At 40.8% G+C, this 133,564-nt stretch overlaps 1 protein-coding gene across 5 annotated transcripts; it reads left to right on the top strand.

The window, feature by feature from the left end:
* Positions 1–15,427: 15,427 nt before the first annotated feature.
* Positions 15,428–91,011, top strand: ADGRA3 (adhesion G protein-coupled receptor A3). 5 transcript variants are annotated; one of them, XR_006413522.1, is made up of 19 exons: positions 15,428–15,884; positions 30,503–30,574; positions 46,377–46,448; positions 47,184–47,255; positions 52,890–52,961; positions 54,375–54,535; positions 55,273–55,486; positions 56,125–56,289; positions 63,489–63,690; positions 65,266–65,415; positions 69,428–69,589; positions 69,837–70,040; positions 71,905–72,118; positions 72,279–72,487; positions 73,736–73,851; positions 74,407–74,530; positions 75,983–76,128; positions 76,225–76,337; positions 87,688–87,769. XR_006413522.1 is itself a non-coding variant. In XM_044417931.1 (19 exons), exons 1-19 carry the CDS (start codon positions 15,637–15,639, stop codon positions 89,188–89,190), a joined length of 3,945 nt encoding a protein of 1,314 aa, XP_044273866.1. In that variant the 5' UTR covers positions 15,428–15,636; the 3' UTR covers positions 89,191–91,011. The 5 variants fall into 5 exon arrangements, 4 of the variants coding, with proteins under 4 accessions (XP_044273866.1, XP_044273868.1, XP_044273869.1 ...); XM_044417931.1 differs by lacking the exon at positions 76,225–76,337 and adding an exon at positions 87,945–91,011 and having other exon boundaries at positions 87,688–87,783; XM_044417933.1 differs by lacking the exons at positions 52,890–52,961; positions 76,225–76,337 and adding an exon at positions 87,945–91,011 and having other exon boundaries at positions 87,688–87,783.
* Positions 91,012–133,564: the final 42,553 nt, after the last annotated feature.

The following is a 133,564-nucleotide window of genomic DNA, read 5'->3' as shown; positions in this document are numbered from 1 at the left end:
AGATCTTCACAACTTTTCTGTAGAGATATTCATATAGGATTTATGGCAGTCCACATGTTCATAAGTATGGGTTGTTCATAGCACATAGAACACCAGTGTACATTGTTGGAAAAAAATTGTTCTCCTGTCCTCAACCCCAACTACAACTATTATGAGAACAGCAACTAAACTAAGAAGAAACAGAATTCTGAGGTGGAAGAATAGCCAATTATATCAACATCTCTGCTAATTAATGTCAGTGAGATGTGATGGTTACAGTGTTGGCTGAGGCTCAGGAGAGCTTCTAGTTCCATTCGGCCACAAAACCCACTGGATGACTGTGGGTCAGGTACTGACAGCCTAACCTACTTCATACGGTTGTTTAGAAAATAAAACAGCAATGGATTATGAAAGCCAGTATGGATTCCTTGAAGGGAAAAAGGGGGATATAACTATAATAAATACAAACATTAAAAAATCGAAAACTATAGGTGCTGCATCCATGCAGGCACTGACTGTACCACACCATCAGAAGGAAATATAGTGGAGACTGATCTTGTTGATTCTCACCTAATATCTAAAATATAATACCCTCACCTCCATAATATGTTTTCCCATCCTGGTTTGATTTTTGCTTGCCATCCATCACTTGCCAGTTCAGATGTAATTTGCCCAAACCAGGAATGGAGCATGTAAGTGAAGGAAGAAGCAGCTGGTTCCCAATTCACCAAAATGTTCAAAACTGATTCCAAATATTTTCCTTGCCCCTTTGCTCACTAGCTCAAAGATGGGAAACTTCCAGCCACTGTCTTCCACCCAACTGCTTCTCCAAAATGTGCCATCCTACAATTCTCAAAAACTGAATTTGGCACTAAGGCTAAAAGAGGCTCTGTAGCTCTGCAACAACTGGAAGAGGGCAGCTTTCCAAGTTTGATTAGGAAGTTCCAAAAGTTAATCTCTCTCCACCTATCAAGGAACATGATGTTTCTTTGATTAAAATCCTCAACAATCCATCAATTTCCCATTTGCAATAACTGAAATAACCTAAATCTATAACACTGTGTAAGATAAAATCCCTAACTAGTGACATGATATTGCACTTTCCACTTTTTCTCTAAGAAGATACATTATTTCTTAAACCATCATAGGAATTGTCTGGGTTCACACAACACAAAAAACAAGTCCTGCATGGTTGCTACACTTCACAGTTTTTTACAATTATCTACCTGACAATCAAGTGGTTTCTATGTTGTTATGGTTTTCATCCTCCTTGCACAGTCCCTCCACTGTCAGCATGTTTTTCCTAAGTGCAATCCTAAGGTGCATTGTTCCTACCTATGATACCTGTTTCTTCTCATTGGTATGCACACAGAGACTGGATGGTTGGAGCAGCGCATCCAGTTGCCACTCTTTACAGGGGACCTGCAAACCAGGACTGTGGAAACCATGGTCCTAGTTTCAGACAACATGACAAACTATGGTAGTACAAAGAAAAACACAGAACAAACTGTTGTTTATTGTGGTTTGGAAAACCAAACTTACCATAGTGAAATACTATAGCTGGGTTTGGACAACATGACAGACCAACAATGGTGAAAAACCACCCTAGCTTGTCAAGTTGCCTGAACCCAGCCATAAAGTACTTACATAAGTTTGCCTTGTGTTTAGGACTGCATCTCTGGTAAGCTCACTAGTCCTGTACATGATTGTATTAGTTACATATCCAAAGTTACCGAGAGTTGAGCTTAAAAGAATAAAAGGCAAGAGTAGATGATGCCAATAGCACTGTTATACTATTATTACAAGATATAACAAACAGCAGAAATGCTCTTTTAAAAAAAGATATTGCTCTGTTTTTATATATGCAACTTGCCTTTAAGCCTTTCTGAAAACTTTGCCAGCCAGTACAGTCTCTCCTTAAATCTGAAACAGGAGCTCCAAAGTCCCATTAAGTTCAATAGGACCTAGTTCCCCTTCACATCTGCCTGTTTTACAAATGCATTTCATTATTTATCACCTCTTTTCTTTGCACAGCTTACAAATTGGCTACTGCTGCTTTGCTAATTGTTCAAGTAATTTAGTGAGTCCTGACATTAAATTTAGTGGCTTGCCATTTTTGCCTGTCTTACTAACTTCTCCACCTTTTTATGCACTGAAATTATGTCTGCATCCAAATTTCCTGCAGGTGCCATGGGTTCTGGGTGGTCTCTGAAACACCCCAGCCACCCACTCCTGCCAGGCTTGGATATAACAACAGGCTGTACTGGGGTTTGGGAAACCTGTAAATCCAACTGGCTTTTCATGCTTTCAGGCAGAGTTTTTCCCTACTGTAGCTGGAGATAGTGTAAACTGAAACTGGGTCTTCTGCCTGTGCTTTACCACTAACCTATGGCTGTGACCAGAACCATGGAAAATCAACCACTCAGTCGCCTTGTTAAAGCAGTGTGTGATATGTTTATTACCAAAGGTAATATTAAGTAAGGTTTTTTGATAAAAGACAAGAATATTATTGTTGGGGAAATGTGTTTTTCCCCCTCAGTTATTCAAAATGTATCATAAGTACATCTTAAATGACACATGAAACAAATGTAGAGTCTTTAACACAAATTTTAATGAAAAAGAGTGTTATAGAAAGATCAGATCAGTAGGGAAAACAGGTAACCTTTCAAATTAGTATTCCCCATAGCACAATTAATTTCAATTTAATAGGATGGTTAATGTCTGTTATTTGAATACTGATTATTAAACATCCTCTTACAGTTAACAACTGTAATAGAGCTGTTACTGGGAGATGGAGATGAACCTATGCTATGGTTTTTAATTTTCTGCAAATATTTTTAACATGAATTTGGTATTTATTTAATTTGCAGTGTTATTTAATTAACATGCAATAACTTTTTATGAAGTCTAAATTAAATACTATATTTGCAAAAGCTTAATAGAAAAGGTCTCCAGGAAGTATAAGAAAGAACAAGCATCTACTCTGTGGCTTCATATTCCTCAGAAGATTATCTGTGGAAGCAATGCAGGAAGGGGAATCCATGAATCTGGGGACATGTCTCAAACACAGTGGTGGAATTTTGCATTTTGTAATCAGAAGTTATGAAACAACTGCAATTAAGATAAAAATATAACCTATATGAATTTTAAAGATGATACAACTATTTAAAAAACTATTCTCTTCCACTAGAGGAATACAAGCAATGAGGAGTTTAGTCCAGGACTGGGCAACTTCAGAAGGTCTGGGGTTCCATTTTAACTCTGCTGGACCTCTGTCTCAGGCTGTACTTTGAAGAGTGATGGGAGGGAGAATTGCCCATTCCCGACTGATTTTTGGCAACAATTTGCCACAGAAATGTACAATGTCAAAATCTTACTCGCTTTCAGTCTTGGCAAACCAGCCATGTTTTTGCTGCCAGTAATTGTGATGGTAGTCGGCTGTCACAGCCATACCAGACCACCCCTTCTCTAATCTACCCAAAAACTGAATCAGCTGTTTTCTGCTAGATAAACACAGCTTCAGACTTCAGTAGACCAAAAACAAAGGCAGAGTCCTGGGCTCAAATATACAAGAACATATCTATGTTACCGAACAAATATGCCATTAACAGATTTACTACAGGAAGCACTGATGTAACCATGGCAAACTTGACTGCCACATTAGCCAGGTTCCAACAAAAGAAACTCGGTGCAGTAATCCAAATCTGAGGTGTGTGTTTATGGGCTTTCTGTCCCCTTGTCCATCTCCTCAAGCTCACCCCCCTCACTTTGACACTTATACCTCACATTGTTTAAACTACAGTTTCCTGTGATGCCCAAATCAAGAAACTGAAGCTTAAGCACTGCTTACAAAGCAAGGTCACATGCTGGTTTGATGTCCTGGCTTGTGAGCAGCAGTTAAATCACAATTTCCCAGTTTGTATATAAGGGGAAACTTTGGATAACAAACCACAGTATCTCCCTGAAGCCAGGCACATTGGACAGGAAAGGGAAAAAAGAAAATGCATATGCACAGGACTTCATAAACCAAAGGAACCAAACCATGGTTTACCAAAGGAAGTAACTGCACTGGAACTAGACCATTTTCTCTTAATAAACACTATCTTCCTTTAATCTCAAAGTCCATTGAACTTTTCAGCCATTTCATCTCACTAGCAACTTTCAGCATAGCAGAAGGTATGGCTTAAATTTAAATAAAGAATTGATTATTGTTATTAACAGACGTTTCCTTGAATGCTTTTTTATTATTACTTGTCTTACATTTCTGGGCAGATTCTTATGCTTTGTCTCTTGGCCCAAGAGGAACTGTTGCCATTTGTGATGCAATATTATTACTACATCGCAGTTATATGCTGCCTTTTTGCCTCTTGGGAGGAACCCAAGGTGGCTTACATACCTCCATTTGATCCTCACAACCACAACCCTGTGAGTTAGCTTATTGTGGACCAATTTGAGACTGACCCAAAATCACCCAGTGAACTTCATGGCTGAGTGGGAACTAGAACTTGGATCCCCTAGGTCTCCAGTCCAACACTCTAACCACCATGTAAGCACTGGCTCTCAGTAGTCCCTTGTATCACCAACAGGGAACTCAGTTCCTTCCTAAAGCTTCCTACTCTGTTTCAACAAGGTAAGAAGCTTCCAGATAGCTATAAGCCAAAGAGAAGTAGTAACAAAGAATTAGGAGAGCATTTGTATTGTCTATATTGGCTGCAGCAGATTTGAACTGTGGTCCAAAACATATGGAACGATCCAGGCTGTGGAAAGTTGGTTTAGAGGATTGGGAACAACCCATGCCTCATACACATTTTCTGTCCTCATCAGATGCCTTTTTGGACTTTACACTTAGTAGTTTTAAGAGCAATAGTAAGGGAAACCATTGCTTTGTGAAAGAGAAAAGCAAATTCAGCATGGAAGCACAAAATTCACAGGAAGCTTACTACTTAATCCCTCCTAATAAGCAAGAGCTAAGTTACCAATCAAATGCCCTCATTTTCAAGTAAAGGAAATTGTGCCTTTGGCAGGCATACCTGATAGGTGGGCCCATTTAATTGTTTGTAAAGCAATTATTTAGCATGTGCAGGTAATGAGCTGAACAGAGATAGAAATGCTTCTGAGGAAAAACAACAGGTGGTCTGAAACACTTGGCAGGAATCTTCCCACCCAGAAAAAGAGTTATGTCTAACTTGAAAGCTCATACACCATATTGTGAACCTTTGCTGGCCTTAATAAAGGCTGCCGTTTTACTTTCCCTGCAAGTTTTGTTCTAAAATATGCACATGCCTATTTTTGACCAAATTATGCTGTGATTCATACAGCATTTCATATTGAGGATACAGCGTGTATGAGCCATTAGACTCCTTAAGCATGCTCTCTTTCAAAAACCTTTTCCAGTTCACAATGCAAATATACCTCTATCTAGCAAAACCTAATCAACAACCAGAGTGAATACAATTTTCTTTTTCTTTGGCGATAAGCAAAAACTCTGATGTATTAGTAGCTGGCTGGCTTTATTTTCTTTGGTTATAAAATCGATTGTAAGAAAATAGCATTTATTGTGGCTTCTGTTTGTGTTAAGACTAATAAAGAAAATGCACTTTGTTTCCATTTTATTTAACAGTTATGTTTATTACTTTACTCACACCAGGAGATAAGTACACAGACGTCATGTTACTTCACCCCACTGATAAATAGGCCAATTTGCATTTTCCAGGGGAAAAGAGGCTCAAAATGGCAGTTGCAGTGTATAAAACATATACATTTTACTATAATTGCCACACATTTTATCTGAGTAAATGTATATTTAGAGATTCTATAAAAAGCATCTCTTTTCATGGTGAATGTATTGTTATGTAGTTTGTACAGATAGGGAGGCATTTAAGCAATTCCAATAAAATTTAAAATTATGGTTCTTTTAAGTACAATCTTTCTAAACAACTTTGCTTTTCAAAGAAAACAGAGATAAGGTACAATTCTCCTCATTTCCCTGTCATTTTTCAGGACAGTTACAGACTAATTATGATCTAGTATAAGGACTGTATTTTCTCCATTTTTCCACATATTGCTTTTCATAGCCCTCTATACTTTTCAATTTTAAGGGTCAAATATATGCACAGAATGGGTCTTACAGATATTCCCAACACTTGACTGGTCCTGACCATCCCCAGTAAGAGCACCTTGGGATGTCTGGCCTGTACATTAAAGGTACTGGTGGCAAGCATGAAGCTGCAAAGTAGAGGTGTGCAAGCCTGAGGTTTGTGAAATTCTTCGAAACCTGTCTCAAAGCTCATTTTGCCTTGGACACTATAAAACTGCAAACGTTATGTTCTTCCTTAGGCAAGAAAATCCATGTGCATTTGCATGCATATTTTTGCAAATGTACACATCAATTGCGTGCATACTTGAAACACACACATTTGCGCACATTCTTCAAAAGGACAAAATTTTCTCTGGGTATTTTTTAAATGCATACATGACACTGTACATAATTTTTGTACATTGATTATAATGCAAACTCAGAAATATATGGATTTCAAATGTTGATTGCAGCCAAGTCCATGTTCATACTAGAAGATGCAGACTAGTTAAAATCCAGATTTTAAAAGTGAATAGATTTTTTTTTCCACCCAGCACTACTGATTAGAAAAAGTCATCCTACTTCCAGGCACCAGTGTTGTTAGTAAAGCAAGTTATAAAGGCTTGCAAGTCTAAAGTGAATCTTTACTTGGAAAACTTTTAGACTTGCCTGTCTTCCCTCCTTCAGGCTGGATTTAACCCCAGCTTGAAAATTCCCTCATCTGCTTCCCATCCCTCCTACTGCACTCAGTAACCTCCTACCGTGCCCCCTGGAGAAGTCCACCTAATGGGAAGACCTCCTACAACAACAGAGGCCCAGGATCTGCCATGATCCAAAGTGATAACTACCATGGAGGCCGGAAAATCCACTTTGGAGTTAGACCAGGGGAGACTTCCAAGCCCATGGGAACAATGTAGACTGAAGGAGCAGGCCAAACTCCTTGTACCCAGAAGAAATGCTTGGTTGGAGAAAAGACCTCCTTAGAAGTATGGGTGCCCTTTAATAGAAGACTCTTTCCAGATGTTCTGAACAAGCTGCAGTTGGATCTTGGATAGGGTTCTGACAACCTCTGCTTCACCCATGATTAATCTATAGTATCTGGGTTTGGATAACACAAACTAACCTCCAATCAGCCCAATCTGAGGTTGTATATGCAAATAGCAGCAGCATGTACTGCAGAAAATTGTGAAACTCAGATCACTGTGCACCCCCTGAGACTGCAGCAATATTTCAGGAGAAAAGATGTGTCTCAAATAATAATAATGTTGAGAGACTATCTTTGTTAGGCTGATGGCTTTCTTTAGATTATGTTTCATCAATAGAATTAACCACAGATATTCTGTGGGGAAAACTCTAGCTTTTGGAATGTGATACTCAGTGTAGAAGGTGATACTCTTCAGGTAATGGATGAAGAAAAGAAGCAGTTTGAAATTTCAAGGCAGAAAGAGCTGCAAGATGGGTGGAGCTGAAGTTTTTTAGGGTGCAGTTACTCCTTGGGGAACTGTTACAGAACTGACAACTCTGCTATCAGGTTCTTTGAGTATATTTTACTATACTATATTTTCCTTATGTATTTGTAAATTAAAATAGTATTATGAAGACACCATAAGCCTCTAGAACACTCTTCTGCAAAGGAAAGATCCTGCACATTTCCTATGACATAACTCCCATTGAATTCAATAGGATTTCTTTTGAGTAGACATATACAGGTTTGCTTTACAAACCATGGAGTACTTTCTTGGAACTTTTCATGCTCACTTAATAATTACTCAGTGTGTAGACCAGAATGGACAATATTAAAATAACATTTTTTCTGTTAAGAAAAACCAGTTTGTAACTTACTTTTGAGCCTATTGACCATCTCCAGTAAAACTGTAAATGACATGAAGCCATACATGAAGGATCTGAGTACCTATTTTCCAAGTAATATTTCTCTTAACTGTAACTTCTTGTATGATGTAGAAAAAGCAAAGGCACAAAGCTGTAATGTTTGCCTGCAATTTAAATATAATCCTGTGCAAGAATGTAGCCATACTATAGTTTCTGAATTAGAAACATCTTTTATACCTCTTGCACATGTATGTGCAAGCTGACAACTGCCAATTATAGTGAAAATAGTAAGAAATTTCCTGCTCTTCTCTTGACTTACTGCCTTATTTTTGGAACATTCTTCCTTCCCTCTTGCTAATCAAAATTTCTCCCACCTTCAGCATGAAGAAGCCAACTTAAGATGATTTTGATTCAAATAAACACATCTATGCATCAGAGACCTGGTTGCAGAAACTTTATGCTGAACCTCACTGTGATGCTACACAAGCTGTGCTTTGCAGTTGGGCAAGGCATCCAAATACTGTACAGCCAGGCCAAGAAATGTGTCCAATGTCACCCTCCTCCCCTCTCCACCAAAACAACCAAGGAGGAAGCAGACACATTCTTTGTATTGGAGACATCCTCCCCTTCACACAGTAAGAACACCATAGGAACACTTGTCTAGAGTTCCAATTGTCTTGATTTTCAGAAAGAATGCTCCAAAGCAGTAATATCTGCCAGTGTCTGAGAATCTAGAAGTAGGTTTACATCCAGCTTATGTCTTGATAGTTAAATATACATTTAAGCCCCACTATTCTTTCCTGCTCCTCTGGCAGCCCCATGATCCAGTCCCCAGTGAATAGTACCTTTCTGTATTAAGTTGTTTTAATCCATCCCCGTGAAGGAAGGAATGTTACAACATCTAACACCACAGTCATGTGCTCTGGTATTCCACATCTAAGAATAACAAGTTCTAGTTTTGAAAGCATTATATATGAAAATTGGGGGAAATTATCATTAGCCAATCTAGCCTGCAACCAACATTACAGTAAATTGACAAGGGCTTTTTTAGACCTTTTTTTAAAAAAAGAGGCAGAAGGCAAGATGTATGTCAACAATCTTGGTTAAGAGAAGTTCAACAGTACAATCCCATGCATGTCTTCGAGAAGGAAGTCTCAGGAAGTTCAATGGAACTTACTTCGTGTTAAGGGGCTACAGGATTGCCGCCAAAAGGAAAAGAACTGACAACTCTACTCAACTATAGGGTGACAGGAAGCTGCTGTAACAGAAAGAAAATTAGCATGCTAGAGTTGCTAGACTATAGAACACAGTTCCATTACTCAACTTTCCAGTTTAACAGCCGCTAGCACAGATTCCCTAGTCAACTAACTTCAGACATCAGCGTGCCGCCGCCGCTGCCGCCGCTGTTATTAAGGCAACTCACAATAAATTGCTAGCACATTTCTTTGCTTACCCTACAGCAACGTGCAAAACATACAAACTCCTTCAAACCCCTCCTTTCACTCTACTCCCAAGCCAGAAGAATGGGCGGAAACACTACAAACACCAGCCAAAGGGAGGGAGGAAGCAATTGTAGTCCTTTCATTCTCCCTATAGAGGAAATTGGAAGGAGCAAAGAAAACTACAATTCCCACAGTGCACCACTCATCCTTTGCTTAACTCCTCTCCCAACCCTACTGCATTCGAGACAATTTTGCTCCATAAGCAAGCTCTATCTAGAGAGTTTCAGCTATTGGGCAGTATAGAAAATCATTCAATCATTCATTTAATTAATTAAAAGACCAATCAAACTGTCAAAGAATAGTCAATATTTTTTCACGTTCTTCAAGCACTTTCCAGGCTGGCTGTGAAAAGTTGCTCTGTATTGAAGCCATACATTATTTTTCTGCAGCCAGAGCTGCCAAGTGCATAAAATCAAGCTGTATGAAATACAGAAAAAGAGCCTAATACTATACAGAATTTTGATCTTGGCTTTCTGGAGTAATGAAATTTAGGGCACAATCCAATGCATATTTAGTTAGAGCATTTAGGGCTACTTGTGTAAGTTTTGGCATTGGCAGCTATAAAATCGTAGGTGGTGTGCCTTAATAATATAGCATTTTACTGTTGTTTTTGGATTTTAAATTGTACTCTACACTGCCTTGGGACAAATAGTTATGAAGGGTGTTACAGAAATGTCACAATAAATAAATATTTCAGTAGTCAGCCTCCTTGCTCAGGCTCAGTTACCAAACATCAAAGTTACTTCTTTTGGTTTAGAATATGCACTAAATGCAGAAATTCCATTGAGTTGACTGTTGTCATTTTAATATACTTTAGCCAACTGCTTTACTTGGCATAGGGATGGATCTTTCTATCAATTGTGTATTGCACCTTTCCTCCAAGGAGTTTAGGGTGCCAAGCTTGGGGTTATCTGATTTTATCTTCACAAGAGTACTTTAAGATGGGTTGCGTTTCCTGAGCTCACCCACAGATCTTCCTTCACAGTTAATGAGGCATTTAATTTTGAGCATTCCCTCAAATGCACCATTCCAGCCATTAAACCATCATTCCCCTATAGATATGTTGGACTACAAGCCTCATTATTCCCACCCAGCATAATTATAACCTACTATTTCCCTTGAAAGCAAGGAACCAAACAGTCTGAATTAAAACATGTTGATGCCTGGACAAGGTCTACATGAGCAAGGAGACCTAAACTGAGGAAAGAATTTTAGCAAAGTTAAGAATAAATACAAGTGCAGAAGAGGTTGAAATTCCTCAAGATGATAAGGAAACTCCTGTTTATCTTTCTATCCTGAAGATGTATGAAGTTTTGAAGTGCTGCCAAGTCTCATTTTGTTCAAATGCAAACACACTTAAATAGAGAATGGGGCAGAGGAAAACACAAAAAGCAAAGTCTAGTCTTCTATCCACACACACTTGATCAACCATATGTCAACGTAAAGCTAAAAAGAAATTCGTAGATGACCAGTTAAGCCAACTTGCAATGCAGTGTTGTTTCCTAAAAAGGACTACCAAGAAGCTTCATTGTAAGCCTAATGGGGCTTCCTCCTGAATGAGAGAGTATAACATTTCAGTCCCAGTGCTCACAGATTTCTTAAGAGAGTAATTCTGTGGTCCTTCAGAGAGCATCCCAGAGACCACAGAGTAATTCATGAAACTGCTCCGAAGTCAGAGACATGTCTGTGAAGGGGTTTAAAAACAAAACCAAACTGGCAAAGGATGTCATACAGACAAAGAAATAGAGACGAATCTTGTTTCTTCCTCTACCTTCTGTCAAGGACAGTTAAAACAGATATGTCAAATACATTATTAATACAAAAGTATAAAGAATTGCTATTAACATTGTAAAGAAAAATCTCTTTTCTACACCTCTTGATTTCTCATGCACTGTTGGTCCTGTTTCAAACAAATGCACAGATAATACCTTCAGCAGGGAGCACCAGACAATTTCCTATTACATGTTTTCAGGTATTAGTTCTCACACTGATACTTTACCATTTTTGGTGTACACCTAAACAGTTAACATGTGAAAAGGCCAATTTAGCCCAATTCCATGCATGTATATGCTGAAGTACCAGGTGTTCAAGAAGAAATTGATAATACACCAAAGCAAGACATATAGATAATCTTAGATGTCTGGAATGCAAAACTAGGAAACAAAACATAAACAAATGTAAGAAAATGTGACTGAGGGATAAGAAATGAAGCAAGAAAACAACTCAGAGAATTTTGTGAAACCAACAGTCTGTTTATTGCAAATACGTACTTCAAGCAACTGACTAAATAACTGTCTATATGGACATCACCTGATGGCCAATATAGAAATCAAATACACTGTCTAACTGGAAGCAACAGGTGAACGTACTGTATTCTTTCTGCCAAAACAAGGCAAGAAGCAGATTGTGGCAGTTACTATGAACTCCTAATTCCAAAAATCAGAGTCCTATTAAAAAGCATAGTGTCAAAATACAACTTAAAGGAATTTGAAGTCCACATAAAGAACAGATTTGCATTATTTGACTTGAGTAATTGAATGCGGGTGGGAGGGTGGGGAGACAAATGTGGTGTGTGAAATGTAGGCTTACTCATGACACAGCCCAGTGCATGGAATGCCAAGTTTAAACTTACATTTCTGCTGGAAATTGATATGATTTTAACCTTTATTTAAAGTACAATTTCTTTATTTTTTTTTGCCAGTTACTTGAGCGTGCTGGTTGCTTGAGTTCCAGTTAATGGAGAGTCTACTGTAATACAGTGACCAATGTAAAGAATTAGAAGAGAACAACAAAAAAGGAAAAACAAGAGACCTCTTCCAGAACATCCAAGAAATCAAAGGAAAATTCAAATCTAAATTAGGAATGATAAAAGATAACAGGGGTACAGTAATTGATCATGGAAAAATAACAGTAAGATGGAAAAAATGCATGGCAGAACTTTACATAAGAGGTGAAATGATGGCAGACTCCTTCAGAGATGAGCCCAATAAGAAAGATCCTGCAATATTAGAAACTGAAAGCTGCTCTGAATGCAGTTGGAAGGAATAAAGCACCCAGACTAGATACCAATAAGATTGTTCCAAGCAGCAGAGACTGAATCAGTCCAAATCTGAACAAGAATATGTCAACAAACATGGGAAACAAAACAATGGTCTACAGACTGGAAATGTTCAATATACATTCCAGTCCTCAAGCTTCCATAGGACCATTGCACTAATTTCCCATACACGCTAAGTGATGCTCAAGGTGTTGCAACAATATTCTACATGGAGTGAGAAATGCCTGAAGTTAAAACTGGATTCAATATCGCAAATATATGTTGTCTACTGGAGCACACGGAAGAATTCCAGATCAGTCTACATTTTTATAGACTACAGCAAATGGTCCTAAAAGAAATGTGTGTCCCTGCACTTGATTGTCCTGATGCATCTGTCCTGGTGTATCTTGTCCTGTATCACAGACAAGAAGCTACTGTTAGGACAGAATACAGAGAAACAGAAAACTGCTCCATAAGCAAAGGTAACAGACAAGGATGCATTTTACAGTGGTACCTTGGCTCACAAACTTAATCTGTTCCAGGACTCTGGTTGCGACCCAAATTGGTTGTGAGCCAAGTTAAATTTTCCCATAAGGTTCAATGTAAATAAGGTGAATCTGTTCTGTAACCATTTTTTTAAATCATAAAAATGTGAAGCAAAGTGACAAAGAACAACAAAGATCGTGGCCATCTCCCCATGCCCCCAGCATGACCGAGATCGCACCTGTCATCCCTGCATGATGGAGATCATGCCGTCATCCCTGCATGCGCCCGTCATCCTGGGCACTGGGAGTGGGGGAGAGACGGCCGCAATTGCGGGCACACTGGGGGAGAGAGAGACAGGCACGAACAGCGCGCTGGGGGACAGAGAGACAGGCACGAATGGGGCACGCTGAAGGAGGGAGAGATGGGCGCGATCTCAGCCATCTCCTCCCCCTCGCCCCCCACACAATTTTGGCCATCTCCCCACTCAGGTGGGGTGTGGGGAGATGGCCGTGATCGTGCTAGTTGGGGAGGGGTAAATGGCCGAGATTGCGCCTGTCTTTCCTGCAGGAGCACGCCTGTGATCACGCATGTCTTCCCTGCACGATCGCAACTGTGATCGTGGCCATCTCCCCACTCGGGAGGGGAGGGGGAGATGGCTGTGATCTTGGTCACCAACCCAGAGTTCGTGGCCCACGTCAAAATTTTCATGAAATTTTTGTTCGCAACCCGATTTGGTCATGAGGTGTTTGTGAGCTGAGGTACCACTGTATTTCCCTTTATGTATACAGACTGTATCATATAGGGGAAATGGATGAGAATCAGACTAAAGAGTAAAAATTGTCAGGAGAAATATCATTAATTAGGACATGCACATTATCCCATGCTACTGGCACAAAGTAGCAGTGAGTTGAAATGACTTGATGAACTTGAAAGAAGAAAGTACAAAAGCAGGAATGCAACTGAATATTAAGAAAACAAAAATCATGACTACAGAAGAATTATAAACTGTATTGCCAACACTGAAGAAACTGAACTTGTGAAATTGAAAAACATACCTTGGCTCAGCCATCAATTCAAATGGAGATGGCCAAGAAATTCAAAGAAGATGGAGACTTGGAAGGGCAGCAATGAAGGAACCAGAAAAAAATAGTAAACTGTAAGGATGCTTCACTGGAGACCAAGACCATGCTCATCCACACTATTGTATTCCCAATCACAATTTATGGGTATAAAAGCTGGACAGTTAAGAAAATGGACAGGAAGAAAATTGATCCATTCAAAATATGGTGCTGGGGCAAAGCTTTGCAAATACTCTGGATGAACAGAAAGATGATCCTAGAAAGCCAGAGCTTTCTCTTAAGAGCAAAAATTACAAACATGGGAGCAAGTTCTACTGAACACAGTGGACCTGATTTCCTTATTAAGCATTAATAATTCTACACAATCTGGAACTGTTGAGTCAGAAGTAAACACCATATTGACTAGGATGCTAGGTGACAGGCCTACAGTGCTTCAGAGTTGGTGGAATTGGAACTCTGAAGCATTTTTCTAATTCTTATAGAATTAGACTCTTTGCTTTATGAATTATTTTACTTAATCAAGAGGTTTTTCTTCAGAGCTCCTTCAGGCTACACCTACTCTCTCCAGCTGGAAACAGTGGGTGTTTTCCCTCACTAGTTACTGGTTCCTCCTGCAACACAATTTTAATATTGTTATGCTGGTTATCTATCCTATAAACCCCCAAACTCTTGACCATGGAACATGTTGGATGGGTCTGATGGCAGCTGTGGTCAAAAACACCTGGAGAGTCTCATGTTTCCTATGCCTGGAATAGTGCTCTGGAATTCTGAAAGGAAAGCACTTTTGTTATACTCCCACATGTATGTACAGAGAGTAGTTTCAATTTTCCCAGAGACAGGCCTCATGTAACCAAACACGGCACCAACCAAATATATGATAGAGGTAACAGCAAGCATTTTGGGGGAACATCAAAGCCAAGACATTGTTATGGAAGATTTACAGAAATACTTACAAATACTTGATCCTAAGACAATTTTTTGCACTGGTAGAAGGCATTGTTAATACATTTGGACTACCGAGTAGTCCCAGATTCAGTAAGCCAGCATGTTGATATTCGTGCGCGCGTGTTATAGAGATCAATTCTCATTAAGCTATAATTCAACAGGATGTATCACTACGTTTATTTTCAAAATACGTAAAATTACTGATTTTAAAAACTTTAAAAAGCCATACACAAAACTTGGGAGGCTGACGTTTGATTTGGAAAGGAGGGTGAGAAAAAGGTTGCCTCCACCGTTCGCTGAAAGAATCCAGATGTGGCTTCCAGATTCCAAACCCCCCAAAACTGCCCAGGACGGGCCGGCCCGGCCCGCCCGCAAGACTCTCCGCCCGCGCGAAAGCCGGGGCGGGCGCGAGAGCTTCAACCCGCTGCATTGCGCGTGCTCAGGAGCGGCGACGCTGCGCACGCTCCTTGCCAGACGCGGCAGGAGTTGGGCGGAAAGGGCTCGCGCCCACGTCTTGGAGTGCCTCGCCCCCCTCGCCCCCCAGCAGCCCTTTCATGGCGGCCACCCCCTTCGTGCTGGTGCTGGCCCCGTCCGCCACCCGCCTGCCTCTGGTGCTCGCTGTCTTCGCCGCTGCTTTAGGCCCCCCTCGCTGAGGAGAGGGAGAAGACGAGGAGCTCTCGCAAGCGCCTTAAAAAGTCAGCTATGGCGACTCCATGCCGGACTCCTCCGCCTGGGCTGCTGCTGCTGCTCCTGGCACTGATGGACGGCGGCGGCTCCTCCAGCTTGCCCGCTGGCTGCAAGCAGGACGGAGGGGGCAGTCGCCCCAGGGGCAGCAAATCCTCGCCGCCGGGCGAAGCAGCAGGAGGAGGAGGAGGAAAAGTGGTCTGCAGCAGCCTGGAGCTGGCTCAAGTCCTGCCTCCCGACGCGCTGCCCAACAGGACGGTCACCCTGTGAGTAACGCCACACACCCGTCTGCTTTGCCTTACTTTGCTCCCCTTTTCCTCCGAGGCCACCCACGCCGAGAGGCACTCCGTGGAAAAGAGTATTTGGGCGGGGGGGGGGGGAGGGAAGGGGCAGTCAAAGGCTGCTAAGATTCTCATCACTTTCTCAGATCGGTTTTTGTGGTAGAATACTTGCTTATGTATGTCACTGGAATAGAGCGTTACTTTTTAAAAGCTAAAGAATCATACCAACGTGTGTCTCCTCTGTTTGCCGCACCACCCCGCTCTATTTCTCGTCACTCTTTTTGGGAAACAATAGGTTCCACGCAAGCACAGCGGCTCCACAGGTCCATGAGCATCCCAAGAGCCCTGCCTTTGCTGGATCAGATGCAAGGTCTGTCAGCCTGCAGCCTGGGACCACTTCCACTTTTTCCTCACACATGATCAGCTTCTCTCTCTAGTGTCCTCTTTTTACTCTTTCCCTCACCTTCTTTCTCAGCCAAGCAAAGGAAACTTGCCTCACTGGCGTGATTCTCCTTAGGTTAGGACACAATTCACATGGGAGTCAGGAATGCACAAGTTCAAGACAAATAATGTGTTCTCCAAAGTAGTTAGTCAGATATCTGGGAAGTTTAGAGGACGAGTATGAAAGTTATTAATCCCTTGTTTGTTACCCACATCCAGTATTGGTGGTATGTGGCTTATAAATATGAAGTTTTCATTTAGGCTTCATGGCATAATAAACTTAAATACTTAATAGGGTTGTTGTGAGAATAAAAGTGTGGAAGAACAATATACAATACAGAAATGCAATAAAATAATAAACTGAGCCTAGAGGAATGGTGAGGTATAAATGTAATTAATAAATCTGGCAGGATTTGACTGTAACCTTTAGAACTAGATGTTTTGGGATGTCTTACATTCACAGGCTTATAGCCCAGGCCTAGATATGTTTCCAACAGCCTGCTATGAAGAGTTCTTTGAGAGTAAGTTTCGCAAATGTTCAGAACCTGGGTTGTGAGTTCCATTGATCGTTGCTGTTTTCTGAACAAAATTAATGTAGGGAGGCTCGATTTGCAATGCCTTTTAAAAGCATTCTTGGACTTAGAAAATGTTCTTCAGGTTGAAAGTCAAGACTTGAGTAATTGTGAAAGTAAGTTACAAAAAATTAAAACATGGAAACATGAACACCAATTAAAAGAAACTTAAGCATGCAATCCTCTGGAGATGGTTTGTAACCCTCCAAACTTAGAGAATTAAGTCATCCTCTGTGTAGGGCAAGAGAAGTGTAGACAGAAAGGTATATGTAAAGAGATACAGAGGCAATTTCAACTGTCTAGCAGCAGTGCTTTGGAGTAGGAGGGTAGGAGGCTAAGGCACCCTCAGAATGCATTGTATCTTGGCAGTGCCAGTTTCTCTCTGCATCCCAGCCCCTTATCCAAGCCAGTTCTTTCCACACTGGCTGGGGTGGAGAAGCACACTTTGTGCATGGAGTCCCAGCTCTGACAAATCCTATGGCCTTTGAGATGCAGTCTAGGGGCCATAGGATCGCTCTGACAAAGAAGCAGTAGTTGATAAGATCATTTGACAATACAAACTTTTGCATGTTTCATTATCAAAAGAGTACTTTCAAAAAGGCCCTCTTCCAGGTAGCCACCTGTCTCGCTTCAGTTGGTAAGGTCACTTGGAACATTTATATAGTCTTCTCTTGTATAAATATTTTTCACGTAGCCTGAGATACAACCCCATGAGATACATTCACAGTCATGTGTTGCTTTTACTGGTTTTTTATTAAAACATATTTCTTGTATTTTAATTGTTTTGAGTATTGTAAACTGCCCTATCCCCACACATCCTTGAATTTTAAAAATTGGAAACGTGCTTATGTGATCTTCTTTCTTTCCTCTTAGTCCAAGGAGACCATTCACAAAGAGACTGATACTATTGTCCTGAAGTCCTGTTGTCTTTGACCTAGTTTGCAAATAATGTGACCTCCCCATCTGAAATCCCTTTCAGCACTGTAGTAAAGCAGTTGGTTCCACTCTTGCTACAGTAACCTGGCAGAATAGCCCATTCTCCTGGGTTCACATGTAACCACAACCCATGGTTTAAAAACCTAGAGTTTACAGCCCCCAAATATGAGCGGGTTATCTTTCTGGATTGTTTGTGTTTAATAAACCCAAGTTTGTTGACATGTTTGGATTTTCACATCATGACAACTCAGAATTCCCTAACCCCCAAACCATGCATTATGGTATTTGCAATCCAAGTCATTAGGACTTTGATGCTCTCTGAATTTTGACCAAAACTCCAGGACCCATAGGTGCTTAACTTCTGGTACTTTGAAGTTCTGGAAAGCAATATAGCTCTTTGCAGTATATTAGGGAAGAATAATTTGATATAATTCCTCCTTACACTTAATTTTGGCTTGTTTATGTTTCTATAAACTACTTTAGTGTATAGATTCCATGATTTTATTTTAAAATTTGAAAATGAATAAGAATCATATAAGTAAGTAGACTGATCCTTTCCCTCTGTTCCTTCAGTGCACTCTATCTTGATAACTTTCCACAATTTGTAATTAGGTAATTTATTAATATTGTAGTGCTGAAATGTGAAAAATGGAAGAAACTGAAAAAACCCTAAATTGATAAGTACAGAAAGGTTTGTTTGGTTATCATTTTTGAGTACACTGACTTTAATTATCATACAATTGTTTAGATTAAATGTTATGGATATCCTTTTGAACAATTGGACAAAAATATCCATTTCTTTTAAATAAGATAAATGTGAATTTGTATGTTTAAAGTCTTTCAATGTTATAAAAATGTCTGTTACAGCAGTGTAAGGGTTCCTGGGATAGCCAGGTTATTTCTTAGATTTTTTGTAGTGTCAATTTTGATTTAGCTTTCATGTGTGAAGTTCCATGTGTGAAGAACCATGCAAGTTCTGCATGAAGTTACCCTGATTTATGCAGAAAGACATCTGTATATTACAGCAGAAAAGATGAACTCAGTTTGAAACTTCACCAAGTTTTAACACTTACCAGCAGCAACTTATTTGCAATAGGCAGCTTCTTACAAATAAGGATGGGCATCATATACTAGGCATGGTACTGGTTATGTTGTACTAAGTTCAGCTTTTCTTAATTGCCAGAGGAGGCTGGTGCTGGTACATTTGTCTTGCAGTGAATCCTATGAGTTGCTGTGTCTTTAAATTTGGGATCATGCCTGTTTTTCAGACTTCCTCAACCTGGTGCCCTTCAGCTCCTATCAGCTCCAACTTACATGGCCAGTGGCCAGGAATGCTGGTAGTGTAAAGCTTCTGGAGGTCACCAAATTGGGGAAGGCTGCTGCAGTTGTTCCTGTTATTAGTAAAATCATGCCTTGAGCAAGCGGTGCTTCTGAGATATATATAGTCTGTGTAACTTGTTGAATAGGGAAAGAGTGCCCCTTGTTTATGAGATAATCTAGAAGATGGATTTCAGTGCTAACTCTGGCCAGCGTTACTGGCTTCTTCAGTAATACTTTACAGGAACATTACTTTCAAAATAGATACATGGGTGTTTAAGACTGTTAAATCTTGTAAGGTATTGGAAAAGAACTTACATAAAGAATGCAAATGGTTTTTTGTTTCTTTTTAGCATGTTACAGTGAGAGTTGCCTAATGGAAAAGGTTGGCAGTCGTTATGGGAAAGATGGAGGGAAGTACTTCATAAAACACATAATTAACTTATGTGGAATTCAGGAATTCAGTACCACAGGATGTGGTGAAAACCACTAGCTTAGATACACCTAAAAAAAGAATGGTTTGGACAAATTCAGAGGAAATAGATGTATCAGTCACTAGTAGGCATCATGGCTATATTTAGAGACAGCATTCACCTGAGTACTAAACACTGGGACAAATAATTCATTGATTCCAAACATCATATGCCTGAGGGTTTCTGTCAGTTGTCTGATTAGCTGCTGTTTGAAATAGAAGGGACTTTTGGACTTGGTTCAGCAAGGTAATTTTTATCTTCTTGCAACAAAGCCACCCCTATTATCCTGGAAGGGGCAGGAGAGAATTGTAAATAGGCAATCTTTTCAGCCCTGTATTTTTTCTTGGGCGGGGAGGGGGGGGGGGAGATGGGTACACATTTTAAAGAATAGTGCTATGTTGACTATCCTGGCTGTTGCCTGCCCCAAAACTAATAGGGATATTGGAGGAGGGCAGAATTTAGGCCTGGATTCCACACATAGTTTAGAATTCTCTGCATAACAGTCAGATTTACAATCAAATTTAAAATAGTTAAATAGAAGCCTATATTCCTGTTTCCCACTTTAGCTGCTCCAGTGGCTACAGCATTTTCTAAAGTAACATTCCAGGAAAGTGGAGCAGTGCATATTCTAGTACTGAGAATGCAGGGTGTACCTGGTGGATCTGGAGAGATAATGCCCAGAGACTTCTTGGTTGATTGATTAAATTTATTTAAAGGTTGCCCATTAGCATCACACTCTCTGAGCGACCATTACAATAAAATTACCAATACATGACAGAAATAAAATAATACAATTAAAATACACAAGATAATATAAGATTAAATAATCAACAATAAAATGCAAGTTAGTAAATTAAAGGGTGCAAATTGAGGTAAAATTAATCTAAGTGGTGCCATAAATGCACCAGAAAAGAAAGGTCTTTGTCAAGTGCTTAAAAGTCAGCAGAATCAGTGCCTAATGAATCTCTGATGGTAACACATTCCATATTTAAATTAGTTTATTAACTTATATTCCACTTTTTTCTTACAAGCTTAAAGCAGCTTACATCATGCTCCTCCTGCTGCTCTCAATTCTATCCCCACAACAACCCTGTGGGATAGGTTGGGCTGCGAGTTTGTGAATTGCCCAAAGTTGGTTCCATGGCTAGCAGAGACTAGAACCCAGGCAACTTGAGACCCAGTCCTACACACTCTTAACCACTATATCACACTGGCTGTTGGGATTACACCACAGAAAAAAACCCTCTTCCTTGTGACTTTTCCCTTAGCCTCCTTAGGAGGAAAAACTTGTAGAAAGACCTCTGTTGGTGACTTTAAATGATGAGCAGGAATATATGGAGCAAGGCGCTCCCTAATATAATGGGGTTTTATATGTCATAGTCAAGACCTTGAATTCTGCCCCAGCTGGAACAGGTAGCCAGTGCAGCTGATGGAGAGGTGTAATATGTTCATAAGGGCTAGTCCTTGCCAGTAACCACACTGCCCTCTTCTAGATCATTTGAAGAGTCTGGGCTTAAATGATAGAAGTCAGCCACAAGCAAGCTTCTTTTAAGTGCTGAAACATGGGTGAAGTGTGGCATGTTTGGTTACCATGAATCACCATGGCATACCAACAGTTTCCATGTTTCAGTTCAGCATTGCTTGTTATGTTTGAAGCCAGTTACAATGTTTTTCATAGTTTTCCCATGTCTGCCAGTGAGTTCAGCAGCAAGAGCAGCCCTAGCTGCTCCAGCTGCCATTTTACTCTACCCTGTTCACCTCGCAGTGCATGAGTTGCCAGTGGACATGCACTCCCTGGCATCCCTCCTAGTGCACAGTCCCTGATATGCAGCTGCCCTACTAGTACCATGCCTACCTTGCCAGATTTATTTATTTATTTATTTATTTAAAACGTTTTTATGCCGCCCCCATCACAACAAAGCCTCGGCTCACAACAAAAAATTGCCCATCCTCATGTGCTGCGTCGCTGGATTGCCCACCCTGTGTGCCACCTAATTGGATTGCTGAGATGTCCATCTTGCTCGACTTGTGCGCCCAGGTCAAAGTGTCATCTGACCAGGACCTGCCTGTCCTGGTGAAAGGTAGTTTCTTGGCAACCTTATGAATATGTGAACGGAGGGGAAAGGCAACTTTGTGGTATTCTTTAGCATTATGTGAGAACATAGCTGCTGTTAATGTCCTTTCTGGACAGGTTTAAAAAATGAAAGTCTCTTTTTATGTTAATGGAGAGAATTTGGGGAAGCAAATGTTGAGTGGGGAGTTTAATCCTCTTGGTACATGGCAATACTATTCTGAACTGGGACTTCACACACTTACTCTAAGCCTCAGGCACACATTGCAATAATGGACCTGATATGGAGCAAGGCGCTCCCTAATATAATGTGGTTTTATATGTCATAGTCTACCTGATGGGGTAGCACAACCTCTAGCCTTTATGACCAGAACTTATTTAGCAAAAAGTTATACTATATATACTTAGTTTTCAGCATGCAATACTGTTTCTAGCCCTGTCTTTTAACCATTTCTGTTCAACAGGCATAATAGGTAAAGGAAGTCATTTTTTTCATTTAAATGTTAAAGATAGGTTGAAGTCCACTATTAAAAGTGAAAGTATGTTTCATTTTCAGTGCTAAATTATATATGGAAGTATTTTATTTTAATACTTTATTAATGATTGTTGATAAATTTTCAGTAATTCTCATGAAGAAATCAGAGAAGCTAGGTAGACATCCTTTTGAGCCCACAGGCACATTTGGAAATTTGTGGAACTTTTCTGGGCACCAAATAGCTACAAAAATGGCTACTATGAGCAAGCATGGCTAAATAGAAAGAACAAGTAAACTATCCAGAGGCATTCATGGGAAAATTAAGATGGCTGTAGTTAGAAGGTCCCGCTTCAGTTTGAAGCAATCTCAGATGCCAGTGACAGAATAAATACTCTAAAAATAAAAACTAGGAGGAGTACATTATTTCAGTAAATTCCAAAGAATGTTTCTGGGGGCATGTTGGTTCCTTCCCTTGAACGAGGAAATTCAGTGATATCTTTCACTTTAATGCTGACAGGTAGTAAAATTACAATATTTGCATATTTTAACTATCAAAATACTTTATTGTATCAGTATAATCACACAACATAGCTTTATTCATACATCTGTAAATAATACAAATAGAAGATTATATCTATTATTAATTGGTCCATTTGTATGCCAGATTAGTATCTGCTACTCAAGAAATCAAGCTGATTGAGGATCCACCTTCATCATTCAGTTCTGGGGAATACATTAATAATGGCTACTGTTGTCATGAAATTTTCTTTCTTTTTCCTCTAACCATATGGAAGCTACTGGTTAGTTTCTCCACCAGTGCCACTGCATGTATTGTATCCAGATACAGTAGACTCTCAGTTAACTGGCACCCATGGGAATTGGTAGATGCCGGATAACTGTAGTTCTGGTTGCTTGAGAATTACTATTAAAAATAAGCCTAACTAATACTATAACCCATACCATACCATAAACCCTGTATTGACTTGATACTAATATTGAAATACAGTAATTAAATGCAAATTAAAACAAATAAAGACAAACTTAGGAACACCCAGTATTGCCCTCAGAAATTTTGATTGAACATGTTGCAGTACTTGGGTATTTGGAAAAGGCCCCAGTTGAGATCCATAGAGTAGTTGAGCTAGTACTTATGCTTGTTATAATTGCTGGGGGTGGTGAGGGGATATAGTGGCCACCTTTAGATCTCATGAATTGTATTATAGCTGAAGAGCTTCTCTGGCCATTTAACTCCATATACTCGTCATGAGCCTTCCTGGAGCCATTTGCTTGTAGGACTACACCTAAATATTTGAATTGGGAAACCTGCTTGATCTTGTGCTGATTTATCTTCCATGACTGAGATTTTGGTCTTTTTGGAAAGGTCATGATTTTTGATTTTTGATAGTTAATTGTCAGATCTTTCTTGCAGTATTCAGTCAGCTTCCGCAATGCTCATGAATGATAGCACTTTTATTACAGACCAATTAGCATTAATTTACAGTACCAGGAGTCCTGAGGGTAGACCTTTTTGTTGATATTTTATATTTTAAGATGTTTTAATGTAACATAAACTGTCCTGAGAGCTGTTTGAGTATAGGAATGGTATACAGATGCTTTAAATAAACTGAATGCAACCCATAATGAGTAGGCTAACATTTTAAAATGATATTTAGTAACCTGTTCTGCCAATAAATGAGATTATTCAAAATGCTTTCAATCATACTGGTGTAAACCTTTAGCATAAAGCTGCTCCTTTATTTCATTCATGACATGCAGAGATAAAAAGAGAATCATATATTCATATATTTTTGTAGGTTTCATTAAAAGAAGAAAGTGTTCCATTTGATACCTTTTCTTTGTGTGACGCATGATTTTCTGAATGATGGAAAAGTTCAGTGAGGAACTAGGCAAAATCTTCAACAGTTAAAAAACAACAAAAACATTTTTAAAAGATTACATGCAGAAATATTTTGATGGGGAAAAAGTACCATGGAACAGTTTATACAGTTAAACTTGTGCAGATAGTTTAAATAGTTACTGAACAAATCTGTGAGGGTTTCTTTTTCTCAGGTGTGTGATTCACATTTTCCCCTGGACTTTCCCCAGAAAAAAACTTATTATTTCGATGTGACTACTGTCAGTGGGATAGAACTTTGATGTACAGGTGGCAGCATATCCTCTTAGGATACTTTCCTATTTTGTTATATTTATTGTGATTAATAATGCCTGCTATCCAAAGGGCTAGTTTGATTCATGCAATGGATTATCAATAGCCATGTTGTATTTTATTTGCTCTTCGATTCCCATGTCACATTCCACACTGTTTTCAGACTCACTTCAGTTTCAAAAGCAGCTTGTCATAAAGTATTAAAGGGAAGAGCTTTCTCTTAAAGAGAAAAAGGGTCTGAAACTTCTTTGGATTCACTTATTATTTTGGTATTTTATTTTCTTTATTATGATAATATTTTTGATTTTACTGTATCATCACAATGTGGGCCACTTAGTTTAAAATGTATGAATTAATTAATGAAATTAGTTTCATGATCTTCAGATTGTAGCAAGTGTTAACAGTTTTTATTCCAAAAAAAGTACCCAGTATACAATATAATTTTATACCACCTGGACTGGCTCAGCTACAATTTATTAGCAATAAAATAATCACATATGCTGCCATTTCTTCCTAAAAGGCACCCAAAACAGCTAGCAGCATTATAAGCATGCACGTGTGCACAAACAGAAAATAAACAAAAATATATTATTGAGTAGGAAATCATAGAGCCAGGTTATTGTTAGGGATAAATACTAAAAACTGGTGTGAGATTTAGGAGCTGTTATGTTTATCTGAGGTTTTAGTCCTAGTTTGTGGGCAAACCATCTGTGTAAACTGTAGTTTGATGAGTTTGGATGTAACAGCAAACTATTATTTGCTGAAAATCTGCTGATAAATTAAGGAATAACACTTGCAAGATGAAGATGAAGCAGTATTAAGTCTTTATTGTTGAATAACAGCCTCCAAGGGAAAATGCCAACTCATATGCACTTGCATGTTCTAGTTAAATAATCAGTCTGTAAATTGGTATCCATGTTACTTTTGTTTGATTACTTATTAAATATATGTTTTTCTTCAGCTTAAACTAGACAAATGAAGCTATACTGCATGTCCTTTTCTTAGTGACACTGGCACTGCCAGAGTTAAAGTGATTTGCACCAGGTGCCCTCTGGAGTCATGGGCTTTTGTGCTCCTCCCTCCAATCTCACTCCCCCATGAACTCTTCTCCTTCTCTTCCCCATCTCCTGGGCAATATTTCTCTGCTTGTTCATCCCCATGATTTTAATTAATTTTAATTTAAACAAACATTTATATCCCATCCTTTCCAATGAATGGCTCAGGACGGCTTACAATTATTTAAAATTACAATAATACAATACAAATAGCAGATATTAAATCAATATAAAACAGTACATCATAAAACTAAGGGAAATAGAGAAGGAGGAAAAGAATAGAAAATGTGACTGTGGGAAAAAGATCATTAAAACATCTAAAAACCTTAATTATTAAAATGATGGTTGAATAAAAAGGTCTTTACCTGGCGCTGGAAAGAGTATACAGTTGGCAACAGGTGGACCTCTCTGGGGAGCGCATTCCATAGTCTGGGTGCCACTGCAGAGAAGGCCCTCCTCTGGGTAGACACCCTCCATACCTCCTTCAAAGAGGGTTCCCGGAGCAAGGCCTCCCCTGTCAATCTTAAGGTGTGTGAGGGCATATAGGGAAGGAGGCGTTCCTTCAGGTATTCTGGTCCCAAGCTGTTTAGGGCTTTAAACCTTTAAGACCATGACCCTATGTCCCCTTCTCACATTTTACCTCATCCCACCCAAATATTATTTCTTCACCAGCCCAGTGCTTATTTTGTTGTTTGCTTTCCCCACTTTGCTACCCTTGTGCTGGTGTTGGCTCCCCTACCCCTTACCAGGTAACAACATCCTCTCTCTCTCTCTTTTTATCTCTTTCAGCTTTTCAGTGCCACACTTCCCTTCTAAGGAAAATATTATCTGCTGCACATAGGTCCTCTCTAATTCTTACCATATGTTATGTTCACTTATGTCATAAGCTGAACAGGTACAATTGTCTAGTAAGTAGTTATCCATTTTTCCCCTCCAACTTTCTGTTTTGAAACACCTGCTGGCCTTTCCTGAGTTTAGTTTGGAAAATTTCATATTTCCCATGGGAGTCTCAGAGGTCAGTGATAAATTCTTGCATGTCAACATGATTGCTTCTGTTAGAATCAAACCAATGCAAACCTTGTATAGGAATAATAGAGATTGTTGAAGGATTTTTATAAGATGCAAATACTTGTGGGACAGCAATACTTGAAATGAGAAATTAGTCTTCTCATTCATCTTCACCCTGTGCACAGCACTATACCTGGATGCGGAAGGTTGTAGGGAAAACAGCTGCTATATTTCTGGGAAGAAATACAAAAGCTTTTGTAAAAGTCACTGTGGAATATCTCTTTAATTCTTCTTCTGGGGCCCACAGCTCCCTGAAAGCTGTGCAAAAGCTGCCAAAGATGAAAAAGACTACTTCCCATTCCTCAGATGGGATGTATCTCTTCTCAGGCCAGATGCCTCTCTAAAGAATACTGGATGACAACCAGGCTAAATTAAGCAACCAGGTTAAATTTGTATTCTCTAGATAAGCATTAAGGAAATTTTACTTCAGCATGATGGCTGACCTCTCTGGGGAAGAAAACTGGCTTCAGATTCTTTGGCGCGCATGGGACATGATAACATTGGATAAATAGGTACTGGAAACAGCCCATTGGAATGGTACTTGGATCTAGAGCCATTTTCAATATCTCTGAACCTGGACCACCATCAGTGAATCCTAGAGGTCATCAGACACCTGGTCAGGATCATGCCATACAACTATGATCACATTCTAGCATGCTCCGTGGGTATTTAATCCATTAACTTTATAGTGCCTAAAATGGAAGAGACTTTGCAGGGTATTCTGGGTATAAAATTCTTGCACTTCTTCATCAAGCAAAACAAATTATATAATGAAACTCTATATTACATTCTGTATTAAATATAATATTTTCATTTCCATATTGAATTTAATTCTATATTCATCTCTGTATTGAAATCCTACAGTTGTTGGTAAATGATTTTCATACTTCAACCAACCTCATGCCTTCAACAAATGTGCCTTCATATTTCAGGTCACCCAGTTCAGATGTTTCTGTAATTTCACTTACGAAAAAGGCAGTATCAATACCAAACCCTCCATTTTGGCCTTCCCTCAAAGGAAAGAGACATTGTGGTGTACTGGTGGTGACTGGTGGTGATTGTTGAACCAGGACTCCACAGATAAAGGTTCTATTCTCCACTCAACCATGAAAGCTTGCTGGGTAACTTTGGGTTAGCCTAACCTACCTTGCAGTGTGATTGTTGTGAGGATAGACTGGAGAGGAAAACTTAGTAACTGTCTTGGGTTCCTTGCAAAAGAAAGAGTATAAATGTGATATAACGTGGAGGTGGTGGTGTTGATGAGGAGGGGGATATAATAATAAAGGGTCAGAATAAGATATACAGAAAGGCAATATCTGCTCCTCTATGACCAACTATTCAGGGGTAAGAATCATGTAGCCAAGATAGTAATTTGTGTGGAGGAGTATGACTTCATGATAAATACTCCCTTCAGTCAGCAAAGAAGATTGAATATTAGGGTTGGCCATAAATATCTCGCTTATTGAGACATGGAAAAGTTTGATGGACCTCTTTCTCATACGCTTAGTGCAATTACAAAGTGCCATTTTTGCCTCAATTAACCCGGTGTCTTAGACCAAATTGTACTTTTATTCCATCCAGTGATTTCTCTTGCCCATCAAAACAATATTGCTTGCTAATCACCAATGTCATTCAAGGTTGTTCAAGAGGTGAGCAGCTCCCTCCAGTGGTAATTAAATTCCATCTCACTTAAATCAGGTACATGGCATGGTGCTCTTTTGATAACATTCTTGTGTAATCTCCAGTACCAGTCTGGCAGGATGGTGAGCTATTACCAGGATTTGTTTAATGCAGATTACACCAGCTGTGGGGCAGGAGGCTGATAATGATTTCTCAAGTGGTCTCAACTCCAAGGCAAAGAGTTTTTCTCATGATGCTATGGGTCAGCAAATCCTGTATCCTTTTCCATTCTTCCATTTATTTTAACACAGCTGAAGTTACTGTGGTACTATGCTGATGCATGGTTCTCAAAACTTCAAGGATCTCAGAATTTCCACCTCCCCCATTCATGTGGAACTCCTGGCTCAGCGTTCAATTGGCATCAGCTATCTGCCTGGAGGTGGAACTGCAGCAAGCCTTAGATTAACCCTAACTGAAGAGTTGGTCTGAACCATAATGGATTTATAGTTTTATATTTATGAGATGAGTTGGAAGCTCTTCAAGATATGATTTACAAGGCATCACACTTTCCTCATTGTCATCACATGTCCCTGAGTTGCCTTTGTTTCTGCAATCAGCTTTGGCCCCAAATATACATTAAGAGAAAGACTGCACTCATAAATAGTATTCTAAGGAAGTGGACTGGACCTTATTTCCAGCTACATCCAAAGGAATTGTTTCTTGTACGGTGTCCTTTTTTTCACCCTAATAAAACGGGTAATTGCACTGTGATAGATTTCAAGGAACCTATTTTCAAGCCCAGCCACTCAACTCAGTTAAAGCAACTCATGTGGAAGCTTGGGTTCCAAATTGCTCCCACATTTGTAATGTGGTAGGTGAATTAGGCGTTGTGACAATCAAAAAGGACTTCTGCATCTTCTATGCATATGAATTATTCTGGGCTCCAATCCATCCTTCATTCTTACAGCCAGCTTACTTGCTCCACAGATTACGAGGACACTCCTTCCAGCATCTTGTCTGAATCCTCCTCACCTGAAAGAGAAGAGGTGGCACAAATTTGATTTACTGATTTATTTGAGACATTCTGAAGAATCGAGGTGCTTTGACTATATTGGTATCATAAAATGGGCACCCAGGAAAGTTGTTCAGATACACCATCAGCTGGGTATCACTCCATTCAAGGGGCAGTCAGTTTTGTGCCTCCTTCAAGGATATTCCATAGAATTGCCAGTTTCTTCCCACTTTTCATGGTTATGTGGAACTATAGTATTGTTAAAAATCTACTGAGTTCTCGGTAGGAAATATCCACAACAAATGCTGTGTACATTTTTGTTTCTATCATACAACTGTGGTCCTACTATAAGTAGACTGCCTGTCCTAAGCAAGTCTTAAGAAGGTGTGATGTGTAGGAGTAGGTGGAACAGAGGTTATGAGAAAATGAAAAACAGAGGCTTTGTTTCGTTCTGTTTTACTATTGTGCGATCACTGTTGGGAGACTCTTCCCTATCTGCTTCATTACCTTCTTCACTGAAAACAGAAAGTTGAACTTGCCATGAAATATTTTTCTGATAGCAGATGGTAGGGTAGGTAGGCCTCCCTTCTGATATCTGCATATTCTGTTTCCTTTCTGTGAGGTGAGTTGCAATAGGTAGTTCAGCCCGTTTTTTTCCCTTGGGTCCTGTTTCCGTTTAAAATTTGTTTTACTTTGCTTTACTATGAATGTTGCATTCTGTAAACAGTTCTTATGTGGGAGAGTCCTCCTCTCTAGGAGGGTCTTTTTTGAGGTTGGAGCTGCCTTTTGCAGAAGAGGAATTAACCCTTTCCTGCTTGCTTCTTTGCCTGCTGACCAGTAGAACACTTTATATTAAGTCTAACTTTTTATTCTCTGTAAAGCATAATAATGCATTTAACTCCTCCATGCAGAACTGGATTAATCAGGGATAACAATTAGAATTTTAGACTTGTAATTTAAATATGAATTATTATTTTCTTGTTTTAGAAGTTTGGACTTGAATTATTTGCTTGATTCATTCCAACTGTTAATTGCATAAGTCTCCATTTTATGGCTTAGAAAATCTAAAATTCCCATCCCTTGAAAATTTACTCCCACACATGTAGCATATTTATATTAATTTCCTTAGATTCTGCATTTTCAGATAACCTCATATCATATACTTTGCTTGGCAAATCCTGGTGTATGCATATAAAGAGGTGCCACTGTTGCAGCCTAGTAATTTGGGACAATTACTTAATACCCTTCTGCAATTCCACATCTGTCTCATATAGCACCAATTTGAGCAAGATGAAGAAAAACCAATACTTTGAACCTGGGCTGTTGTAGGGACATGTTTTTAAATACCTGTTTCTCAGAAATATTCTTGCAATGTTCCTTCATTATCTTTTTACAGGATTCTGAGCAACAATAAGATATCAGGATTGAAGAAAGGTTCCTTTGCTGGATTAAGCCTTCTTGAACGACTGTAAGTTTTAAAAGTATTGTGGTAGAAAAATATCTCCTTTTGTTAAATATATTTCATTGTTTTAATATAATTAAGATGTTCTACCCACTGTACATGTATGAATGTTTCCTGATGAACATATGATAAATAGGCTTTAGAGAGTAGCACATGTAAGAAGGAAGAGATTTAAATGCTTTCAAATATGTGTAGCACAATATTAGTTTCTTACCCTATGAATATTTATTCATTAATGAGCCAGTTTGTTTATCTCACTCTTCTGAGGGAGATAAAAAGAGATAACAATGCAGTGAAGATGTCTACATATGTGGAGATTATGCTTTTGCTTTGTTTTGTCTTTTGCAATCAGAGAAGACAGAAGCAGCAGGAGCAAGAATTGGATGACCATGTCATCTAGATGTTTCTTAAGTGAGTGAACAAAGAGTGGCTATTCTAGCATAAGAGCAAAGCATCCTTAGTCAGTGTGATTTTTGTACACACAGGTTGTGTTTGCAGAATCACAAAGGCAAAAATAACTTACATACTGCAGTATTAAATAAAAGTTTTAATTGAACAGAATTGTACGATTTAGCTGCCATAGCTTATACCATTGTATCTTAGTGACAGGAAACATTAATAGCTCCTTCCCTGCTGCTAATCTAGGCACAGCAGCAGCTGACTTTCTTGCAGGGAATCTACCAACCTAGTTTGTTGGGGTGGCTTCCAAGGCTAGGAAGGATTCCATGTTTTCTTCTCAGATGAGTCAACTTACTACTCATCTGCTGCTTTCTCATGCAACACTTTAGCTATTTCTATATTATCCCTGATCCTGCAAATGAAATTCTTACATTCCTACATCTATCTTTATTATCCTATCATAGTATTAACAGAATCATTAGCAACAAGCATTTAAAATGATTAGTCTGTTCAATATCAAAAGCCTTCTACCATTACAAGAAAAAACTCTGGAACACTTACAATTTTTAACTGTTCTGCTTTATCACTATACCAGTTTGAGCTACTTCCTTTATTTTATTCCCTTTTCTTTATTTCCATTTCTGCAGCTATAAGTAACCCTTCTCTTTTCAATAACTGTAGATGGAGGTCACCTTTGTAAGCAGATGAACTTTGAATATTGAGCCATGAAAGGTCAGGATTAGCCTACAGCATTTATGCCAAATACCAAGATTCAAGTAACTTTTGACCTTAAAAAATTACATTTTAATTAATGCTGAAGGAAGCAAATAACTAGGCAACTGTAGTAGGTAGTATATTCAGGAGGGCAGATTTATGTGTTGTTAATACAGTTACTTCTTTCCTTCAAATTTCAAATTCCTTCAGAGTTGTAGCTTGAAAGTCATATTCATATTGTTGCATGCTTTGCTAATTAAGTGTATCAGCAAAAGTATGACACTGGTTATCTAGAAAGCATCCCAGGAATTGAAATATTACAGTTGAAGATGTTTCTGACACTGTACTATTTCATGAAAATGAAATTACATTTACAAAAGTACTTCAGAGTTCTGTCTAACTTCAGTTATTTAGTTAATTAATTTTTATCCCTCTTTTCCACCAAAACATAGTACATGAGGTAGCTAATAATACAATCTATATCAGCAACATGTTAATTAACGCATAACATAAAACAATATAAAACACAATGATAAACAAAATGAACAAACCCAGTCAATTAAAGCCCTGTCAACAATAGACCAGTTTATATGCCAAAACCTGGCTGAATAAAAACATCTTTGGTTGCTTGTAGAGGAAGAGAAACCTAACCTTCCTTAGCAAGAAATTGTGTTTTGGGAGCGGCCACTTTCACCTGTGCCAAACATTAGCTCTCTTGATAGCTCTGGAAAAAAGAGATCTTCATCTGAATCTTCTTCGTGGTCTCTGTGCGTCACATATACGGGTGCTGCACCTGCTCAGTGCCACATTCAGAAAGATTCCTCTAGCTAACCCTAGAATGTTTGGTGGGAACCCCCCCCCCACATCCCCATTATATAAATAGGCAGGTTCCCACCATTTTCTCAGTTCGCTTTCGACCACTGATTCCAGTGCGTTGGGATCACTGGCTTACAATTTCTTCAGCCTTTTTTCACAAAACACATTTATTTCTCACCAATTTGTATTGATCCTTTTTTATTCAATAGAAATTCTTTCCTTTTTTCCTGCTTCTCTCTTGTTCACTTGTCCCAGTTTTTGAGCCTTCTCTTCGCACTCTCTATTCCTCACAAAAATATTTTTAAAAATCTTTTTGTCATTCCTCCCTCTTACTCTTAACATCTTTTCTGTTTCTTCTTCCTGATGTCACTCAAACTGGCTTTTCGTAAGTGTGCTGAATGCAGTGGTAAGATGCCCTCAACCGATGGCCATACTCTATGCTTGTTCTGCTTGTGCAAAGAACATTGTGTGAACAAGTGCACACACTGCCAAGTTTTCACCAAGCAGGTCCATTAAAACAGGACTGGTCATCTCAGAATGGAGATATGGGAGAGGGTGCTCATGGCCATGAAAGATGTTACCAGTAATGAGGGTGAAGGCTTCTCGACCTTGAGAGAGGTGACCAGAAAAGCACCTATCAATTGGTACTTCGGGCAAGCCAAAGCCGACTTCAGTGGCCTCGAATCCATCCACTGTCTCCAATGTGTCCCAAAAAGCACAAGAAGAGAAGCACCTCGAATCCAAGGGCTATAAAGAGGCTAAGAAGACTAAGCCTAAACATGTGAAAAAAGCGGAACACTGCTCTCTGGCCTACTGATTCGAGCCACTTCGTCCCTTTGCTTCATGAATCCAGTCTGATAAGACCTCACCAGGGTTCAATCCAAGCCATTGGGGCTGACATTGTTTTTGGAAGGGGAGATTCATGATTTACCAGCTCAGACTCCAGTGACTAGAACCTCCCCTGTGAGATCTGTGTACACAGCTCACCATGATTTGACCGTGGAACTGGTACCTTGGACACTGTGTCCATTTTGTCCTGCTTCCACCAACTTGTCACCAATATCTGTCCACCATTCCATCTGTGGTGTCGAACCAGCGGCACTCTCGTATAGGGGGAACCCATAGTGGGGTTCATACCCCTCCCCATCACATTACTTCCCTGGCTACCTGTGGTGGAAACATGCCACAGACCTTCATGAATATGTGTGGCTGCCAGCTGCACCTCCACCTTGGTCTGTAGAACACTGGTCCCCACCACAACCACTCCAGCATGCCAAACGAGCTGGGCACTTCACAGACCCCCCCCCCCCAGTGTTCCAGCCAACAGTATCACAGAGGTGTCCAAAGATCACCTTCTCCATCAACCAGATCCAGTTGTTCAGATTTGATGGATTACAACTCAAACTCACATGCAGAATCTGTGGAACCCGTCTCTACAACCCCAGACAAAGGTCCACATCCACTACGGAGCCTGGTGAAGACATTATATATTACATCATCCAGATGGAGTACAGGAGAGAGACATTCCCTATCTCTTGTACCATCTGTGCCCAAATTCCATCATTGTTGAGTCCACCCAAGGATGACTGCACAGGGAACACTCTGCACCAACTGACAGAGAGCGTCACTGATTGGATGTGATGGATATTCTCCGCAATGGGCCTAGGCCTCCGCATCTCAAACTACAAGGCTATGATGGGGAGGTACCAGGTCTCCTTGTGGCAGAAGATGAAGGCTCTGGTGACTTTCCTACCAGATCAACAATGGGAGCTACTGAGAGTTTTCCTAGGTGGAACCATCCAGCTGTCCAAGCAACAGATCACAACAGCGCACCCTCATGTCGACTGCAGTTCCAGAGCCTTGGTCAGTGCGGTTTCAATTCAGTGGCATGCGTGGCTTCAGGCGGTTAACCTCCCTCAAGGGATATACTTTCCCAAACTGAAAGTATGCTGTTCAACATAGAAGGCCTCTTCCACGCCTACACAGATGAATAACTGGACACTCTCCAGAAGGCCAGAGCGACAGCTCGGCGCAGAACTGTCTAATCGCAACTTCCTACACCTATCATACACTCCAAACGTACTGTCCCAGGTACGCGGAAAATACTACATTCGGACATTCAAAGGCTTCGTGTGACGGCGTGGCTGATCTCTTAATAGCCACAACTACCTCCTTAAACCTCCTTCAATCATAAGCTCCCATACCTACCCAAAATTCCACATCTAATGTTCTGATTAAGACTGTATCCTGGGCACACATCTCCACTGTGATTTCTCTCAATAATACTCCCAATTACTTGATGGCCAACAACCAAAGACTTGGATCCTCAAATACGAGACAATTTACAAGCAGCATTATGTCCTACCACCAGATGTTCTTATTCAAATAAATGGGCAAAATTTAGGGGTTACATGAAGGACCACTCCTTCAACGCAGCTACAGCTACCATTCAAAAGATACTACATGCACTTCCTACATCAAAGGGGATTTAAACCAACCTGTATCAAATATACCTGTCTGCAGTTTTCATCTTCTGAGGTCCCACTGAGGGCTACTCTATTTTCTCCCACCCCCATTCACAACGTTTCATGAAAGTTCTCAAGAGCCTGAATCCTCTGGTCTGATCTATCATCCCCAGTTGGAATCTATCCGTGGTGTTGCATGTACTGATAAAGCCACCATTTGCGCCACTCGCAACTGTGGACCTGAACCTTGTCTCCTGGAAATTCTCCTTCCTGGTGGCAATTACCTCGTCTCGCAGAGCGAGCAAACTGTGCATGATGGATTGATTCTCCATACTTGACATTTCATGAAGAAAAGTGGTCCTCCGTGCCAACCCATCCTTCCTCCCTAAAATATTATCGTTGTTCCATGTCAGTCAAGAAATAGTTCTTCCAGCATTTTACCCATCACCATCTACAGACATTGAAAGGGATCTTAATACACTCGACATTCGTTGTCCACTAGCCTTCTATCAGTCCCAACCCGAGTCAGTTCTCAAAACTGTTGACTGTTCTTCAAATGTGCGGACCACTCCAAAGACAAACTGGTTGGTCCCCAGCATCTCTCACACTGGATTGTAGAGACAATTAAGTTAGCATACCAGCTAGCAGACTTGGACTTGCTAGATCGCCCTAGAGCTCATTCCACCAGGGCAATATCAACATCGTCTGTCCTCCACATGGGACTACCCTTAGATGTGTTGTGCAACACAACTATGTGGTCAATACCATCCACGTTTGTCCACTACTATCAGCTCTATGTGACAGCCAGACAGGACTCTCCTTTGGTCAGGTGGTGTTGTCATCTATTCTCTTGTAACAACACCTCCCACCTCCTTTAATGGCATGCTTGCTAGTCACTCGTATGTGTGATGCACAAAGACCACAAAGAAAGACAGGTTGCATACCTGTAACTGCCATTCTTCAAGTGGTCATGTGTGCGTTCATGCAATTCATCCACTGGCCCTGTCTCTTCTCTTTTTATCTACTATCTGCATAGCAATAGGATAGGGACTTAGATAGGGGTAAATGCTGGTCTCCAGTTGGACTGAAAAAATGGCCGCAGCCCGCCTATTAATATAACAGGGAAGGGGGGTGGAGCTCCTGCCAAAAATTCTAGGCTTAGCTGGAGGAATCTTCCTAAATGTGGCACTGCTCAGGCTCAGCACCCATATGTGTGAATGCATAGATGACCACTTGAAGAACAACAGTTGCAGGTATGCAACCTGCCTATCCAGGCAAGCCTGTATGGGAGAGGAAGTTTTCTCAGGTAACCTGGCCCCAAGTCATGCAGAACTTTATGGCAGTGTTTGAACCAGTTTTATTCCAACATTCTGGATCAGCTGAAGTTTCCAAACACTTTAGAAAAGCAACTCCATGTACAGACACACAATAATGATGCAACCAATGTATGCATCACCATGATCAGATCTCTAGGAATTTTCTGACCATTATCATAAACTCAGCATCTAAGTTCCCAGCTAAATCCAGAAATTCAACCAAACTGTGAGCTTGAGTACTCATGGGAGTATAACCCTGTCCAGCACGGACTTAATCCCTATTCCTTGATCTGCTTTTCAATTAACTAGAAGAACATGTCTTGTCTGGGTTAAGGTTTAATTTGTTCATCATCCAGTATTTCAATAGAGGAAAGATAAACTTGCATATCATCACCATACTGCACCTTACCATTCAGGACAACTTTTTTCAGTGGTTTCAACTATATGTTAAACAGCATGTGGTACACACTGAAATCTCGAGGGACATGAGAAGCTAACAGAATTAAACAGAAATTCTCCAATGTCTTCATCTTGAATTGCCCCTCCAGGAAGGACGGACTATAGAATAGTGTCTCCTAATTCTGTCTTACAGAGATGCTTTCAGAAGAATCATATGGTAACTGGTACTAAATGCCTTCAGGAGGTCTGCAGAACCAACCCTAAAATAGGAACCTAAAGTATGTTATGCATAGCTGCTGTTGCTCATAAAATTACCATGTTTGGTATATTAAGTTTAGAAGTATACTTCATGCAGATAATAATTAAAAATTTACTGAGTTTATTTTTAAAGTTTTAAAAATATATGAACAAAATAAGTTATACACAATATAATTTTATATTATACATAATATAATTTAAGGGACGCAGGTGGTGCAGTGGGTTAAATTGCTGAGCTGCTGGGCGGTTGATCGGAAGGTCAGCAGTTCAAATCCACTTGATGGGGTGAGCGGCCACTGCTTTGTCCCCACTCTTGCCTACCTAGCAATTTGAAAACATGCAAATGCAATTAGATAAATAGGTACCACTTTGGTAGGAAAGTTAACAGCGTTCTGTGCACCTTGACGTTTAGTCATGCAAGCCACATGACCACAGAAGCATGCTTCAGATAATGCTGGTTCTTTGACTCACTAATGGAAATGAGCACTGGCCTCAGAGTCAGACACAACTAGCATGCATGTGCACGGAAACCCTTACCTTTAATAGAATTTAAGGGACATAAACAGCCTAAAATAGCTCCCTCTTTCACAATCCAGTGCCCTCCAGATGTTTTGGACTATAATATCATGTTTCTAACTGTTGGTCATGCTGCTTGAGCTTGATGAGAACTGCAGTCCAAAATATCTGGAGAATACCAGGTTGGGGAAGGCAGTCTTAATGCAACAAAGTGATTTGAGATCTAGAAACAATGCAAAAAATGAGAATATTTTGCAATCTTCCCTCTCCCATTTTTTTCCTGAATATCCCTGGGTTCCCCCCCACAGCATCAGAATTTCAAGAAATTTAATAATTCTGACTTCATGTATAAACAGTTTTATTTAAATAAGGTGATTGTTTTGCCATGGTGCAGATGTGGATATGAGATTAAGAGACTGTGGTTTCTCTAATGCTACCAAGTGATTTCATGCCAAGACTGAAGTTGGAATGAGCTTGGTCTCTTAAGACACTTTGTTATGCTATAAATTTGGAACAAGACTGTGAAATCACTCTGAGAATGTACTGGGATGGGGGATATAGTATTATGATCTTTAGTTTAGAAGAAATAAGAATAAAAATAGCATGGTGACAAAAGCTGACACTTAAAATCTGTTCCCTGTTCCTGGGATTCTTTTGTGAGGATTAACTGAAATAGGCAATTTTGGCAACTGTACCGATGTGCTCACTTCTTTTCTCAATCCCCTTAACATGAATGAAGTGCGATCGGTGAAAAATTAGCCTTACATTTCTAATACCATTTTGCAATATACATTTTGCGCATAAACATACATACATGCACACACTTGGAATAGTGCTTTTACTGAAGCCTGGAGTAAGGGAAAGTATACAGGTGGAAGTACAGATAAGACATGGGTGAGAGAAGGATTTCAACTTCACTGAGTTGCTTGACGTTTCAACATGCATTGCTAAAAACAAAATGTTAAAAATAAATATAAGGATGGACACCTGCCCTGTAGTGAATTAACTATAAATATTTTAAAGGTTATTAATGATAATCTGCTTTCCATTCTGTCACTGTTCTTGAGTGGGTCAATAGTGAAACATCTTATCCCATAAATGCCTGCCTAGACTCTGGAATCATCTTCAGAGGGTCTGTTCTGGGTGCTTTTGCTGAATTATGTTAGGCAGATGTGGATACAAGAAGAGAGCCTTCTTGGCAGTGGTGCCCTGTTTATGGAATACACTCTGCAGGAGATAGCTACACTGTTCTCTCTTCAGTGTCAGGTGAAAACATTTCTTTTTTCCCCAAATATTTTAGAATCTGGGTTTTATGCATTTCAGTTGACTGCGTGAATGATTGCAGCAATACATTCTATATTGCATGTGGGTGCCTATTATTGAAGGAAGGAATATTAAGTAGCATACAGCTTTTATTTTTTTTTATTTTGTTATGCTTATAATCTTCCCAGAGAACATCTGTTATTGTCAGACTAAAAATAAAATAAATATACTCTGCATTATTGATTTCCTAGCCCTTGTAACAGGTTGAAATAGGTACTAAATGTTGTTTCTCAGTTTTTGTGGGATGATGTGTAGAGAATGAGCTATGAATCAGTGAGATGGCCTTTGGCAAATGATTCTCTCTCAGCCTCAGGTCCTTTAGCTACAATATGAGGATAATAATACTGACTTACCTTATGTGGCAATGTTAAGAACTACCACATTAATAAAAGAGAACATTTTGAACAGAAGACACTAAAGCACTGTATGAATCCTAAGTATTATCATAGTATTAGTCCTTCATTATTAGTACTTTCTCTAATGGTATGTGTGGGGGAGTAAGTGTGGAATGAGTTCCTTTGCCTGTATTTTCAAAAAGTAAAAATATTATTGATGATATTATCTGTTTTTTAAGAGAAATAGGGACTTTTTTCAAGCAAGTTCATAATTATTCAAATATATGCACATTCATTAAAATAGTTGACAAAATCATCCCATTGCATATTTTTTTACTATTCATTACATCCATAATATGCCCAATAACTAATGATCTCAGGGTAAATTACAAACCATTACAAACTAAAATATCATGAAACAGTTAAAATATAAAATGTAGTACACATATTTAAAAGAATAAAATAATGCAAAATTTTAGATAGTATATTTTATTATCAAAACTTTGTATATGTTTTGAGGCAAAAGATAAAAAGCGAACTTTAGCATGAATATATTTACTTGAAATATAGAGCTCATGCAGCCTAGTGTGGGTAAGAATTAGCCTAAGATTCAGTGAAGCCCTTTTTTCTCACTGGCCAGTCAGGCTCTCAGTTTGCAGAACTGTAGTTCTTTGGCCCTTAAACAGAGTGGGGGCCATGACCACTTCCCACAATGCCTGGCAAAGTTTAGTTTGGGGAAAAGGGAATAAGGGAGTATATGATGTAGCTATGTAAAATTTTACATGATATGGAAAAAGTTGGAAGACTGTTTTTCTTCTGTCAGTACTAGAACTCTGAGAACATTCTGTGAAATTGATTGGTGAGAGATCTAAGACAAAAAAAAGGAAGCTCTTCATGCAGCACTTTGTTAAATGATCAAATTTGCTTCCACAAAATGTAAGGATGGCCACCAATTTAGTTGACTTTAAAAGTGGATAGGACTCATGGATAAGCTATTAGTAGTTACTGGTTCTGCTGACTTTATGCTGCCTCTAGTATCAGACTCAGCATGCTTGTGTACACCAGTTGCTGGGAGATATAAGCAGAAGGGTGCTGTTACACTCATGTCTTGCTTCTTGGCCACTGTGCGATCAGGATGCTAGTCTAGCTGGACCTTGATCTATCATGACTCTTCTTGCATTTTTATGTTTATGCAGTTAATAAGAGTTGAAAAGTGTTTGAAGAAAAGATTAATCTATTTCTCAATGTGTTCCCGTAGAATGTGACACTTTCTAAATCACAAAGTAGTGCAGGACAGATTTTCCAATTTGTTTATGGCACAAGCATAATGGCCACAATCTGACATAAAGTTATGCCTAATGTTAAGTTGAATCATGGCCAAATAAATATGCAATTTTACAAACTTTGGCAGTTATAACCATTCCTTTAGTAGCCAACAGTTGTACATCCAAGGAGGATTCATTAATTGGTTGTCTGAATGCATGTTGATTCACTTAGTCGCTTGTTCAGGTAGGAAGTGAATGCTTTCTATTTTAAGAATAGCAGATAGTGGAAGAGCCTATAAACTGCATTGCATAGTATAGCCATCTCTTTATAACATGTGTTGACAGAATTTTCTTGACGCTTTTGATGTTGCTAATTTTATTAAAAAGTATATAATTGGTTTTGCTGCTAGGCCACTTGTATTTTGATTCAAATACATGTTTTATAAAATCACTTTGATTCTTTGCAACCTTGGTTAGTATCTAGTTTTACTGGAGGGACACTTTGTAAGGACTCCTCCATCAACTCAAATGTTGAATCATTGGCATATCCCAAAGGACTGGATTGATGGCATATTTCTACAGAACCTTTTTGCCTCTCAGTTGGCAATATTGGATTATACAATATCCCTAAGGGGTTGTATCCCTGTTACTCAACCCAGTTTAGTTTAATTCTTTGTGACACCTCAATTAATCACAGCTTTTTTACTTGGTTATGTCATTGTGCAGCTATTTAAACTTCATTTTGTCATATTTTAAACATTTTTATGAAAGTTTATGTTAAGTGTTTCACCATCGCTGGGCAGCTTTGATCAGGATTTTGTATTGAAAAAGAAATTGAACACAGTAATAGTAGCCTAGTACCAGCAGAAGCAAAGGCAAAGTTTCAATTGTGAGGTCTTCATGTGTTATAGGGAAGTTCCCACCCCATTCCTAAAGGCTTAGCCCAATATTATTTTAAAATAGAATTCTTAGACAGTTATAACTTGATAATGGTTATGCAGTTTGGCAGCTTTTATGTGACGTTAATCAAGATAGTTACAGCCATGTTGAGATTTGGGGAGAAAGGGAATACCATATGTTGTATAGTAATGAGCTGGATGAACAAGGTAATGAGAACCAAGTGTTCATCTCTTGAGGCAGTTTGTTCTAAGGTAATTTATTTATAGCCAGACATATTGTATCCGTGAGCGGTATCATATTTGACAGTATTGGTAATGTAAATTATATTGTCCTAGTATAAATGACCTCAAGTGCAATGCCAATAGCATTTTGTGGGTGCAATGGGTTTTCTGGGTAGAGGTGACTTATGGAGGTCACTTATGCTAGTGCAGTGTAATTTACATTACTGGTAGTGTCAAATAGGATACCACCCTTTATTCTTCTAAGCTGAATATGTTATTGATCTCAAGGTAAGAACAAAAAAGAATTATACCAGGTTTCACACAGGAAAGATCAGTTGCATTGGAGATAATCTTTTCAGTACTATTTTTTAACTTTGTGTCTTTGAGAAAGTTTTTTTAAGGTGATATAGATGCTATGATCACAGTTCTTAACTTGGGTAAAGAGTCCATGTACAGAGGGATCTCTGTGTGAACTTTTTTTCTCTCTCTGCTTTAATATATTTGCACAGGTGCATGAATAATTGATATACCATCAACTTTAGGTTATAATTCGAGGTTGGCTGAGTATGCCTCTGTGCTATCACCCGGTTTTCTGGTACAGAACAGCAAATCAGTGAGACTTCTTATCATAGCATATCTCAAGGCAAATGTTTAATGGTGCAGTTTCTTATAAATTATATAGCTAAAACAAAAGCCATAGGCACATTGTTTAGCTCGAGAAACAGTTCAAGCTTAACCATGTCAAACATGCCAGAGCTCAAGTCAACAATAGTTTCCAAGTGGGGATCTCTAAAGTTTAGAATACAAAGCAGGGAAAAGGGTCATGATAGTTCCAGCCAAGGCAACATTCCAGGTAATTAAATATGTGGGCCAAGAGGAAATAACAAAAATAGAATCTGAATGAACAGACACAATCAGTCAACAATAGAATTTCTATGATGTGTGCGGCCAAAAACCAAAGGACCAGTCCAAACAAGGGATCATTATGTGCTCTTAAGTCAACATGTCAACATTATCAGGATAGACTCACCAGGCCTTGCTTCAGTTATAACCATTCCAAATGGACAAAAATCTCAAGTTTTACAGTAATTTACAATAAGCCAAGTGAGCCAGCATCTTGGGCATTTAAAACAATTGGAAGTCCAGATGAATGCAGTGAGCAATAGAGATTTCCAGTCAGGGCTTCTACAAGTTATGCTCCCAGGAACACGAAGTTCAATATAGTTCCAGGCAAGTTCTTAAGATACAAGAATTAAAAAATGCAAATTTGATGAAGAAATAAGGAGAAAAGGTACAGCTTAGACAATTAAAAGTCCACATAGGAAGGGTTTGGAACAGAAAATATAGATAGTCCCAAAGTGTTACAGAAAATGTTTTTGTGCTGCTTTCTTTAGATTCATCTATTCCACACACACAAATATGCCAACAGGTTTGAAAACGCTTCATCCTTACCTCTCTCTCCCCTGCCTTCTTGATTTCCACACAGAGACTATAAGCTTTGTTAGCTGTAGACATGTCCCTTGGTGTTGAAATTTACAAGGCTGAATCCCAGCAGAATTATGCCCTTACTTTTGTGGCATTCCTCATCCTGAGCAGGCCCAGACCAGCCCTCTTTGACCTGTCACATAAGAAAAACTAGGCTTTCAAGTCCTATGTTTCTCATGTCTAAACTTGATAAAGTTCACTCCTTTATCAAATTCTGACTCTAAAGTGCAGGACTTAGAGCATCACTTGGGATAATCCCAACATTTTGTAGCATCAGAGAATAGGCAATCACATACTGGCACCACATTTGATAAAACAAAGTGGTTTTTCTTTGTGGTCTCTGTGCATCACACATATGGGCTCTATATCTGCATGGTGCCTGTTGCCAGGAAGATTTTCCTAGCTGAGCTCATTTTTGACAGGAGCCCACCTCCTTTCTGTTCTGTATAAATAGGAAGGGCTCCTGCCATTTTCCCCAGTTCTTTTCTGACTGCCATTTTGGGTGGCTCAGGTTTCTAGTTGTCCATTTTTCTTAGTGTCCTTACTTAGCTTCTAGAACCTTCTAAACTCTAAAATACCTTTTTCTCTTGCTACTTTTCTTTCATTCTCATGCCACTTTTCTTGCATTTTCACTTTTATATCATTCGTAATCTAACTTTACCAAACAAAAAACAAAACGAACATCTTCTGTCCTTCTTTTTCACTTACCTCATCTTTCTTCTTTCCTCTCCCTGATGGCCTTCAGGGTAGCTTTTCAGAAATGTGTCCGTTGCAGTACAGAAATACCTTCAGTGGATGGACATTCTCTAAGCCTTTCCTGTCTCAGTGAAGATCACTGAGTGGAGTCTTACCTGCAGGCCTGCTCCTCCTCTTGGCTCGATGGGACAAGCAGAATGCACTGTGGTATTCACTTTTTCAGGGAGTGCAGGGGATACAGGACATGCCACCCTGTACTCTGACCAACCCACCATGTGTATCTCTTCCAAGATCGACCAGCTCCTCACAGTGGGACCAACAGCAAACAATGCCCCCAACTTATCCAGTTGCCAGAATGCCATTAGGGACCTTCTCCCTAGTATCATTCCACAATGGGATGGCCCAAGACCTTGCCACCTACCTGTAACCAAGAAGCTTGTTGGACTCTGCCACCACCAACAAACCTGTATTATCCTGGCTACACCTGGGAATGAAGGCTGTCAGAAATGTATTATTACCAATGGGAACCAAGTGTATATTGCTGAGAGTAACTGTGGGCATTAGTTCCACCAATTCTCAATTCCACCAGTTCCTGCTGACACATGACCAGCTTGTCACCAGACAACGGTTCCATCTCTCCAGTCTTCTTTGTCTATTCATCCACCATCTGCCACTCAACAGCCTGCACTGCTGCAAGAGTCATCTTTGCTGTCCAGCCACTCTTCATCCTCTAACCCTGCTGACTACACCTGACCTGACACCTCTTTACAATGACCCGATATCGACATCAGCAAAGGGCATCATTTCAGCAGAAGGTCCTGGGAAGATTCTCTGAACAGGTCCTCCAAATTACGACATCTCTCAGTCTACAAATCCAACAGCTCACCAAGTCTTCAATAGGCCTGATCTACAGTGTCATCCAGATGGAAGACTCTGTGCCAGTGGCCATTCCATCCCTTCCCACACTCCTTAACACCATGAGGGAACTGTGGAAGGCCTGACATAGCCCCAGTCAACATCCTGCCATTTGAGCATCCTATAGTGGGTTCAGGAGGGGGACATTCCATTCCTCTTATACCATCCGTGACCAAACTCAGTCATCATAGAGTCGGCACAGGGATGATCACAGCACAAGCATTCCACCCCAGCATACAGGGAAGGATGCCACCTGGGTGTGATGGAGAGAAAGGTCTATGAAGCAATGAGACTGGGCCTCCATATCTCTAACTATGAAGCAACCATGGGGAGCCACCAGGTTTGTCCTCTGGGAAAAGCTGTGTACCCTAGCCAAGTATCCTCCTGAACAACACCAGGAATCCACTAGGGTATTCCAAATGGAGGCACTTCAGCTATCCAGGTAGCAGATAAACATTTGTCACCATGTTGACTGTGACTCCAGGTCACTCATCAGCATGGTGGCAATTTGGATGCATGCTGGCTCCAAGAGGTAAGCCTCTCTCAGGAGGCACAGTTCTGCAGCAAAGAAATGCCCTTTGATGGCGAAGGGCTCTTCAGTTCCAGGACTGAGAAGAACCTTGACACCATGCAGAAGTCTAGAGCGACCGCAGGACAAATGTAAATTCAGACCTATGCAACCATCTAGATTGTCTAAGTGGGCTTGGGGTCCATTGTCTTTTCAAAAGCAGAGCCAGTTCCACCATCCCACTGTCAAAAACATCAGTTGACCCACCCTTCAGGATGCCCCCCCTCAGATCCAGCAGCCCAACAAAATACAGCTCTATATCAAGAGATGCTACTGCTGACTTTTTGTATGGGCCAGTCCATCTCCTTTGGTGCCCATCTGGATCGAAGGCTGCCTTAAGAACTATCTGCCCCAATAGGAAGGCAAAACATAGGATCGGTGGGTTCTTTCCATTGTTGTGAATGGATATTGCATTGAATTCAACAAGCTGCCAGCATTCAGGACCATACACACCAGACCAATTCCAGTCCTCATTCCCTGGTACTGAGGCCAAAAAGTTTGCCTCACTAGAATTGGGGAAAAATGGCAGGAGCCTGTCTCAATTATACAGAAGGGAGAGGGGGCAGGGCTCCTGCCAAAAATGAGCTTAACCAGGAAAATCTTCCTGGCAACAGGTCCCATGCAGGCACAGAGACCATATGTGTGAAAGCACAGATGAGCACTCAAAAAACATCAGTCACAGATGGGCATACTTACTTTATCCTGTCTGCTTTCCTTTTTTCTAACTTTGAGGTTTGAGTCTAGCATAAATTCTAAACAAAAATATGGTGATTCTCTGGACATGTGTGTGCATGCACACACATTCTGTTCTCACTTAGTCAAAGGCTAACCTGGACTGGACATGTCCTAAGGCAATGACAGCAGGGCTTTGTTTTGCTTTACAGAGATTTTTCTGTACATGGGCTCTGTATGCATGTGAGAAATAATTGTATCACTTGCTTGAGTCCTTTGCATCTAACTTGGTTCAGGTCCTTCAGCTGCAAATCAGAGCAGTAAAGGAAATGTTATTACTCTGAAACTCCCTTGACTGTTTAAGGATGATATCAAGGAACAGCTTAGACTGGCGACCTGTTGAAAGATTTAATGCTAATCCTGTTTTCTGAAGAAAATATTTAAGAAATGTGGAGGGTTTTTTCTTCCTAAATAGTGAAATGGTTATCTAGCCTGAAAATTCAGTTTAAAATTACTTTATACTAAAACTTTGTCTTTTCAAACAGGGACCTTAAGAACAATCTCATTAGTGTTATAGATCCCGGAGCTTTTGTAGGACTTTCATCTCTAAAAAGGCTGTAAGTATTTACACTTGTTAATTTGAAATTAAGTGAAAGGTAGGAGATAGCAGTTTAAGGTAGCCTGAGCTAAAACTCCTCTGATCTTTGAAAAAAGACCTTAAGCCTTAGGCATGAAGCTTCTTACTTTGTGATATCACCTTTTTAGTTTTAAATATGTGTATAGTTATACAGTATATAGCTCGTTACCAACTTTTTAAAAAGACACAGTTAAAAGGCAATTCAGAGATGGAGTGTTCTGCTTATGAAGTTAAAAAGAGTAGGGCTATTTAACCAAAAGAAATACAACTGTTGTGGTTCTCTCTCTTTCTTCCCTACTAGTTCAGGTTATTCCAGTAAGTTGTGTTCTTAATACATGAAGCCTGCAACCATATCTACAAGTACTGAAGAGTAAGTTTAATTGAACTCAGTGAGACTCAGTTCAGAATAGATATGCACAGGGTTGTCTTGTAAGTCGTGTATCTTGAATGTCCACTTTTTAAATCATCTCTTTTTCGTATTAGAATTATTCCAAGGACACTGCCAAATTTGTACCTTAGTTCTGGATTTGACTGCTGGTTTTGTATATGACCTAAACTACCTTATCCATATTTTGGTGTGCTATCCAGTGAAAAACCTTTTAGTAGCTCTGATGCTATCCCTGTTATTTTATATTATTACATAAAATTTTGGAAAGGTACATATAGTATGTTGAAATGAAACAATTTTCCAAGACTTTTACCTTCTTCTTAACAGAGACTTAACAAACAACCAAATAGGATGCCTGAATGCAGATATATTTAAAGGACTTACAAATCTTGTTAGACTGTAAGTATTATTCTGTAAAATATCATTTTGGTGCACATATCATTCAAGTTTTGTATATATAATGCATGCATATATTATATTACTTGGTTACATTATATAATATTAATCATTATACTGATAATACAGTAATATAACAGTAATACAGTAATATACAGTAAATCTTGCAATAAACCTCATCAATATTGGCAGACATTCTCTTGGTCAGATAGAGGCTGCATTGGGTTTTCCTGTGGACAAGTGATTTGGAATTGTTTTTAAATCTCAAATTATTAGCTACTCAAAATATGCACCTTTACTCTAGTTGTTAAATGGTATCTCATATGTTCATGCTATTGACATAATTGCACAGGGTATTTTTTATTTTGTTAGAATTGGAGTTATTAATGAGAGAACTTTCAAAAGAAATATTGCAACCCAAGCTGAGAGGAATGGATTTATGAGGGCAGAGATTTTTTTACTGGTGGCCAAAGACGGGGATGGTGGAGGACAGGAAGGCCTGGAGGAATGTTGTCCATGGGGCCATGATGAGTTGGACGCGACTTTGCAACTAACAACAACATTCCCTAAACACTGAAAGCACCTTCTACCTTTCCAATGAGCATTTCCTCAATGGAAGAAGAAAACCAGCCTGGGATTGGATGCAGGAGTATATGTTTGCGGGGATAAATGCACCCCAGCATTTGCTTAAAGGGATGCAACCTTTAACAAAAAATAATGGGTGGTAATGCTTCAATGTTGTTTGTTATAATAGGGAATAAGAGTAAACTACAATATTAATTAAGAATATATTGACTTCCCAAAACTTTTTGGACTAACCTAGAAAAAATCAGACTTGCAGAAAAAGCTTGAAAAAACCCTTTATTTAAGCCACAGATGCTGTTTTTTACAACCCAGCTTTCATGACTTGATGTGTGTGTGGAACTGTCAATAATAGGGAAGGACAGAACTGGCAGAAGAAAGCTGGTGCTGCACATTACGAGATAAGATTGAAATTAGGAGAGGTTGTGGGCTCCACTCATAATGCCCTGGCGATTTCTACACTACAAGCATTAATTTGTTTAGTTCACATCCTGCCCTCTTTTGAATGATTTTCTTTCATCACTAGTAATATTTTTTTATTTTGAGTATTAACTACTCTTACCACATACCAGGTTTTACTATATGCTATGTTACCAGCATTGCAGCTGGTGATTTACTTAGACTTTTTTTTGCGGGGGGATCTCTGAATGTCCTGCATTTTTCCCTGCCCTACCCTCTGTCCAGATGCCCCATTTTAATTGTTTGTAGAAAACTATGATGTGCAACCTTGTACTTTGTATTTAGCCATCAAGCACTAAACACCTTTTTGGTACAGCAGAAATGCAGTATGAAATCTGAAATCTGATTTTAGTTGTTTCTTGGTTTTGGAGGTATGACATAAGTGAATGCGTTAGTATTTGGCACTTTGCTGAAGATACTGGATTTTTCATTTTTTCACATTCCATTTTCCATAATTTGCCTACAGCACTGCAAATTTTCTGAGCTCTGAGAAATACATATTATATATTTTAATAGGAATGTCTGTTCTCCTTGCTACCAAGACAGCAGCATGTCTTGCAGATACCTTTACACAGAAGAGGGAGGTATCAGCTGGCTTGGGTATCCCATCATTTGTATAGAATCATAGAAGAGTTGGAAGGAGTCAGTAAGGCCATTGGGTCCCATCCTCCCCAAAAAAGTTAAAGCATCTCTAACAGATGGCTGTCCAGCTACATCTTGCATGCCTCCACTGTGGAAGAGCCCACAAACTCTCTAGGTAATTGGTTCTACTGTGATGTTGCTGTGATACTTAGGAAGTTTTTCCTAATGTTCAGCCAGAGTCTGACTTCAGGTAACTTGAGCCCATGTTCTGTATTCTGGGATCATTAACCTTGGCAACTTTAAAGTACTTAGAGAGTGCTATCATGTCTCCCCTGGATCTTCTCAGGCTAAACATGCCCAGTGCTCTTCATTTCTTTGTTGCCAGTCCATGAATCATCCTTGTTGTCCTCCTCTGAACCTTTTCTAGCTGGTCTGCATCTTTCTTAAACTGGTGTTCATAACTGAAACTTGAGATGAGTCCTAACCAGGGCTGAGTAGAGGGGAACTAGTACTTATTTGATTTGGAAGTGATACTTCCTTTAAAGTAGCCCAAAAGAGCATTCGCCCTTTTTGCAGCCACATCATATTGTTGACTCACATTCAGCATGTGATCTACAACTATACCAATACCCTTCTAATTTTTTTTATTGCTGAGCCAAATATTCCTCCATCTTATACCTATGTATTTAGTTTCTTTTTCCTAGGTGCAGGACTTGGCATTTATCCTATCATATTTCATTCTGTTCTTTTTAGCCCAATGCTCCAGCCTACCAAGATTGCTTTGATTTTTGTTTCTGTCTTCCAGGGTATTAGTTATCCTGCTCAGTTCTGTGTCACCTGCAGATTTGATAAGCATTCTCTGTACTTCCTCATTCAAATTGTTAATACAAAGGCTGAGTGTCATTAGGCCCAGGACTTATCCCTACAGTACCTCACTCATTTCCTCTCCCTGAATTGAGAAGGTGCCATCAATAAGCACTTTTATAGTCTGTTTCTGTAGCCAGCTGTGGATGCACCTGATAGTTGTTCCATCTAGCCCTCTTTTAGCTGATCTGCTAATCATGATATCATGGGGCATGTTGTCAAAAGATTTGCTGTCAAGCTAAGGTATATTATGTCCACAGAATTCCCACAGTACAACAGAGAGGTTCCTTGATCAAAAAAAGCAGAACAGGATTTGCTCTTCTCACATCTATATTGGCTTCTAGTAATTACTGCATTGTTTTCAAGGTGTTTGCAGCTTGCCTGCTTTATGATCTGCTCTGATACACTTCCCTTGTTCTCCATGATTTCTTAAAGATGATAGACAGTGGTTCTGAGAATTCTTCCTCCAGCTCCTTTATTATTCTAGGATGCAGTTCATCAGACTCTGGAGATTTGAACTCAAAGTAATGAGGTGTTCTTTGACCATTTGCCTATCAATCTCAAGTTTCAGTCCTGCCCAACTTGTACTTCCCCTTGCCAGGGAGATCATACACCTTCTTTTGAGTGAAAATGGAGCCAAGGCAGGAATTGAGCACTTTGGTCTTTTCTTTGTTATCTGATATTTTGCCTTATTGAGTAGTTGAACCATCATTTCTTGTGTGTGTGTTTTGCCATTCATATATTTGAAGGTTTTGTTGTGGATGTTGCTTTTAGCATCCCCTGCTAGCCTCAGCTCATTCTCACTTTAGCCTTTCTGACGCCATTTCTGAAATTAGGTATGTGAAGATTGGGCCGGCATCCAGCTATCTTGTGCTCATTGGACTTCTTTCCCACACTCAATCCTTGCCAGGAAGTGAGCCAAGCCAAGATGAAGTCCACGAATGCTCAGGAATGCAATTTGCACAAAGTACACAAAACCTGCAAGTCATATATGCAGAAGCAGAACTCTGCTTACACAGTGGGCGGGCAGGTATTGTGTTTACATACTGGCTTTGTGGACTCACTTCTTGCCAGAAACCCGTGTAAATGCTTGACATGAGAAACACTTTGGGCAGAGAGAAAATAGGCCAAGTCTGGGTCACCAAACTGAGGAAATCCATCAGATTCTCACCTCCAAATAGGGTTCCCCACAAAGTTCTGCAGTTCTGTACCACCTACCTGAACTCATTCTTTGTAGCCTGGCCTTTCTTTCACTTCCTATATGTATCTTTTCTGTTTTCAGGTCACCTCTAAGTATTTTGTGGAGCCACATTAGCTTTTTCCATTGTCTTCTGTGGTTTTTCTTGTTGGAATTGTATGTAATTGCACCTTTACAATTTCCTATAAAAAATACCATCTATCAGCCCCCTTTTCTCTTTACAGTAACTTGCCATGGGTCCTTCTGAATGTATCAAAATTGGCCTTCCTGAAATTCAAGGTACTTACTCATTTGCCTATGCTTGAAGTTTTACTTTCTTTAGAACAAAAATTCAAGTATTACATGATCATTTTGCTCCAGAGTTCCTGCAGCAGCTGCTTTCTTCCTGCTGGTTAGAGCCAAGTCAAGGATAGCTGTTCCTTTGGTTGTTTCCTCTACTTTCTGCAGAAGGAAGTTATTAGTGACACAAATCAGGAATTTCTTGAAGGAGCCATATTTGGCAGAATTAGTCTCCCAATAGATAATGGGAAAATTAAACTCCCTCATTACTACTACACCATACTGTCTTGAAACATTGGCAATTTGCTTTTCAAAAGTTTCATCCTTGTCTTCTTGTCTGGTTAGTTGGTAGTAGACTTGACCACCATGTTCCTTTTATTCTTTATTCCATCTATTTTAATTCACATTCTCCTGTATTTATGTGCAGTGATATTTATCTTTAACATACAGCATGACTCTACCTTTCTTCCTGTTCTTCCTGTACTAGCTATATCTTTTCAGTTACTGAATCCCTCCAAGTTCCAGTTATACTCGTGCGAGGCGCACAAGCAAGGCGGTGCCTCGCAGTGCGGCAGCTTGCTCACAAGGAGATAGTTTTGGACTCACTCGGAGAAAACAATCTCCGTGTGTGCCTGTTTCTTCCTCACTGCGCGCAGGCACCACCCCAGCCTGGCCCGCACCCCCGCCCCACCCGCACTGCCTTGGCAGCCCGTGCCCATCACTGGCATCTTTCAGCTGGCCCCCTGTTGAAAAGGTTTGAGGACTACTGGCTGTGCTCCAGTCCCATCCTCAAGTACCTAAAAGTGTTTTTTTAATTTTACTGCTTCCACTGGTGTAGAGTATCTGCTAGTTCTTTTGCTCCTACCCATCACCCTTTTCCAGTGAGTTTCCTGTACTTTCCTCTGTTTCATTTTCCCTTTCTGCAGGATTCTCCTCTTTTGACTTAGCTTGCTATAGCTCTTCCAGCTACTGTAGTTTACTCTATTGTTGCAGTTCCACTGCTTTGTCAAATAACTCTTTGTCCTCTCTCTTCTTTCCTTGAAGAGTATGTACACTCGCTGCTTCAGTACTTCCACTTTCTTCTAACAGGGCAACCAGCTTGTACTTGTTGCACATATAGGCTGTGTTGGTTTCAGGCCAAAATAAAAAATAAAAATGCACAGACCATGGTAGTCCACTGGAGTCTTTTCCATTCATAGACTTTGTTTCCTTTTTGATTCTGCTTTATTGAATGTATTGGAATCACTCTGACTACCCTGAAGAGATACAGCAGAGTCCCACTAGTATATAATGGTGGGGGGGAGAATTAGGGACTTCCCCTGCTGAACACCTTTGCTACACTCCTGTTAACTTTCTTTGTTTGCTCTGATTGCTCCTTTGCTGGAACTTGCTTGCTAGGGGTCAGGAAACAAAAACAAAACATAAAAGATCTTTTGTGATTGGATCCCAGAATGGCACCCTTAGGACCAAATAATTATATGTTGACTAACTGTTGAAGATAAAACCAGAAACCTTGCTGTGTGGGGACAGGTAATCAAGATGGAATGCAGTTTCTGGAATCTGGAAGTAGAACATTCCACACTGCAGCATCCTTCCATCTGTCCGTCCACCCTTCCTTTCTTTTGGGAAGCACATTTGCACAAACCTAATGTCAATGTTTTCAAATGTTTTAGCAACCTTTCAGGAAATTTGTTTTCAACACTTGCGCAAGGAACATTTGATCATCTTACTTCACTGAAGTCTCTGTAAGTACAAATCTTGGAGGCTTTTTTTTGTGTAATCTTTAATGCTTCAGTAGATTTTGGTGTTAAAATTCAGTGTCAAACGTAACCAAGTTAAAAGTTATTATTTGAGCACAATGTTGTAATAAGCATAATAACTTTTCTACTGATTAAAGTTGTCTACTAAAATCTAAAATTCTTTATAAACACCACTGATAGTGTTCTAAGCATGTGTAAATGTCATGAGTATATGTAGCTGTTCATTTGGTTGTCTGCTACAAATATAAATTAGCTCCAGATAACCAGGTATGGAAGTAGAGAAAGAAGGGAGAGAGGGTTACCCAAACTCTCTGTAGTGCTGTGGCAGCAGGCAAGCACCCAGTAGACTGTCAGTATACCTTAATATCCTCCTCAGCTAGAGCAAGGAGACTCAAACCTTTCAGAATCCAGTTAGGGCACAGGAATAAGTGCAAACTAGTTCTCTCCATTATAACCCCAAAGAACAGAATTTTACAGTTAGTGATTAGCAATTACCAGAAGGCTCACAATTTAGTACTGACGATCACCTGGAAGAAAACACACCTAGATCTAATGGTATAGAATCAGCTTATTTACACAGAAAATAGAGAAGTATAAAAAGGTGTACAAATGGCACAGAAAAACTTCGGAACACTGCTCCAGTTCAAAACAACATAGCATCACCTAGACTTCTTTTATAAATTACTTTCACATGGGTCCCCTGTAGAGCAGAGGCCAATCTACTTGCCTCCAGACTTTTGATTCTCTAAACCATAAAGAATGAAGACAAGAGTAAAGATAGGAATTAATACGAAAATATAGACTAAAGGGAAGCACATGCATTCACATACATGTATACCCCCACCTTTTCTTTATATCTTCAGCTAAGTCTTTGACAAAAGTGAGATGAGCTTTCTTAGCCAATCCTTGGCTGATTGAATAATTTATTCAGAATCAAGCCTCCAAATGACTTCTGCAGCTTTCAGAAGTGGGCTTGGGATGAAAGCCTTTCACTGCAGCTCAGTTGACATCAATCAGTCACATTTTGGCAAGAATTCAGTGCTAACCTTAAAGGCCTGGAACCTAGAAAGAGTAAAATGGGGGTGGGAGGGCGGGGGAGATTGATTATTGACTTAGTGAAGCTCCTGGATTTCTTGACAGATGTTTTGGTAAATGAGGGTTGTTGTTATTTAGGCCATTATATTGCTTCAAGTGGCTAAATACAGTTATGCATGGGAAAGTAGGCTGGTAAAACCAGTTGTATATTTCTTATTTGTAAGGCTGGAATTGATAGTTTGGTATTTTCAGCTGTCTTAATTACAAGTATTTTAAAGATCTCAGTTATGCACTCTGACCTTACACCAGAGTCAATAGAATTTTGCCTCTTTAGAAACACTATCTATTCTTTGTGTGTTCCAGAGAATTTCAGACCGATTATCTCCTGTGTGATTGTAATATGTTGTGGATGCAACAGTGGTTGCAGGAAAGAAATATAACTGTTCGTGAGACTAGATGTGTCTATCCCAAGTCTCTGCAGGCTCAACCCATTTTGAGTGTTAAGCAGGGACTTCTAACATGTGGTAAGAACAGTGCACATTTTTCCACTTGATTTTTTTCCTCTGCTTTTCTTTTGATTCACTGCTTTTGCACTAATTATTATGATAATATGCAGCAATTGTGCCAAGAAGTGAATTAAACTCCTTTTTCAGCATGTGCTATCTAGTAAGTCATAGCTATTCTTTCCTCTTTAAAAATAAGATGATAGGTGACATACCTAAAAGAAAATAATAATAAAACTGTAATTTCTCTTCTGAGTAGCGAAATGTGAAGCAGATAATTGTTAATAGATTTTTAAAGAATTATATGTCTATTAATACAAAAGTACCAATTAGCTTTATAAAATGTATCAAATAGAGTTTGTATTCTATTCTTTTTTTTTTTTAGTTCTTAAAGGAAACAAAAAGAAAAAAATTGAAATTGGTTTAATATTGATGGAACTGTTTAAATAACATCTATATCAGGCTTTATTGTTTGCTTCCTTTTGGACAGGTTTTTCTTTAAATAATTGAGTTAGCAAGGTAATTCTTGAGTATTGAATGTTACCAGTAGATCACAGACCCTTGACTAAGCACTGTATATGTAAAAGTACATGCAGAGTGGTTCTTGATCTGCATAATATATCCTTCAGCTTGGTCCTGCTGCTTATACAAAATGCTTATTTTATTTTTTATTTCAAACTTACATGCATTACAATTTGTCCTCTGATAAATAGGGTCATTCTAAAACATAGTGCATGTTTTGTTTTGATGTTAAATAGATCCTCCTCTGGAGTTACCATCTTTCTACATGACTCCCTCTCATCGTCAGGTTGTATTTGAAGGAGACAGTTTGCCTTTCCAATGCATGGCTTCATATATTGACCAGGACATGCAGGTTCTGTGGTATCAGGATGGGAAGATCATTGAAACTGATGAAGCCCAGGGGATTTTTGTTGAAAAAAACATGATTCATAACTGTTCGCTCATTGCAAGGTAAGTATGGTTTGTGTGTGTTTTAATTATACTTCTTTGGATCACACTATAAGTAAAATGTGCAGATCGCAACAGCTTGATTGTGAGTTGTGAAAAACACCTTCCTACTTCATCATGGTCAACTCTAGTCTTTTATTTGAAGTAGCTTCTAAAGTCAGCTGCTGAATATATTTTGCAAAGTAATCCTTTGGAGATTCATCTGGTTCCCCTCATTCTTCTCCCAGGGGATAGAACCATACTGGCCCGTAGCATTGTACAATTATCAGTTTTCTAGATCAATTGAACTTGACAGATATTTTATACCTTAACAATGGATCCTTTTTATAGTAGGTAAGAAAAGTAGGAGAACAGGCTTACTAGAAGTTCATTGTCTCATAGCACTATTTAAACAATAAATCAGAGGATGTTCTGGTTAGTAGAATAGTTGTTGCCATTTTCAGGAAAAGAGTACCTTTCCCAATACCTGTGGGATTATAGACTGATACATTGCCTCTCACTAGGCTTTAAATTGTCTTTAATGTCTGAGTATTCTGTTTTCTTATGCATTCACTCAAAGCAGACTGACTTTCTAACAGAGTTCACCCTTTAAAAACAGTTTTATGTGATTTTGAACATTTGTCTTACCTTTATCACTTTAGTGCCCTGACCATCTCAAATATTCAGGCTGGATCTACTGGAAGCTGGGGGTGTCATGTGCATACCAGACGTGGGAATAATTCAAGGACCATTGACATTGTAGTACTAAACAGCTCTGCACAGTACTGTCCACCGGAAAGGGTTGTCAACAATAAAGGCGACTTCGGGTTAGTGATGACAGCTTTGAAGGAGTTTACGTTAGCTGTTATTATAGACTGCTTTTAAGCTCAAGTGTTACCTGATTCAGTTCTCCTTCATGATAGCAAAGAATGGGTTATCATAGCTCTCAATTGCATTAGATAAGGACATGCAGAACCAAAGTTCAGCCTGCTTATTGGTGGAAAGCTGAGATGACATTTTCTAGTTACAGTGATCAGAGTATTAGTGCAAAGCTCCAGATGTTCCTTAAACTCTTAGGATAATCATTCAAAAGAACACTTGTGATTTCATATTAATATTTACATTTAAAAATGTATATCATATAGGCTTGATTTGACTTGAGGGGGAGATACTGGCCTAAGCTGAAATGTTAAACTTTATCTAGGGACATAATTTAGCTTGGACAATTTGTTCATTTCATGTTGAGAACCAGTATGTATATTACTATGAAACAGCCATGTTCAAACAGAGTGCAATTGATGTGTCATTATTCTATACCTAAAAGGAAGTACAGTAAAAGGTGGTACAGAACTGCATAACTTTGTGGGGAACCCTATTTGGAGGTGAGAATCTGATGGATTTCCTCAGTTTGGTGACCCAGTCAAAAGGGGCCTCCCGAGCCGTCTAGTCTGACCCCAGGCTCTAGCCGGCTCCACTCACCACTTGCCTACCATATGCATGTCTAGCCTGTCCTTGAACAACCTCACCAATGGGGCTTCAGCCACCTCCCATGGAAGCCCATGGAACCCTTGGGGTCCAAACTGTCAGGAAGTGCTTCCTGGCATCCAAATTGAACCTTGGTTCCCTGAGCTTTGCTTCGTTGGAGCGTGTCCTGCCCTCTGCAGGGGAGAACAGGTCTCTACCCACCTCCGTGTGACAACCCCTCACATACCTACATGTCGCCAACGGATCCCCTTGGAGTCTCCTCTTCTCCAGGCTGAAAAGACCCAGTTCCCTCAGTCTCGCCTCATATGGCTTTTCCTGCAATCCAGTCACCATCTTGTGGTCCTATGCTGCACTGACTCTAACCTGACTATACTTGCAACTGGACGTTTTACATGCTTATCTTCATTTTGTACTTACTTCTTTCTTTACTTTTTCTCATGCTAATGTCTTTGCTGCTGGTCACTCTAACAGCATATTGCCTCTGGAGGTGCCAGTTATCACACCTGTGATTCTTACACAGATTCTTTATGTGTAAGGTAACTCTTTTTTAAAACTCCGTTGTAATACTTTTACACTTTTTGGCAGTGGTGTATTCTGTGAAGTCACAGCCATTGTCTTTTATTGATACTTGTTCATAGCTTTTTAATCTCATACTGTCTTCCCCATTCAGGATCAATTTACCCACTATGAGTTCCTGTGTGGATTTAATTTCCATGTGGGAAAATCACCATAATGTGTGAGCATCATAGGTGCATTCAGTGAAAGTCATTAATTGCTATGTTGAGTTCAGCAAGATAACTTTACACACAGGTCCACAGATCGTTTGCAGGTTGCTTGCTTACATATACCTGTGTTAATCAGTTGCACAACATTGGTAATTCAAAATAGCAAACCTTACTTCCACTAAAGCCTTTTCTTCCTGTTCATCCAGAGGCATTCCTTGCTTGCCAGAGTTGACCCGAGTGATTAGTAATGCAAAAATCTACAGTCAGATTTATCCCCAGGTATAAGTTTTACATTCTCAAAATATACAACAAAATTTTATGTTACCTATTTGCTAAGACCTAGATTCAAAGTCCTGCATAATTAATTGCACACATCCAAAGGCGATCTATACTTTTTGTTCTCCCCCTCCCCGCAACACATACACAGTATAGAATCACAAATCTCTATTGAGATTTCAAAACCAATTTGTGAAACAGGATGGAGGAGTGTAACATTCCAGGAGATATATAGAACTACATAGTACTCTGGATCCAAGTCATTTACCTGGTGGAGCCTGCTCCATTCATAACAATTGCTACCTTGAGACCAGATGTAAAAGAACATAAAAACATTTCAGGTAGAGTTCTTGAGAAAGCGTGCATTTCAATTTAAATAATTTCTTAAATACAATTGTGAATTGTTCTTTTTTGGAGTCGTAATTAGAGGTAAAACCAGATGGCAAAAGCTTATTTTCTAGTCTTTTCTATTAAATTAACCTGTTGTGCTGCTCAGTGATTGTTCAGTGTAATAGGATTTTGCCCCTTTGGAATTCACTGGAAGGAAACACAGTTTCTGGAAACATCATTTTATCAGGGGGGTTCGCTAGAGTTGGGTTTACTGCGGAAGGCAGCACAGAAAGAGCAATAACAAAGAGTTATTTTTCACCTTTTGAGGCCATGCAGAAATCAGCATTTGACTTGTAACAGAAATTATTCTGAGCAGATGGCTATAAATGCACCTAGGAACATTTACCTTTATTGTTCTTGGTTTGGATGGCTAGAGCATAGCCGGAAGTATCTATTTTGTTTCTGCTTAGAAGCCATTTTATATTGAAGTAGTATAACTAAAATGCATTTCTTTAGGGGAAAATAGTATTTTAAGGCAAATAAAGAAGTCATTCATTCATTCTAGTTTGATTGTCCTTTGAAATATTTTAAGTCTAGCTACTGTTTACTCAGCAATATATTTTCCTACAGCTGCATGTTTTGTGCATCATTCACTAACAGAATCCAGTTATTACTTACGATGACAAAATGCAAAATAGCAAATTGATTTTGTCTCTGATGTGGCAGAGGTATCCAATAGTGGGTTAGCTTTACCTTCTTCCCAGGAAAACCAGGGATCATGTGATCTAGAACTTGCTTTGGGCTCTAAAGGCAACTGACTCTATACTTTGTTCTTCCTTGCCTTTCACCCAAGACAGTGATACTTGCAAGAACTGGAATCTCTCCTACAGATCCGCTTTTCCTACATTTATTTTTGTTAACTGACCCCTGCCTGTTTTTAATTAGCTTTCCTTCTTTGGATCTTATCACCTTTTAATTTGTTTTCTTTCTGCTATAACCTGTGTACCCCAGGCCCTCTTCTCAGTATTCTTTGGTTTCTTTCAATTTCCCCTCTGTTCTCTCCATGGGTTTAATGGTGAAAAATACTTATAGAGACTGGGGGTTTTTAACTAGGAGACGCTCAATTGAATAGATTAGGAAGATGGCAAATTGTCAAATCATAGTTTAAAGAAGGATCATTCCAACACAAGTCTATTCAATACTGAGCACTTCATTTTCTTTCTAAAGCAATGACTTGCCCGGGCATGCAGCCAGCCCAACAGAATTCTCCTATTTAGCCATCTTCATCTTCTCATAGTCTTCTTGAATAGTCTTAGTCAAGTGTTACTAGAGTCTAAGATGCTTAACAAGGAAGTGCCTTGCTTTTCTATCTTAGAAAAAAATTGGAATGTACTATACCTACTCCAAAATAAGAGAGACATTGGGTTCTCTTCTCCACAAAACCTTGAAGAAATTGAAAACCCCAGTAGTTAATGCTGCTGTGGAAGTTCTCCTCTCTGGGACCATTGCACCTGAGGATGGAGACACTCTTCACTTAAAGATGTGGGTGAAAGTTCCTTGGATTTGGCCCTCAGGAGGTTATACAAGTTGGTGGAATTGGTCATTTGAGCTTCCTCCTCTTCTTAGTGCTTTGCTTGAACTTCCGGATAGGTAGAGGACTTAATTCAGAATAATTAGTCCCTTCCAGTTCAGTTGGAGTTAATGCCAACCAAATGCAAGTTCATGGTATTGCATGCTTACATTTTTAAAGGAATCAGCTCAGCTAAGCTCAGCTGTTGTACTGTTGTACATTTAGCTTAGCCTCAAGCAATCTCATCGCTGAATGTAGAAAGATACCTGATCTTTGCTCTAAGTAAATATGCCTAAACACTTATTATCCAAGACAGGCAGCAAACTACTTAGAACACACCTGTACCTAAAATGATTCCACAGAAATGCAGCTTTCTTGAGCCTGCATGTGTGCACAACATGAGCCTTCCCATTGTGGCCTAAGAATGTTTCCCTTCAAGCCACCGAGAACTGTCTCACTCAGGCTGATGTCTCCTAAGGGCTTCCCAAGAACAGTGACATCAGCTGGAGGAATCATAAGAACTGAGCACACAATCTTAAATGATGACATTTTCCACAAGAGCAATTCAGATACTGCACACCATTCCCTTTTTTATTCCTAAGGGAAACACTCTGGCTCACTTCAGACATCATAGTGGTAAATCATTATTTAGCCCATGATTCACAAGGATAAATACCACCTGCAAACTGCTTCTACTCTTGTAAACAGTCTTCAGTCACTGCACTTGGAGGTTGTCAGTATGACCTGTCAACCTGTACAGCAGTGCTATATAGGGGTTCAACACCCCAGAAGTTAACCTATGGTTTGTTGCAGGATTAATGACCCAGCTATTTAGCCCCAACATCTTCAGTGTGAGTTGGCAAATCATGTTCCCAATGTCCAATTGGAAGTTGTTTACAATACATGGAAGCAGCTCACACATTACTATGCCATGCAAATTGCCCTTTTGCTACTTATCCTAACACTATTCCTCAAACTTCCCACCCTTTGGATAGGTCCTAGCACATGCTGGTTGTGTGCAGGGTGCTAAAAATATACATCTGTTGGGCCACCCCCTTAAGAACAATGATACACTTTTTGGCTCCTTTACGCCATTTCCAGAGGGAAAAGGAAAATGACCTGCACCATTGATAGGTGACTAGAGGACTCTTTCACAACATTTCAGTCTCAACAGCTGCCTAAGCCATTCTTTGTAACACCAAGCACATGCACCAAACATTACAGTGTATCTTCAGGAACAGTTTTGGAAGGAGGCTCCTACAAAACATGCTACAGCATGCCCCCCACCCATAGTTCTAGTCTTTGTCCCTATATTTTCCATTCTGCATTGGATTAATTAAGTTGCATCTTTTTCTTAGATGCCTTCATATCAAAGAATGTGAATGATTTCTACTGGTATGTGACAGATATCCAAACTTTACCGTATTCCATTGCATGACTGAGTTTCACACACCTGGTCCAAACCCAATATCACTTCTGGCATATCCTTAAGCTTGAGCCAGGTCTGCTTTTTATGGAATGAAAAAATTCCTCCATACTGTCCCTTGCCAGAGATAAGGAATTCTCCAGTTATATTGTCTCTTAGGCAACAGCCACAGATAGAATTGGTGGTGGAGTCAGCTAGCACCAGCCCAGGTCACATGATCCTTGTGCCAATTTGTCAATTTCCATCAGGGCACCTCTGTGCATAATGGTTAATAAAGATGTAGTTGATAAGCAAATGAAAATAAATAACTATCTTCTAAGGCCAAAAAAGAAAAAAAGGGAGGAATAGAATAGTATCTCTCTAGTCATATTGATTTTCATTATAATCCTGCACATACTTATTCTGAAGTAAGTTGGAGCAGCACAGTTAGAATTACTTCAAATATATGCACATAGGATTGCAGGCTTCAGTTTTTAAAGGGACTGTTTCAGATAATTCATCTTACTTCTGGTTACCTTTATCAGTCTACTTTACTTTGCCTCACTGTGGTTTCATTTATTAAACAAAAAGATGTGAGAGAAAATATGTGTTCTTCAAACTTCAAGTAATTAAATTAAGTTTCTGTGTTATGGCACTGAGAGATTAAACATATTCTTCACAAGGTTTATAAGCTCTTTAACATAATCCCTTGAATAATGTTTGTCCCTGTTCTGAGAGAAGTCAAAGTGTTTGGTACTCTGTTTGACAAGTACAATTATTATTGTGACTTTAATTAGAGTGCTGTCCGATTTCACTTTTATTAAATTACTGCAAAGATAAGAGAAGAATAAGATAAAATGTATCCAACAAACCCAAAAGGGAGATATTAAATAATTGCTTAATTCCAAGGAAACAATACTTTTTAAAAGTACAACCAGTACATATTTGCCAATGAACTGCAAGCATTTTCTTGATAAATACTTTTCACGTAGAATCAAATGTCATTTGTCTTGCCATCAGCAGCTAGGCTAGGAGAGATGACCATCTCTTCTTCTTCAAAGTGTTCCCTCTGTTACACAGCGGGGTCAAGAATCTTGCTGAATGAGATGGACTATTGAGTGTGGGGCAGGGAGGATCCCTGAAAATCAGAGGCATCTTCCATGAGTGGAACTCTACCTAATTTGACAGGATCCCCCTTTGCCCCTGATCCGCCTTCCTGATTTAGTAGGTCCCTCTATTCCTAGCATCTGGAGGGGCTTCCACAGGATGGAGGGTATGGGGAAGTCTGCATCTGCCAGATTAAATCTGATGCCTAGGTCTGCATCCAACCCAATGCCACTTTCACTTTTTCTCAGAATGCCCTGCTCTGACTGCATTTCAGGTTGCAGGCAAGCCTGCCTAATACTGAGAACATACCCATGTTACCAAACACTCTCCAAATTTAAAAAGCAGCTTGCTCTTTCATGCTAGATGGTTCCATATGTGTTACCTCTGTGAACAGTGTTCTATGGATCATCTGGGATACATAAAAGTACTGTATGAAGGCCTCATTTTTATTCATCCTTTATGTACTGATTCTGACCAACAGAAAGTTAAGATGATGATAGTATTAGTATTAATATTAGGATGCTGATGATGATGGAAGAGGAGGAGGAAACTGGCAGATGAAAGAATTATATGCCCTGGTTGATAACTACCTTATTAGAGTGACCACAGCTCTCTGCCTCACCTCAAGGAATGTTTTACCAAGTCTCATTGCCATAGATGTCTACCTACCCAGCCCCTCACCTGTCCCTGGGTTTGGCAATTAGAGGAGCAACTACTGATGTCTAATAAATATATGAACATGTTGCCAAGTATTATGCAGGGGGCATTATTTTTCAGCACAGAAGATTAATTTGGAAGTACACCCACAAAAGTGGGTAAAAAAAGTGGGTCAGAAGTGAACAAATCTCTTTGTGAAAGATGCATGTAATCACTTCTCTCAACCCACCCAAATTTGAAGGAGTCTCTGAACAAAAGGGTACAGAGATTAGAATGCTTCTAACATTAACATTCAGAGAGCATAACAGTTTTGGGGTCTAGCCAAAGAACCTTTTCTGTTTTTCACAGAGATAATGCTAATCTGAAGTATCTTTCACTTTGTCATAGCATAGTAATTAATTCTTCTGTTTACATATTTTTTTCATCATAGCTGGGTAAATTTGTCTGCTTTTTTCCCCTTCAACTCTTTAGGTGGCCCCGAACATTGGCAGGCATTACTGCATACCTGCTGTGCACTCGTTACTCGGCTGGCAGTGGAATATATACTGGCAACTCTCAGGACGAGAAAAGAGCTTGGCGCAGATGTGATAGGGGAGGATTCTGGGCTGGAGAGGATTACTCTCGCTGCCAATATGCAAATGATGCCACTCGAGTCCTGTATATGTTTAATCAGGTTACTCACTCTTTGCCCATATTTTTTGTGAAATTGTTTACAAATAAACTCTTGAAGGATTTTTTCAAATTTATTGAAAAACATGCACACTTATCAATCTTTTAAAGGATTATGGTAAGAAACAAATTGCTCTTTGTGTGCACATAGGTTACTTGGGATAGGTAATGAATTTTGTCTGTTTGTCTGTCCGTCCTTCCTTCCAGTAGTTCTGTACCACTCTACATCCAAACAGCTTATAGAAGAGTGTAAAAAAATATTTAAAACAATACGTCATAAAGACTGTGCCTGATCAGCAAGAAAAGGCTTCCCAGCACAGTGGTGATGCCTGCCTGACCTTTTGAGGCAGGGAATTCCTTTCTCGCTGAAGAGGCTTCCTTCTCCTGGTCGACTCCACTTGAGTCATGATCTGTGTGTAACCAGGAGCATGTCCTCCAGTGACCTCAGTAACTGAGCAGGTTGGTGAGGAAGAAGGCATCCTGGCCCAAGTTGTTCAGGGCTTCGTGCATTAGAACTAATACCTTCCAAATGTAATCCCTTCTCCTGTATCAATTTTAACCCATGTTATTATTTGATCTTCAAGAGCAGCTTTTCCAGGTTGTAGGGGAGGCTGCACTGGGAAAATGGGTCTAAAAAGTTGGTATGGGTTTGCAACATACTTAGTTTTATCTCGTAAATTCCTTGGAAGAGATGGGATGCAATGGCATGCTTCTTTCCCAGAGCTAAAATGGCATTTTTTTTTTCTGCCCCTATACAGCCTTCCAGGAAGGCTGTCATATCATGTCCCATTACTCCTCAGGGGTTTTCCAGACCCATTTTAAACATGCCAGCAGGCAAAATTAGTTAAAAATTATTCACCCCCATGTAAGTCCTGAATATTAGTAAGAATTTCATGTGGTGGTGTTTTGAAAACAATCATGATAATATAACAGAAGGGACTTAATAATGAACACATCAGGAAATGTCATTAAAAATAAACTGATCCCAAGTCCATTACAGGCTTAAAGCAAATGTTGATAAATATATTTGTTAAAAACATAGCTAAAGTTTTTACAGCCATGTGAAGTACGAATTGGTTTGTTATTTCACCCTAAAGAAGACTTCTTCATAATGTACAAGCTTATATTCTTGTGCAATAGATGTGAGTCAATACAATTGACTCACTGCTTATGTTACAGTATTTTGGGTGCATTCTGTATTTATTGAGATTTATATCCTGCTTTTCAACAACAGCCCTCAGAGCAGCTGAAATATTATGTAAACAAGCATACATTTTATACACCAGAAACTATAGAGTCAAATCAAAAGTAGCTATCTCTGAACAGTATAGCATCTGAGGCTCTTTCAAGCAGCATAACTGGTGTTAGATGATGGGTGAGGAACTATTACACATCCTTATTCCTTCTGGAGTTTTAGATAATCAAATTTTGTCACGCTTTTAAAATACAGTGTATATAGGTTGTCTAAATCAACAGGCATTGCAACACATGCCTTTATGGCTAACTCTTACTTAGATTGCTTAAGAGCCTTGATTTGTTCTGGTTATGTCAGCTATGTAATGTTTTGTGTGCCTTACAGATGCCCCTGAACCTCACTAATGCTGTAGCAACAGCTCGACAGCTGTTAGCTTACACTGTTGAAGCAGCAAACTTTTCTGACAAAATGGATGTCATTTTTGTGGCTGAAATGATAGAAAAGTTTGGCCGATTTGCTGAAAAATACAAAGAGGTAATTATTTATAGTTTGCCATATCTTTTTAAAAATGTGCTTCCTGAAGTTAAGCTATACAATCAAATACTTTCTAGACCATTTTCTTTGAAATCTCCTAACCATTTAAACAGAGCAATTCAGTTAGGGAGTACTTTTCAGTAGCTTTTAAGGGTAAATACCAGCCTCTGGTTAGAAGCTTTCCATATCACTTTTGAACTTTATTTTTCTTCCTGTTTAGACTTTTTGGAATGTTAGAGACCAAAGAAACTAAAAAAGCAGCCTAGAAATCATATTAAAACCCAGTGAATAATATTTTAAAATATATTGGCAAGATGTTTAGTATTACAGTTCCATAATGTGTTTGTGGAACTTGGTAAGTAATTCATTAACAGTGCAATCCTATATGTGTCTACTTAGGTGTAATCCCAATGTGCCCAATGGGGATTACCGCTATATAACCCTGTGCATGTTTAGACATAAAAGGGCCTACATCTCCTACCGTTTCCCAGTCACCCATGCTGTCTGGGGCATACCGGGAGTTAACGACCGATTTTTAATATTTTTACACTGAAGTATACGGTTGTTCTTCTCTATGGGTTACTGGGTGATTTGTTGAACTATAAAGATGATATTTTTCTTGCTGTTATGTATGAGGCTCTGATTGGCACAATCTGACACTGTTCTGACACTGCTTGAAGGCAATAAAAGCTATAAAAATGCCAGACAGAAATTCATGAGTAGTGTTTGTCATAGTAGTGTCAATCTGGTAATAAACAGTGTGTTTTTAATATTACTTGGTGAAACTCTGCTTAGTGATGTCTTCCTTTACTCCACGATTTAAAAAATGTGTGTTAGCTTTTATTTATTATGAATATTCAATATATTAAATTATTTTTAAGTCAAAATAAAGATTGATGAATTATTCTTGCTATGGTAGCTTGCAGTTGTGGTAAGAGTGTTGCACTGGGAATCAGGTAATCTGGATGCCAGTTCCGATTCAGTCATGAAGTTCACTGGGTGACTGGGTCAATCACTTACTTCCAGCCTAACCTCCTTCCCAGGATTGTTGTGAAGATAAAAGTTGTTGCAAGAGAAAAAAGATGTAAACTGCCTTTCATCCTTGCAAACGGAAAACTGGTAGATTAGAACTATAAATAAATAAGATTATTTCTACTGAAAATTGGATCCTAAAGTTGTATGGCAGTATAATTCATTGCTCAGGCTTGCTTCCAGGTTTTTTGGTAATAACATATCTTTACAGATTTTTTTGTCAGAATTCCCAGGGCCATATGGACCCATTGGGTCAGGACAAAATCTGAATAAGCCATCATGGTTTAATTAACTCATGCTAGGCATAATTTCCATATTGACTGCTCGGGCATAGCTTGTCATGTTATCTGAGTGACATGGCTTGTTTGAAGGGCAAACAAACTTTCTAATAATCCCAAACACCAGACAACCCCAGCAGTTTAATATATATGTTAAATAACACAGAAGATAAGATGGAGTATTGAGAGAGATTACAAGACAACAGCCACAGTGCCAAACAAAAATCTCCAGGCATCACCTGAGATTGCTCCACCAAGAAGAATCAGAACCATATGATAGTTCCTCGCAGTCCCACCTCAGACAGTTCTTATGGTGTCAAAACTTTCCAAAAGATGGGCTAACAGAGGTGGGCTCCCTCTGTCCAGTTCCTAGCATAGATTTTCAAGGAGACCAACGTTGTCTTTATACTTTTTTGAGTGTACACTTTTATCCCCTTTTTCTTCCTAGGGAGTTTGTGGCAGTTAGATGTTGAATACCATGAGCAGAAGGACATGTTCTTATGAAATATTTATATTTATATAGGATGCTTATCCCATCCTTTAAGCATGCATGCTTAAGTTTGCATACTTATCTTATTCTTTATCCAAAAATATTTCCAGAGTAGCTTAAAAGATAAGGATAAGAGTCTGGTCTGCCAGTGTACAATCTAAAATTTATGGCACAAACAGAAGGGGGATCCAGAAGGAGGGAAAGAAAATTCAGACACTAGGTTCTTGCCCAGTTCAGCAAAGCTGAATCTTACCACAGCAGACATTTTCAGCAGTAGCAGTTGATAGCAAGAGGGAAAGATATATCCAGGCGCAATGGAGCTCTTCTCTACCCTGCAGCCACCTGTATGCCCTGAAAAGTCTTTTTGGAGGACTGTGCTAGTCTAAGATGACTTTGCTCTAGGTTAAGCAACTCTTCCCATCTTCTAGAGGTCCTGCACCCCCTATTCAGGAATTGGGTCTGTGGAGAAGACTTTTCTGGAGTCACAAGTAGTTGCAGTAGAAGGGAGTTGGGGGCAAACAAGTTATCTTCTGTGACATCCTGCATCCAAACCAGCATTCTCATGTGATCTTCCATCCTGAATGAATTCAATCTTCTTTCGTTTCAGCAGTTTTTTTCTGTATCTTGCACTTCCTGACTATGCCCTGAGTATATTTTATTCTTCTGTTGATTTTCTCCATATAGAGATGATAAACACATTGGAGAAACTTGCTTTTGTGAGAAACAGAGTCCCCTTCATTGCACCCACACCCAGATGTCCCAAACTCACTACCCATAGAGACCTCCAATTGTGCCTACAAACTCTCACCTCCCTATCCCCTTCAGAAATATATTTATAATGTTTTTTAAAAGTCAGGGATGAGGGTCTTCATCCATTTCCCGAACCTGCTGCTAATTAGCTTTTCAGTAGGCAGGAAGAAGAACTTGACCAGTTTTCTTGGGTCTATACAGACCTTACCCATTTATTCTCTCTCTGCCTCTCCACTCTAGCTTGTAACCTCTTTGTAACTATTCCCACAAACAATTTATTTCCCCATCCCTAGCCTTCCTCTTTCTCTCTCCCTACCTCCCTTTGTTTGCTATTCCCCCTTTCAGCTTCTAGTCTTTCTGTCGCCTGCCCCTTTGTTGACTAGCTAAGCTCCCATGTCAACATCCTCCACGGAAATCATGTTGCGGTGGTGCCAACAACAATTTCTCAGATTTCCAAATGTGGCCACAGGTCCAGAAGGGTAGGGAACCCCTGTACAAGCCCACAGGAGAAACAGAAATTATACAGGATTATAGAAAACACTGAGTCCCCACCACTTTGCCCCATCATCCTCTGCTCCATTCCTCTCCGTCTATTCAGACTTTCAGACTTCAGCAGGCATATTTTAAGTTTATTTCCATAGCAATATAAGCAAGAAAATTGCCCTTTAAATTTTCTTTTCCCACTGTTTGACTATTTAATAGAAAAACTAAGCAAAACAAGTACATACATCAGAATATCTTAAATTTCCAGTTCTCTTTCTGCAAATCTAATGTTTCTCATGCCTTTTATTATTATGTCAGGCAGGCGTGTTTTATGCATTGCTCTACTAGAAGTATAACAAAAGCTTTCTTAGTACAGGTTACAATTGAAAGGGACAGATATGATGACAAACTATTATTAGACATTACATTTCATCAAGGCAGAAACCAGCTTTCTAATCCGTGGCAGTGAACTGCAGCTGAAGAACTAATTATGGGCAGGAGAACTTATACATACCTTGGGAAACAGTAGGAACAAAACATGTATATGAAAATATTTGTGTTCTAATAGGAGAAACTAAAATAGAAACAGCAAAATAGAAATGTATGTGACACAAAACTAGAAACATAAGAAATGTGTCTTAAGCAGTAAGAAATCTTAAACAGAATTACGACTGTTAGGGGAGTTAACTTGCAAATTGTTTGCAAGAGGTTTGTTACTCTACAACTTGAATGTAAATTAACATTTTAATAGGTATCTTTGTTACTTCTGTTTGTTTCTAAATCAGTGTGTTTTTGATTAATGTTAATGTAAATTGAGAGGTGGTGGACCCATGTACTAACCTCCTTGGAGGAAGCCTGTGGTAAAGCACAATAAAAATATCAGATTTGCTTGGAGGGACATTTTCAGAGAACAAAATATGTATCTGAAGAACAATGTAGATGTTAGAAGACATCACATTTGCTCCCTTTCTTTAATTAGCTTGGTGATGTGATGGTTGATATTGCAAGTAATATAATGCTAGCTGATGAACACATCTTGTGGATGGCCCAGAGGGAAGCTAAAGCGTGTACTCGAATTGTTCAGTGCTTGCAAAGGATTTCTACATACCGACTAGCTAATGGTGCTCAGGTTTATTCAACGGTAAGAATTGGCACTTTTTTATTCATTGATTGGCATTGCTTTATTCTAAAATTAGTGGGAATTTTCATTTTAAACTTTTTAAACTCAGATTCCACTTTTTGTGGGCACTATTTGAGTAAAGATTAAAATATTTTGAAAATAAATTGTATATTCAACCCAGTCAGTGTATCAGTGTCAAAATATATTTTTCTGATGTTTGTACAATGACCTCATCTTCAGAACAGCATTTTCTGCTTTATTTCTGTAGTATTCTCCAAATATTGCCATGGAAGCTTACGTAATAAAAGGTTCTGGCTTCACTGGAATGACTTGCACAGTGTTCCAGAAGGTGGCTGCAACAGACCGCACAGGACTGCCTGATTATGGGCGAAGAGATCTGGATGGAAGTCTTGATAAGCAACTGGGCTTTAAGTGTAATGTCTCTAATACATTGTCAAGCCTAGCACTTAAGGTAGGGGTGTGCATGTGTGTGTGTGTGTCTGTCAGTGTGACAGGGAGAGGTAGTTCATACAGTCTACTGAATGAAATAACCTTTTATTTTGCTTTTTACTTTCCTGTTGCAAGTTGTAGGTGAGTGGAATATTTTATTGCCATGCCCCCACCCCCACCAAAGAAGTCCACATTAAATATGTGAACCCAACAATGTTGGGTTGGAAAGAAGAAGCAGAATGGCTTGAGGCGTGTTTGCAGAGAATGGCTGGCTGGTAGCCTGTACAAGAACACTTCTTTTAGGAAAGAGACTACATTGCAGTATTGCATTGTTGAAGTGCCCCCTTGTAGCTTGTTAAAAGCAAAAGGTGTGCTTTTAATGGATTTGTTAATAGATATTGATGAAAGTGCCTAGAATCCCTTAGTGCTTAGAATCCTCACAAAGTTGCTACATAGGTAGGAAGTTAAATTGAAAAGGAAGAGCATATCAGTCAGGAACTGGATAAGTGAAGAAGCCATTGGCCCATCAGAGTGAAGAGGGAAAGGTATGTGAAATCACTGGCAAGAGACTCTTAGCCATGTGAACAGTTCTGTTTTTCAGATACTCTTTCTATTATTATTTATTTATTATTTACTGGGGTTATTTCTAACCCATCCAATTACTGTACATCTCTGGATAGATTACAATAAATCACCCAATAAATTTGTTGTTGTTAGTCGCAAAGTCGTGTCCAACCCATTGCGACCCCACCTCATAATAAATACATCATAATAAGCCACAACTGAGAAAAAAAACATAATTAAAATATTTAAACTTTAAAATACCAGGTAAATAAAAAGGTCTTGACCTGGCCCTGAAAAGCATATAGCATATTTCTATATTTAGGCAGTCTTTCTATAGGTACTCTATCCAGATGATACTAAGTTCAGACCTAATGCCAAACCATAGTTTGTGGAAGCCAAGATTCACAAAACAGATAGTATTGTGACATAAATGAAATTCTGCTTTGGGATGGGTGAAAAAAATGAATAGTATGTCCATGGCAAAAAAAAAGTTGAAATGTTATAGAGGAAGTAATTTCATTGCTGCTTGATTTGAGTTGGAAGGAAAAATGTGACTAGAGTCTGTGTTCTTTAGTTATGTACAGTAGACTCACTAGGGAACTGGAAACAGTGTTTAATTTCTAAAAAGATACATTCAGGAACATGCCCTGAGGTTTGTTATATGTTCCCACTAGTGTTGACTCAAAACTGCCCCCTACAATCGGGTGGCAGTTAGAGGATTATTGCATGTGAGACCAGTTTTACCCCCTTACTGTTTGTTAGGAGTCAGCCGAACAATTTGCAGTGTCTGCTTCTATTTCCTTGAAACCAAATGGGCTTTTAACAATGGGCTCTTTACTTAGTCATTGTTTTGCTCTGCCACTTTTCTGTAGGGTCTTAACACAATCCTAATGTTAAAACTCCTGATTTCCACTGACTAATAAGAAATTAAAATGCACTATTTATGATCCCCTACTTTAACAGTTTGGTTAAGAAACAAAGTCTTTTTTAAACACAGTGGTTGCAAGCATGGCTCTGGCAGAATGTTCCACATTACTTCACCTACATAGACTTCCCCCTTTCTCCCAAATTCTAGCAATGGATGTGTGAAACCTCTCCAGGTACTAAAGAGGACTTGCCTGCCTGTATCGTACAGTATGGTTAGTGCATAGAGAATCAATCATATGAAAGCTCCTCCTTACAAAACTAAGCAAATGACCCCTAGCACATAATGAAGAAAACTTAACAGTGGTGGACAGAGAAAGCAGCTTACTAGAGCACAGATGACACATAGGAAACATTGTATTTTGCTTTGATATCCACTCTGCTTGCTTATTTTGCAGAACACTATTGTGGAGGCCTCTATACAATTGCCACCTGCTCTTTTTTCACAAAAACACAAAAGAGAAATTAGGCCAACAGATGACAATGTCTACAAGCTTCAACTTATTGCATTCCGCAATGGGAAACTTTTCCCAGCAACAGGAAATTCAACAACTTTAACTGCTGACAGAAAACGTCTCACTGTGGTCACACCAGTTATCCTCACCAAAATAGGTTTGTCCCTTGCAAATTATACATCTAATCAACACTGCTTTCTTAGAAAATAGCATACCCTCTGTGCGTGCATGTGTGTGTTCTCTTAAAGTAGCATTGTTTTAATTTTAGCATATATAAAGAGAAGTCATTTTTCTGCCTTTCTTTATAACCAAACAAGATGGCTTAAATCTACCACATCAGCACATTCCGATTAATGTGACGTTACGGCGCATTGCGCACGGAGCAGATGCTGTTGCAGTGCAATGGGACTTTGATTTGCTGAATGGACAAGGAGGTTGGAAATCAGATGGGTGCCACATTCTTTCTTCAGATGAAAATGTCACTACTATACAATGCTACTCCCTTAGTAACTACGCGGTCCTGATGGTATGTAAGCTGATAATTTTATCCCAGTTTCTGTGGTAAATTGAGTTTTGTATGCAGAAATTAAAAGTGTCCTTGATTATTTCTGTATCTAATACTTGTTAGTGCCCTCTCACCAAAGGAAACTGTCACTGTAGTGCTGCTAAATAGTGCCAAGTTTGGGTAAGATCTTACTCTATTTCCTTTGGCAAAATTCTTAGCTCAGGCAATGTAGGTTGAAGTTCTCTCTTTTTCTCCTCTGCGGCTACTATTAACTAACATGGTTATGTATTTGTGGGTTACTAACCTTTAAGGAATTAATTGCAAGGCTTTTCTCAGTCTTAATATCCCACAAAAGGGTCTGTATGAAAAGATACAAATTAGAAAATAGTTCAAAAACTGAAAATTAATATAACAAATAAAAGAAACAATTTCAAATACTGTATTAAGAATAGCTTCATCACTGAAGTATGATCACAAAATACGTTTTTGTTATGCCCTTGGATATTCTGTATGAGTGAGTCTTCCAGGTTTCTGGATAATCTTTCTGTAAAAAAAAAATTAGCATGTGATGTCAGGGTCTGTGGAGCCTTTACGTAAGAAGAGATAAAATAAAACTGGTAGGTAGGTATTTTAAAAACCTAATCACTATAATCCCAGAACTAAAAATTCTTATGCTTTGATTCTTACAATTACATCTAATCCTTTTGTAGAAAGAAATAACCTACTTTTTAAGAATCCAAAACTTTATCTACAGTTTGGTTTATATTTGAAGAGGTAATCAATTTCAGGTAAAATATAACTGTGCCACCTGGAGGAACAAAAATAAACATTCTGCTGTCTGCTGTTTTGGCAAGGATGTATCAAAATGAATAGATTAGGCAAGCATGTTAACCTTGCTAATTTGAGGAGAGTGTCATAACCCTTCAGTCATTAGCTTTCTAAATTTGGCTATTGCATTGTGCTAAGTGGCTCATACAGTCTTAATAATTTTCCCTCTATCTACATTATGATCCAGACTCCAATTACTGTAACTGTTTCCCCTCCTTGGGGATTTCTGACTAAGATGGAAAAGAACTGCAAGAGGAACTAGCATGCTTATTGAAGTTAAAAATGCAAAGCTGAGAGTTGAGAGGGAAGAATTCTGTTTTGGCTGCACCCAAATTTTATGCTGCTTTTATACAGTCTTTTGGATCTATAAAGAATAATCCTTATGTCAAATGGGAACACTGACTGAACTAACACCATGCATTGTATTGTCTTACCTCTCAGGATTTGACAGGATATATCCAGGCAGCTGATCTTCTACATCCAGTTATCTATGTATCTGCTGTGATTCTTCTGTTGTGCCTCTTGATAATCAAAATTAGCTACATATATCATCACAGGTATCAAGATTCTGAATTTATATTGTCTTGTTATTGTTGCATTGCACTTGTATACCACCCTTTTCTGTGTGTGAGGAACCCATGGCAGCTTACATAGCTCCATTTTATCCTCACAACACTCATCCTGAGATGGGTTAGTCTGAGAGTGAGTGACAGGCCCAAAATTACTGAATAGCCATCACTGTAATATGTGACTTCAGCTTGTACCCTAAAGTATGTCCTGAAATTCCTACAGTTTACAGATGTAGGAAGAAGTACAGTTTTTTTAACAAACAAGTTTGATATAAAAAGCATTTCTTGAAAGAAGAAAATCTGGAAACTAGTGGTTTCGCACATACCACTATCCAAAGTTGCACCTCATTCTTCATGATGTCTATTCTGGACAGTCTATTTTATGTTTTAAATTTTAGTACAATATTTAGTAATAATTAGTATTTCAATTTTAGTAATTAAGGCCCACATAGATTCAGCGTGATGAGACTCTTATTCCACTTAAAACAAACATGTTGTGATGTTGATTCTGTGAAATACAACTCTGTTTTTGTTGTTTAACAGTGTCATCAGGATCAGCCTTAAAAGCTGGCACATGTTAGTTAACCTCAGCTTTCATATTTTCCTGACATGTGTGATGTACGTTGGAGGCATAACCCAGAGCAAGAATGCTAGCATCTGCCAAGCAGTAAGTGAAATGTGTGTTTGGAACCACTAAAAGCCATAAAAAATAATAAAAGGGTTTGTGTGTGGAGCAATGATGTTGTCAATGTTTATTGAGCATTTTCCCTGCAAAAATATAACATTTTGGCAGTTATCCATTCCATTCTAGGAAATTACTAAACCAAAGTCAGAAATGTACTCTTCTGAAACTTTGTGTTCAGAGCATATTTTACTGTTTAAAGAAGTGTCTTACTTGTTTGAAGAATGGTATTATCTAGACCAGTTTTTTTGGACTATTTTTCTCTCATAGAATCTTTTCCACATGCATTCCTTTGCCAAAGAGTTCCTGAGCACTGTAGAAGATTTAGGAATGTATTAAAGTTTAAAAGTGCACCCAGTACTTCTCTGTACCTATATAGTGTAGGTGGAAAGTTGGAAGTGGTGATCAAGGGTATTTTAGCCAATCTTGAGTTAAGTAACACCCAAATTTCCTGTGGACAATCACCTTGGTCTAACATATAACACACTTGAAAAGTGCTGATTGATAACCACTTTTCAGATCAGAGCTTCTCAGACTGAGGGTCAGGATCCAGCAATAGGTTCCAGTGTTCTAGATTGCACATTAACTGTTCGTTTGACCCCCCCAGTACCTTGGCTATTTCATGTATGGCAGCAGGTTAGAAGCAAAGTTCATACTTTCAAGAAAAGTGACAATAATAACAATTTTTAAAATGTGAATTAAGAGGAAGGAGGAAAAAGGGGAAGCTTTTATAGGAGAAACTTAAAACAGCAGGAGAAAGGGATAAAGGAAACTGAAAGCTGAAGATGTGATACAGGTTAAGTATGAATCAATGTACTTTAGCCTAAAATATATAGAATTAGATCCATGTTTCCTTTTTATATTTTAGAGAAACTAGAAGCAAGCACAATGAATGAACAGTATATGTACCATTTGTAGCTGATATGCCTTGCAAGTATTTTGCACTCTGCTATCTTTAGAGCAAATTACTGAACGAAAAGTGTCCCTTTTATTCCTGTAGTGAAATAAAACGTAATTTAAAACCAATAGTGCAAGTGATTTCTTAAGAGTAAAATGTATAGCAGCTTCTTACTGAGTGCAACATTTCAGCCAAATTGTAGAATTCTATATAGTTTTATATAAATGTAATGTTTTGAAGAGTATTTTCTTATCAGGGTGCCCAGTAGTTGAGAGTAAACATATGAACTCAGAGAAATTAATCAAGCAGATGTTGCTTAAGAGTAGTTATATTTCAGAAGATATATTGCATTTTATGTACTTAACATACATATATTTATATTGTTGTATTTATTGAATTTGTTTGTAAGCCAGCCAGAGACACATAGTGATTGGACGGGTTAGAAATATCCCAACTATGTTAGGACTTTATGTACACTAGGTTCATAAATTGCTAACATCTATCTCATTTGAGTATTTTATTTAATACCTGTTTTTCAGGTCGGAATAATATTGCACTATTCTACACTGTCCACTTTGTTATGGATGGGTGTCACTTCTAGGAACATTTATAAGCAAGTCACTAGGAAGGTGAAGAGGTGTCAAGACCCTGATGAACCACCACCTCCTCCTAGACCAATGCTGAGGTGAGAAATGTTGTTCAACTTCTTTATTCACTGGAATTTTATCTGCTGGGCTAAAAGGAACACAGTGGGTGAAATGCTACATTACTGATTTCATAGGAATGGTTTGATGCTGAGTGGGAACAAAAGAAGACTGATGCCCAGAATCATCTGGTAGAAGGTGGCCTTCTCCATCCTGGCTCTGCCTCCAGCTGATAGAGTTAACTTCTTAGGCAAGCTTTGAACTATCTCTTAACACTTTTAGTAGACCAGTAAGACAATCTTACCAGCCCACTTTCTTCATGTCATGTGGAACCATTGTGGTCTTAAGAACATTCTTCTCTCAGTTTTCTCTTCTTTCCCCAATTATAACCCTAGCCTAAATTCTGTTCTTCATCTTACATGGTTGTATCCAGTAAAATTTTAACCTTTTGTCTTTGCTCACATGCCCTGTACACTTAACCACTCTTTGCCTTTTTCATATCTCTAGCCTTCTTTGAGTGATATCACACAACTGCGACAGGTTAGCAGTCTGTCTGTTCTAGCATAGTAGCCCATATACTGTTGACTTACTACTAGATTGTTCTTACTAATCATTTTGGTAGTATAGATATATGTATCCTTTATTTAGTCCAGCTCAGGTGCACACTGTGTGTATGTCTATACATGCCTGAGATTGATTGACTGGAATGAAGATAATTGTAAATACATTTTATTCTGGAAGTTTTTGCCCATTATCTGCTGTGTTATGTAAAGTTTTGCTTTATCTGAGATCTCTGCTTTTCTTGGATGCTTATTGTATGTGATGTTGTTGTGATGCTAATGTGTTGTAAGCCATATTGAGTAGTGCACAGATACCAGAAGGACAGTCTGCACATTTCTGTATATGCAGTTTCCCCCAGCAAATATTAATTCTTTATCTGTTAAAGCTATGTCTGCTGTTCTGAAAATACCACTCAAGGTACTTAGCAGTAGTAATGTTAAAATAAAGATAGAAATAAAATCCAAACATAAAAACAAATTAAAATGCAGTTAAAGTACATCAATAAAAAGAACACCATTCACCCTGTTAAAATCCTTTAAATAGCAACCCAGCTTAAAAGCCCAAAACCTGCCTGAAGGCTTTGCCTGCTACCTGAAATACAATAGTGAAAGAGCAATCCTAACCTTGCATGGAAGGTCCAGAGCCTTGGAAGAGCTCTCGCATCTCCACCAAATTTACCTTCTGTGGTGGCAGAACTGAGAGAAAGGCTTCTTCCCAGAGATCTTAAAACTTGACAGGCTTGTATAGGAGAATATGGTCTTTCAGGTAGCCTGATTCAAGTCATATCAGGGGTTATAGGTCATAATCAGGCACTTCAAATTCTGCCCAGGCCCAGAAGCTGTTGTAACAAGGACATCATGTATACTCCCTGTAACTGGTCCCAGTCATAGTCAAGCTGCAGCATTCTAGACCAGATGAAGTTTCTGGACACTTTTTCAGGACAGCCCCCATAGATTGTGTTACAGTAGTTCTAATGGATATAACTAACGCTTGTGTCAACATACGGTTTTCCAGGAACAGCTATAGTTGGCTTTATTGGTCCATCACCAAAATAGAGTCATTCATTCATTCAGTACAGTTGGCATACCAGTTATAGCTATGCAGACATACTGCTTTCTGTTGCTGGTGCCTGGGATTCCAGGTTCCAGACTGAATACAGGAGTGAACCAAACTGCAAACTTGAGTCTTCAAGGGGAGGAAGGGAGGAGCCATTAAAACCTTACTTTCACTGTAGTCTTTTCTTGTTCTATGTGGTTTCCCCCTCTCAGATATTAAAAATATGCATTTGATTTTCTATTTAGATGTGCTATTGGTTGCCTGTTAAACTAAGTGAATCTTGCTTTGTCCACAAGGTGGCAGAAACTGATTAGTTTTATTCAAAACTGAATGGAACTTCATAACCCCACAGTGTTAATTATTCAAGCAAATATTTTCTCTTAAGTCAAATCAACTTATATATGAAAGCACAACTAATATATAAAAATACAAGACATGAAAGCAGTGCATAACTTTTTCTGTATAAATCTGATGATAGAAGGAGCTGAGAAAGGGCATAACCCCATGATAGATCCAATACTTTGCATGCAGAACATCCTCAATTCTTGGTAATTCCATTTAAAGGATAAAATAGGAGGTGATGAGAATGCCTTATCTGAAACCTGGGAGACACACCGCCAGAAGTGTGGAAAGAATCTGAGTCATAAGAGGAGTGCAGGGTGGAACTTCTACCTGAAATGCCAAGACCAGATGAGCCAGAGACATGTTGAGAAATAGCAGAGAGTCCGATAAATTTCAGATACCTTGGGAAGTCACAGTGAGCATGAGGAGAAGGGAGCATCAGCCATGGTCAAGTGTCAGTTAAATGGCATGGAGCAGCTAAGAAGTGTTGGGTATTTTATGCAGTTAGCCCTTACACAAGGAGGTCCACTTTAAAAATAGTGTTGATAATTTGAGTTTGGGAGGAAGGAGAGAACCTGATTTTAGAATCAATTTCTTACCTTTCAGGCCATACTCCTTCAGTGGCTTGATCTCTTAAAACAGTAACTTTTTGTTTCTTTTCTAATTCGTTTCTACAATACGCTTATTTTGTATTTTAAAGCTGGCCTCACTGGTTTCCATTAACCTAATAAAACTTTAGCTAGAAAGCAGTTGTCTGTGTCTGCCCATGAAAAAAGAGGGAGAGGTACAGCTCCGCAAAACGTGGAGTAGATGGGCAAATATCCTAGAGTTCTCAAAGAACTCAAACATGAAATTGCTGACCTTCTTACTAGAGTACTTAAAATGTCCCTAAAATCAGCCCTGTACCAGAGGAGAGGGAAACACTTTTCTCCCTCATAACACTCAAATCAGGTTTATGCCATGAAGCTGACTGATGGGAGGTTTAGGACAGATAAAATCAAGTACTTCTTCACACAGTGCATAGTTCAGCTGTGGAATTTGCTGTCATGGGAAGTGACGATGGCCCTCAATCTGGATAGCTTTAAAAAAAGGATTGGACAAATTCATGAAGGAGGAGGCTATGAGTGACTCCTAGCTTTGCTGACTGTGTGCTGCTTCCTTTACTAGAGGTGGCATGTCTGTATGCACCAGTTGTTGAGGAGTTTGAGCAGGTGGAGCTCTTGCATCGATCCTGCTTGAGCGATCCTGTGGGCAGCTGGTTTGCCATCATGTGTGCAGAGTGCTGAACTAGATGGCCCTTTGGACTAATCCAGCATGGATTTTCTTATGTTCTTAGGTCACTTCCTGTTACGAGGACCAGAATGTAGGCAGGCGTGAGCAGAACACCGGGACCAGGGCACTGGTGTGAGGCTGGGCTCCATAGCTAGAGGCTGGCAGCATGGTCAACAGAATAAGTCTTCTGCCCAACAGCCTTTCAGTTATTTGAAATCCAGTAGCCTTCTCCTCTTAATCTCTTCTCCAGTCTGAACATACTTAGCTCTTTCAGTCACTCTTCATAAGACTTGGTTTCCAGACACCCGCCCCTGCCCCCCATCACCTTGCTTACTGGATGCTCCCTACTTTATCACTTTATCAGAGTTCTTAAAAGATTCACCTAGAATTCCCAGTGTTATTTGATGACCATGGAATAGAGTAGAACTATTACTTTCTATCACTTGAACACTGCACTTTTTTCTTTTTAATGCAGTCCAAAAGCTTTTTAGCAGCTGTATCACACTGCTGACTCATACTCAGATTGTGATCTATTAAGATAGCTGGATCTTCCTCAACATACTGGTGCAGTCACATCACCCATGTCTATACTCTCTATACCTACATTTATATTTATCTCTGTTAAATTTCATCTTGTTAGTTTAAACTAATTGTTCCAACTTGTCTGGATTCTTTTCAATCTTGATCACATTTTCTGTGGTGCTAACTGTCCTTCCTTGCCTTGTGATTCCAGCAGTTTTGCTAATCAATCCCTCCACACCCTCATTCTGGATTTTTGTTAAAATGTTGAAAATTAAAAGCCTAAGCCAGAGTCCTGCAGCATTCTACTCATGGCTTCCTTCTAGGAGGATACCCAGCCGTTAATAAGCGCTCACTGAGTGCGGTTTCACAAACAGCTGTGGAATCAGCCCATATTTTATCATCTTGTTAACAAGTTTATAACAATATCCATTTGTCAAGCTAGTAACTCCTGTCCTAAAAATAAAAATTATTAGGGCTGTTCTGACACAAGATTCCTGGCAAAACCCCTATCTGAATACTGGTAATCAATGCATTATCTTCCAGATGTTCACATATTGCTTCATGAACTGTTGTAGAATTTTGCCTAGTTTTGACATTAAATTGTCTGATCTGTAGTTTCTAGTTCCATTTTCTTCCCATTTGAAGATGTGGCCATCTCCATCATTACATTATAACACCAGTTCTCAAAAAAAATCTAAAAGACTTTAGATACCTTCTCTGAAATTATGTCTCCTGTTCCTTGAGTACTTGGGGATGTAATTTATCTGGACAGTTGTACCCATTTAAAGAAGATAGGTGTTATTCTAATCTATCTTGAACTGCATGTCACTCTTTATGGCATTTGTTCTTGTCCCAGGTTGAATACAACTCTCCTTGTGGAAAGCAAAAGCTATTGAGTGATTCTGTCAAATGTTGGCCAGCAGATCCAGCACATCATTGCTCTTCTTGCTCCTAATATAGCCAAAGAAGCCCTTGTTGTTGTTCTTAGTATCCTCACAAGCCCCAGCACATTCTGGGCCATTTTAGCCTTCCTGAAACAAACCAACCTTTCAGGTTGGTCTGATCTGTAGTACTCTAACAAGGCTATGTTTCCCTCCTTCCATCTCTTTTACATTCCTTTATTGAGTCACAGCACTTCAGAGAATCCTCTTCTTCTGTTTCCCTTTCATTAGTTTGCAGTTTTGCCTTCAGCATTTCAATTTTCAAGACCTCCCATCCTTTTAAAAATGGTTTTCTTTCTATGAAATTCTAGCCAACTTTTTGAAATCTCTTTTCCTAAAGCTCAAGATAATGCATTCAGCCAGGATACATATTCATATTCCAGATACCTGTGTGCCATTTTCACTTCATCAACCAATTTTCCAGATTGGAATTAAGTCCTGGGCTTCTTTTTTCTACCTTCTAAGACAGTGGTTTTCAACCTTTCCGCAGCTGGGGACCAGCAAAAAGAGGAAAACCACTGGGGACCGCTGAGGTAGAAAGAAAAAGCATCATGCACACAATACAGTATTCTGTGCATTAGATTCCAACCACAATGCCGAAAAAATGAAAATTCTCCAAAACAACCAGAAACCAAGCAACAAATAATGCCAACAAAAGAACAAAATGTTGAAATCAGTGCAGGGTGGCTCCCAGCTGGCTCCCACCAAGCTGTCTCTCCCCTCCCTGACCCCCTGGCGGCATCGACACACCCTCCATGAACACAATGCCAGCCGAGGAAGGGATGGTGGAGCACAGCCAGCCCTCATGCTGGTCCATGGCAAGTGGGATGAGCCCCCCCTCCCCCCCCCCCCCATGGACCAGCAGGAAAACTCCTGCAGACTGGTGCTGGTCTGCAGACTGTTGGTTGAAAACCATTGTTCTAAGAGGTAATGTGAGCAAGTAACACATTTATTACAAGTCTAACTCAGAAGTTAGGCTTCTAGCAGATTGTCAGCTAGTTTAAATATACCATTACTACGGTAGCTCACCTCTGTTCTAGGAAAGTGTGTCTTTCGACTGGCTGGTGGTTTATGGTAAACTGCCACTACAACATTACTTTCATTTCCTCTATCTTTACCCAGACATGGCTTCAGTTCTTCCTTTCTGTTCGGTCTAGTGCTTTTGAAGAAAATATATACTTTACGTGCTGTGTACTATTCATGAGTCTTAACCCACGATAATTATCAGTGATAACTATCATTTCATAATGAAATTTCAAGTTCTTCCTTTTTGTTATCCATGCTCATTGTGTTAATATTTAGACAATCAAGACCCATGGGTGTTGCACTTTCTGTGTTTCCCTGCTTTGTTTACTTAATCACTAAGTTGCACCTCCACTGTCTTGTCTTCTCTGTCCTGTATAATTTTGCTGCTAGTACTTGGCTCAGTAGTTCACTTTGAACTCCCGCCATGCCCACCCCCAAGAGTTTGTTTAATGCTTTCTTAATTTATTTATTTATTTATTTATTTATTAAAACATTTTTATGCCGCCCCATTCGCCGAAGCCTCGGGGCGGCTTACAACATAGATAAAACAAGTTAAAATCCATATAAAATAATCTTAATTAAAACTCACATTATAAAATAAGCCGCCCTGGCCAGATAAAATTCAATTGTATTTAGCATTTAAAATGTTGCTTAAATAAAAAGGTCTTAGCCTGGCGCCGAAAAACAAATAACGACGGCGCCAGGCGGACCTCTCTGGGGAGCGCATTCCATAACTTAGGCGCCACCGCTGAGAAAGCCCTTCTCCGAGTAACCACCCTCCTAATTTCTCTCACGGAGGGCTCCCGGAGAAGGGCCTCTCCCGCCGATCTCAGGGGGCGACTGGGCAAATATGGATGTAAGCGCTCCTTCAGGTAACCAGGACCCAAGCCGTTTAGGGCTTTATAGGTCATTACCAACACCTTGAATTGGGCCCGGACTTCAATGGGGAGCCAGTGAAGCTGACGGAGAACTGGCGTCATGTGAACATAACGTCCAGTCCCCGTCAGCAGCCTGGCAGCTCTATTCTGAACCAATTGAAGTATCCGGACCGTCTTCAAGGGAAGCCCCACGTAGAGCGCGTTACAGAAGTCAAGACGGGAAGTCACCAGCGCATGAGTCACTGTTGCAAGGCAGTCGTACTCCAGGTAGGGGCGCAGCTGATGAATCAGCCGAAGCTGGAGGAAAGCGCTCCTCGCCGCTGTTGTCACCTGAGCTTCAAGTGAAAGCTCCGGGTCGAGGAGCACTCCCAAGCTGCGGACCTTGTCCCTAGGAGGGAGTGCAACCCCATTCAGGACAAGGTTCAGGTCACCTTCTCTGAAGCCCGAACCGCCAACCAACAGGACCTCCGTCTTGTCTGGATTGAGCTTCAGTTTATTGGCCCTCATCCAGCCCATTACCTCGGCCAGGCACCGGTTCAGTACAGCCACTGCCTCACCTGGATTGGTGGAAAACGAGAGGTAGAGCTGGGTATCATCAGCATACTGATGGGTCCGCAGCCCACACCTCCTGATGACCTCTCCCAGCGGTTTCATGTAGATATTGAACAGTAAAGGGGACAAAATGGAACCCTGCGGTACCCCATGGCAAAGCTGCCATGGCGCAGAGCCATAGTCCCCCAACACCACCTTCTGGAATCGGTCGTTGAGATAGGAGCGGAACCACCGCAAAGCGGTGCCTCCGACCCCCAATCCCGCCAGCCTATCCAGAAGGATACCATGGTCGATGGTATCGAAAGCCGCTGAGAGGTCCAGGAGAACCAACAGGGACGCACTCCCCCTGTCCTTCTCCCTGCACAGGTCATCGTACAGGGCGACCAAGGCAGATTCAGTACCGTACCCGGGTCTGAAGCCGGACTGAAATGGGTCCAGATAATCAGTTTCATCCAAGAGTGCTTGGAGTTGTCCCGCCACCACTCGCTCTAACACCTTGCCCAGAAACGGGATGTTGGCCACTGGTCTATAGTTAGCGGCCATCCCTGGATCCAGTGACGCCTTCTTCAGGACCGGTCGGACTACCGCCTCCTTTAAAGGGGCAGGCACCCGACCCTCCCTCAGAGAAGCGTTAACCACTTCCAAGATCCAGGTTCCAATCCCGTGCTTGGAATCCTTTATTAACCAAGACGGGCAAGGGTCCAGAAGGCAAGTGGTAGGACGTACTCGTCCAAGCACCTTGTCCACATCATCGGGCCGCAATAACTGAAATTCATCCAATAATTCTGGACCAGACGGCAGCATTGGTGTCTCCCTTAAAACCTCTGAATCAATAGTGGAATCCAGCTCGTGACGAATCTGAGCGATTTTCTCCCTAAAATGCTCGGCAAAGTCGTCACAGCGGGCCTTTGAGGGTGGAGTCAGCTCTTCCTTTGGCCCTGGGTGAACCAGGCCTTGCACCACTCGAAAGAGCTCCGCCGGACGGCATTGTGAGGAGGCAATGGAAGCGGAGAAGTGTCTCTTTTTCGCCGCCCTTACCGCCACAGCATAGGCCCGATAGTGGGCTCTTAAGTGTGTTCGGTCAGATTCATCACGTGATTTCCTCCACCTACGCTCTAGTCGTCTCCCAACCTGCTTCATTGCCCTCAATTCTGGAGTGTACCAAGGGGAAGAGCGGGCTCTGCCCGGTGGGAGAGGACGCTTAGGAGCGATCGTGTCTACAGCCCTGGTCATCTCCCCATTCCACAGTTCAACCAGAGCCTCGACAGGAGCACCCGTCTTGTCAGCCGGAAACTCCCCCAGAGCCTTCAGGAATCCTTCCGGATCCATCCGGCTCCGGGGGCGGACCCACACAATCGGGTCTGCACCCTTACAGAGGGAGATGTCGCTCTCGAGCACAAACCTCACTAGGAAGTGATCTGACCATGACAGGGGAGTCAAGCATAAATTCCTCACCCTCAGACCACCCTCTTCCTGCCCCGTCGAGAAAACCAGGTCCAGAGTGTGTCCACGTTCATGGGTCGGGCCGGTGACATGTTGAGACAGCCCCATGGCCGTCATGGAAGCCATGAAGTCCTGAGCCGCCCCGGTCAAACTAGCCTCGGCATGGATATTGAAGTCCCCCAGGACCAGCATCCTGGGGGTCCTCAACACCAGGTCCGAGACCGTTTCCGTCAGCTCAGGCAGGGAGACTGTTGGGCAGAAGGGTGCACGGTACACCAACAGAATCCCCAATCTGTCTCGGTCGCCCAACACCAAGTAGAGACACTCCAGCCCTGGTCTTGAAGGGACAGGAAGTCCCGTGAGAGTGATGGAGGCCCGGTAAACCAAAGCGACCCCCCCTCCCCTCCCCTCCGGCCGTGAACAGTGCTGGACCAGATACCCGGGCGGGCACAATTGAGAGAGGGCAACATCCCCCCCCTCTCCCGCCCAGGTCTCCGTTATACAGGCCAGGTCGGCCCCCTCATCCACAATCAAGTCATGGATGAGGGCAGATTTGTTATTGGCCGACCTGGCATTAAACAACAGCACCGTCAGGCCCGAGGGGCGACTGACAAGACTCCCTGGCACCTTCTGGCTGGGAGCAAAACCAGAAGTAGGGACAGGTGTCAGCCATCTGTCCCTCCTTCTTCTATGCGGACACGTTAAGCCCCCACCGCTATTACGTCCATTGCCCATCACCACACCAATGGCGGCGCCAGTGCGCTCCCCAGGAAACTCAGGCGGCAACATGGCCAGGGACGACTCCATAAAAACAAGTTAAAACACTTTAAAATTATAAAACATTTAAAATTGGCCGTTCAACAGAAGGGACTGCCACAACAAAAGAGCAAGTCCCCTGGCCAGCCTAGCCCCCCCCGAACAGCCCCCCCAAACGGCGGCAAACCGCCCTTTGGCCGACGCCCTTTGGCCGCCGGCCCCGGCCGCTGCTGGTGCTTTGTAGCCGCCGGCCGCCCGACGCCCCACCCCGTCCGGGCACGCCTGCCACGTGTGCAGGGGCGTGGCAGGGCAGTCAGGTAGCGGCGGAGTCGGCGGCGCGGCGCGGTCTTCGTGCGGTCTTCGGGCGCGTGCGCGGCGTGGTCTTCGGGCGCGTGCGCGGCGCGGTCTTTGGGCGCGTGCGCGGCGCGGTCTTTGGGCGCGGTGCGGTTCTCGGGCGCGGGCGCGGTCTCCTGCCAGGTGTTGTTCCTCCTGCCGGCGCTCCCCCCTGCAGCACTTTGTAGCCGCCGGCCACCCGACGCCCCACCCCGTCCGGGCACACCTGCCACGTGTGCAGGGGCGTGGCAGGGCAGTCAGGTAGCGGCGGAGCCGGCGGCGCGGTGCAGTCTTACGCGGTCTTCGGGCGCGTAATCAGATTTGAGAGGTTTCTGCTAGGCATGAATGGATTTTGTTGAATTCTTTCTGTTTCACAGATTGTCAGGCATCTCTTGTTCCATTATCTGCTCATGGATGGAATTGGATTTTTTAAACAGGACCTCAGCTCTGCTTGCACTGATTTTTATTAGTGCTAATGTGTATTATCACTTATCTCTTCAAGAACTGCAAGGCCTGTCCACAACTGAGAAAAGCTAGTCCATAGGTCATATTTATAGAAATCCAAACTTATTTGAATCTCTTACGGATTTCTCTGACATCTCTAGCTCCTCCAGTGTTTATGCTATTTAGCCCTTCACAGTGATATCATAGGCCATCCATGAAATCAAATGTGTTCCAGCAATACCATCTACATGGCCAGCTGCTCAGTTTCATTATCCTTCTTTCCCTACTAACATTCTGATCCATGATGCAAAGGATGAAAACATGAGTTGTGCTTCTAATTCCTGCACTTCCTTATCAAGATCTTCTCATAGTCTTTTGGAGAAATATCCAGCATTTCCTGAGGCTGCATCAGTTGTTTCCACATGGATCAGTAGGAGAAAATAGCAGTTAGTTGGTGTGAATCTCTGTAGCTTCTCTTGTTACATTTTGAATACCCTGTTTGTTCATGCAATTTGGTCACTCACAAGAATCAGAACTTTCTTCCCCACCCATAAACCCCAGATTTTTAGTATAGCAGGCTGAGTCAGGTGAGCCAGCAGCCACAACTCCATCCCCTGTTAAAAAAAGTTGCGGGGGGGTGGGGGGGGAGACACTCACAGTAGCAGACTGAATCAGGTAGCTCAGCAGCCTAAGAGAGGGGAAAGAAAGTAGAAGCCCAGACCAAAATGTGTGTGGAGGAGGAGGGGGAAATACCAACTTCAAACTCAGTTGAAACCCAAAATTCACCTTCTCTTTGCCTCTTAGAATAATTCCAAACCAAAAGAAAGAAAGGTAAAGAAAAGAAACAAGAAAATCTACTTGTATTACAATGAACCTCTTGCATTTCATGTATGGCTCCTTCAAAACCTAATTAAGGCTACCATTGAATGTACACTGGGAAAAATGCATTAATTTCTGTGGAATTTATTTCCAATTACATGATCATACTAAGCTGTAGGTAAATACGTGTTTGATAGGTTACACTTAAGTAGCAATTCTTTTTACATAGCCCTGGTTCATATCTTTACCTCTGAAACACCACACAAAAAGAAGCATAATGGCTGCAGCAGCTGCTAGTCCACAAAGTAGATAAAGGGAAGCAGCAGTTTCTTCCTTAACTTGCATTTTGAGCAAGGAGAGAGCCACTGCAGGATTTTGCGATGGTGAACAAAGGCGGAGATGTTCTTATTGCTTTCGTTTAGAACCAGTGGGACAGTGTCCTTTTTAATGGTAAGTGAACAGTAGACACTGACGGTCAAATTCACTTAAATGCTTTTGTCCAGCTGATATTCTAGCTGATGCACATGAATTGAGACACAGTTTTTCAACAGCACTGTAGGTTTCAAGACCTTCCTAATAATGATGTACCACACAGAATTGGCAAAGTGTATCTCTAATTGTTGCAACCACTACTTGTTATCTGCTTTGTTTTTAGGTTCTACCTAATTGGTGGAGGCATCCCCATCATAGTTTGTGGGATAACAGCTGCTGCAAATATAAGGAATTATGGAAGCAGACCTAATTCAGCTTAGTGAGTATGGTCATACTGATGTGTATTTGGCTGGATGTAGGGCCTGACATCTATATTACACAACTAAATTAAATGGATTTAAATTAATTGAAATGGTTGAATTATTAAAGGTAATGTGACAATGAATGTCTTTCTCAGGCTTTGCATCTTTTTTGTTGCAGTTGCTGGATGGCATGGGAACCAAGCTTGGGAGCTTTTTATGGACCAGCTAGCTTCATTATTTTTGTAAACTGCATGTATTTTCTCAGCATATTCATACAACTGAAAAGACATCCTGAGCGTAAATTTGAGCTTAAAGAGCCAGCTGAGGAGCAGCAACGTTTAGCACCCAATGAACATGGCAACCTGAACCATCAAGATTCAATGTCTGTGTCGCTGGTTTCCACTTCAGCTTTGGAAAATGAACATAGTTTCCATGCTCAGCTTGTGGGTGTGAGCCTCACTTTATTTCTGTATGTGGCTCTGTGGATTTTTGGGGCCTTTGCTGTTTCTTTATCTTACCCCTTGGATTTGGTATTTAGCTGCTTTTTTGGAGTTATGAGTTTAAGCCTTAGTGGTTTTCTAATAATACATCATTGTGTAAATAGAGAAGATGTCAGACATGCTTGGATAACAACCTGCTGCCCAGGAAGGACCACATACTCGGTACAAGTTAATATTCAGCCCTCTTCTAGTGCAAGTGGGACAAATGGAGAACCTGCCAAATGCACCAATAGCAGCGCAGAGTCATCATGTACTAATAAAAGTGCATCAAGCTTAAAAAATTCTTCTCAAGGTTGTAAACTAACCAACATACAGGCTGCAGCAGCTCTGTGTCCTCCGGGCTCCTTAGCACTGAATAGTGGCCCTCCACTTGATAACAGCCTTACTGAACATTCAGTAGACAATGAGATCAAAATGCATGTGGCCCCTTTAGAGGTACCTTTACGGACAAATGGACACCCAGGTCGCCATCACAAAAACAGAAGTAAAGGGCACCGTGCCAGCAGATTGACAGTCTTGCGGGAGTATGCTTACGATGTTCCCACCAGTGTAGAGGGAAGCATCCAAAATGGCTTGCCTAAAACTCGTCAAAGCATTAGTGAAGGGCACTCGAGGAGCCGAAGAGCTTATCTGGCATACAGAGAACGGCAGTATAACCAGTCCCAGCAAGACAGCAGTGATGCTTGTAGCACTCTTCAAAAAGGCCACAGGAACACCGAAAAGACAGTACCAACAAACTTCAAAAAGGATGTATTGAGAAAACCAATAGTGGTCGAGCTGGAAGAACAGCAGAAGTCCTATGGTTTAAATTTGGCTGTCCAGAATGGGCCGCTGAAAAGCAGCACCCAGGAGGGAACTTTATTGAGTGCTGACAGTACTGGCAATATCAGGACTGGGTTATGGAAACATGAAACTACTGTGTAGTACTACTGGACATCCTTGAAAGGATTTAAAAGGAGCATTCCTTTTATACTATGAATAATTTTCCACAGTTTACATATATTAATACTTTGGGGAGAGTGTTGGGTAGGGAAGATTTGCCATGTGAAATATTTTATACTTTTTTGAAGTATAGCTGTGATGTTTTTACAAAGACCTGTTGCTCTTCTGTGAATCTTCCGTTATCAGGTTCTGTTTTGAGGTACAGAATTGGACATTCTTTTTTTTTTTCTTTTTTTACATGTAACATTCTCTCCTAGGTACGTCCAACACATTTCACTTTTATATTTAAATTTGTAAAATAAACAACTTTCTCTACAATTCTCTTATTACAATAATGGTTCAAATAGTAAAAAGAAAATGCAATTAAGAATTGACATTTGCATCATGGAACTTACTTCTGCGTAGATATGTGTAGGACTGAACTGTTAGAATTGATAGCTTCCAGTTACCAAAATAAAGACACAGCAAACTGCCAAAACCGTAATTTTCAAGATGTTGCCTATAGCTAATATCCAAACCATTCATATTCTGGAAAAAGCATCTAAGTGGAAGATTAAAGTCTTTGTACAGAAACCATCCTGATCACTTAGGCTTTGGTAGCCAAAGGAGAAATAAGTGTATTTTGGTCCTCCAGGTATGTTCTTACAACTCCCATGATCCCTCACCATTGGCTCTGCTAGCTCATGCTGGTGGGAATTGAACCTTCAGGTGTTTTGGCATACATTAAGAGGTGGTTATGTTAAATTTGTAGTGTAATCTCAGTTCAAACTCAGTTACAGTAAACATTTTTCAAAAATAGCTAGGTCTCATTATCATCCAGACCTTTGCACTTATTTCACTAATGCTTCCAGTGTAAACAAGTTGTGTTTATTTTCTAAACTTCTGAATATCAGAGTTTATATTTTAAGACATAAATAATGTGGGCCAAAAATGGCTAACAGATATTTTACATTTTAAGTGGGAGTCAACACTTGCAACCCAAGGTTTGGTCTCTTCTAGCAGAATCTGTGACAGGGTATCCTCTATCGTTAATTTATCAGTTGGTACATTGAATGTGCATTTATATGAGAGTGAGTGGTGTGTGCATGCATACCTGAATGGACTGCATCACCACAAGACAAATCTGATGCAGCCGTGGAGGATAGAAAGTTTGCATACCCTGATCATTAAAGAAGTACTAACACAATATACAAGTGAGCCCTGGGGGTGAGGGACAAAATCATCTGTGGCATCCTGCCAAGTCCACTGTCAGTTAAAAGCCTGAGTTTGCTACCACAAAATGTATGACAACCCATGTAGCAGGGGGATGATTATGATATTCAAATAAAAGCCAAGTTTGGATCTCATGGCTCATGAGGACCTGACTGCAACATTTCCAGCATCTGAATGAGAACGGCGAATTATAGCAGTGATTGGACAAACTAGTGACAAAGCAATTGTCTTGGCTCCTTTTGCTGCACCAGTAATGTGGGCATAATCGTGGCATATCATGGGAAATTGGGAATACATATCCTTTGTTGCTTTCCACAATTGCCTCTTAATGCCTAGCCTCACTTTCACTGCCCTAAACACTTATATTTTACTTGCATTTCTTCTCAAATTCCTTCACCTTCTGTCTACCCTACTCTTCCCAGCTGTACTTTCTATTTCAATACTGGATAAGTTGTTTTGGTGGGTGGGTTTGGGGTATGAGGTTTGGAAAGCATAATAATGAACAGCTCCTTACTAGATAATGCATGGGAATTGTCTGAATCATGATTTTTATCTGGCTAGTGTTAAGAATAAAATGGGTATGAACAGGAACTGGTGGAGAAAACATTTTTAATTCACTCAAGATATTTGTTGCTCTATTGTGTTATCGATAAAACATTTTTGTGTACTTGGAAATATTACATCTACTGAAAATGAAATATTTGAAGACAAGGAAAGGTTACATTTTTTTCCTCCTACACTAACGTTCTGTGGTACAGTGTTCTCAGGGCGGGCCTCACAAGCTTCTCAGCTTTCTTCAATGCTGGGCACAGCTATAAAAGAATACCCCTCCAAAAGAAAGGGAAGCTATGCCATTGGGACTAGGGAAAGGAGTGGCGAAGGCCAGGGTGGGTCTTTTTGGCTTCCTGTGGGACAAAGAATGGGAAGCACATTATGTTTTGCAAGGCACAACAATTTTTCCATGGGGGAGGGGTCTGGCTCTGGACAGCTTGCCTGCTGCTAGGAGTTGCTGTTGTCACTGCTACCTGCACAGAACGGGGTGGCAGCTGTGTGCAGGAATGTGTGCTGGTCGCAGGCCTTTGGCGCCACGAAGGCGTCCTTGGGTTCGCGGCTCCTTGAGGTGGCACCTGAAGTGGTCAGCAGCTGGGGGGGTTTGCAGTTGGGCAGTGGGAACCTTGGAAACCAAGAGGAAGAGTAAAGTGATGAGCATAGGGATGATGCCATTTTAACATAGAAAACAAGGATCTATGTAACCACTGCAATTGTGACTATCGAAGCATTGTAAGCCCAGTACTGTTTCCCTCCTGTGACTTCAACACTGGGGTTAATGAGTTCATGGTCCAGTTTCTCCCCCTTGCCAAATCACTTTTCCTTATTCAGAGCTCTTCCCATCAATATAAGGGCAGTTCACCTCAGCTGTTTTAAGTTCTGGTTGAATTTTACAAGGGATTTTCCACAAATTGCCATCAAATCATGTATCCCTTCATTAGCCATTGGTTTGTACTGTTTGCTCTTTTTGTTGGCACCCCACTTAAAGAGCATATAGGTCCATGCTTTAGATCCATATTGCATACAATAACAAGCACTGGATCTGTGGTCGTCATGTGAAGTAGCTAGACAGACTGTAAGCTTTCATTGTAGTTTCCATATGAAAGCATACACTTAATGAATATTCATGTGGTAGATCTTGCTTCTTACAGTTAGGAACTTGCCATTGTTAGATCTTGCATGAAACAGGCCACAATAGATTGAAGAAAAGCAAACCAGTAATACTTATTAAGAAAACAGCATGCAAGTCTGTTGACATATTACACATGTAGGGCAGACACCTTGGAACTGCTCAGCACACAATTAGAACAAAACTTACAGTTTACCTCATCTTCTGACAACTTTCCCATAGATCCCTTTCTGAAGCTAGGAATTGTCCTTACTGCATTCATACCTTATCCTAGGATGACCCTTTCAAGATGCAGCTCAGACACTCATCCTTGACCTGGTTCCTTCTTGTTCTCATCTAGGAGCAGTTCTCCTAGAGCTATGTACACATAAATTTCTCTTTCACCCTGTGTGTGTAAGGACAAAGAAGGCACCATCTTCTCCGACAGAATGCTTCCAGTGTCGGCCATCTTCTAACTAGCCACACCTCTCAGACATTTTGTGGTTCCCCTTCACCACCACTTTATCATCAAAACTCTAACTATCTCCATGGACCCCAAAGAGCCCTGCTGTACCATTTCTCCTTACTTTCTAAATAGTTCACAGAGAATGCACAGCAATAAGCAGATTCAGATTGGAAATCATTCTGCTCTGAAGTTTTTGTAGTTGTATGTGTGCAGTGCTGCTGGTGAGTTAATGCCTCCTGTCTGGCTGTTGACCTGGCTAGTGGGTGGCTGGTGGTAGGTTTCTTTACTGGTAATTCAGTTGTCACTGTAGCACCTGTAGCAAAGGGCTAGGATTAGTTCTGGTGTGCCAGTCCCAGTAAGACACAACAACAGGCGAGCTTTCTCTTTCTCTTCTTTTTCTGGCAACAGGAGCAAACTTTATTCTGAATAAAGGGAATTCTCAACAACAAAGGTGAAGCGTTCATCGCTCCCAAAGATCAATCATCTTTTATACCTAGCACTAGTAAACAACTCCTTTAAAAGTTCATTGGATATAAAAAATATCGCAGTGTAATCTTTGTACCTGTGTGAGTCAGACAATTGCACAGAGTTAGGCCTTATCTGGTCATGTAAGTTTTTTCCTTTGAAGCGATGCACAGAATCTGAACATGTCCCACAACCTTATCGTATCTTAGTGCCATGCTAATTTATTCTGTTTTAACTATTTGAAACATGTTAACTACCTGATATTTTCTTTAGACATAAGTTCAAAAACTGTCCTGGAGTTGTTGAGGAGGCACTTGGTCCTTGGCATCTTTGACATTTTTCCACTGTGCAGCGACCTTGTGTTCAGTCATACTGGTTTTTAAAACTCAGAGCAAAATACTATGCATATTTAGACATTAAAAAACCCCTACAACTGTTCAGCATAACTGAGCCAGGCATGCCAGCTGGGGAATACTGAGTTGTAGGGATGTTTTCCATGTATACACAGGATTTGCATTCCTGAGTTTCAAAAGATCTTTATTCTGATAGGGAGAGGGCTACTGTTCAGGAAATGCAAGCCCACAGTATTAAGGCCTGGTTAGATTTCAGTTTTGCTTCTCATCTTTTTCCTTAAAGTAAATTCTGGAGGGACAACTGTTAAGGACAATTTTAATAAAACCAAAAACATTAAAAACATAACTTTAGTAAGCAGAAGGCACTGCTAGGATTCTTCATCCTAGCAGTGATCATAAAATGTGACCATAAAATGCGTTTTTCCATTTTACAGAGCAAAAATGGAGACTAAGAAGGAGAATGTTCAATGGATAAGTTTTGCTGCGATGAAGACATAAAGCCAACACACTGGGCCACATTGATGTTCTGCTAATGGAAGCAATCCATTTCCGTCAAAGTTGATTTTTCAAATTAATTGAAGATAATGCATTATCTTTCTGTCCTTCACTCAGTCATCCATCAAAACTTCATTTCTAAAGACAGTTTTACCTGGCTTTAACTTTTTAATGTCTTTTTGTTTGAAAATGGAACAATTTCTACAATTTCTCTCATCAGTAAAAGCTGTTAACGGGGGCTTCTTTTTTCCTTTATTTCCATTGAGCCAGTTAGATCAATTTCATAGGTGACCTGCTCCCACCTTTACAAGGACAAATTGTTAATGAATTTCATTCATTCATTTCTATTTTATATATCCTTTCATGTGACAGCAGTTGACTTCAGAATGCCTATTTGTGTTCAGAAAAGCTCTGTTACTTCCATGCTTTTATGATCGTCCCCATATGACTTGGTTGATTCTTTGTTTATGGTGGCATAGAATACTACATAGGGCTTTTAGGCTTAATTCAGCTACACTTCAGCTGAAAAATACTCCTTTGTCTCTATTAGCTGGCAGGTATGTATGTAAGGCCCAGGTAAAGCAAATACAGTTAGAGTGTCTTGATATGACATTTGTGACTTCAGTTTAATGGATGGCTGAGTATCAAGTATGTTGAATTAAAGGAGGAAACATGGGGAAATACCTGACATTTGAGGTTAAAGTATGCACTATATTTATTAAAAAGCTTATATTTATTAGAAGCTATCACAAACAGTAGATTCCAGTTCTATACTCTATGCCCTCAGAATCATCTATGCTAAATAATATAGTTTACACATTTTGATGTGTACTTCTGATTGTTATTTGAAGGTAATTTGACACAATTCATGAGTGCATTCACTTAAACAGGCTGTTTTCTAAAGCAAAAGTAATGCTGAATGTTAAAGAAATTGTGGCTTACAGCCTAACTTCAGTTTCTTTTCAGCAATGGAGCTTTCTCCTTCTGCAGCTGCCTGTGACCATGAACATCTATTTAGGCTTGGGAGACCCTTTGGAAGAGGGAGATTGGGAAATACTGGGGAAGTTTTCTACCAGGTGAAAATCTTGCACTCATACTAAAGTACCATAATATATAAACCAAGATAAACTGTGCTATCAGGATAGCAGAAGGATTCTCCATTAGAAATGAACACTTCGTCATAGTTATATCAACTAATTAATTGTCACATTTGTTTAGGAATTACCTGAATGACAATTAAATCAATGAATCAATAGTCTCTTTCCAGTCCATCCTCTGCTTCCTTTTATCCTTTCATTTAAAATCAATGTATCCTGAATATTGAAGGTGAAAGATGCAGGCTGTTTTTTTCCAGTTCAATTTTGCAACTAATTAGTAATATTCCAATAACTTCAAGTAACTGGAAAAGGGGCAGGGAACTCTACTCCACTTAAAGGTGGCCTACTGCTCCCTTAAATGATCTTGCACTTGTCACCCTGTAAGGCTGGGAATCCTTCCAAGAATACCCTTGTGGTGCTGTCTCTTCTTTCAAAAACATTCTTTCCATGAAGCATTTGGCACAATGCCCCAGACTACATTTCCCATCATAGCTCTTTCTAAATATGTTTAGAACAAGCATTACTGAATTTTTTTTTCTCTCTGACTTTAAGCCTTTTGAGCCAGAGACCTGTTCTTTTGTACTTTAAGCATAATGCATGTGGACAGTGTCAGGTAGTTTTAATGTTCTTTCAAAGAATGTTTAAAAATGTATAGCAACAAAAATTTATTGTGCTTTATATACGGCATGATGACCACAGTCTAATGGAGACCTGTCTATAATATCCCCAGACTCTGAGATCTTCAATAGTGGTTCTGTTCCAGGTACTAAACTCCTTTGAACATAACGTTTACCATAGTGAGGAACATGGATTTTTGGGGCCATCTTTGCACACTCATGGAGGAACATAATGATTAGCTTCTGCTCCTGGCTAATGCTAACTGTTGTGGTTATTTCATCAGTGATGCTTTAAAGGAATTCTGTTCCTCTTGTCTTGGTAGTTCACTGCCTTTAAAACATTTTTGATAGTTCATTTTTTAAAAGTTCTACTGAAATATTCAATGTTTCTTCGTCATGGCCTCTGTGCATCACACATATGGGTGCTGCGCCTGCACAGTGCCTAAGGCCGGAAGATTGAAAGCTAACGGTTTTTGGCAGGAAACTCCGCTCCCCTCCGCCCCCCCGTAGTATATCTAGAGCGGAGTGTCCACCATTTTCTGCAGTCTTTGTAACCGCCGTTCACTGTGCCTCGTGCTTCTTCGCTCTCGCATTGACTATCCTTCTACTAGCGTTTTCTCGTTGATTGTTCTAATCCAAGTTCTTTCTCCCTTGTTACAGTTCTATCTCTCTCTTGTTCAATTCTATTTTTCTCCTGTTCTTAAAAAAAAAACAAAAATATTATCTGTTCCCCCTGCACTATCTTCTCCGTTTCTCTCTTTTGCAATGGCGCAGCGAGCAGCCTTCCGCAAATGTGCGGAGTGCGGTTCTAAAATGTCTCCCACAGATCCGCACGATCTGTGCCTCCTGTGTCTTGGTGAGGGCCACAGGACAGATAAATGTGGCCACTGTTTGGCCTTCATGAAGCAGGCTAGGAAGAACAGAGAAAATCGCTTGCGGAAGCTATTGTGGGACCAGGCCCTTATGCAAACAGACCAACTGGTTGCGAAGTCTGGGCCTGCCTTAGCCGCCTCTGTTAAGCGCCCGGCCTCAGCCTCGGCCATGCCCCTGCAACGCGCCACTTCTATTTCAGCTGCACCTCCATCGCGCCCTTTGGACGAAGGTGCCACCATACGAGAGGTCCAACAGCTTCCTTCTCCCCTGAAGAAACAAAGGGAAAAGAGAAAGCACAGCAGCTCGGACAAGTCCTCAAGCCATAAAAAGGCAAAGAAGGACAGAGTGGATAAACCGGCCTGTAAGGCTAAAAAGCCTGAACACGCTAAGTCCCATGACTTGGGTTCGTCGGCGCCCTCGGTCCCGTCTGCTGCTGCAGTACCAACCCCATCAGGTCCAACATTACAAGCGGCTATGCAGGTTACCCCTCCGTGGTCTCCTCGAAGGGTCGTTCGGGCTGAAAGCGAGTCCCCTCACCATCTTGAGGCTCCAATGCGAGACTCTATCTTGGATGGGGAAACACGGGATTCTCCTCCAAGTGCCCAATCGCCCACCCCGATGCCACCGACCAGGCTGGATGCGGAGACCGCTATATCTCCGCCTGCATACCGACATCATTCAGCTGACAGACACTCCGACAAATGGGACCAACCCCGTTATCCTAGCCACTTGGGTTGGAACAAGTACCATTCGTTTAGTTACTATCCGGCCCCACGGGACCGTCGCTCACCATCGGTCCGAAGGGATGCACTTTCGGCATTGGGACGGGGAGAACAGAGGCAACCTAGATCGTCGGACGAATCTTCATCGAGTGTCCAAGCATGATATGACATAGACTTGGACAAGTCTGAGGCCGATTCCACTTCCTCAGATGTGGTTGTTACCTCCCAAGGTCTGGGATCACCAGAGAAGCCCCATATGTCGTTCGCGGAACTAATGTCTAGGCTTGTTTGGTCGTTGGAGATGGAGGCACAACACCAGCCCGATCCCAGCACTGACAGGTTCTATGACGTAGTCAGGGAAGAACAATCAACAGCCATTGTTCTGCTGCTGATCATGACCCTACACCAGGCGATGCTTCAGCCATGGGACCTGCCGGCCTACCCTCAAGCAACATCCAGACGATACGAAGCCATGTACCGGATTTGGGAACAGGACATTCCCTTCCTCCTGCTCCACCCGAAGCCGAACTTGGTCATGGTGGAGTCGTCACAGGGCAGGGAGTTGAGAGGCCATATGGCCCCACACAACAAAGAGGGCAGGAAAATCGACTTGCTTGCACACCGGGTCTACGCAGCTGCTGGACTCGGTTTGCGCATTTCAAATTATAAGGCGACACTTGAGCATTACCAACATTTCATAATGCAACGCCTTGGTAACATCGCTTCCTCTCTGCTGGTCCACCAAGGGGACCTGGCCAAGGTCTTTATAAAAGAGGCCATGCAAGTTGCAATCCAGCAACTTTTGACAGCTAGGCATCACGTCAACACCGACTCCAGGGCTCTGGTCGGTGCCGTCTCCCTCCGGAGGCATGCATGGTTGAGAAACTGCAACTTCCTGGAGGAGATGAAAAGACATATAGAGGAGATGCCGTTCGACGGATCAGGACTTTTCAACTCGAGAACGGACCACAAACTGAAGTGAATTCATGAATCAAGAATGACGGCTCGCCGTATGGAAATGCAGCTTCAACAATGCCGTAAGTGCTCCTGGTCCAGACCATCCTATTGTCAGCAATACCAGCCCAGACAACAGGACCAACAGCGCCAGCAGCGACGCAGACAACAGCTGCAGCAGCGCTTCCAGCAAGGCCGTCGTCGCTTTGATGGTGACAAATGCCAACGCTGACAGGTCGGGCGAACCTTTCCTTCTCTCCACCTCCCACCTTTCCCCCTCTCATTTGGGGACCGGCTTCAATGCCAACTCCCCATTTGGGAGTCCATCACATCTGATCGGTGGGTTTTATCCATCATCCAGCTTGGATACCGAATAGAATTCGACATTGTCCCTCCATTGAGCCCGATTTGATTTACACCATGCTCACCCGTCTTACAAGACAAAGTTCACCAACTGCTTCATAAAGGAGCGATTCATCAAATCTCCTGTTCTGAGGGACTTCACAGATTCTATTCAAGATATTTTATGGTCCCTAAAAGGGACGGTGGTCTCTGTCCAATCCTGGACTTACGAGGAGTTAATACATTTATTAAGCCTAAGAAATTTAGGATGACCACCCTTCAAAATATCATTCTGTTGCTGAGAAGAGAGGATTGGTTCACCTCCCTGGATCTGAAAGATGCCTATTTCCACATTTCAATCCACCCTAGTCATAGGCGTCTTCTCCGTTTCACTGTTGGCTCAGAGATATTTGAATTCAATGTTCTCCCATTCGGACTGGCTACGGCTCCACAGCTCTTTACAAAGTGTATGGCTCCGGTATGCACACATCTTCAGCCCCAAAGTGTCCAGGTATATCTTTACCTGGACAATTGGTTAATAGTTTCCCAGACCAGGGAGGGTGTTCTGTCATCCATCCATACAACTTGTACTCTGTTAGATGATCTTGGACTATGTATTAAACACAAGAAATCATCCCTTGTTCCCGCGCAGATGATTGACTTCATTGGAGCACGCCTCGACTCTACGCTAGCGACGGCATTTTTCCCTTCGGATCGTCAACACAGCCTCTGCTCATGGATTTATCGGATTCGACGAGACAGAACCATACCGGCTCTCTCCATCCAGAAACTCTTGGGACATATGACTCTTCTGTTGCCATTGTTCCACACTCCAGGCTTTGACTTCAACCTCTTCAGCTATACTTCAACAAGATGTTTCATCCTCAGTGAGATCCACCTACCAAACAAATTCGACTACTGTTCTCTGTTCTGCGTTCCCTAATATGGTGGACAGTTCCAGCCAATTTGGCTGTGGGTGCCCCATCCCGGCCTCCACAACCTACTGTGACTCTTTGCACCGATGCATCGTTGATCGGCTGGGGTGCAGTATGTGCAGATCTCCGCACTCAAGGCGCTTGAGACCGACGGGAATCAAGAAAACACTTCAGCTTCCTCGAGTTACTAGCGATCTTCAAAGCTCTCCAGTCCTTCGAGGATATTCTTCAACATCAAGTAGTTCAGATCGTATCCGACAATGTAGCTGCTGTGTTCTACGTGAACAAGCAGGGTGGAACGAAGTCAACCGCCTTGGCCTGACTATCAGTGCAGATCTGGGACTGGTGTATCCTGAGGAACATAACTCTCCTGGCAGTTCATCTAGCTGGTACAGACAACGAAGAAGCCGACCTGCTAAGCAGACAAATGTCGACAACCCATGAATGGGAATTAGACTGACAAATATGCAACCAACTCTTCCATCATTGGGGGCATCCAGATATAGACCTGTTCGCTACCCATGTGAACAGGGTATGCAAGAACTTTTGCTCCAGGGCGGGTATAGGACTGGGATCACTAGGGGATGCCTTTATGATCCCATGGAACAACTTCAAGATGTACGCCTTCCCCCTAATGCCACTCCTAATGAAAGTGGCATCGAAGATTGCTCACGACGAGGCCACAGGAATATTAATAACCCCATGGTGGCCACGTCAACCGTGGTTTTCCACTCTTCTCCGCATGTCACACAACACATTCCTTCATCTTCCATCCGTCCTGTATCTGATAACTCAACAAGAAGGGACCATCCGCCATCCGGACCTATCCTCGTTGAAACTCACAGCCTGGTGAATCCGATGAATGTTGATACCAACTCGGTACCGACGACATCTCGACTCCCTGCAAATCGTACATATGGGACTGACATGCGCCCTACTCTCTTGGATCCGATGAACCTTACCTCGGGCGCAATAGTTCTCCATCCAGATATTCAGAGGATTCTCAAATCTGTTCTGCGACCGTCAATGCGCAGATCTTATGCAGCAAAGTGGCACCGGTTCTCATCTTTTGCGGAATCGCATTCATTCGCTCCGGATTCAGCATCAATAGAGGATATTCTTCAATTTCTTCTGCAGCTTCATCACTCGGGACTTAAGCCATCATCTATAAAAGTATACACGGCTGCAATTTCTTACTACCGTGGTGAGATAAGAGGATCATCAATTTTCTCACAACCACTAATTAAGAGATTTCTTAAAGGACTACAGAATTGTCATCTGTCGGTCCGACTGTTTATGCCTACTTGGAGCCTCTCGGCAGTACTTCAGGCACTTACCAGAGCCCCATTCGAACCTCTGGCAACCATAGACTTACGCCTTGTGTCCTGGAAGACAGCCTTTCTCGTTGCTGTCACATCAGCTCGGAGAGCTAGTGAATTGTGTGCTCTCAGAGTGGATCCTCCTTATTTGAACTTTCATAAAGAGAAGGTTGTTCTTCATATGGATCCGTCATTTCTGCCTAAAGTAGCCACTTCATTCCACATGAATCAAGAGATCGTCTTACCTGCTTTCTTCCCATCGCCATTGAACCCAATTGAGAGGTCTCTACATACCCTGGATTTGCGACACCATTTAGGCTTTTACAGATCACGTACTGAATCCATTCGCCATTCCAATCGACTCTTTGTCAAATAGTCTGAACAGGATATGGGTGCTCCTATTACATCTCAAAGACTTTCTAAATGGATAGTTCAAACTATTGTATTGGCTTATCAGCTTGCCAAGATGGACTTACCTGTCGTCCCTAGAGGTCACTCCACTAGAGCGGTATCAACTTCTTCTGCCTTTGCTGCGGGAATCCCGATTCAAGATGTCTGTAAGGCTGCAACCTGGACTTCTCCATGCACTTTTGCCAGGCATTACCAACTGGATGTGCGTGCCAGACAAGACTGCTCTTTCGGTAGAGCAGTTCTTTCTGCTGTCCTTCAGTGACGACACCTCCCTCCTCCGAGTCTGGTAAGCTTGCTAGTCACCCATATGTGTGATACACAGAGGCCACAACGATGAAAAGCAGGTTGCTTACCTGAACTGATGTTCTTTGAGTGGCCATCTGTGCATTCACACAACCCACCCACTGGCCCCGCTTGGTGTCGGTGTGTGGATTTCTTCATTGGTACCATACCTTAATATTCACGGTACCTATGACACTTGCTGTGATATATTTCTCTCCCACAAGGGGGCGAACGATCGGTCTTTCAAGACTGAGGAAAATGGCGGACACTCCGCTCTATATATATTACAGGGGGGGAGGGGAGCAGAGTTTCCCGCCAAAAACCATTAGCTTTCAATCTTCCGGCCTTTGGCACTGTGCAGGTGCAGCACCCAGATGTGTGAATGCACAGATGGCCACTCAAAGAACATCAGTTACAGGTAAGCAACTTCTTCAGTACATGTACACAAATACAGGAATGGAACCTGAGTGTGAAATTCCTGGCAAGGTATGCCACAAAGGACATTTGTGACTGAAAAGTACAAGAACCAAAATTTGAAATAGGGGCTCAAGTTTTTCTATCAGACATAACATAACCATGTCAGACATTCTGTCATTTTGAAGTAGTGCTTAAACAATCAAGATTATTGTTCCAGTGTGAGAGAAGTGATGAATGTACACATTTGCAGTCTGACCTCTAAGCAAATAGATGAGTCTGTTCTTAGAGGAGCATTCATTCTGATGGCCATCCCTGAACTAACAGAGTGAGCTCTCTTGACTCTCCAAACAGAGTTAGCTTGTTTTCACTCTGAGGTGAAGCCATAAATGTGTAAAATCACCATTGACCGACTTCAGGTGTAAAAAAACCTGCAAAAAGAAACTGGTCAGAGTATTGTCTTATACCACAAAAAACTTTGCAGTCAAAATAGTGTCCCCTCAAATAATCAATGGGGCCACTAGATGGAGCCATAAGGAAACAGAGTAAATAAACTTACGTTTTGAAATAGATACTTGGGGGAATATATTTGTATGCTTCTTAACACCTCCAGCAAAATTAAGCAAGTTTAGCTAATTGATATCTGTGGAAAACATTTACATCTGAGCTTGACTCTCCCATCAAACACGTAAGTTAAATGGGTTTAACTTTTACTGAGCACAGGTTATAGGAAGTTGCTGAATCAGGCCATGCATTCCTCCAAGTTTTCAGTTGGTACTCTTCCCAGAAATACCGAAGATTGAACCAGGAATGTAAAACATGTCCTCTGCCACTGAACTACAGCCTTTTCTATGGGATTACAGCCTTCTTTGCTCCTCCTTCCACTGGGTTAGAGCCACTGGGGTAGGCTGGGGTCAGGGGCAGAGTATCACTGAAAATTGTGTGGTGCTCTGCTCCAGGAAGGTGCTTCTATTTCCGTTTCTCAGAACTTAACTGCCCCTCGGCCTCTATACAGCATTTTTAGAGGGATGATATGTGTGGAAAGGAGCAACAAGGCTGCTTCTACCAAGCCCTAACTCTGGATCAAGCCCATGCTGTTTTGGTGGACTTTACTCCTTTATTAAAAGATGAATTACAACTATTATCTAATAACTAAACAACTTTCCTAATAACTACCCTGAAATCTGTAGTAGTGTGTATTACTTTCCTATTGTTCTGTAACTATTTCTGTTGTGTCAAGAGGTGACATTGCATATTTAAGAAATTTATTCATGAAAGTGGGTATGACTTTTTCACAAGGACAAGTTCTTCTTGTTTGTTCAGATCCCACCATTAGTGTACATTGTTATTCATTTAAAGGCACTGGAGAATGACAGTCGGGAACATTACTGACATATACAGTAAGGATAATTTAAATGTTAGCTACTGCATAATCTTTTTTCCTTAAAGGCACAGTATGCATATATTAAATAACTCTCATTAACTTGGGGCAAAATCAGTCCTCAGTTGGTGAATGTATGAATTCAGTTTCATAAATAAGGAACCATTTGCACAAATCTAGTAGTAAACACTGAACTAACAAAGATCCTCTTGCATTTTCAACTTGGTCCCCATGGAAGTTTTTTCTGGTGCTTGCAAGGCTTCCTGTCCCTGATTTATTTTTTCCTAAGATATTTTTAATTAAAAATTAATTGAGATGTTGTGATGCTGAACACAGTGGTTTTATATTTTGAAGCTCAGAGGCCAGTTCTGCCTTGCACTCAGGCATTTGGCCCAGATTACTTGCTTTTTAGACTCATCAATTTAATCTAACTTCTGTGAAATTAATACATTTTTACAGCTGTACACACCATGGCAGTAATTTTGTAAAGGGACAAGCAGGGCCGTCTTAACAGCATTATGGACCCTGGGCAAAGCAGTGTACTGGGGCCCCTACGACAACTACAACTACTGTTAACTTTGAAAGTTTTCCAATTTTCCAAGGGTTAACATACACAGATTAGTATGGGGCCCATGCGCTAAGATGGCCCTGGGGAAAAGCCTTCCCCCTTGACAGCCATTTTGTTAGAGGACCCCCAACACTCAAAACTCCAGATGTGCCCAAAATATTGGATACCCCTGATCTAGCCAATCATGAGTGGAAGGGTGCTGTTGTACACATGTCCTACCTGTAGGTTGACTGGTTGACCACAGAGAGTCAGTTGGCCACTATATGAAGAGAGCACTACAGTAGATGGACTTTGGTCTTACTCAGCAAGACTCATCTGATAGGCAAAATAGAGCAACAAGTAAGAGATCGATGTGGAGTTTAATAGCATGCCCAGATTTATTAGGAGAAATAAAACAAAGCCCGTGTTGATGTTGGTACTTTAAAAAAATTAGAAACTTTGAGGGCCAATGCAGATCAAAGGCTGGTAGTTGCCTATCTGTGGTCAAGCCACCAAAGCCAGCTGCTAGATTGCATCTTCTTTTCTCTACCCTTTTCCTGCTGAAGTATGAATCCCTGCCCCGCTGGGCATAACCAGGGCTTTTGTTGTCATAGAACGCACCGGAACGGCATTCCAGCACCTTTTTTTCCAATGGATCTTAAGTGATTTTGAGTCACCTGTGGGGCGTAGCAGATCAGCAGCAAACATCATTAACATACGGCAACCATTATGCTTATGTATGTGTAGAGTGACTGGCTTTATGTGTGTGTAGAGTGACTGGCTTTACACTAAAAATCTTTTTTAGTGTAAAAGTGTGACCCTAAGATGTGAGTTCCGGCACTGTTTTTTTTTTTTTTTTACAAAAAAAGCACTGGGCATAACCATGATCAAGACCTCAAATAAGTACTATTAACCATAGTAAGGCTGTAGCATGGCTCCTACTTAACCTAGGATCTACAGTTGATTTCTACAGGTTTAGCTTTTGCAGGTTTGATTATTTGCAAGTTTGCCATCAATAATTAAATGGGGTTTTTTTTTTCTTTTTTGGAGTTTTGTGCTGTTACTGTGTCTGTGGGTAGAGGGACATCAAACCCCCCTTGCTCCATTGCCTCCGTTCAAGAAAGCACACTACAACTGCCAGTTCTGAAGTTTAATGGGTAATTAACTTTCCTAAGTGTTAACACACTTGACAAGGAGATGAAAGGAGACTCCACTCTCACACGGAGATCCTTCAGTTTCCCTCAGTTTAGGGCACGAGTGTCACCTTCCCTGCCAGTGCTCCCACTTCCCACAACCCCTGAGTCCTTAGCAGGGTGACACCCACCGGAGCTTTCTGTCCTCCTTTGCCCTGCTGGTGTTGGTGTTCCAATGCCTTCATCTCCTGTCATTCCTGTGGTTAGGCTTGGTGTTCTTGGGGTGTCACAGGAGGTAGAAGCATCCAAGTCTGCCTTGTCCCTACCTGGCTTGTTGGGGAATGTCCAGTCAACCCATAGCCCCATGTCCCTTCCATGGCTCCCAGTGCCACAACCTTACGCCTCTTCCCTTGACCCACTACCTTGCTCTCTGCATCTCTTCCAACTGCCACCATCCCACACTCTGCCATGACTTCTCCGCTACTGTCCCCCACCTTCCCTTTCTCACTGCGTCCTGGTGTTCCTCATCTGCCAGGATCAGCATTGCAGCAAGGCTTGCTTGCTGCCTGCATCTGAAGACCCCCAGTGAGAATAGAGCCACTCACACTGCAGCTGCTGACTCTCTCACTGGGGTCCACTTGCTCGGCACTATGTGAGAGGCAGCGAGCCCCGCTGATCACACCAAGGTCTGAGAGGGAGAGAGGGAGGGAGAAGCTTTTACATGCATGGTCAACAGTATTAAGAGTTGAGTGGGGGCCTAGAAATATTTGTGGTTTTTCCATTTTCGCAAGGATTATGTGCCCCCCCCAGCCCCCGCGAATGTGGAGGGCCAACTGTACAGAATGCTTATGTTAAATGGGTGCCCTGGTCACCCTGAACTGAAGCGATTATTCATGACACTGAATTAGGCCAAGTGCAGGGATTCTGCACTTCAAAAGGGAGAGACACCCACCCCTGAGATAAATCAAGCTTCTCTGAGTTAGAGCTAAGATAAACACACTACGAAAAGGCAGATTGTTCAGGTGCAAATTAGATTTGAACCTGTGGTCTTATTTCACATAAGACAACTTTGTAGTCAAGGCTATGGTTTTCCCAATTGCAATGTATGGCTGTGAAAGTTGGACCATAAGGAAGGCTGAGCACTGAAGAATTGAGACCTTTGAATTGTGGTGCTGGAGGAGACTCCTGTGAGTCCCTTGGACTGCAAGGAGATCAAACCGGTCAGTCCTAGAGGAGATCAACCCTGACTGCTCTTTAGAAGGCCATATACTGAAGATGAAACTCAAACACTTTGTCCACCTAATGAGAAGGAAGGACTCACTGGAGAAAGCCTAATGCTGGGAATAATTGACGGCAAAAGAAGAAGGGGACAGCAGAGAATGAGGTGGCTAAGTGGAGTCACTGAAGCAGTCGGCGTGAGCTTTAGTGGACTCTGGGGAATGGTGGAGGACAGGAAGACCTGGAGGAAAGTTGTCCATGGGGTTGCGATAGGTCAGTCATGACTTTGTGACTAACAACAACAACAAAATGTTCCTAGTGCAGTGTGAGTAAGCAAAACCTCTGCAGGCAAGACGTAGGAAATAGCTGTGCTCCCAACACTGCTTCAGGGAACTCTACAGAAGACTAGCATACATTTTCAGACTCTTAGGCATTTCTAGTCAGCCATTTTCTGCATTCAAAGGACAACATCTTTAAATAAAAAACATATAATTATAGGTGGGACCTGCAATTAAATGTCACACTGTGGAATACTCCTCTTAAAGTTGCCAGCCTGGTATGTCCAACCTTCCAAGGACACTGAAGTCGCTTTCCATTCCAACCTAGTTTTCTGTTCCCTACTTCTGATAACATTCTATTACTCTCAAAGTTTGCATAATGACAGGACCAAATCTGAACCCAGATTTCTAAGGGATCCTGAACAAATTCTGTCAATACAGAGACCTCTTTAGAAAAGGCAATGCAAAAACATTCCTTCAGATAGCAATAGGAGAGGAAGATCCAGATGATGTATGTTTTCTGTGTGTGGAAGAACTACTGGACTTGAATCAACAACCAGAATTAAGAATCCTGAGGATGACTAAAATACACATGGGTGCTTTTCTCTGTTTACAGCTACTATAAAATATCATGTAACACAGTACAACCAACTACAAAACTCTGATCCAAGCAGACTGCTGGATGAATGCCTTTACGTTGGTAAATTTATATCAGGAACTGACAGTGTAGATGAAGTTTAGAGTATTTATTCAAAGACCAGAACAATACTGACAACAGCAGGAACTGATCTCTGGAAATGGAAAACTGATTCAGAGGAACTGCAGATGTTTTGGCAGGATGAAGTGGACAACTTCCACCTGAGATTGTCCAATTATGCCCTGGAACTATAATCTCTGCTGCTCTTAGGTCTAAAGTGGAACATGAAAACAGATTAGATTACATTTGAAGCCAGGACATTACTAGAATTCTTGACAGGTAGGAGAAACATGAAACATTTTGTGCTACAAGCACCTGCACATATCTTTGACCCTATTGGATTTTTGTCTCCATTTAGGATCAGAGTGAAATGTTTTTTCCAGAAACTGTGAGATGAGAGCTAGGTCTTGAATGGGATGGAAAGTTGCCAAATGATTTATCCTGGAAGTGGAATCACTGGTGTCTGGAACTAACCAATATGCAGGAACTGAGCATTATCAAGATCTTATTTTCCATATACCATGCTGGCGCAATCACTAAAGCCAACAGCAGTTTTCATTTCGAGATGCCATTTTTGGAGCATATGATGAAGGGTGTATGTCATGGAATTAAAATGTGCATATTATAGCAGTTCTCCAAAGCAGGACACTGAGTTCAAAGGTGGAAGGTTGGAATATCAAAGAAACTTCCCAAGGGCATGATACTCAGGCTCATTAGTGTTCTGTATGTCTTACATGCCAGATAATTATAGGAAGACCTGTCCTGTTGTTTTATCCTCTGGAACTTTTAAAGGGAAATTAACTTGAAGTATAGGTCATTGGGCCAGAGCATGTTGAAGTTAGAAAGGGTTCCTGCTTTTCTTCAGAATGTGAAACTAAGGTAATGTGTGATACCTTTTGATAGTAGTCATTTGGCCTTCTCTGTCAGTTTAGTGGTATCAGTTAAAAATGTGTGTTCTGTATGCTTAAGTCTGATAAGAGAGAGAGAGGGTCCCCAGAGACTCCATTTCAAGGAAGGTGTTATACTGTGTCTGTAGTATTCTGACACGCTTTAAGCTACCTTCAGTTTCTGGAAAAGATGGGGTTTGGAAAATGGAAGTACTCTATACTGGTAGTATTTTAAAAGCAAAAATCTTGGGAATTTAATTAGCATAAGACCAAGACAAAATATTGGCTGATTCTTAGTATGGTTGATTAGTTAGTTGATTCATGGATAGATTTATTAGCACTATTAAGTCTGAGCAGCTATGAAGAAATTCAGTGAAAGATGAAACTATGTTTATGATGAGATCTGCATCAGTATATAGTAATGTCATACTACAGCAGACTTACAAATGTAGACTGTAAGCTCCATGGTACAGGGACCTGTTATTTATCTTATGTTTTTAAGATATTATAACACTGGTACTTTTTTGTACTGATATGGCATGTACCTGTTGGTAGGGCTGCATGTGGGCGATGGGTGTTGTAAAAATGTGTTCTTTATATGAACTACAGAGCTTGTCTATTTCCCTCTGTGAATGCATGAAGCCCTTGTTCATCATTAATAGGTAACATTTGGTGTGCTAAATGTGCACTTGATTTGCAGCATGGAATATCCATTGACTCATGCTATGACAACAAAGTCTCAGTTTGGTGTGGGAGCATTTTTACAAGGGGAAAACTGATTTGCAGAACAAAAAGTAACCTCTTTCCATCACCATGTGAAGATATTGTAATAATCCATTAAATTCATAAAATGGAGTTTGCTGCTATTAATGCACATTTGCCTAGTGGCTTGATTTTAAGGCATTTGGTTTGTTACTGGAGCAATTAACAGAAGCAGTTAATCATTGATAGTTTTGAAAAGTTTTTGTTCCCTAATGTTCTTGTTAAAAACCGCACAATTAATGCCATCTTAAGCATGGGATTGTTCCTTCTTCATCTCTCAATATAATGGACATCTGCTTTCACTCATGAAAAATACATACAGCAGCTGTTGATTCAGGAAGCTTGCAGCTCAGCCCCATCCATGACAAATATTGTGCTTATTTTGCCTTTCTGAATTACATCAGTCCAGATTGTTTCTTTACTGAATTGGTACTGCAGAAACTTAAGATACAAATTCATTCTGAATATTTGAAGCAATCTTCCATAAGCCAAAAAAAATACTGGGAAGCCACCTGATGTGCATGGTATTTCATTTCAACCAGCCAGACAACAGAAGACTTTGTCTAGTAGTTTTCTGAGATAGACTCCAAATTAAATTAAGCAACCTAAAATTAAGCTGTTCTGAAAAAAAAAATGTAGATGCAGTGAAATGGTTCAGCCTCTGAGTGAGGAGACTGGAATGGAAGATGTAGATTGTAAAGATCAGTCTACGTATTAAAAATAATATAGTTTAGCTCTTCTGGGGCAATTCCATTTGAGAATGGAAGCTGGGAATTTTATATGCTTCCCCCATTTAAAAATCTCCCCTTTACAGGGAAAGCCAGTAAACAAGAGCAATATTTTTATCCTTTGCCATTTTCTTTGTGCAGGCTGTTATTTGCTAGCTTGTTCCTTGTACGGAAGAAAATTCTTTCATGAGAGCTGCTAGAATGATAGTACCATTTAACTTTTTCTGAACGTGTAGATAGGTTCTTGAAGTGCTTGAAGCGATAGAATGGGGTATAAATGTATGTAGTAGTAGTAGTAGTAATAATAATAGGTTCTAAGGGACCATTCATATGATTCTTCTTCACATGGTAGGTTCTGGGTAGAAAAACTATGAATTAACTCGTAGAGATCACCCTTGGCTTGAAAGCTGTTGCACTTTTGTGATTGAGAGAAATCTTGGAGTATTAGTGCAATTCATTAACTATAACCCCCAACACCACCACCAAAGAACTTTTCTATGATCAATGCATAGTATTGCACAGTAAATAAAATAAATAAATGTTGATACTGTTATATAAACCTGTATTTATTTGAGGTGGTGATACTTAATATGTAATGTTAAAATGTTAATTGCATACAGTATAAAACTAAATGAAAATATACAGTGGGCCATAAGCATTTGTCTGATAATAAACAGAGAGGATTTTATATAACAGGTATGTTCCTCTGTTCTTTCCATTCTAATTTATCTTGTAAGACATAGACTGTAGATCAGCATTAGGCTGGTTTATGTGAAATTCTCCAGAATAATTCTACTGCTAATTTTGTTTTTCATCAACCTGCTATGGGAAATCTAGTTCTCTGAATTACAGTTTGTTCATGTTCATTCTCTCTTTCTCAAATACACCCACACACATAACATCTATCCTGCCAATCAGCCAGTGGTCTAAAATGGATTACAATTCATTTCAAACACACAATAATTTAAATGTTTTAAGTGCCATGCAATTAAGACCTCAGTTTGACCCAATTTCTAATGCAGTATTTCAGCAATGTAGGCGGAAAGACCGCAGAAAACTGGGCCTGCTGTATTAACTGCTTTTTGCAGTGGTATAAACTGCTAACTTAAATGGCTTTAAAAGGGCATTAGACAAAAGCATGGGGTATTGGCTATCAGTGGTTACTAGTCATGGCAGCTAAATGGAATACCAATGGGACCAGGGGTATCAGCCCTCTGAATACCAGCTGTAGAGAAAGAAAAGCAGGATAAGGGTATTGCCCTCATGCCTTGTTTGTGGACCTCTCAAAGGTCACTGAATAGCTACTGTGAGAAACAAGGTAGCAGCTTAGGGAAGCCATTGGTCTAATCTTCTAATATTGGTCCACAGTAAGCAAGGCTTCCTTGCTTAGCCCATGCCCCTTCTGTCTCTATTGTCCATCATATCCAAATATCTCTGTGGTACATGCTTACACATCAGAAAGAGCTGGTAGCTAACTGGTGGGGCTCGATTAGATTGTTTAAAGATGCCTGCTGCATCTTTCAATTCAGAGGCACAACAAAATTATTATATTTAGTTCTTCTTCGTGGTCTCTGTGCATCACACATGTGGGCTGTGCGCCTATGCGGTGCCTTGTAGTCAAGAAGATTTTCCTAGCTAAGCTCAATTTTTCTACATTTCTGTTAAGGGTATCATTAAATGAATAACAGATTGTGCAGTTCTCCAGTCTGACTCAACAAATGATCAGAGAAGAGAATGAAGCTGCAAGCCTTGATTGTATACATCCTCAGGCAGAGGGTGAAGTTTGTAAGAATCTTGTACAGAGCCTATACATTTTAAAAACTAAAGCATTTTAATAGAAATGGAGAACTTGTTCCTTGTGCTGCTTTTGCAAAGAAAAATTGTGCCATTTGTGCTTTTTTGCTTTCAGATATTACATGGTGCTACATAAAGTGGATGAAAAGTACCAAGATAGCAAGTGGGCTTTCTCAGATACAAAGGTTATCTGGGAGCCCTTGCAGGCACAGACAGGAAAACTGTCAGTCTGGAACTTCAGAGCTTTCCCTGAGCTCCAGAACTGCTGCTTTGCCTGTGTGCTTCCCTTCCCCACATGCAGAGTTTTCTGTTTGGAGCCAGGGGGCTCCCTTTAAAGTACAGTGGTACCTCGGCTCATGGACACCTTGGTTTACGACCAAATTGGGTCATGAACAAAAATTTTATGAAAATTTTGACTTGGTCACAAACTCTGTTTTGGGTGGTGACCAAGATTGCACCATCTCCCCCCTGCCCTTAGTGGGGAGATGGCCATGATTGCAGTCACATTCGTGCAGCGAAGACATGCATGATCACAGCTGTGCTGTGCTGCCCCCATCTTTCCTGCAGGAGTGTGCCCATGATCATGCACATCTTCCCTGCATGAATGCAACTGCAATCCTGGCCATCTCCCCACTCGGGGGTGGGGTGGGGAGATGGCCGCGGTTGTGCTGGTTGGGGAGGGGGAGATGGCCGCGGTTGTGCTGGTTGGGGAGGGGGAGATGGCCACGGTTGTGCTGGCTGTGGGGGGAGGGAGATGGCCCACATTGTGCCCATCTTTCCTGCAGGAGCACGCCCATGATCACACACATCTTCCCTGCACGAACACAACTGCGATCGTGGCCAACTTCCCACCTGGGGGGGGTGGGGAGATGGGTGCTATTGTGCTGGTTGCCTGGCGGGGAGATGGCTGTGATCGTGCTGGTTGTGGGGGGGGGAGGGCCGAGATTGTGCCTGTCTTTCCTGCAGGAGTGCGCCCATGCCAGAATTTCTTTGAGAAACACCACCCCAACATAACTGTAATGAACAGAGTGTTGAATCTGATGAACAATAACATGGTCTCTCATTTCTGGAGGATTATGCAGCGCAGGAAAAAACAAGTGATTATAGACAGATTTTTCACCAAAATTGACCCTGCAGCTAAGAGACAAAGAAGAGACGAAACCCCTGAAAGAGATCTCCCCAGTGTCCTTATGGAGGGGGACCCTCCCTCCAAACAATAACCTTCCTCCCACCTAGGTTAGTGTTCTCCACTGTACTGTACAGTACTTTCTTACTTTGTTGTTCTTTGTCACTTTGTTTCAAAATTTCTGATTTAAAAAAACATAGTTACAGAATGGATTAACCTTATTTACATTGAACCTTATGGGGAAATTTGACTTGGCTTACAACCATTTTGGGTCATGACCAGAGTCGTAGAATGGATTAAGTTTGTGAGCCAAGGTACCACTGTATTAGCAAAACAGTTTTCTTACACTTCTGCAAACCTAGATTCTTTCTTGTGGGTGGATGTCACTGTTTTGCCCCCATAAGCATCAGCACTCACTCTGTAAAGCCAGCTAGCAGAAGGAATGAGAAAACATCGCTCTCAATGTTGTAACCTTGCTGTAGTGTTTGAAATTTCCTCACCAAATTAAAAGTATTTTGAAAAACTGTGATACCAAGAGACGTTTCTGTACCCTAACTATACCTGTCTATTCCAATTACACAGAGATATTCAAGACAGATGCTTATTTAGAATCTGAGCTACCTCAGATTGCAAACACAGGGAAAAGTAGAACACAAGAACTGACAAGGCTGCTGGAAGAGGCTGAATTTATTCCTTTCATTATTAATGAAAAGTAATCACTAGGGTTGCTTCCAGATGAAGTTTTTATGTTGCAGTTGCCCTGTCCCACTCATGAGGAAGGAGGTCCAGACAATATTGCCATACACTTGTAACTATCCCATATTTCCTCACCACTTCTGTGTTTTTCTTACCACAGAAAATTGTTTAAAGAAGGAGGGGGAGGGGGAGGTTAATTATGGAAGCCACATTGAGTTCCTTGAAAGATAGTTTCCTTAAAACAAAAATGGGCAAGATATAATAAATGAAAAGCAATAGTCACTCAATGCCTTCTGTTTGTTGACCTCTAGAAGCCCTCCATCTGGAAGAACACTGGATGAACATCAAATCTTGACAGATAAGGTGTCTTCTTGATTCCTTTATTCTCCTAGGATAAGGTGTAACCATTTGTAAGCAAATAGGAATCACATTCACACTCTGGTCACACTTTATTTTTGAGCCCCAAATGAGAAAAAGGCAAGCTTTATTTTTGTGCACTGTTTCCACCCTTCCTGCACTACTCTTGCTGACCTAAAGGAGAAAGAGCTTCTGTACATGAAATTTTCAACTTGACATTTCACCAAGGCTTCTTGCTCCAATGTCTTTGTGGGTTTCCTTTATACATGTACTTTCTTGGAGGGTTTCTTCCTCTGCCTTTCTATGTGTGCAGTTACATAACCACAAGGTGTGGCTGTGGTACAGCAGAATCACACAACTATGCCCGGCTTTCATGTGGCCACTCCACGAACAAGAATGGGAGAGGCCTTGGGGAATGGCAACCTTGTGAAAACAGAACCAACTTGATCAAAGAATCACAAGAACGCTAAAAAGTTCCCACTACAATGACCCACTGTTTTCCTGCAAGGTGGTTTACGTCAGCCTTCCCCAATCTGGTGGTCTTCAGAGTAATTTTGACTACAATTCCAGAATTCCCATCCAGCAGGACCATTGTCTGGAAATTCTGGGTGTTGCAGTCCAAATGTGTCTGGAAAGCAGAAGGTTGAGGAAGGCTGGTTTACATAATCTTCCTCCCTTGCATTTTATCCTAATAACAATCCTGTGGAAGTTCTAGTCCTGACTGAGGACTAGAACTCAGAGCTTCCAAATCCCAGTCCAACATTCTAAACACTACTCCACACTGTTTTTATAAGAAACTTAGCAATAATGTATACTGATCCAAAGTTGGGCAGCTAGTCATTGATATACATGGAAAGGACTGCCTTTATACCTTCTACTGTTTCATGTAGCTCAAACCGGGAATAATATATTTGCTGGGCATTTGGATACATTCCGATAATGGAACTATGACTTGTCAGCTGAGCCTTTTTGTGTTCTAGAAAATAAGGGTCAGTTCCCCATACCCAGATTTTGTCTGAGGTCATTGCAGACCTGACAGATTCTCGGTTAGCTGAACTGATATGCAACTCGTTCCAGCTATACACTTTCCTGTGGAAGGTGCTTCAACAGTTCTATTGCAATACAGCAACATTCTTCGACTCTTCACATAATGTTAGCAGCATTTGAAGGAACTGAAAAAAAAAATACTGGACTCGGCTCTCTCAGATGCTAGCTAATTGGCTCCCTCAACAGTCAACTTTTGCTCTCTGCAGTTTCTTTTATTATCTTTACCCAGAGTCTCCTGGGGATCCCACTTTCCTGATGAAATATAGGCAAGAAATGCATCTGCAATGAGACTTCTCAAAACTCACAACATTTTTAGCTCATACAATTCCACCATCTGTTATTCACGAGATGTAATCTTTTTGTATGAAAGATGGGAACAGGAGCACCTTTCAATAAACAGCAATACTGAAGTCCTGATTTCTTTGTATGGAATTTTTGCTCTCTTAGATGCCCTGTAGAGATGGGAGGGCTTGTTTGTGATCGCAAAACTCTCTTTTCCTCAAGATATAGTACAATCCTTCCCCCAGATAAAGCTTGGCCTTTTCTGTGATTGTGGTCCAAAAGTGTCCAATAAACTCATACGGTACCAATATAAGAGGAATAGAACAAAAATCCCACCATGTGTCTCTTCAGTATTCAAAACAATACTCCACTTTTGAAAAAGTCCAAATGAAGAACCTATAAAGTTGAGACAGTTTGAAGTTTTGAGCACCTTGCGAGACATTACTTTGGGAACCAAGCATGTGCGCACTCTCTTCTTCAGGTAGATCAATATTATCATCTAAACTCATATTGGATGGTGGGTAGATGGGACAGAGCAGTGTTCCCACAGCCACCTGGTGAGATTTTGCCTTATGTGTTCATGGTGCAAGTGAGATTTTAACCAACTTAACACTAAATCACTTGCTGCTTAGAACAACTAACGCCTTTGTGCATCTGTTTCAAATAACTGTGAAATAGTAAGTGAAAAAGTAATGAAGTAATGAAAGCAAGAATAAAGAGATCTGCACAGGCAAGACAAGATTGTTATTCTAAATGTGCCTCTGTCTCTGCTCCAGAAACCTGGCAAATTTCGTTCTGTAGGCTATATGTTTCCAACAGCAGTCCAACAATGTTTGCAGTGCCAACTTAATAATACCTTCATATGTGGACAGTTTAAGTATGTAATTTTGATGGGATGCTCTTTAATGCAATCTAGGCAATCCAATACAACTGTTAATAAGACCATCTTGAAAAGGTTGCAAGAAACAGCCAGTTAAATTCAATACTCAAAGAGGAAGAGAAGGAAGAATAAAAAGAGGCACTTGGATATGTGCCATTAAGCAAAAAACAAACAAACAAAACTAAAGAAGCTTTGAGGGGTTTATACACACAGAGAGATGAGAATCTAAGGTGGATCCAGATTTCAACACACTTAAAGCAGGCCAGTAGACAGACATGCCAAGCTTTAAGTTATTTATTGCTAAGTTCCATTGATTCCAATGGATATACTTACGTAGGACTAAGTGGAGAATCAGAACTTTTGTTTTCAGAAAGTAGAGCTGAGAGAGCATTTCCAAGTTCAAACTCCTGCAGTTGGGTATATTTGAAATGTAAAAGTGCATTTTAAGAGCATTTGTTGTAAACTATTTTAACTACAGAATAACAACCAGTGTCACTAAAACTCACAAGGAACAATCAATGACCTTCTTTCAGTGGGGTTCTGTTCTGATTACCTCTGTTCACTAGGGACAACCCCTATTTTGGTTGTGGGATCTGTTTCAGTAAATCCCAAATTCCTATTGAAGGGATGTTGAGTGTACCATGAAAGAACTGATTGCAGGCATTCCCATTTCCCTTCCACCACCATTTTATAGAAACTTCTTGAATGTGAACTGCCACAATAGTATTATCAACAGATCTTTTGTGCAGTTCAGGGATCATCATGCAATGGAATTCCTGTTCCGCATGCAAAAGTTCCCAGGGTAATCCGTGGCATCCCCAGGTAAGAATGGGAGACCATTTGTCTGAAACACTTGAGAGCCACAACACAACATGTGATGCTGGTTTCTTGAGCAGAATGGTCTATAGTGTTGTCCAAACCCTATCATTTCATCATGGTACATTTGGCTTTCAGAAGCTTTCAGAAGCCACAGTAAGAAGCAATTGTCTTCTCTAGAGCCTCCATGTCTCACCATGGTTTCTCTGGTTATCCCAGCCCAGACTTATGGGTTCTGCAGTCCTGGTATGCAGCTACCACAGAGTCCCCTGGAAAGAGTGGCAGCTACAGCAACTGCTCCAGCCATCCAATGTAGGATTGAATTTCAGGGGCAGTGACTGATTGGATATGTGCCAAGAGTGGGAGGACTGAGCAAGAAAGATACCAACCATGCTAGCGTGGAAACCACTGATTGTCTGTCAGGCACATCCAGGCAGAAAAACCCATGGAAACCACAAGGTTGCTTATAGTGACAGCTGCATTCACACAGCACAGCAATCAATCCTGTGTGCTTACCACAGTCCAAATTTTTTCATGGTCTGTATGACAAACAGTGAAGTGGTTTTTTCTTATCATGTTTTCTTTCCTCCCTGCTCATGTATCCATCAGCATGACATGCTGTTGACATGCATCTATCAGCCATTATGCCAGAAATTCAATCCCAGGGCACATTGCTCCCTGCCTATGTTACCTGCCTCTTCATCATTGGTTCACACATAGAAGCTGGATAGTTGAAGCAGCTCCTAAAGTTGCCACAATTTCCTGGGTTTAGATACCATGACAAGCTATGGTGGTACGGAAAAACCATAGAACAAACCTTTGTTTCTTATGGTTTCTAGAGACCAAACTTACCATGCTGAAATACTTTGACCGGGTTCATGAAAACCAGCAATGGTAAAAATAAAAACCAAAACCCACTGCAGCATGTGGTTGCCTGAACTCAGCCAATGTGTGAACCCAGACACTGTCAACAATACTGAACTAGATGGACTGATCGAGTAACTCAATATTCAGCAGCGTTTTTCTTATTATCCTATTTCAGCCTTCTCCCAAGCAGGAACCTTCCAGATGAACTGGAATATTACTCCCATCATTCCCAGCCAGCTTGATACCCAACCATGTTAGCTGGGAATGATGGGAGCTGAGGTGCAACATATTTGTGCTGGTTGGGGAATGCTGTATGTTCTGCTAAATGTTTTTTAAAATACAAATCTTTGAGATAGGGATGATAATCAGACTGGTAGCCTAGCTCATTCTATGCCCATGACCTCTACATGATGGTTGGAAGTAATATGTGCATGGTGGCTTTGTAGAATTGCATGATTTGCACATCCTATTTTCCTTACTTTTCTGCTCCTATAATTTGAGGCTGTGAGATTGTGATTCCCAGTGGCTGAATTTATCAAAGAAAGCCTACACTTTTAGGGTCAAAGAACCTGCTGCACTTTGATTCTGAAGGAAGAGTTATGTCGGCAGCTGAGTCTGGAACATGCTTCCTGCAGTGGTTTATTGCTACGTTGTTGCTACAAGTACCTGAAGGTGCTGTCTATTACAACTGGCACCTTTGTGGACTAATAGCAACCAAGAAGGGAGCAATTTAGGGCAGAGGAGACTGACAATCCAGGAGTACATTACAGATTGGTGGCTCAAGGCTGCCTTTACTACAGAATCTAAGTAGCCAGTTTAAATTCACTTTTTAAAAAAGAGAATAATGAAATGTGTGATTTGGTCTAGTCCTTGGAGGGCAAGGAATGGTGTGTAATATTTAAAGATAAATAAAAATCGTATCTGTTATGATCTGTTTAAGATAACCTGCACCAGAAAAATGAAAAGAAGAAACTTCAACATGGTGTAATAATGAAAATGTGCTGCTAATTAAATTATCCTCATTATGAGAATAAGAATTCTATAAGTAAATAAGAGTGTCACTGTTTTCACCTGTGACATATTAGAAAATATTACATGGTGAGGGATGGGGAAAATACTAGTTGCTAGCAGAAACTGGACAGCTGCACAGGGTAGCCACTTGCTGTAAGGCAATGCATCCTTATTTCAAATCTTGCCTGAAGCATAGATTTGCTGGGCAATCTCAAGGAAGCAATTGTAGCAGGTTGCCACCCAGGATTCCCCATTTCTGCAGCCAGCCAGGCTAACAATCCTGCCCAGTACCTCCCTGGTCCCAGAACCCTGGACCAAACTCTAGATTCAGCACACAACAACCCAGCATTGGGAGACAATATGGACAAAAGATAGGGATAGAGGGTACTAAACAGCTAAAATGGAATAAATGGGGAGGGGGGAAGGGAAGGGGATTTGGAGAGCAGCAATAATACTGCTTTGATTTACAGCCGACCAAAGACCCCCCCACTCCCCACAATTCCTGGGCCTTGTTGGCCCCTTGAATGTAAAATAACAAAGCTCAGCCTAGCCTCAGCTACACACAGAGATACTAAACTGGCATCAGGCACAGACAATGCAGGGGATCACAGCGTTCTTTGGCACAGATCATGGCAACAAAAGCGGAACCTCTCCTTGAAGAACCCCACCTCTCCAGGCCCTAGATTTCTTGGCTCTGACCCAGCAACTGTAATATGATAATAATACTGACCTGCCATAGAAGTCTGTTGAAAATATTATTGAGAAATGCGTCTGAAACACTCTAGCACATGAAATATACCAAACAAATGTTGTAATATGGTATAGAAGGGGAAAAAAGCAGCAGTAGAATGTTTCTGAATCCTTTCTATATTGAACTTGACTATTTGAGTTGGTAAACCACATATATGCCTGAGATATTATGAACAATTTATGAACAGCAACTTTCAGATTTATCAAAAAATATTTGGTATGGGGAAGAGAAAAGACAGTGTGCAATTTGTGTAATTTCAATTAGCCCTTCTGGAGCCCAGATAAACAAATGTTTCCATGGTAACCTTCAAGTAGCAAATCTTCCTCATCAGTGATGCCTGGTGCTCTCATGTTCAGCCAGGTTTTATCTATCCTCTTTGTAAGGCCTCTTTTCAAGAAGAGAAGGGGGGCTGCAGCCTCAATTCTCTAGCACCCACCCAAGCAGAACATATGAATTTGAGGACATCACCTTAGTGACTTGCCTCCTGCTGCAATCCCTTTTTGTCAACCTTTCTTCTGCTTTTATCTTTAACATCGGACAGACATGCACGCTTGCAGCAGGCAAACCTTCTCCTCCCATGAAGATGAAGACCCAAGAGCAAAGACAGCAAAAGAAACAAAGGGAAAAGAAAAAATGGCAACATTATCTATTAATTGGGTGTCTAACTTAGGGACAATGGCAGGGAAGGGAGGCGCACTGTTAAATGGCTCCATGAGGTGATTGTGGGAGCAAGTGACATAGTCCTCAACTCTGTGGACTAGGAGACTTTTGGAGACCCTCAGAGGACCAGCCCAGGTGGGCTGGATGTGTCTCAAGAGCTTGAGGTTCAGCACACACACTGCCACAAAATGCAAAGCCAGGCAGCAAGCATGTTAGCAGAAGGAAATGGTGCCAACTCAGCGTGGGCTTGTAGATGTCCAAGAAAGTTCCAGTGAAGAACATGCTTCAAGGCTATTGAGAATTCGTACAAGTTAGATGAATGCTTGTAAAGCTCAGGGACTGCTGGGGGGGGGGGGGGGGGGGGGGGGATATGGACAATTTCCCTTTGCCTTTTAAGAATTGCCTGGCATGCAGAAATTTAACAAATCATGCTTTCCCTTACATGAAGATAAAGTGTTGGAGAAAGTTTAACCCATTTAATTCCTTGATATCAGGCGGCTGTGTAAAGAAAAAATGGCCAATAGATATATAAAAAGAAAGGTCAGTTTGCATTTTTAATAGCAAAGGCATTCTTGCTGAACATACTGCCACTTCATATGATGTTCAGACAGGACAGAACATTCCAAAACTTAAATTGCTTTAATATTACACTACTTGGATTGCGGAACTGAATTATTTCAAAGATGTTGTTTCAAAGAACATATAGGGTTGGTTTTGTTTCCTATACAGCATTTACTTTCTTTGCAATCTCTCTCAAGAGAGGTGATTTATTACTGAATTGGCTAGTTAGACTGGATTTACACTTTTTTTCTTAAAAGAAATACCTATGACTGCTAGAGTAAATAGTTTATAAGACTCAATTTTAAGCTTCAGGTCTCCATTGCATTTGCAATTATCTACTACAATTAGATGAAGTCCAATTTTCCATTTCTAAATAAATTACTCCAGTGCCTGCTTGTGCAGAACAAATAAAGTAGTTGGAAATAACACTCTCTGATCCTGTGGGCAACAAGCAAAATACGAATAAGCTTACACCAACACATTCCAGAGTTCATGCAACTAGGTTATTGTCCACTATTGAATTACTAACTGTTTATCATACTACCCACCCACTACCAGAAAACAAGACTGCCTGAAGCCTTAAACAAATTTGTGAAGTCCTCAGAGGGAAGCAACTGAAATATTTTTCCTATCACAATCTGTTTAAATTTTATTTTGCTTCTATTATGCGGAGTTGTTTCTAAATACTAATTGGAGACTGTAGAATGTTTCAGCCAAAAATGGGACCGAAATAATTCATAATTAGACAAGGGATAAAAGGATTAGGCTGCTCTTGCTTTGTTTGCAATTTATCATGGGTGGATTTTAAGGCAACGTTTCTTGATCATTTTAGTCCTAGGCCATCCCCCCCCCCCCCATGCTTTTTCAACCAGGGAGCCTAAAAGGTAGAAGTGCGGCCAAACTGAGCAGGCCCATGTACATATGACTGAGGTGGAGCTCTCTCTGTCTCTCTCTGTCTCGATTGAGGGCAGTTTGAGGGCAGAGGACATCTGCCCACTCAGCTACAACTGAGAAAGTGCCTTTATTGTGCAATTGCACTGCCTCATTCACAGACTTAAGTGAGCTTCAGACAATTTTCCTGCAAAAAAATTCCATTAGGAGTGAAAAGTTGGACCAGCTGTGCAATAACTTTTCACTGTTAGGGCAAGAACCCCTCCATCTTGAACTATCTTCACACATGTGATGCACACATCTTGTTAAATCCATTCTGTCTGTATTTGGGAGAGGCATCTTTTGTTGACTGAACGACTGATTTTAAAAAAGGAGAATGTTGTTCTATTCACAATAGCACTGATGGAACTTGTGCAACTGCATTAATACATAATAGTTAATAGAAATTAGCACACTTGCACATATTAAATTAATATTTCACTTTTTCCCCTTTCAAAGAACTTGAGGCAGCTTTTATAATAACCATCACAACAACAACCCTGTGAGGTAGGTTGAGCTGAGAGTCTGTGACTGGCCCACAGTCACCCACTGAGCTCCATGGTTGAGCAAGGACTAGAACCCAGGACACCTGAGTGCCAGTCCTGTGCTTTTAACCACTGCACCACACTGGCACTTCCTACATAAAGGTAAAGGTTTCCCCTTGATGTTACGTCCAGTCATGCCTGATTCTAGGGGGCGGTGCTCATCTCCGTTTCCTAGCTGAGGCAGCCAGCGTTTGTCTGCAGACAGTCTCCATGGTCATGTGGCTGGCATGACTAAACACCAAAGTGCACAGAACGCTGTTACCTTCCCACCAAAGTGGTACCTTTTTATCTACTTGCATTTGCACGCTTTCAAACTGCAAGGTTGGCAGGAGCTGGGACAGAGCAATGGGCATTCACCCCGATGTGCAGATTCGAACCGGTGACCTTTCAATCAACCAGCCCAGCAGCACAGCAGTTTAAACCACTGCGCCACCTGCATCCCTTACATACATCTTACATAATTCCTACATACATCAACACTAATGTGCATTTATGCTAATACTTCTTAGTGCAATCACACCACCCACAGTGAAAAGCTGCCCTGCAAATCTATGGAATATACTTGACTCATAAATACACCCGCTATGGAATCCACAGGCAACATTCATAGGTATTTGAATAGATAGCAGATTTTTCACACACACACACACATCTATTTTAAGGTTACAACTAGAGATAAATTGCACAATTTCACTGTTCTCTCAGGATAAATGAAATCCTGAGAACCCTGTCCTATGCATTTTTACTTGGAAATAAATTCCACGGAATTCAGTGTACCAGATAAATGTACATAGGTGGAACTTCAGCCTTAAAAAGCTGTACAAAACTGAAACAGCTGTTAGTTTAAGTGTAAGATAATTGGATAAATTAGGTTTCCAGTCAGATTTTAGAGACTTTGCAATGAATTATAAATTCATCACAGAATGGTTTCATTTGCTTGACCATGGACATTTAACAGGAACACAGATAGCAATCAATGCAACCAATACAAGGAAAGATGGAGATCAAAGGTTTTAGTGACAGCCTGACAATACAGTGGGTTGTTCAGGTATCACTGTAGGATTGAGTGGCTTAACTACAATTAGTAGAAAAATCAGTATTGTGAAGGTACCATTAATTCTGGTAATTACCTTCTGATAGTTTATTTTTAAGAACCATTGCCAAAGGGAAGGGGGCTGCCACAAGACCCATAGCTCCTTGGAGGAAAAATGGGATATAAATATCAGGAATAAGCCATCCATATTCAAGTGCTTCATGCTGAGATGGAGCAGATTCACCCAAGAGTGATCCTGCAAATGCCCACCATGTACTGGAATCACATTGCCAGAGCTTCTTGAGTAATGAGAAAGGACCATGGACCAATGGCCGACCAGAAGGTCCCAGTGGCAGTCTCTGGATCTTCAGCTGAGAAGGCTTAGGTCACTGGAAGGACTTGGCTGGAGACTGTGTAGACCTGATTCAGGTAGACCATACTGAATAGATGGCACATTGGTCTGTGCAATATATGGAAGCGCCAAATGTTTCAGCAGTATCAAAGGGATCAGTGGAACACAACTGTCTTGCTCAATCTCCAGGCAAAGATAACTTTGACAAATTGTAGTCTTGATTACTGTGTCTGGCTTGTATAACCAACAAATAAATTTGGGAGAAGCTAGCAAAGGCTATTTTGACAAGAATTTAAAAAATGCAGGAATTGTATTCGGAAAGTATTTCAGCAGTGTAATTGCCCAGAGAACATAGGTTACTGTACAGTTCAAAAATGTAACACAGGTATTCTATTAAAATTAATATGCCTCTTCAGCCCAGAACAAGCACTAAAGCAGTTTACAATGATCATTAGAAATTTAAAAAATGAAGTGACAATAAACCAAATGAAATGAACAGCAATAGTAGCATTAAAAAGCCCATTCAGCAATAACACGATCTGATCCAATCCAAGTGAGGAAGCAGATAATTCAATTAAAGCTTTAAAAAAAAATAGAATGATTGTCATTATCATTCTAGAAGCTGGGAAGGAAGCAGATATGGGAGCTTCCCAGGGGAGGGAGTACCAACATTTACATAATTGAGAAGCCATGACCATCAACACAATTAACTCACAAAGCTGGATTATGAGTGATTCCATCTACAAACTGTTTCGTAAAGAGTAGACCAGTGAGGGTATATTTGAGCTGTTATGAGGGTTGTGACATAGTAGGTCTCTCTCCATTCAGATGGACCCCGCTGACTGGCAATGCCTGGTCAAAGTGATTGTGAAAAGCATAATTTCCTTCTTGACATCACTGGTGTGGAGCAGGCTTTTTAATAGGCTGTTTCTCCATCCTTTTGTCTCTTCATTGCCTCTTAATTATTTTCCTTCTGCCTTCCCAGTACCTTTTTGCTTGTGTGCTATGTATGATTACATCAGGGTCCCCAACCCTTTTGTATCCAGGGAAAGATTAGAAAAAGGCAACACCACAAAATATCTAATCCAAGGATTTCCGCATTAGCTTCTGTGGTCACATCCATGAATCTTACGCTGTTTCTTATTCAGCAAAAACTTGTGTCTGTTGGAAACACAACAGCTCTTTAATAATGGATTGTCTAATTTGGATAATTGCTGGCAGTGCAATATAGCTAATATTTCTTTTAAACATATGCTTGGCAATGTCTAGTAGTTGCTTCTTTTGAGGAACAGGTTATTACACAGATACGTTTTGTACTGAGCAGTCTTTAATATTCACTAATGTGCATGCTTTTGAAATTTATTTTCCTGCTTCATCGAAACTAACAAATGGAAGGAGAAATGGATTCTCCATGCTCTTTTGATAACTGTTATCAAATAGGAAAGATAAACACTCATCTCCTGTAATGCAATGGATGAAGGAACTTTTATCAACAGGTGGCATATAGATTGGTTTGGATACTTAGATACTTGATCTGTTTTTGTTGAAAGTCCAAAAACTTGCTAGAAAGTAGTATGCATTTCCTACAAATCTGTGTGTGTGTGTGCGCGCGCGCACGCATGATTCTTTTTAACTTATAAATGGGTTCCTACAGGATTCCTTTGTGGGCAGCATTGGAGGTACATGATGGCTCCATGGCTCCTGTGGGCACCACAGTAGGGACCACTGCCTGTAGGCAGTAACTGTCTTATTTAACTGATTATATATAAACCACTCTGGGAGCCTTTTCAGCTCAGAAGCAGCAAAAAATGTTGAAATACATAAACTGTCCATGCAGTTTTATTGCTCATGTTTTTACAGAAAACCATGGCTTCCTTTGGGCCATGCCAAATAAAAGAAGACATTTAGGAATGAACATGTCAATCACAAAGAACATTTCTGCATTCCAGATGTCACCAAGGATTCTGACAAATTCATTAACCAAAGGAATTTAGCACTGAAAAATGAAATACATGGTTTTCAAAGGTTTTGAGGAACACTGGATTTCCTTGGACACCTCTCAACCATCTCTTCACTGGAACATTAATAATGGCAGACAAGCTGTCTTGTTTACCACTACCAATCTTCCAAAGAAGAATTCTTGGGTACAGCCTCAGTGAAGCCATCAGGAGGTTTAATAGGGCTAGCCAGGGCTTTCTGCAAATGAAGTGCACATCCTAGAATGTGCCCCATAATGCCTTGAAATATATGGCCAATGTCCAGGAATTCCTTAATGAGAAGAATTACATGCAAGGTGCTCCTTTTGTAAGCAGATATTTGAGAAACACTGCACTTGATAACATCCTTAACCTAGTAGGGATGTGTCTCCCAAATGTGAGAGGAAAGCCCCACTGAGTTTAATGGAAATTATTTCCAGGTAAGTGTGTATAGGTTAGCAGCCTTAAAGAGATCACGAAACAGCTTTATGCACAATAGGAGTAGTTAAAGGAACCTCAGCTTTAGTGTTTCATATCCTTGTGGAGTTTTGACCCAGTTGTTTTGAAAGTTTTGTACTACCCTGAAGAAGACTGACTGAAACAGATCACACATCACACTCCTATAGGGGAAGTCTTTGGCACCCCCTTCAGTAAAGATGACTTCTTTATAGCTTCTGCTATCCTCCAGCCACAGAAGAGCAAGAGTCCAAACTTTTAACAACTTCAGCCAGCAGGGTGACTCCACTAAAAGACCAAGCTCTGCTAGCCTTTCTAAGGCTTCTCTAGACCAGGGGTCCTCAAACTTTTTCACCAGGGGGCCAGTTGAAAGGTACCAGTGCTGGACACGGGGTGGAAAGGTGGTGCTGGCAGGGCACATTGGATGGAGCAGGGGCAGGGCACACGGGCAGGTGAGGCAAGGCGGGGGGGCACGTGATGCAGCAGCGGGCACGTGATGCAGTGGCTTGCTCGCTTGTTTTCTCCAAGTGAGTCCAAAAGGATCTCCACACGAGCAAGCCGCTGCCTCCCCGCATGGGGAGCAAGGCGGACAGTGGCGGGCACGCACATGGCATGTGGCATGCGCACAGCGCATTGAAAACCTCTGAGGTGGTCCGGATACATGGGCATGGCAGGCTGAATCCGGCCCCCGGGCTATAGTTTGAGGACCCATGCTCTACACTGTAGTTCTTTGTTGAGAATTCTCCTATGGGGGAATTCTCAAACTAGCTGTCCAATGTCATAACATGACTCCATGACTGGTGTCACCCAAAAGAGACCATAAGCACCATGTTGCAAGTCACTTCTTCTGAGTCCTGTGTCTAGTTAAGATTGGCACAAAATTAAAATAAAGAACAATCATTTAAGCAGGTTACATTTATGTTGCCATAATTGTCTTTCTTGAGTGTTTTTCTTGTAATATTCAGTGAGCAATGGGTTCAGAGAGACTTACTGCAAAATGAATGTGAAGAGGAGATCAGGCCCTATAGACTATAGCAGGGGTCAATTATCTTGTCTTTCTTTATCTTAGTATATAGTTCCAGGCTCTAGGCATGTATGGGACTCTGAGCTATATAGCAGTGAAAATGATGATGAACAATGATTAGAAATCACAGCACACCGTCTGTTTCCTCAGTTCTCCTCTTCGGTATTGACAAAGATGCTGAAGACAGATGGGAAAAAATGGAAGGCTCAATACTCCAGTGTATAAAGTTTAATTAAAATTGATTTACTTGGCAAAGCAAAACTTATGACTTATCAAGGTGTGATTTATTTTTTCAGCTCAATCCATTTCAAAGGTAAAGTAAATATCAGGGGAAGAAGAAAGACTAGAATGCATAAAGGCTACATGGGTAAAAAAAATGGTGAGATATTTGTCAACAGGAGTCAAAACCTTACATAATGGCTAAGCAACGCCTGCACAATGTGTAAGCTAGCATGCCAAGCATGAGTCACCAGCCATGCAGGGCAGCCAACCTGATATTCAATAACCTACTAGTGTTGGCTCTCTCAGGGGAGCTCGAAAACAGAAGCAGCAGGTTGTGACATACCATACATGATGGGTGATCTAAGTACACCTTGTCAGATCACATGTTACACAGGCCTAGTTCATAAATTGCATTCTCGGAAAGGAAACTGCTAGGAAGGTAAAAACCAGCCTGGCATAGGATCTGGCATGGAATCCGGCATTGGCTCCCAAACTTGCTCCCCAGGTGAGGCTGAACTACAGCTTCCATTGTGCCAAGGCAACATGGCCAAAGATCAGGCTTTATGACAGTCTTAGTCTAACATCACCTGAAGACCCAGGTGTAACGTGAACTGGCTCAGAATACAACCTGCCATGGAAGAGTTAAATGACAAGGCAGATAAATTGCTGCAATTGCCAGGAGACCTGAAGCCCAAGGCTGCCAGAGGGTTGGATAGGCCCCGGGAATGCCAAAGGCAGTGATACTGTAAATTATAGCCAAGGACAGGAGAATTACACCAGGTTTGGGAACTGCTGATGTTGGAGGACCAGTAGTTACTGGGAGTTTGTTCTACCTACCTTCACCCCAGAGAGAACTTAGTTATACTTTCAGTTTCCCTTGGCCGCAGATGTAAGCGGAAAGAATACAGAAGGAAAACATGTATGAAAGCAGGCATAGATACTGGATAATGGGGAAGAGGGAAGCTGTAGGAATGCAGTGTTTGGGACATAAATATTTAGACAGGAAAAGTCCTTCAACTCCCAGCTGAGAGAAGCTGGGAGGTCTGGGATTTCTTCCTGCTTAAACATACAAAAGGATTACATCCATAAGGATTTGTCCTCTACCCACTTTTTGAAAATAAATCAAGGTTTAAATATTTAAGTTCCTCAGAGCCTTGGGATTAGCACTGGAACCAGATACAAATGAAATAAAAAATACAAAAGGAGTGTACACTTTGCATCAGACATGATTGTGATTATGAAAATAGAATACAAGGACAGATATAATTAAGCTTTCCTCCAGGTTGGGTCAAAAGAATGCAGATGTGCTGGGCAAAATACTTAGGCACCCCCAGATTAAAGACATTAGGGCTTCCAAAGAAAGCTCTAAAATTACTATGCAGATACAGGTTGAAAAGACTCCCGGTATAATGAAACTGTTACAGTGGGCAGGATGAAAAATTAGATCAAAGGTGAGAATAATATAAATGATTGAAATATTAGCTGAATACTAGCTGAAAAAACAGAGGTTTATTCAGTGCTTAATTTTTGACTTTAATGTCACATCTGCAACCCATCCTCTGACTTTGAACTCCCTCTTTATCTGTAATTGGAAGAATCGGTTGTGGTTGCTCTTTGGTGAAGAGAATAAATTCTTCTGTAGCTACAGATCACTTTAGTTATGCACTGATAAAGGAGCCACCTCACTTCACTGCCAAACTCATGGAGTGTCTTTATCATACACTGCAGGAGTGGTGGGGAAGAGAGGCCCATCAGAGCTGCAGGACCTTCACCACAAGCCTTTGATTTAGCTGTATCACACAGACCGCCACCCACAAGCTCTCACCCAGGCATCTGCAGAAACGTCACATGCAAAACTTGGGGGTCTGGACTGCGAGGCCCAGCCCCCTCCCCACTTGCCTGTTTAATTAAGCCCTTTCAGAAACCCCTCTTAAGAACTACTGAGGGAAGAACATAAGATTGATATAATTGACAAAGCTTTTGAAGGTTGCCTCACTAGTTCAGGATTTTGAACTGCTGCTCTCTACAAAGTTGTGAAAAACATTTGAGGGCCACATGTCATATATTGCATCCAATGTTTTCTTTAATGCCATGTTTTTTATGGCATTAAAAAACACTGGTTATCCATATAGTAGTATGCCTATTATTCAATAAACGCTTTAGTAACTTACACACCTCATCCTGCATTATTTCAGTTGCCTGACTCAATTGTGCTTGAGTCACCACTAGTCTCTGTTCATTGTTTTTGCAGGTTGGCATATAATAGGGGAGGCAAGACCAGCTCTACTTGCTGTCTGACAAAATTGTTTGACTAATCGGTTAAGATGTATTTCAGCTAACGCAACTCTGCCAAACATAGTAGGATGTATTGCTGAGTAACTTCTGTTAGGGCACTGCTATGCTTCCAAGCCAAAATGACTAAAACCTGTTGGAGTGGGGCCTTTCTGTTTCCTTTTTAGCACTGAGTATCAGAGGAAAAGGAGCAGCTGTGTAGTGCCACCTCAGGAGCTCAGGTGCAAGATGTTGCCCAGCAGCAGAAGTGCACGGAAATTTCATTGCCAGCTGTCATGCTAGAAGCTTTGGCGAGGAACTGATCCTCCCCTGGAGAGCAGCTGTCATGGGATCCTGTCCGCTCCAGCAGGACCTGCAGAGGAAGCAGCCTGATACTGCATGCTAGCCTTGGCCTCCATTCCATGCCTTGTCTGATCTGACTCATCCTATTCCAACTCTTCCTCACTCCACACTGGAGGCGAATGAATAAGGACCTACTCCACTATAGATTTTTACGGTTCCTCTGAGAGCCACAAAATAAACTCAAATAGCTGCATGCAGCTCACGAGCCTTGGGTTGGCCACCCCTGGCGTATAACCTGCTTTCTTAAAGATCTCTTATAGGTCCTGGATTCAGTAGTTCCAACTCCTTCATCCATTTTGCTATTTTGTACGTCCCAAATTAGTTCCTACACTATCTGGATTGCCTCAGTTTTTTGGATCTTACAGCTCCTCCAGACAAAAAGCCCTTCCTCCAGTAGGCTACATGTAGACTAATTATTCACCCTGAAAACTTTCTGGAACAATTTGGAGAAGTTAACTTCTTTTCTGTTATGGCAAGGGTGTGACTGGTCACAAAGCAGTCACAGTTAAACTTCTCACCTGAGCAAAGCTTTAATCTTTGCCCAGTCCTCCTTGTCCTAGTCCAGTACCCCAGCTAACATGCTGATGATAACAGGGGGTACTAATAGTTACACGCTGACTTCAACAAAACAAAACTATGAGCTTCCTATCTGCACTCATTCATGACTTGCTGGATCTCCCATTTCTACTGCAGCCCTGGGAGAAGAATTCTAAGCTGCCAGCAGGGCAACACTGCCTCGGGCAGAACTGTCTTGGACAAATTACAGCCCCAGGCAAAGGACAAAATTGCATCCTCTCCATTCCACAATTGACTGGGCTGGCAATATTAATAACAGGCCAGCTCTGTCATCATGGCTGAAGTCAGTAGAAATAAGCAGTATTTGGATTAAGCTCCCCTGGATGGTTAGAGTGTCCCCAGTTAACACCATCTGCTTTAATATAAACCTGCTTCACCCCACTGAACTCAGTAGTCTTGCTTAATAGGGAGTTTCTGTGTTGGTTAGTAGGACTAAAAGGGAGTGTGGCATGAAGGCACCAGCCTTTTGAATTAGAGAGTGGACAGCCACCTTCTATAGTCTGCTTATTGCTTTCATTAAGTCTGGAGTCCAGCTTGACCTAACAGCATCATGGTCACATGGTTTCCATTGAGAATGCCTGATTTTGTGGAGACCTCTGCAGATAATTGCTATTGAGCAATTGCACTTGTGCCCCGGGCCAACAAGAAACGAAAGTCAGTGTTGGTCTATGAGAAATCAAATTCCCCAAATCTCACAGCTGGGTAATGCCATTATTAGGAAATTTGGTTGGTCCTAACTAAGGTAACCAACTATGGATTTTGGAAATTGTATAATGAGGTTGCATTATTAAGAATCTAGCAGTTTTGGTTTCTGGAACCTAGAACCCAAGAACTGTAAAAAGATGTATTCTGGAATCCCAGGCACCAAGCTAATGAAGTATTTGGAATAAATTGCTTTTTCACAACCATGTTTTGGGGATAAGGAGCAGCAAGGCAACATTCTGCAGCCCCGGTGCTGTTGAGCTTGTTGGTGATGGGACTGTGGAGGACTAACTAAGGATTAAGTCAGACATAAATCTTTCTATGTTTGATGGGGGGTACTCCCTAGTAATTGTGGAAGTTTGCTGCGTAAGAGCATGGGTTATTATGGTCTACAACACATATTCAGTTTGCGGTATATGGTTACATTGTCATACAGCTCTTTCCTGGTCCCAGGAATTCTATTCACAGCATCTGGAGTTGGGCCTGAAAGACCAAGGAAAGGTGTGGGTGCATGCCAGGTAAGATTTAAGCAAGCACAATTTATGGTATTGCACAGTTCTGTCCTGAAAATAAGAAAGGGGTTACTTAGCTTGCCTTCTGTCATGTGCCACATTTTCCTCCCTTCACCCATTCAAGGCAACAAATTGTTTCTTTTGAAAAGCTCTTTATTCACTGAAGGATACCCAACAAATGCAACCTTCACAGAAGGTATTTTTGTGCACGTGCAGAGGAGTTTGTCGGGCTCAAACTAAACAATTACTTCCAGAAAATTTCTTTGAGTATGGCTGGGCCCAATCCCTTCTGAGGGACTCATTTGGAAATAAGCCTGCCTCTTTTCTATACAGCTATCATCTAGTTGGCATTCTCTTCTTTCCTGATGCCACATCATGGGGTCAAGAGCTGTAGCAGAGCCTTCTGATTCAGAGAGCTCATTTCCCATGCCCCTACCTGACACCTGTGCATCTTGGCCATTCTCAGAACCTGTCCAAGACCCTGGGCAGGGTGGCCTTGAGGTAAGTGACACTTCTGTCATCTCAAGGTCCTGAACCCCAAGTTCCAATGCTCCTTCCACCTCCGCCCCTTCACCCTCGCTCTCGGAATCCAGATCAGCATGACTCGTGAGTGCCTGCCGAGAACACACTGTCACTCTCCTTCCCAACACCTACTATGAAATTTAAATCATAGGAATTAGAATTAGGCACATATGTTTGCTTATGTAACTTAGCTAATGCAATTTTGTAGTCCTGAGCCCCCAGGCTCTTAAGCATGCAGAAGCACTTGTGACAACAGGCCAGGCTAGGAGCTGAAGGACCCTGTCCTTTAAGGCAGGAAGAGAGCTGGGGGCTACCAACTGCCTGACGCAGTTCCTCAGCCCACGTAATGGAAAGGCCAGCCCTGGGCCCTACCCAGCTGGGCCCAAGGCCTATGCCATACGCTGACCATTTGCAAAGAAGATTTGGGTTACTAGAAGCATCCAGGACAAATGAAGATGTGAAGTACTGTTAAGTATTGGAGAAAGCAGTTGGCATGAGTGGCTGTATAACTGAGAGCACATAGTGAAGGCTTACAAAGAAAACTTTACTTGGCTGTAAGAGGCACACAAAATGCCTCAGAACTTTGGTACACCGGAAGATCAAAGGCTGTGACTCCCTCTGGAGTCAAGTTTCATGTCCATAGGACTTCTGTTTGCACCCACTGCTCCCTGCATGCATTCAAGGCATTTAATTAGCTCTCCATCCAAGGCATTTAATTAGCTCTATAGTCATGATTTCTGTCAAACTCCAAGAATGAATTAACCCTAAGGTGCAACTCTTTCTTGGCGTGAACCTCTGCCTTCACTATCCCAACAAAATCATTTTCTGGACCCCTGAGACGATGTTAATTCTGTGCAAATAGCTACTTCTAGTTGGATACTGGAGTTGCTTTTAAGTTTTTTAATGGGTGAGGTAGTTCAAGTTTTTATTTATTCCGTTTTTATTGATCATATGTTAACTCTTCCAGGAGCTTTTCTAACTGAAAAATGGGATAAAATGCTTTAAATAAACACATCAATCAATCAATATATTTATATCCCACCTTTTTTCCTTTCCAGGAGCTCAAAGCAGTTCATATAATTTTCTAGCACTCAATAGTATCCCCACAACAACAACCCAGTGAGGTAGGTTGGGCTGAGAGTCTGAGTGGCCCAAAGTCACCCAGTTGGCTCCTTGGCTGAGGAGGAACTAGAATCCAGATTTCCTGAGCTCCAGTCCTGCACTTTTAAATACTATACCACACTGGCTCTTTGCATAAATAAAAATTACTCAAAGTTGGTGAAAAATTTGGACGAAAAGAATTTGGGAAGCATTCCTAGAAAAGTATAGGTTGGAATCACATTGTCAATCTAAGTCTGTCTTGCTGAGGGTGAGCTTCACTTGCTTACACATTCAGCTAAATGTTATATAGTGCAGGTGCTGATCTTTTTGTCAGTAGTTGCCCAGAGCGGCCTGTTGCAGCATTAATGTACCATTTTCAATTTTTTTTTAATCCTTTGTTAGGAATAATATTTTTCCCTAGCTTTGGAGGTTCAGGTCTCCACCCAGCTCCATAGCAACGATCTGATCTAACTTTGCTTGGCTTTATAGAACTGCAGCCAGGCCTCTGAATTCTTGCAGTTGTTTTCTTTGTCAAAGGACAGGTGATAACAATGACTAATCATTCGTTGTTTCACAGACTTTCAAAAAAAGAGAGCTTTGCCAGGAACAATCTTCTTCATGAGGAAAAGAATTCAAAATTAATTTTAGCACATATTCTCCTTTTCTTAAAGTAATTAA

Source organism: Varanus komodoensis, unplaced genomic scaffold (assembly GCF_004798865.1).
Source record: "Varanus komodoensis strain SLA01 unplaced genomic scaffold, ASM479886v1 scaffold9, whole genome shotgun sequence".
Taxonomy (NCBI): domain Eukaryota; kingdom Metazoa; phylum Chordata; class Lepidosauria; order Squamata; family Varanidae; genus Varanus; species Varanus komodoensis.
The sequence above is the reverse complement of the archived record's forward strand: the minus strand, read 5'-3'. Positions and strand labels throughout refer to the sequence as shown.

Bases quoted from the DNA above. Each gene is read 5' to 3' on its own strand.
- ADGRA3 (XM_044417931.1), top strand. From the start codon at position 15,637: ATGGCGACTCCATGCCGGACTCCTCCGCCTGGGCTGCTGCTGCTGCTC. The intron at 63,691-65,265 runs GTTACTCACTCT...TGTGCCTTACAG, and splicing joins TCCTGTATATGTTTAATCAG to ATGCCCCTGAACCTCACTAA. The intron at 69,590-69,836 runs GTAAGAATTGGC...TTATTTCTGTAG, and splicing joins GTGCTCAGGTTTATTCAACG to TATTCTCCAAATATTGCCAT.